Below are 133,548 nucleotides of genomic sequence, written 5' to 3'. Positions count from 1 at the left end.
CCAAGGCAGCCGAGGTCTCTCGCCTCGTCACCTGCCTCGGCACCCTGGGCCGCACCATGTCGACCTCAAAGGCGCCCGTCGAGGTCAAGGATGAGCCGATGGCGGATGCCGCCAACTTGGCTGGCGGTGTTGCCCGAGCCCAAGCTGCCAGAGAGGATACGCCCGTCGGCGGTGTTTCTAGCGCGCCGACGCCGGCTAGCGCCGGCGGCGGAGGTGTGAAGAAGAAGAAGAAAGGCAAGAAATGAGTGGGTGTGAAGGGATTGAGAGTCCTGGACAGGTACGGAGGTATAGTCACTTACTTTTGGGAGAGCGAGCGTCGAAATGTGCGACTCGAGGATTCTGACCAATTTTAGACTTATTCAAGTTTGAGTATGGCATCAAAAGATCAGGTGGTCTGCTAGAAGGCAACTGTAGGACTCAGGTGCATGCACACTTCATTCATTCAAGGCGTAAAAAAATGGACAGATCGTGACTGGACTGGTCAAGAGTTGCAGTGTAACTCATGCTACCAGTCAAAATGACATATCCTCATACAATCATAGGGACAGTTGGTTTGGTTCATTTGCCGTATGCGATTGCTCTAAATAAAGTTCACTGCAGTACATTATCCATCAAAGACATTTATGCCCCCCATGTTCCACGGTCATCCAATCGACCAGCCCTTGGGAGCCTTTAACTCCCTGTAGAATCCCCGCCAACGCCATGTATGTACGACAAGGAAAGAAACAAAAAACTCTATGCCCTAACTCATTGAGAGGTGATTGAGGTGTGGAGTGTGAAAAGCTGCGCTGGCAAACACCATGCGTGCCTATGCAAACGTACAAAGGGGTATATGTGGGGGGAAAGAACAGGACAGAAACTTTGGACGCTCCTGATCTAGAAGTCCTCATCAAAGGCGAAGTCACCGCCGTTCTCTCCCTTACCCTCGGTGGTCTCTTCTTGTGCCTTCTTGGTGCTGTTCATGACACCAGCCTTTTGGTAGTCGGCAACACGCTTCTCAAAGAAGTTGGTCTTTCCGCCCAGGGAGATGTTCTCCATGAAGTCAAAGGGGTTGGAAGACTTGTAGACCTTGTCGTTGCCAAGGGCAACCAAGAGGCGGTCGGCGACGAACTCAATGTACTGCTTCATCAGGTTGGAGTTCATGCCGAGCAGGGCACAAGGAAGGGCCTCTGTCAGGAACTCCTGCTCAATCTGGACAGCGTCGACAATAATGTCCTGGATAACCTGCTTGCTGGGGCGGTTCTTGAGGTGAGAGTACAAGAGGCAGGCGAAGTCGGTGTGCAGACCCTCGTCACGAGAGATAAGCTCATTGGAGAAGGTCAGACCGGGCATGAGACCACGCTTCTTGAGCCAGAAGATAGAGGCAAAGGCGCCACTGAAGAAAATACCCTCGACGGCAGCGAATGCAACCAGGCGCTGGGCGAAGGAGGACTTCTCATCGCTAATCCACTTGAGAGCCCAGTCGGCCTTCTTACGAATGCAAGGAACTGTGATGGCAAGTCAGACGCGTGCTCAATTGGAGGCGTGGGGGATGGGGTTCACATACTTGTGTCAATGGCGTTGAAGAGGTACGTGCGCTGGGCCGGCTCCTTGATGTAGGTGTCAATGAGCAACGAGTAGGTCTCGGAGTGGATGTTCTCCATCATGATCTGGAAGCCATAGAAGCAACGGGCCTCGGGCACCTGAACCTCGCCGCTGAAGCGCTCGACCAAGTTCTCATTGACGATGCCGTCGGAAGCGGCGAAGAAGGCGAGAATGTGCGAGATGAAGTACTTCTCATCCTCGTTGATCTTGTTGTTCCAGTCGTGCAGGTCCTTAGACAAATCAATCTCCTCTGCAGTCCAGAAGGAGGCCTCGGCCTTCTTGTACATCTGCCAGATCTATGCGTCACGAAAAGTCAATTAAGGTTCGCACGTGCAAAAAAACCACTTTACGCGTCCGAGACGCGTCCGAGTTGAAACATACCTCATGGTACTTAATGGGGAAAAGAACAAAGCGCTGGCCGTTCTCCTGGAGCAAAGGCTCGTCCATCTCCTGCTCCTTGATGCCGGGGACGACAACAGGCTTTGCCTCTTGCTTCGCAATCTCCTGGGTAGGCTTAGTCTGGAGGTCGGTGTTCTCGGTTGCGGGGGCAACGTCAGAAGCGAGGGGCTGGTTCTCCTTGTCGGCCGCGTTAAAGTTGAGCTTCTTGACGGGGGACTCCATCTTGAAAGAATCGAGGGCAGCAGCGGCCTGGAAGAAAGGGATGTTAGTGATTGCATTTCAAGGACGCGCGTGGGGAGAGGTGCGGCCGGGATGCGGCGCGGATTGGCGTGACTTGACATACCTGCTTGGACGGAGTGACTTCAACAGACATAATGAGGAGAGTGTGTGGTAAAGGAGCGAGGGACGAAGACAAGAATGGTGATTGAAGTAAGGAAGACTCTTGTGAGGAATCAATTCAGAGTGTAAAGTTCGTCTCGGTGGTATTCTTGCGGCTGTTGTCTTCTGGTTGAGAGTGAAGAATGAGTGTGAGAACAGCTCTGGAAAGGCAGGAGCTTTTGTACCAAGTAAGAGCGCTTTCACGCCGGACGCGTAGCAGGGGGGTCCCGCGTTTACTTTTGCGCTGAACCACGCGCCAACTTCCAGGCTCGACCACCCCAGCCCCATTAAAAAGCGCGTCTTCGGACCATCCCTCCCCACCGCGATCACCGGCGCGTTTCGCTCCATTGCTAAAGTGCCAGCGTGCCTCCAATGCGCCGCCAATGTGGAAGTGGCCCCGTCTCGCTTTTCCACTTCCAGATCTTGCAAACATACGGTCCAAAATGAGATAAGTCAGGCCCAGCCCTCATTTTTTACTCCTCCCTCTCTAAAACTTTTCACCATTTGTAATGGTGACATGAGCTGATGTAGCCGCCTGCGTTCCACCCCGGCACATCAACCAGGCAACACGATGTCATGACTAGGAAACCAAGAGTAAAAAAAGTCGCTCCATTGTCCCAGCGACCCGAGACCTCAAGAGCTTCCGCTGGCTCGACGCGTCTCCACTCGCTCCAGTTTCCGGCAATTTCCTCCATCTGTCGACCGCCCACCTTTCTGCTGGTTTCGTCCTCGGTGTTACGACTCGACGCGTTTCCCCACCGTCCCCTGATTATCAGATCAGATCAGATAAAACCGAATACGTCCAAGCTCCGCTCTGCGGAACCTAGGCGGTCCTCCGAGACTTCACAGCCATGCCATCTCATCTAAGCGTTGACAAATCCTGACTGGGCGTGACTCTGGGCTGCTGGTGGATATGTTGAAGCGGGTTTACAGATTCATCATCATCGTGCTGATCGTCCTTTACCTGTTGGGCACGGACGTCGAATTCGAACAGTCGGTCACGCATACGTCGAGACTATTTGTGCATGTGTTTCATTAATCATCTATGAGCGCAACTAACGCGAAGTGGGTATGCCAATGAAAATTTATCGCATCGTGTTCGTGCTCAATCGTCCAGTCATTCATAAATAAGACGCGCCTGAAGATGGGCGTCGTGAGAAGGCTTTAAATTGCCGTCCCCCCGGCAAAGCAAGAAGAAAAAGCCAATACTATAAAGCACTGTCGAAGCGCCTCACATACAGAGCTGTCTGCACCGGCCCTTCGGCTCGTACAAGTCAATATAATCATCTCATCGACTTTCGGGGTGCTGGCCTATCGGTAGGGTCGCGGGCTGACTCGATATCATCGGCTCTCGACCGACTAAACCCAAACCAGCCTCGACCCCGTTCGTCTCTAACCGCGGCGTTGGCGGGCGCAGCTGGGGCGCGTCCATTGTATGAGTGCTGACGACTCGACGACATGCGTCCATTGCGAGACGGCTCCCGGCTGACATACTCGGGCGGCGTGCGGTCTCCTTGCAAGCGATCCCACTCTTCAGCGTCGCTCGGGTCAACCGCTGGAATGGGTGCTCCGCTGCGGCGTAAGTTCTTCTTTCCCTTCTCGCGAAGATACTCCTCGAGGACAATGGCGTTCTTGGTGTTGGCGCGGAAAGCCGCGTCAGCGACATCCCCTACAAAGGGCACAAGGCCGATAACAAAATCAATCATGATGTTAAACATCATCTTGGATTTGACCGAATTTGGGAGTCCACCTTCGACCTTTGAGCATGTTCTGAACACCATCATGGCCATGAAGGCATCAAGAACATCCCCAATGCTAGACAGAATGCGACGTTAGCAGATGTCGACAGGCTGCCAAGAGCATTGTGGGGTGAATGGTGCGACAGGGGATCGGTTGTACTCACGCAGGAATCAGGCCGATGACGCTGCCCCATCCAAATTTGACACCACAACAAGTGAACAGCGACTGATCGAGACGATAGGCTCGACGCTTGACCTTTGTCAAAACTTCTCCGTCTTGCTTTGAAATCCCTGGCGGCAGAGCCTTTCTGCGCTTCTTGACCTTGCCGGTGGGGGTGCCATCAAGCCTGGTGGCGGGAACGGTCTCGAAGTAGGGATCCTGGTAATGAGGTCAGTTACAGTCATTAACAAAAGCGCATCGTTCAGGTGAGCCATACCTCGCGGCCAAAGTTGTTCTCCACCTTCTCTGCCAGAATCTTTTTGCTGATCCATTTCGCAATAAGACCTGCCATGTTTGCAGCGGTGTCGTTGATGGATCGCAGGTGAGTGCCGAAGTCTCGAACTAAATAGTTGCGCGACAATGCGCTTCCCAGTCACTCGCTGTAATGAGTGACGTACTGAGACAGTCAGAGACGGCCGTTTGTCTTAGGGGGGCGCCGTGTAAGTGAGTAGCGTTTCGGTGCCGTTAAAACAAAGTAACTATCGGCAATAGTTGTGAAAGGTGACTGTGGTGGGAGGAACAAGAACTCCCAAGCCGGCTGCGGCAACTGGGCGAGGAATTATAAGAAAAGTGAGAACCATGGCTATGCAGGGTCCGAGTCACTCCAGTAAAGCTGCCTCTTTTCCCCTACGTAACATACAGCAGGAACGTCTTCAAAGCCGCTGTGCCAAATTCCTGTTTTGACATGTCAGGGGACCATTCGGCGGCCATGATGTAATTCCGTCGGTCACTGCACGCCAATGCACTCTACACACTTCCGAGAGGCCTCTTCAGTGGGGCACTGACAGGCTAGACCGCTGTGTTTCACATCATGCTGTAGCGAACAGGCGGCTGGGCTCCAATAAGGCGCCGCTCGAACAATCTGCTCTCTTCAGCCGGACAGCGTCGGCATTGACAGTGAAGCCGCTGCAGCCACGCAAGTGTGGCAGGTGACCTACACAGCCGCATCGTGGCTGAGTACTTCTCCAGATTTCTTTTGACCTTGCTTCGACGCCTCGACCTCTCGGGTGTTTTCCAGCTCGGGATGAATGGGGAATCGGTTGGAGGAGATTGGGGGGACTTGCTTGCTGAGCCAGATGCTTAGTGCCTCTCCAAGCAGAGGCGGCGTGATATACACTATGGCTGGCAATGACCGGTCGAGGCCAGACGGAAGTGACGTGCTTATCTCATGTGCTTACATAGTAACAAGCTGGAGAAATGGGCTACTATACCACAACAGTTTCGACTCGAGCTCGATACGCACTGTAGAATCCTGCATGATGCAGACAACATAGACAGTGCGATTTTGAACAGGAGTTAGCTGAGGAGAGTGTGGTCCAATCATGAGCCACACAGCATGTGCCACGTCCCTCCCACTTCCCTGCGGAGGCTTCCGACGCCAACCTGACCGTAGCCTCTACTGCCCAAACCAGCTAGCTGCCTTGTCTGCCATCGTCAACACAGAAGGCACTGCGTCGTTTCTATCCTCCGACCACCAAAACCCACCAAACCCACCACCATCCCGAGAGAGGCCGCTCGTGAACGTGTTCGCATCCCAACGTCCCCGAGATACACAATAAACTTTAGCCACGCTTCAACTGTCATTCCAATCCAGCCCACTGGACCACCCGCCATTCTCGATTTCCTTGTAGCAGGCGCGTTCCGGTCGCAAGAGGGGAATCTTTGAGCCTGACCGAACCCAAGCCTCTTACTCCGTACCATGCAATCGCCGTTCCTCGCCTTGAAACCAACTCATACTTCTCGCCAGGACCTTCTTCCCGCCGTTACTGCAGTGCCAGGAACAGGCGACTAAATCACATATCAAATACCTTTTGTGGGGGACATGTTGCTAGCCATCGCGCAAAATGGCCGAAGAAAAGATGCAGCTGGAAGACTGTTGGTTACCCCACACTCCAGGCAGCTGGCAGAGGCGACAGCTACCTTCAGCCTCACACCCTCACACCTTGTCGTAGACTTGCAACACGGCTGACGCAATTGATAGGGTTGGACGACCTGTGTGTTCGCTTCATCATCAACTTGCCTGAAGAAGACCTGTCGTCCGTTGCACGCATTTGCTTCCAAATCGAAGAGGCACAATGGTTCTACGAAGACTTCGTCCGCCCGCTCGATCCCACGCTCCCCTCCATGACCCTTAGAAGCTTCAGTCTCCGCATCTTCCAGCATTGTCCGCTGTTGGCGCCGTTTTCGGTCGAGAACCACACGAAAGCCTTTGAAGAGTTCTTGCAGTACAAGACGAGAGTACCCGTAAGGGGAGCCATTCTGCTCAATGAGGCAATGGATTCGACTATATTGGTTAAGGGCTGGAAGAAGGGAGCAAACTGGAGTTTCCCTCGTGGAAAGATCAACAAGGACGAAGATGATCTTGAATGCGCTGTTCGCGAGGTCTATGAGGAAACCGGCTACGACTTGCACGCCGCTGGCCTGGTTCCTGAGAACAGGGGTGACGTCAAATATATCGAGGTCACCATGAGAGAGCAGCAACTGAGGCTCTACGTTTTCCGCAACGTACCAATGGACACTCATTTCCAGCCGCGGACGAGGAAAGAGATCAGCAAGATTCAGTGGTACAAGCTCTCCGAGCTTCCTGCGTTCCGTAAGAAGGGGAACCAGCCCCAGAACGATGCCGCTGCTGCTGCCAACGCCAACAAATTCTACATGGTCGCACCTTTCCTGGTCCCTCTCAAAAAATGGGTTGTGCAACAGAAAAGGAAGGACGCCGTCAAGGCTGCCAACGAGGCGCATTTCAACCCTTACTCGCTTCATGAGGAGCCCGTCACCGAGGACGATGTCTGGCAGACGGAGCCTACCACCGATGTTTCGAACCGAACACCGGGTATCGACACCCTCGAGGGTGCAACTCAGGAACTGCAACGACTTTTAAAAGTCCAGCCAACAGCCGCGCAGGCAGCTTCGAAGCCTGCATCCCCAGATGTGGGCTCGGACAAGGGCGCGTCGTTGCTTGCTATTCTCCAGGCCAAGAACCAGGCTACTGCTCAGCTTCCTCAGACGCCCCTCGATCATACCACCAGAGAGGCACCGCAACCGCACAGTCCTCACGGCCAGCACCACCCCAAGCAACGGGCGCCTCTGGAAAGCTACCAACCCCCGCCAGGCTTCCCTGTCGTGCCAGACGGAACACCGCAGTCGTGGGCATTTGGTCAGCCTGGCAAGGCTGAGCCGGTTCTCCCTCAAGCCAGACATCACGATCCGCCGGTGATGGGTGCCCCTGCGTACATGCCGCAGCCGCCATTGAGGCACCCGCAACCCCTGCCTCCTCAAGTCCAACAGACTTTCTTGGGCAGAGGCGGGTTCGTTGACACTACCCCACCACCACCCCCTCAGCACGCGCAGGGAACTGTTAACCAGTCCATGGCCAATGCGCAGTTCCAGCACGCGCACATTCAACACCACAACCAGAACTTGTTGTATCAAACTAAGCCTCCTAGCGGTCCACTCTCCAACCACTCGATGGCGCTGTTGGGAGTTCTCAAGTCAGAGACAAGATCAAACGTTCCAGAAAGCACTCACCACACTGGCCCGCAGCCATTTGGAGCTACAACCTCGGAGCATGGTCAGCAATTTGGCGGTATTCATGGGCATGGAGGTGCTAAGGTGTATAACCAACTGCCTCATTTGCCAGTTTCCAACGGCGGGCCCACACAGCAACAACACAGCCCAGGCATAAACTCTCGCGTTCAACAGCCCGGTGACCCGGCACATAGATCTACTCTCTTACAAATGTTCAAGAAACCCGAAATCAGCTCGCCGCCCGCAAACCAGCTCGCTGAGCTGCCTGCAAATACCGCAAGCGCCGCTCTCATGAAGGGTATATCAATGGCCAAAAACGCCAATCAGGGTACCCTTAGCCCCATTATTCAAAACCGTGGAACTCTGCCCATTTCGAGTAGTCCTCTTAGCAGACCCCCTCAGGGCGCCTCAGACCTTGCCTCGCAACTTCCTCTCCAATCCCTCTCACTTCAAGCACAAACTGGCAGACACGAACATCGAAGCCCTCAGCCTATTGGGGAATATACCCCAGGAAACCTCGATGGCAGGGTTCCGTATCACCAAGGCATGAACAACCACGCCGTTACTTATAGTCACCAGTCGCCACAGATGCACCCTAGCCAGATTCTTCAACGAGCGGAAAACTTGAACAAGCTAGGTGGACCTCGGGCGCCTGCTATGGCCTCGGTATTCGGTACAGCTGACGTGGACAAGCCTGCTAGCCTGGCCAGCCCTCCTGCTGCATCAGCTCTTCCGGCGCCTGACTCTCTGCAGCAGAAGCCACAAATGTCTACAGAGCAGAAACAGAAGCTTCTCTCGCTTTTTGGCAAACCTCAGTCGCCAAACCCTGGTCCTGTATTGGCCCTGGAAGACAAGGGAAAGGCCAAGGAGATGGCGCCATCTGACGGCGCCATGCGTTCGCGGGTGGCGTCTCTTGCCTCTGCAAGCGGACAAGGTGCCCTGGATGGCTTGTCCGAGGCCCGTCGCGGCAGCCAAACCCCAATATCTCCAGCGGACCGGAGTTTCTTGCTCGGCTACCTGGCATCAGTGGCAAATAATGCCAAGTAGGGCTGATTGGGTTGTCTGAACGACAACCAAGCAGCCAGACTTGGTTCTTGAGGAGTTCATCGCGGGGTATCCCCGGAGTACATGCTTTTAGTGGATTGTATCTTTGTGTTTTCGGTATTGCATTGCGATGGGTTCGTGGGTTTGACAACGCGCTCGCGTTGGTAAATCATTGCTTGGGGGACAGGGTCAGGGTGCAAGGTGGGATATTCAAGCTGGAGACGTTATACCCTGGAATATATCCAGCTTGCCAATCTTGCTACGGTAATTGGGACCAAATACTCCGAGTAATTATATGCGCCTTTGACATAAAGGACCCTGGCATCTGGGGAATGCTGCTGACGCCCAAGTACAATACATGTTCTGACTCGAGCTTCGCCCCTGCATAATCTTCTGTTTCCTGTCCTGCTCGGTGGTGTGATGTATCTTCGGCCGCCCGCACCGGTCTGGATGCTGACCTAGGGACATCTGTCGAATCGTTCTCGGTAAGGCATTCTCACGGCTGGTCTGACAGTACATGGGAATAGTCCTCCCTACCTCTATGCTGTTTTCCGAGCACTCTTTGTCCACTGACACCTAATCTTGACGCAGAACACAGGGAGGAAGGCTGAGAAGCGAGGCAACAGCTTGGTTTGGGGACATGGGAGTAGATACATCGAGTCGGAGTTACCTTGCCTGTGTCGCCTCCTTTCCCATCGAAGGACTGAGCGCTGACTAGCCTCGTGTGCAAGACACGCTACTGACATCATTTGATCAAGAGGCGAGGTTGTGTAGGTGACGCCTTGGGCTCTTTTATTCAAATTGAAAAGAGAGAGAAGAAAGATATAACCTTTCCAGTGTCAACAACTCACTTTCGGCGGCGAGACCAGTAAGTACTTATTCATCAATAGAAACGACTTTCGAACTCCTAGTTGGAGGTCAAGATGAAAGCATATCACAAACTGTCGCACGGCGGCCTTGGTAGGGTCTTCCAACGGCAAGCGAGCTTTCGAAGGGAATATGTTCTTCACCGCCTCCCCAGATGCCCTCTCCATCCCGCCAGTGACCATCGACGCTATGGGATTCCGCAAGGTCTCTCTCATGACCGGGTGCGGCTTGGGCGTCAGTCTAGCGTGTGCACAGCTTCTCCTGGCGCACCAATGCCAAGTTTGCGGGCTTTTAGCTAGAGGCTGATCCAAAAGGCGGACCACGGCCGGCTCTACTTCCGCCGCGCGGACTTCACGATCCCTGGTGCGAGTGATGAGATGACGGCGTGTATTCGGCAATCGCCTCATTCGCCTTGCTGGACAGTCCTTGGGCCGGGGGAAAGCTCTAAAGGGGGCGGCAGTAAGAAATGCTCTCCAGGCTGACAGAGGTTGAAGAAGCCGGATCGACTTGCCCGTCAACGGTGCGGGCGTCATGGACAACCGGAGGGTGGCCTGGCGCTCCACAAGAAAGGCCTACGGGGGTGTAATGCCATGCTATCTGGCTGCTTGGACTCGTAGATCGGAAAGGCCATCGCATCGGGCGATGTGGACGAGTACGGCGCCAAGGCCTAAGCACAAGTAGAACCCGTTCACGCACTGCATATACAGGCAACAGAGTCAGCGCCCAACGTCACGCCCCTCCCGGAGACGGATCAGGCAAGGATACCTAATGGGTCAGAATGCCCATCTATTAAGCTTGGAATATCCTCTAAGCGTTCCTTTGGTCTGTTGTGATGGTCTGGGGCGAAAGTGCTCCAGGGCCTTGGTCTTGGGCGTGGGTGCCGCCCCGGTGTTGCTGTGTCTGGCTTGACGGTGGGAATAGATGTTCAACCTTTTTGCTTGAGCCGCCGGAACTTGGAAGCCCATACTCATGCGTGATTGCGACGAGTACCAATTACGCTTTCCAGACCACAAATGTTACATGGCTTGAGATGATTGCGAGGTACAAAATAGCAATATAGATGATTGCTAGCCCCCGCTGCCCCGCTGGGCAGGCCTGGCCCGTAACGGGTGTTGACCTCAGTCTTGGACGGTAGCATTGCCTACATGGTTTTTAAGCGATATCTGAGGGCAGTACGTTGCGAGGAAGCAACGGCCAAGAGAGCATTCTCAGTCAACATTCCACTACAATCTATGATTCGTTGAGAGCCTTTACACGTCACGGGCCCGTTCGGGGAGCGGGATGAATACGTGTAATTGCCAAAAAGAGGGAAGGAATGATGGCTGCAGGCAGATACAGACCCTCTAAAACAGGCCTCATAACCTCCAGCAGAGCAAGCCTTAGATGAGATGGGCATACGAGCTGGAAGTCACTGGGCCTAATCATTGACGAGGGCAACGCAACGCAACCCCAAACCACCTGAGCTTCCCTAGAGATTACGTATAAGCCATGTAATGAAAGCCAATAGACAGAACACAAAGGATACTCATAAGCATATTTTCAGCATCCTTCCTTCCCAGGAATCTATCAAATGAATAACCTCGCAGACGCCCCCTAACTGGCGAAGGAAAAAAACTGCCAAGATGCACTCAAGGAGCAAAGAATCCACATGTTCAGTCCGAGGGGTATTACCAACTCCATTCCGTTATCCGGCAAGCATGACAGAGGCCCTCCTCCCAACTCAGCGTAATCCCGCGGGCTAAAAAAGAGCACCGATAGACTGGACAGCCTTCGTCTTTTGTTACAATTTCGAATATACAGACTGTCCTCGATGAAGTCTGTTGTCGTTCGTCACACCATGATATCCATAGAAACTTGCGGATGGTAACCCGGGGGAATATTCTCCTCATCGTCATCGTTGGCGTCCAGTTTCAGGACCTCGAAGCGGTTCGCCATGGGATTCATGGGTTGCTTTGACGAAAGTACATAGGGCTGAACCCGGTGAGTCTGGGTAACCTCCAGAGGCTGGGCACACTCGTCGACGTCCCATTCAATTCTAGATCTCTTGTACTTCCTGTGGCGATGTCAGCTTACGGCTACTTCAGTGCAAGCGAGGTCGTCAACCTACTGTCGACTCATCATGCAGGTCCGTGCAAACATAGCATTGTGAACTGAATTGGTGCTAATGTGGCAGCTATCGCCCCTAAAGGCCACTTGAACGACCACCAGGTTGTGGATATGCTCGAGGTCGTCACGAATGCCCTCTTCGGTGAGGCTCGGGTCGCATCGTCGGACTACAAGATTGCGCGTGGCACCAATTCCGATCTTGCTTGCAACGTGACCTGGGAGAATGAACTGTCGATCACTCCATCGGACGTCGACCTGCTATACTGGTTAGATTGGTATCTTTATAAATGGTGAGTGGAGGGCTTCACCCGCTTGTGTCTGATGTATAGGTCATGACGCCGGGTGTGTTCAAGGAAGGCTCTGGCGTCCGAGGCGTGCAAGAAAGATACCTGAGCAGAGCGGTCGTGGGTCCTCAGGAATATATCCAGCAACTGGCCACCTCGAACGACATCCGTCACATCGGCGTGAGCTGTTCCTTCGGCAAGGTTAGACATTAGAATGGTTCTTGTAGCCATTCTCTCAAATTGTGGCTGGACAGACAACCGTGTGTCCTCCTTGTGAACGAGCCCGTGCTCGGCCTCCATAGGGGAAGCTGTTGCTTCAGATATGCCACGAGCGGTAGGCTCGTCATCGGCCCATCCCTGCTTGACAGATTGAGGAACGGAAAGCTTTCCGTTGTACGGTCCGCCTTGGGGACCCCGCACAGCAGTGATCGTCGTCACCCGAGGCTTGTGGGTTGGTCGTTGAATGACATCCTGAGAATCCGCAGAAGCGGAAGCATCGGTTTGTTGCCCAGCACTGTCTTCGTCCCAGTTGGACTCGTCGCTAGTCAAGACCTAGATGTCCATTGCTTAGCTAGATATCGTTAATCGGGGCAAGATGTGGGGTCCCGACTTACAGCAAGGGTCTCTACGGTCACACCACCACGCATGAGGTTGCGGCGTAAGTTTGCTTATCAAAAGTCAGTTCGAGTAGATCTTCGACATCGCTTGCGGTTCTCAGATGTGTAAAATGCAGGATGGGTTTCATACAGAATTCCCGAGCAGCTCTGACAAGGGTATCATACTCGACACGGGCAATGGTAATAGTGGGATGAGCCGAAGGAGTGTCATCTCCAGCATGCTAACACAGGCTATGTCAGCTTCCGAATGTTGGAAAGACAAGGAATATTCCATCAAAGATAAGAAGCCACGGGACGCACAGACTGGGCCCTGCGGAAGTGGTCAGCTTCTCTCAAGCTCTCTCATCAGCCTCACTCACAGCGGCCCGTACGCCAACTCGGGCCAACTTCAAGTGGGTTGTGGGTAGGTCTTACCTTCCGATAAGGGTGTCAAGATAGGTGCGGTCAATAGACACCGGAGTACCTATGGAGGACGCCATGGCTTTCCGCATAAAAAAACGACAAAATCAAGTTGGCCGAGAGGTTGAAGTGAAGAGGTTGTTTGTTGCGCCACTGTGAAGTCGACGACGGCAGGTCCAACATACCCAGGTGAAGCAAGCACCTGGACGGGCGTTTCTTAGGTACCTAGGTACCTAAGTATCTTAGCAAGCTGGACTGTGTTATCGATAAGCTTATCACCAGTACCTATGGTCCTGCTCGTCGACGAATTCGGAATACCCCACTTCTCTTACCTGTGGCTCAACTCCAGGCCAGTTCCCAGTGGCGGAAGCGATGCGGGTGGTCCCTGAGCCGGCACGATCATCCGACGGGAAGGCTCAAGTCGTCCAAACTCTTCTCTTGTTCATCACACCCAGTAGAGAGGCACCACAGACGATATGGTGCAAGACCACAAACGACGCCCCTGAATGATCACAATGGTCTTTACGGGCAGCAACTTGCTTTTTCTTGTTGGGGCATTGCTCGGGGACTCCCACAACTGCATCTGGCATTGAAGACTTGTCGCAAAATGACCAACCAACGCTAGGCCAATCCACGGCTTTGGACTGTGCTGTGCATACACGTACTTCCATTCCGGCCTGTAGTGTAACGAATGGTACATTGACCGGGGACTCGTTTTTTGAGACATGAACGGCTGGCGAATTCGCCGAATAGGGTAAACCCCAACCCCTATTCTAATATTGATGCGAATCGGATTGCATTTCGAGGTCGGAGGCGAGCAGCCATTCCGGTGATACCGACTCAGCATTGCTTACCTCTCCGCCCCAATGTCCGTATTTCTTCAACTTGCTGCAACGGCCCTAGGTAGACAAGCACAGCACTACTAGTCACGAGAATGCGCAATGAAGAAGAAGGTGCTGCGTGTATGTCTCGGATGGCAGCGACGCGTATCGAAAAGTATCCACTCGTCACTCTGGTCGTGATTCGGTATTAGCCTGTACACCAATACTTTCCTACACATCACCCAACCTCATCACTCTATGTATAAACATATTTCTCACTAACTTTACCCCTAATCCTAACCTCAAATTCTATGCGTCTTTCTGTCTTCTTCTTTTTCTAAAGCTTAATTGCGGTTCTCCTTACTAAAGCTAATCTAGTTTCTAGAGAGTGTATCTAGTGACGTAAAGGAGTCAAGATAGGGGAAACGTTAGTGCACTTTATGTGGTCAAAGCTTTGACTTCTTGTGTATGGTGCTCTTGCTAAAAGCAGTTAGATACGGGCTATATGTACGATGTATTCCTCGTTGGGGCGCTGGATGATCTTAGGTTGTTCAGCTTATTGGTGTAGTAACCGTTGGTGAGGTTCCGCAAACGGGAAACCGTTTGCCGTACAAAGCTGGGAAGTCCCGGTGTTCCGGTGACGGGTAGCCAGGGGTCACGATGTGTGAAATCCCGGCTTCGAACGTCGATCCCAGCAGGACGGGCCAATTCATCAATTTTCTCGTGAATAAGTTGCACCAAACTCCTTGCACCAAACTTCACGTGCTCTGACGCTCGCTCGCGCAGTTGCTTTGCAACAGCCCGTACCGTCTACGAAGATGAGTAAGGTAAGCTCGGCCCTGTACGGGCATGATATGCATCTTAAAACCTGCTGAAGGTTGATGGAAGTGGGCCAAGACCACCATATGTTACTCTATGCTGTGCCCGGCACAATGGGTGCATGCCGGTCCGAAGTCCAGGCACACAGGCAGGTTATGGAGCATCTGAGTCAAACCGATACGATGAGTTGGGCAAAGAGCATATGACTCTTGGCTGGGGTGTTACGGGCCACTAGCCGCTTGAAGTCCGAAGCCGAGGACATCTTGTGTGGGACTTTGTCATGGGAAGCCTTACATAAGGTACCTAGGTAAGGCAACCTGCAGTGGGCCGTTCGCGCCGAGGAGTCGGGGTATCCGTGAGGGGTCTCGGTGTTAACATATCTTAGTTCATCGAAAGCAGGCCAAAAGGAGGCCTGACAGAAGGCAACGGCGGCAGATGATTGATCGTCGGCATACCGGCTGGGGGCTTGTGAGGCTTTTCAGGAAAAGGAAATCATCGTCGGCATTCGCAAAGCCATGGCAGAGCGCGAGTCTCGCCACAGTTCCGAATCTGTGGAGGCGCGCATGTGTCCCAGTGCTTATTTTTAGAGGAGCGAAAGGCCAACACGAACGAGGGCGGGGGAACTGGACCAGTGAGCAGCGTCACTAGTGGAGGAACGGGGGAGGAATACGATGCACCGGGTGGAGCCCACCTCCTCAACCCGATGCACCAGGTCACCAAATCAGATCACTCCGCCCCCCTAGGTAGCCAGCCCTTGTGTTCCACCAGGTACCTGAAGTGTACTGAGAAGGCTCAGCGCTGTTGCAATGTGTAGCCATCCGAGTTTCCTCAAGGAAGGACTACGCTGCTGATTAGTCCACTGGTAAACGGCTTCAGACCATTGTTGAGGATGAGGCGCGTTGTCTTTAGCCACTAAGAAGGATGTGGAGGGTGTGGGTGGCGGGTAGGGAGGCCGGAGAAGGGCCACATAAGTTGCAGTGCATCAAAGCCGTAGTGCAGAGGGTTGGCTTCAGTCGGGTTTGGGGGAGGTTGGTGGGATGATGGCTTGTTTTTGTGCCTGAAGGTGCAGACTCTTCGTCCCGTGTTTTTCTTCAATTCCCGGCTGATGTTGACATAATTACAGCATTAAGTTGCTGCTGACTGGTCTGATGTTCTTTCCCCCCCCCAGCTTGGGCTGTGTGTGTGCAGTGCCACCCATCCTTCCATGCACTGGTGCATTGGCTCCAGCAGGCTCAGCCCCTGTTCCTTACCGCAAGGTATGCTTCCAGTTTTTTATTTATTTTTTCATTGTTTTTTGGTCATGATCCCGTCCGTCACTCGCTGGCTCTCTCGGCTTGCCCTGTCCCCCTTAGAAGTCCGGGGAGTGCCTGAGAGTATACCTAAGTGCAAGTGACAAAGTGACCTGTTCCGTCGAGGGGTGCCTTGGTTGCTGTGGACCCACAGAACCTAATCAATCGGGGCCCCATCCACGTTCCCTCCTGAGCGTGTAGAGCCCCAAATTTCTCTCTCCTCCCATTCCAGCGCCTTCTCGCCCTTCCTTCGCTCTCTCTCCCCGATCCTGACCACTCCCCCCAACTCATGTGATTTGCTTCCCAGCAGCAGTCCGACGCCCTTTCCTCACGTCCGTTTTTTGTTGTTTGTATCCGGAACGTCGACACTCGCTTTTATCCAAACACCGCTCGTTTTCTTGTTGCTATCAGAAGAGGAGGATATTTGAAGAGAAAAGAACGATTACCCCCAGTTTTGAAGATCGACAAGTAAAAAAAACACCACATCCCGGTACTACTATCACGAATTTGCACTTCCTGAAAAGGGGTGCCCGCGACTCTACTTCAAACCCCCTTCGATCCACGACAACACAACCATTCGAACTCCCCTCAGAGACAGAATATCTTGTCCTCGATCGACTGCACTCGCTTGGTACCGTTTGTTTCCTCCCCAGTAAACAATCGACGACATCATTCCTCCAGGAACCTGGTTCACTCCTCAGTATTCCTCGAACCTCTAGGAATCCACTTCCTTTTTCGGAACCATGAAGGCCGTCCAGTCTCTCGCTCTTGGCCTCGCTGCCTTAACCCCTCTGGCTTCCGCCTGGCCCAGATGGCTTCCGGATGTTGATGCCCTGGTTGTGCGCCAGAACGACGAATCTTCCGGTATGTTGTGATACGTTGCCTCCATACCACTAGCCGCTCTGTGTATGTGAACCCATACAGCTAACCTTGCTCCCCAGCTCCTGCCGCAACTCAAACTCCGGCCCCCCAATCAGGGGCTACAGCAACACCAACGGCTACGGGAACTGCAGAGGGGACGGAGACAGGCGGCGCCAAAACCACCAACCTCAACACCGCAAACCTCAACACCGCAAAGGGCTCCACAGAGACGGGTTCTGGCACCAAGACTGGCACCGGCAAGCCAGGGCCGACCACCTTTGACGATACAGACCCTCCCGGTTCTGTTGTCATGATTACACCGGCACCCATGCAACAGGCTATAAACCTATACAAGATTGGAGACTACGTCACCTGGGGATGGAACTATACGAATCTTCAGGCCACGCCTACCGCCATCGACGTCCTTGTTTCCTGCTCTGCCATGGCCCAGACGTGGACGCTCACTCAGAACATGAGCTTCGCTCAACCCGCCTCTTTCACCTGGGACTCGAGCGTGCAAGCGTCTGACCCTTCGGCCCCGTTGCGCAATGATGAGTACACCCTCGTCATTTACGATGCCGAATCGAGCGTCAGCGCGACTGCAGCCGCCGGCTACTTGGGCGTCTCGAACAGCTTCAAGTTTGGCATGTACTTGCCCCAACAGTACACGCCTCTGAGCGAGTGGCATTGCGCAGTTTGCAAGTCGTCCGCGCCCTCCCTGAATAACAAGGCTGTCGGTATGGCTGTAGGTATGAGCATGATCACCGTAGCCAGCTTCACATGGTTCGTGACGGGACTCGGCATGTTCTGATGACGTGTGTTTTAATGACGAAATTTCCCATATCTAATCTTTTGATTGAACATGTTCATTTTCTCCGAGGGGGAGGGGGCCTATCACAAGAGCGAGGACAAGAGTCAAGCGGTAATCATTCACGGCGGTCATTCACACACGGGCGGCGTTACATGTCGAAGCATGGTTGGGCAAAACATACTCATATAGTTGAACTCGGATGTTTATGAGAGTTGGCAATATAGAGCTTAATTGATGAGACTGGCCAGTTTCATGGTTGTACGAGTACGGCCGTATCACTTACACCATCCGTAGAGAGAAGCCGCCGCCTCTCTCTTCCTTATCTCTGCCCTGAAAGATGCCACTAAAATCCACGTCGCCTAGCTCAACAGCATTCTGTCCTCGAACAGGAGCGTTCGGCTCATGCCGTCTTCTCCTCTCCTGGCCCGCCTTGCTGGGGAAGGTCGGGAACATGCCCTCCTTTTTAGGTTTCGGATCCTCCCTAAAGTACTTGTGCTCCAGCATCTCCTTGGCCGACGGCCTCGAATCAGGATTCAGAGACAATAGATCGTTCAGCAACGCGCATCCAGCATTTGTCAATGTCGTGAACTTGGCCCGGATTGCAGAGGCCGTGGCCTGTGACGTCTTCGGGAAGCGCAGCGACCGCGCGTTGGGAAGGCTGCGGAACGATGGCCATGACTCCTGCGTCGGCACGCCACAAAGCTCAAAGATCTTCGTCACCTGGTCGACTTCGTTGGTGCCCTGCAGGAGGGGTTCACGCGTAAGGAGCTCGCCGAAGATGCAGCCGACGCTCCACATGTCGACGGCGCGGCCGTAGGCCCGGGCGCCCAGGAGCAACTCCGGTGACCGGTACCACAACGTCACAACAAGCTGCGTCAGTTTCGGCGGCGGGTCGCCGACATAGCGCGCCATGCCAAAGTCAGCGATCTTGAGCTGGCCGCGATTGTTAAGTAGTAGATTTGACGTCTTGAGATCGCGGTGGAGGATCCAGTTATCATGGAGGTACGCGACACCCGCCGTCAGCTGTTGGAGCAGTGTCTTGACTTCGGACAAGAGGAAGGGCTCAGGCATATCTTCCAATATGCTTTTGAGGTCGTGTTCGACGAACTCTAGTACGAGAAAGATACTGCAGCGCCGAAATTAGCCTCGATCCAGCACAGTACAGGCCAAGCAGCCACCAACTGTTCAATCTTTGACGTATCGTCTCCTATCACGACCTCTTCCAGATTAACAATGTTGCGGTGGCTACAGTCGCGTAGTATCTGTATCTCCCGTAAACCCGTCACTGGCAAGCCATTACGGTCGCTCGGTTCGATCTTTAAACGCTTCAAGGCAACAACCTTGCCGCTTGCCGTCTCTTTCGCCCGAGACACCCATCCGTACGTGCCCTCCTCGATGTCGTTTAGCTTGTCGTAGTTCTCTACACTCCGGCACTTACCCCAGCGGCCGGAAGGAAACCGCATGAGCTTCGCAGCGCCCTCCTTATTATCCAATGCATCGTGTTCCGAGGCTTGTTTCCTCCCGCCTTCTGTATCCGGTGTGAACTTGCGCCGTTTCACCGGCCGTGTGTCGTCACCGTCTTCGTCGTTCGCGGCGCCGCTGTCGGTATTCGCTCTAGCTTGCTGTGCCAATCGTTCCACTTCAGCTTTGCGTGCCTTTTCAGCCTTCAGACGCCTCTTCTCCTCCTTGTCGGCCTTCAATTTGGCCACAAGAGCGGCGTCCTCCTCGCTGTCTGCCCATCTTGACTTCGTTTTGCTTGCCATTGCGACGGCGGTGTATGATGTCGCCTCGCTAGTTATCGTGCTGTGCCCGCTTCTAGACAGAGCAATTTGTGGTTTCGCAGCTAGTCGAACAAGTTTGCGTAGTCGTGGATACGTGTTATGGTATTGTCGTGAGTTATCCTACGGGAAGGAATTGTGTGGTCTCCGGACGTTCTGGAGCTGCAATTGTAGTAATTGGAGGTTCCACGCACGGCGAGTCGGCGACTAGCTTGCTCCGACCTTTCCCCTGTTTTACATGCATTTTTTATAGGCACGCAGCTCACACTTATGCAAGTCACTGCATGAGGCTAGAGAATTGTTATCTTATCGCACTCAGGAAAGCTGCAAGCTTTCCCGAAGCTTTTCTTCCCTATCTCGTAGAAAACGCATCCAAGCTAAGAGAAACCAAACCGAACCGAACGATCGAAACCTGGGCAAGCACATGCCGCGGCGTCAACACATGTGCACGCGCTACTGAAAACGATCCCGTCTCTTTTTCGAGGAAATCCGCCATGGTTCCGACGACACGTGCATAAAAGCCTGGGAGTTTGCGCGCGAAGCAAGCAAGAATCGAAAGGAAGGAAGGAGGATTACCAAGAAGCTCACAAAAGCGGAAGAAGCACGAGATGCAACGCCTGTTTACTCGAGGAGCTCTGGCGGCTGGCCTACAGGGGGTTGCCGTAACCCGTGCCGCCGTGCTTCCTGCGGTGCAACAGCCTCTGGCGGTGCAGGCTTCAAGGGGTTTTTCCTGGACTGTGTCGAGACACGAGGGAAAGAAGGAGGACAAGGAGGAAAGGAAATGGTCCACGCCGCTGGCGAAACAGCTGGCAGAAGCTATCTCGGTATGCGCGATACCTCTTGGTCCTTAAAGCCTCACCTGACAATTTGCATACTAGATGACGGGCCCCGTTCCCCTTGCGAGCTATATGCGCATGTGTCTAACGGGCGATATCGACGGATACTACACGGGTCTAGCCGAGGAGAACAGAGACCAGTTTGGTTTGAAGGGCGACTTTGTCACCTCGCCCGAGATCTCCCAGATTTTCGGCGAGTTGATCGGCGTATGGTTCGTAGCAGAGTGGCTAAGCCAGGGCAAGCCTAAGCAGGGGGTTGAGCTTATTGAGGTTGGCCCTGGACGCGGTACTCTGATGGACGATATGCTTCGTGTGAGTGTATAACTTGTAATGATGCTATGTGCTGGGGGGGCATGTGGACTGATACCATACAGACGATCCAGAACTTCAAGGGTCTGGCGCAGAGCATTGATGCCATCTATATGGTCGAGGCAAGCCCGCAGCTCCGCGAGGCGCAGAAGAATCTCCTTTGTGGCCCTGATGCGCCCATGACAGAGTCCAAGGTTGGCTATCATAGCGTTTGCAAGTACACGAACTTGCCCATCGTTTGGACTGAGACCATTAAGTCCATCCCGCAAAGTGAGCATGGCCATAGCACCCCCGACCAAGGGCATATATACTGACAACCACCTTCCAGGCCCTAATAAGATGCCCTTCATCGTAGCACACGAGTTCTTTGACGCACTCCCCATCCACGTTTTTCAGGCCGTGAATGTTCCCCACCCATCGCTACCCAAGAATCCAACGCCGGGTCCTCCCATTCCGCCCAAGGTTGAGTGGCGCGAGATGCTCGTCTCCCCGACTCCACCAGACGCAACCCACGCGACCATGAAGATCCCCAAGTCTGAACAGGGCGACCCGATTCCCGACTTCCAGATGACGCTCTCACCGGGCACTACCCGTCACTCGCGGTTTCTCCCCGAGAGCTCGTCCCGCTACCGCCGCCTCAAGGCCTCGGTCCCGGATGCCGTTGTCGAAATCTGCCCGGACGCTTCGCTCTACGCCTCCGACTTCGCCAGCCGCATCGGCGGCTCCAAGCAGCACCCCAAGTCCCGACCCACAGGCGCCGCCCTGATCCTCGACTACGGCACCTCCGACACCGTCCCCATAAACTCGCTGCGGGGTATCCGCCGCCACCGCCGCGTCAGCCCCTTTTCCGAACCCGGCCTTGTGGATCTGAGCGCAGACGTCGACTTCACCGCCATTGCCGAGGCTGCCACACGCGCGAGCCAGGGTGTTGAGGTACATGGTCCCATCGAACAAGGTGCGTTCCTGGAACTGATGGGCATCAGGCAGCGCGCCCAGGTGCTCATCAACCAGGTCAGGGGGAAGGAAGAGTTCGTGAAGGCAGAGGACATTGCGAAGGCTTGTGGACGCCTTATCGACCGCGGCCCTGGAGGAATGGGCAAGGTCTACAAGGTGATGGCGATCCTGCCGGAGAATGACGGACGTAGACGTCCTGTTGGTTTTGGTGGCGACGTGTAACAATGCCGTGTTGCACAAAGTGCCCTCAGCCCAGGTGCTGAATGATACCACTCGGGACTGATTGACGAAAGACGTCTCTCACATTATATTGTAGCAACAAAGGACTCATTACTAGCGATCGTATTATTTGACATTCATTCTAGAAGGACAAAATAGCCTTCTCTGCTCGAGAACGTGCAGATGACGCCAACGCCGTCCCCTGGGTGACTTGATGTTGTACATTGCAATTACAGGATTGCAGCTTTTTGCCTGATGCCCGAAAATCCAAAACGTCCCTCTCTATTTCTTGCTTACCAACTTGGCGTCTTCCTCGTCAGAGTCGTCAGAGAATCTGTCGCCATCCTCTCCAACGGCGAAGATTGTCTCGCCGTCCAAAGACTCGCGCGGGACGTGCCTTTCTGGCTGTTGCTGCGGCATACTGCTCGCCGGCATACCCGAGGAAGCAGCATGGCCTGCAGGCTGAGACCCCTCGTTGTTGCCCTTGCCCAATTGAGCTTCCTCGTCATCGTCCGAATCGTCCGGCGCTCCAATGTCCGCCATTGTGAACGTACCGTCATCATCTTGGGCGATCTCGTCACTCATGGCGAAGCGTTTGTTGTTGGCGGTGGGCCTCCAGACGTAGGCGATAAAAGCCACGTCGGCGAAGTAGACAAGGTTCAGCCAACCGTCAAGAATGAACCATCTGGACTTCCAGTGGAAGGGGACGTAGTCGGGGTCGTTGACGGATGCGAAGCTGAAGCTGTTGAAGAAGAAGAAGCCAAAGATGACGAAAATGCTGATCAAGATACACCACCAGAGCTTCCTGTACATGGCTTCCTTGGCATGCTGCTTGCGCTCGCGCAGGTCCTTTAGAGTGAAGTTCAAGGAGTTGAGAGTCCACACATAGAAACCGGTCAAGGTGCTAGCGAGAGGGAGGACTATGAGTAGCACGAATGGGCCTGAATAAGTCAGTTTGGAGTATGTCCAAGTCAAGTTCAGGGCAACTTACCTGCAGCGTCTGGAGTAATCAGCAAGCTTGTTATTGCGTAGACAAGTCCAAAAAGAAAGTGAGCGATTGCGAGCCACCGCACCCAGATCATGGTGCGCCCAAGCGTATGCTTCACGACCCCGTATCCCATGCACACAATGAGCAGTAGAAAGAAAGAGAAGGAGTTACGAGCAGCATTCAGGATCGCTACTATAACCAGCAACACCTTGGAGCCGATGTTTGCGCCGTTCCGGTTGAGGTAGTCTGGGTATGTCAGCTCGTTACATTCTCTAGGACCAAGCCAGCTTAAATCGCCTTACCATAGAATCCCCAAGTCATTAACATTTCTACAACCAGAAAGATGAGAATAGCCGTGATGTAGTTTTGGACCGGCACTACGACCAGTTAGTCAACTGCTTTTCAATCCCGATATTGTTACTTACAAATATCATGTCGGTGCTGATAGTATAAAAACCCCCAGAACCTAAACAGGGTCAGCAAATTTGAATGAGGCACAACAGACACATGGGGGCCCATACACTGCAACCAGCGCATAGAGGATGGTGATTCCTCCATAGAAAGGCAGCTTCGGGATTTGCGTAGCAGGCAGCTCGCCGTAGGCATTACGGAACTCAACAATTGCAGTGAACTCGCCCGCGGAGAACTTATCGGTCAGGACACAGTAGTAGCCAGTCTTTCCAATCATGTACTTGATCGTCTGCGGCTCCTTGAGGTGGATAGCCTTCGTCTCGATCATGTTCTTCGACTTTGTGGTGGCATCCGGATCAATGATGAACTTGCCAATATCCGTCTCGTTACAGTAGTTCTTCTGGACATATGCCTCCTGACAAATGCCAATTTTCTGCGCAGAGTCAACGTCAGTCGTCTGGTGTGGGCAAAGCAACAGCCGCTTGCAGGAGGGCGTCTCACGTTTTCGGCATCTGGGCTTTCGCGGACACCAATTAAGTCCTCGTCCTTCCATTCAAAGATGACCAAACTCACGACAGGATCTTGGTCGGCCGGAGCCTCTTTCGGAAGGAACATGACGTTGATGTAAGGGTCGACAGGTCCGCCCCAGGCGCTGCGACTGTACATGCCTGGATTCAACCATGATCAGTACAACCTCGCGATGGACGTAGCGCTTCAGTTCACAGAGGGCTACACACCTGAGCATCTCTGTCTATTCTCGTCGGTTTGGTCCTACAACACCAGCCAGGCTCAGATTAGCTCTCAGACTCCAAGCAGTCGCCCTTATCAACGATCGCAGGATCGAAAGCCTACCATCTTCACTTCCAGGGCACCAGCTGTCCAAAGGGACATGCCCAAGACAGCAGCCCAAATCCCTGCCTTCATCTTGATGATAGACTTGGTGGACGGGGCGAGGCTAAGGTCGACAGCGAGATTTTTAGGTTGGTCTGGTTGGCGAGGTATGTATTTGTAGTAGCCGCGCGAAGTGTCAGAACCGGAGAAGCTGCTGTATCTACAGCAATGTTACGGAGACGATGGTTGCGAGAAGCATGCCGAATAGAATGAGTGTATACGACTTTGGCCGTTGGCAGATTTGTGTTGGCGGATCGTGAGAATCCAGTCCAGCCAAGTCGGATACGTTGCACGGAGACTGTGTCGGCGGGAGCTTGTCGTAGCGAATCGAAGCCTGTCAGTGCCAGGCTGGCAGATCTTTGGCGAAACTGGCAGCGTGAGGGAGGGCCGTGCCAAGCTCCCGAGGCAGGCACGTACGCCTACTAGAACTTGAATCATTGGGAGGTTTTATTGGTCGATAGCTACATGATGAGCCTGCGAGTCGCTAGCGAACGCAGGGTGCTGAGGGTTCCCCTTGCTAAGGGATTTGGTGCTGATGGCGCAGGGAAGGACTTACCTTAGTTCACTGCCGAAACTTTCCCTGTTGCCGCACCACAGGGAGTACTACTGTTAAGGAATCCACCTAAACCTATTCCCAGGGTGCTGCTTCATTGGTAGCCGAGGAATTGAACGCCTTTCTTCGTTACGCAAGTCCTTCACTGGTGAAGAAGTTTCGGGTCGCGTTTCCTGTTTTCCTAGCAAGACTTGACCTCATTTGCTGCACGGCAAGACTGCGGCGGTACAAGCTCAATCTCTACCGCTACAAGTCGACTCCAGAAAACGTTGTCCTGTTGCAAGCCAGCCTCGTCGCTATTTTGCATATTGCAAGCACAACCGCAACGGCAACAACAATGGGCAAGAACACGGACAAACTCTACATCACCCACTCTGAGTGGTCTTCGTCGGACGCCTACTCTGCCAGCGCCGGTGCGAATGTCAACGGGCGCTCGCGTCCAGGCGCGTTCCGCCGCCTTCCCTTCAACTTTTGCGCCGCCAGTCTCCAGCCTTTCAAGAACCCCGTTTGCACCAAGGATGGAACCATCTTTGATGTCGAGGTCATTAGTTCCTGGTTGGACAAACATGACACAAATCCCGTCAACGGCGAGCCACTCAGTGCCAAAGATTTGATCAAACTCAACTTCTCCAGGAATGCCGGAACCGACTCGAGAAGTGCAGGCCTGAGCGACAGCCAGGGCGACTTAATCGATCCAGTCACCTTCAAGGTCTTCACGGACAACACCCACATCGTGGCGGTTCGACACGGAAGCTACGCAAACGTATTTGCCTGGGAAACGGTCGAGCGAATGAATGTCAAGGCGAAAAACTGGCGAGACTTGGTTGACGACGAGGAGTTTACGAGAGCCGATATCATCACTTTGCAGGATCCCCAAAACGCTGCCAGCAGAGACTTGAGTCAGTTCAAGTTCCTCAAGGATGGCGAGGAAGCTATCCTGACGAAGCAGCAGGAGGAGGAGCGGAAGAACGGCAATGTCAACATTGGCGCGCTTGGTCGCATAGGCGACAAGGTTCTGAGGGCAAAGGAGGCCGTTGAAAAGGCCCGCAAGGAGCGCGGAGAAGGCGGCGACGTGAATCGCACATCTGGCGCGATTGTCAAGTCCGGATCGGGGGTACAGCGCAAGTCAATGATCATGGAGAAGAAAGTTCCATCCAATGCCGCCGCCTACACGACCGGCAGAGCAGCCGCCAGTTTCACCAGCACTGGACTCACACCTGAGACGAGTGGCGAACGAGCGCTTTTGACAGACGAGGAATACATGCTCAAGCCTAAACGAGTCAAGATCAAGGGCTATGCTCGCGTCGAAACCAATCTTGGCGATCTGAATATCGAGCTCTATCCAGAGTATGCGCCTCGTGCGGTATGGAACTTCACGAGATTAGCACAGAAGGGCTATTACAGGGGCGTCACATTCCACAGAAACATTAGAAACTTTATGCTCCAGGGAGGCGACCCTTCAGGCACGGGCAAAGGCGGTACCAGTATCTGGGGGAAAAACTTCCAGGACGAGTTCGATGGACCTTTAACACACGATGCTCGAGGCATCATCAGTATGGCCAACAAAGGCAAGAATACCAACTCTAGCCAATTCTTTATCATTTACCGGCCAACGAAGCACCTGGACAACAAACACACGGTGTTTGGCAAGGTTGTTGGCGGCCTGGACGTGCTGTCAAAGATGGAAGACGTTCCCACTGACGGGTCCGACCGACCGCTCAACAAGATTGTGATGAAGGAAGTGGTGGTATATCTGGATCCTTTCGAAGAGTTCCTGAAGGAAAAGATCGAGATCGACAAAGCGGAAAAGACCAAGCAGGCGATAGCACTGAGCGGCGGTACAGAAGATGACAAGACCACCTGGACCGGCAAGAGGATTCGAGCTGACGGCACTGTGGACAATGAGAGCGCAGGCGCCGGGGTGGGCAAGTATCTCAAGTCGCAGAAGAGCCCAGAGACAGCTGCAGATGCAGACCTTGATACATGGGAAGAACCGGCCAAGAAGAAAGTCAAGGGCGGCGGCTTCGGCAACTTTGACAACTGGTGATGCCTTGCAGCCCGGCCAGAAGCCGCGATGATACCGGGATCACAGACGGCAAAAATAAATATGATACCCCTCACGGATTAACTAGAAATCACCATGGTTATGATGAGTGTAATTCATGTGTTTACTGACACATAGAATCGACATCCGGTCATCCGAGTTATTCATGGTACCTTTACACAAGTAAGTCCGATGGAATCTGTGTCCGTGGCATTTGATCCCAGGCCACATCGGCCCATGGTATGCACACCTCCTTATCTCTCACCATGAGTGCTACCCCACGAGCTTGCAGCAGTCCCGACTCCTCGAGGATCGCTTGCAACCGTTCGACAACATAAGTCTTGACTTGCTCTGTACCGCATGATGAGACGCCCACCAAGTACAACGGCCATACAACAGTGTTGGTCGCAGATGCAAGGGTCATGAAACGCTCGGCATTGTCGCTGCGACCTTTCATATGTGCCGGGTCGTGCAAAGTTGGACCGTTGAACACGGCCGGGCGTCGCGTTGGGCCGTCCACGGAAGCGGGTGGCGTAGATAATGTGGAAGTTAGGGGAGACAGCACGATATGGGTCGGTGATTTGTTAGCTGTAATAACGGCTGTCGCCGAGCCACCGCCTTCTGACATTGCATCTTTGAAGCTGACGACGCCGAAATGTTGAGGAGCACTCGCCATCACTGCATCGCGAAGTTTCTCCAAGAACGCGGCAGAATTTGCAAGCTGTAATTTTGCTTCGTATGGCCAAGCCGTTATGTGCTGACCGGGAAAGCACTTGAAGAGCTCGCCAACAATGGTCTCATGTACCATCAATCTGATAGATCGAACACCGTTCCACGTCGCGGCTAACCCCAGATTTGGGTATGCATCACAATGATAACCACCGAACACGGCTGGGTGAGGTTTCGAGAGCTTCACAGGTCGATACTTCCAATGTTCTGGTAGGTCAGAAATGATGTCGGCAAATTCCCGATCAACTTTTAAGAGCTGGTCGATAATTTCAGCTGTCTGGCTGAGTTTCCCGCTGTTGATGTCGTATCTCAACTGCATGACCTTATAAATAGGACCTGATATCCGCCAGTTGACATCTGTACCCCCTGACAGCAAACCCAGCTGGTTTCGGAGCTCGATTAGAGGCTGCGGCATAGGCATGTCTTTCTGCATGCAGTTGATGAGAACGATCTGCGTCAACATGACAAACATACGGGCCCCCGCCCTTGTCGTGAACTGCTTGAGGCCGCGCATTTTGGCCAGCGCAGAGGCGCCGTTGATGTGGTTTTGCCATGCCCTTACTGTCTGGCTGCTGCGGCCACTGAGCGTCTCGTACGTGCCCAATATGAGGATGGACAACATTGTCGTGTCCTTGAGCGCCTCGACAGGGTTCCGGAGAGCATCATTGGTCAGCTGTAGAGCGGTGCCATAGCTCCTGCGCGACCAGTCCATCAATTCGGGGCGCATGGTGAGATGGGAGAGACCAGCCAGCCCGACAGCTGTCATGCTAGCCATCACACCGTCTACCTGCCGGTCAGGCAACATGCTAGCTGGACGCCAGATGTCAAATATGAAGTCATAGTTTAGGTGGCAGGCGTTCTCGTCGACAGAGACATAACGGGAGAAGAAGAAGGCTGTGCCACGCTCTTGATACGATGGCGATAAGGAGTATAGAGGCGTTGCTCGCTGCGTCGCTGGCCGGATTTCTTCCACGGGAGACGGCAACAGGTCATCGTCATCGTCATCACTTTCGGAGGAAGAAGCCCATCGAGCCTGACGAGGTCGGTGCCTGATGGCGACTTTCTGAGTCCCCACGACTAGAGGAAGAAATTGGTATTGGCGACGAGCACCAGGTTTGGCAGTCGGTCTGGAATTCGGGCCGGAGCTCTCAGGGTCGGTGCCGGTGCTGGTGCTGGTGGTGGCTGGTGCATTCTCAGACGACTCGGCGTCGCAAATGGTACCGGAAGTCTTCAAGCGGCCCCGAGCTTTCGTTTTGGCGGCTTTCTTGATGACATGGGAGCTCTCGTCCCGGAACATAAGGTCAACAAGGTTTCGATAGCCAGGGCATTGCTGCTGGCGCTTCTCACACTGGCCACAACCGGGCTCTTTCTGGTCACACTGTCGATGACGCTGTTAGCCCACGATCAAGGTATACACAGCCCAAGAAGCCGAGAATCGCATGCCTGCCTATCTACAAATGTCGCAGAAAAGACGCGAGCAAAAGCACCCCGAGACTTGAACGGGTCAAGGAGCTCGTGCAGCCAAATACGGACATACCCTGACTTTTCGTTCGCGGCAAACGGAACAGCCCTTGGAAGGCTTGCCGCAGTACACCATGTTGAAAAACCAGATAATCGGCTCGAGAGTAGCCAGCAGGTCGATGAAAGGTGATCAGGAGGTTCAAACCGCACGGCCGTGTTAGAGACCAGCCGACTAGTGATATGAATGGCTTGCCGTGGGTGCCCATGATCATATCATATCAGGGCACTGGATCTCTCCCGTCTAAGCAACGGCGATCGGAGCGGGGGGGACGTGAGGCCAAGACGAGAGTGAGAAGTGAAGTGTTGATTTGGGTGGCAATCAACGGGCAGTCCGGTCCGAAAAGTTCACATTCTCCCAAGCGGGAGCAAATCCCGGCGCTTATTTTTATGGCCCTCTTCCGTTGAGTCGGGAATGCGAGATGACGGATTGGTAGATACGAGGAACCTAGATTTCCTTGATTCATCATCGATTGGGAGGGAGGCAATCTGGGATTTCCAATTGGACGCCCCTGAGACGTCGTATGGGCATTAAGCAACAGCGGGCCCCGATGCAAAGGACGAGTGGGAAGGATGAGGATTTGAATGGCGAGAAACGGGGGGGGGGGTATGCGTTATCGCCTCTGCAGGACCGCAGCGCAGCAGCAGCAGCATCTGCCATCATCATACCTTGTGCATATCTTGAGCTCATCTAAACCCATTTGGAACAAACGGCCGACTGGGGTACCTCGTAGGGCTCCTCGCACTAGTGTAGGTACTACAACTACGGACGGTTTGTGAGCTACTGTTTTTTTTTTTTTACGCAAAACCACGACGCTGGCTTCCGCGAAGTCGAGGACTGGCTGCAGTAGTCGTGCCTTGGCTGGGCTCCTCCCACCACATCTGGGCCGAGGTTGCATTATGGCTCATTTCTTCACATTTACACTGCCTGCCGGCGAGCCAGCCTATCAGGGACATGGACCATCATAAAGGAAAAAGCAAGCAACGGACCTTGGCTCTATGACAAATGCCAACTAACAGACCTGCCTCCCTGTACGATGGCGCTACCGCATCTGTCTTCTGCGAATCGGCATCCTGGTTGGGGGCCAAGGGAGGAGACGCAGATGGCCTCGGCTTGGCACGTCAATCAACTCCCGAGAATCTCAGCACAAAAAGTTGGTAAGATGGGCATATTTCGCTATCAGATTCGGTATGTGTGCCTCCTGGTATCTATCTACGCCAATCCAACTTGTTCGGCTTCGGCCGGCGACTACGCCCGGGATTACCTCCTCATCACCCGACCTCTTCACCCGATGCACACCGCAAGGTGTCACTCATCAACCATGAACAAGTACATTTCCTCACAAGAAGAAAATAGGAGCTAAAACAAGAAACACAGAAAAAAACGGCCTTACATTGTTGGCAAGTATAGTTCCCCCTACAGCTCCTCCTGCGCCGTGGCCGCCTTCTCCCCGCCAATGCCGACAGTCAGAAGCTTCGGGTTGGGGTCGAAGAGTGATCCGGACTGATCGGGACCGTCCGCTGGGCCAACGTCGTCGTAGGGAAACGCGTATCCGCGGCCGTCCGAGCTGATCTCGTGGCAGATACGCGAGTAGTGGTTCGTCCTTGCATCCTTGTAGTAGTTGCCTACGCTCTCCCCCTCGGGCTGTTGGTCGTTGATGAGCAGCGTCGACCGGTTGAAGGCCGCCGCGATGCGCGCTCCGATAGCGCCCATCTGCGCCTGGTTCTTGGGGTACCCGCCGAATGGCCCCGTGCTGCAGCTGAAGATGTCTCGCGCGCTCGGCTGGGCGAAGGACCCAACGTCGCCGAACGACAGGAGGTTGTCAGCGCCCACACGGCCTTTGACATTGCCCCACTCGGCCTGCGTGTTGACCGTGAGGTCGGCGCCGCGGTACTTGCCCCAGGCGGCGTCGACGTAGGGCTGGTAATATCCCTGGAACAGGTCCGGTTGCATGACGATGCCCGAGTTGGGGCTGAGGGCACGCAAGTTCGCCGAGCCGTCAGGGGTGCGCACAATGAGCCTTGACCAGCCTGCGCCGTCGGCGGCGTCCTGGGCGCTGAGGCCGTCGCAGATGGCGTCGAGGGCATTGGATGGGAAGCCGGGCACGGTGGTGACCTTGCCGGCGTCGTTCTCGAGGGTTAGGGAGACGGGGATGCTGACAAAGTCGACGTACGAGATGTTGACGTAGACCTGGTAGCTGTTGAAGGTGAACTCGCAGAAGCCCCAATTGAGGTTATAGTTGGGGTCGGCGATGTTGGTGGCCGAGGGCTCCACTACGGCCGGGCCCGGGTTCAGGAGGAACTTGAGCGGTCCATCCTGGGAGAACCAAATGCGGCCGCCGGCGATCTGGGGAATTGTCAGCCTCCGCGTCGACCCCGGTGCACCGAGCGGGATGGCACAGTCGGACTGCAGCGGCTGGAGTATGTCCGAGGGCGAGGTCGGGTAGTAGCCCGTGACGCCGTCGGCCTGAAGGAAGAAGACGGCATTGTTCCGGTTGAGGTCCAGACCAGTTATGTGGGCGAAGGCGTTGGAAGAGCCCGTGTTGTTCCTGAGGGCGATATCGAGGGTAGGTCTCGTCATGGCGTCTCTTGTGGTAGGAGGAAGCCTGTAAGCGGGTATGAGTGTATGTGTATGCGTAGCCGTGGTGGTTCGGGCACGTCTATGATGTTCTCTAGCGTGTGCTTCTAGAGTCACTGCTGGTTCCCGGGGAGGCGGTTCTCGCCTTTTATTGAGCCGGCGTTCATCTCATGTCTTCCTGGTATGAAGGCCAGGAGAGGCAGAGATGGACAAACTGAACAAGCAAGTGACCGCGACGACCATGTGCAGGGTTTCTTTGCGACCCTCCCACCACCACCACCGCTGCCGCCGCCAAGTTCCCAGCTGATGACACTCATATTCGGTCCCAACCAATACGGCAGGGTACATGAGCCGCGCAAGTGTGTGTGATATGCTTGCTGGATTCTCCCGTCCTCCCGGGATGACGAAATGAATGGCAAGGATAAGGCGGGAATGGGTAGCGGTGGCCCACACTTTGCCAACAAGCCCCGTCTTTGGTTTTGCCCGGTTTTAAGGTCAATAATAGGATCCATATGACGACGAACCACTGACGATTGATGACCACGGCAGGTGGCCAGTTGAGAAAAGTACAACGAAATAAAGATGATGATGAAGATTCAAATGGAGAAAGAGAGGCCAAGGCTCGCCCGGCGCCATGGGGTTCGCACGTGTGTGGGCAAGGAAGGTGGCATTGATCGACTGATGGATTGATTGATCGTTGGCTACCGGAGAGCTGAAGAGCAGCGGGTCATTTGTTTCGAGACACAGTTTGCTCCACAATCCAATCCTGTCGGTGTAAGTCAGCTACCCTGCATGATCCTGTAGTCATGACCGTGAATCCGGGGTAGAATGCCATTGTTTGGGCCGTCACTTGCTTCTGTTGTGCATAAAAGCCCCGGGAGCTAGGGCATGGTATGATCACACGCCTAGGATGGGATGGACAGAACCGTAGAGGTGCAATGCGACGCTACTGATACTCCGCGGTAGCAACACCTCCAAGACGCTCCGGTGAGTAAGGTTGGTCTTTTCCCATAGGTGTATGAGGGGCGGGGCGGCCATGCAGATGTGGCATATATGGGCTGCTGATCGCCCGTAACCAACGAGAACCCGGGGGAGGTTTGAGTTGGAGGTGTCGGCCTTTTGTCAGGAAGGAGCCGGACAAGGCTAGTTGGTTGTCAAAGGCTAGTCTCGTGACGGACTTTGGAGTTGAGCTGGGCTCTGGCTGACATGCTGCAGCTTGTCAGTGCGGAGTAATCCCGGTACCCACCTCGGAGCCGGCCGGTTTGAGACAATCACAACAACCTCTTCTGACTCCTGAAGCGGCCGGTGAACGGCGGTGTTCGCTCGCTAGTCAGCAACTCCTGTTGGTCTGCACGCGGCGGACAGTCCATCGCAGTTGCTCCCGCTCCGTCCTGGGAACGACCGTCAACTCGAAGAGAAAGCAGTTGAAGTTCGCACCATCTGATGCCGGCTTGAAACGGTGAAGGCAAGTGAGATAATACAATTGGATATCGTTCGTAAAGCAGCGTGAATAAGAAAGAGAAGGCACTATCACGTAAAACATATGATGCAAAGCCTTATAACGGCGGTTTGCCAACTTCCTTACTCCGTTCGCCATACTGTCCCCACCTACAACGGTTTTATGTCATAATTGTCTCTCAGAGACACCTTCCACTGTGATGGCATGATTGGAAAAGAGAAGAAAGAAGAAGCAATTAAGAGAGCATCCAAACTCCAAGGACCATGATGCCAGGGTATCAGCAGACACTCAGACGAATCGAACGCCCAGAAACAACAAGGCGGAAACTAGCATCCACGATGGCGGGTTCATCATCCTAGAACCGCTATGCTTGGTACTCGGCGTCCCGGATGCGGTCTGCTTGTTCGTCATGCTGGCCTGCGTGCCGAAGAAGAAGGCAGGGTTGTCCGGGATAGCACATACGGCGCCCGGCGCCGCGGGATCGATACACCGGCTGCCGTGGTCGGCTTTGCGCGCGTCAAGTGAAGAGTTGAAGTAGGCCTTCACGGAGGCCACCGTCATGATGGCGTCCGTCTTGGGCGGTCCACCCGACCATAATGGGTTGCCGTTGCTCCAATGCTGAAGGATCAGGTGCCCGCCCTCGGTGGGCACGGCGCTGCCGTTCATGGCGCCCAGGACCTTGCCGTCGGCGTAAAAGGTCACCTTGTCTCGGAGGTAGTCGATGCGGTACTCGTGGAAGTCCGTCGCCGGGTTGAAGCCCAGGTTGACCTTGAGGAAGTTACCTGTGCTGGAGGCGTCGTAGCCCTTTTCCAGCGAGGCGCGCGACTGCAGGACAATGTTGACAGGGAAGCTGTTGTTGGAGGGGTTGAACTCTCTTGTGAGAAACTCCATGTCGATTTCTTGCGTGTCGTTATGGTACTGGCTCGGTGTTAGCAGCCTGGTCCACGAATGTCTGCGCGTATGGGGCAGTCGAGCGGTATCGTACCCAGAAGAAGGCGGCACATGTCCCAGCAATACCCGGCAGTTTCATCATAGCTCGGAACGAACCGTACTGCACATCATACCGCGCCGAGTCGATCTCAGCGCCCGGCACCAGGCCGTTTACAGTGGAGCTCCCGACCAGCAGCTGCAGTCCCGCGTCGGCCTTTGTCGGGCTCAGTCCGTACGAGGTCGATCCCTCGTGGACGGCGGCGATATTGGCCGGCTGGAAGTCCTCCCCCAGGGGCCCCCTCGCGTTGGTGTTGGTCTTGTTGAACTCTTGGCGGACCCAGTCCGTATTGTTCTTGATTTGCATGACCTTGGTGAAGTCGGTCTCGATCAGGTCGGTGAAAACCTCGACGGTGCCGGTGATGTTGGCGGAAAACCCACACTCACAGGCTGCGCGGGTGACATCAGGGAGGAGAGGGAGCGCCAGAAGGCATGCTTTCGCAAAACTCCTCATGATAGTCGCCTGTGTGCGAGTATGTATAGGTGGTGATTACGAATGGAGGTGCGAGGTGGAGGTAGTCTTGTGTGCAAGTGATACGAGGTCGCGGGTGGTTATATTATTGCCAGCGCAACACAAGCGTCCAACGTTTTGAAAGGAAAGGGGCGACTCCGAACCCGCGTGCCATCAGTACAGGCCTGCAGGTAAACAAATAGAATGACGGGATACAAATAGAGTCAAGTTCGGCACTGAGATGCCGAGGAGCACATTGGGAAGAAGAAATGAGCAAACACGCAAGATACAAGCGGCATACCGGGTCAATGAATAGCGACGACATCGGGAGACGAAGAGGCGAGATTCCAAGTAAACTACGCCGTGTCACACACCGTGTCTACGGCTAGAGTGCTCATCCACGAACCGAAATACAGACCTCTTCCATCTGCCTGTAAGTCACAAACACCCCAGACGGCGCTATCCTGCAGCTTGGTCCACAGACGGACTCGAACGATGTCCCAAAGAAGACAAGTCCACAGCGATCAGACAAAGACTTGCCTTGAACGCTAGACGTTGGATAAAACGACATCTCTATCAACCGTCGTCCCGATGGGGAAGAGTCGATGATGGCATTTAGACATCAGACAAGTCCACTATACCCCTGTGTGGCTGGCTTCTGTCATGACAGAGCTACCAGACAGCGACCTCATCCGCAATTTTCTCACCATGCCAAAAGCGACCATTCCTTGAAGAAACAAAGTAGGAGACAGAAAGATTACCAAGGAAAGAAACGGGCGGGTATGTCTCCAGTGGTGCCTGCAATCTACTTGAGTTGTCCCGAGCTAATTAGATGGTGGCGAACAAGTCTTGTTTTGCCCGCTGGACCCCGTGGGACTGGAGCACGAGCTTGGACAAAGAAGACGATGATGGGCTCGAGCGCAAACCGCTTCCAATATCGACACTTTGCATGTCTCTCTCATCCGCTATTCCTCTTCTGACGGGGCGAAGAGGGAGAAGGAGGCCAATAGCTGCCACGTTCGGGCAAACCACGCGATAGGGGGGTTGTGGCTACCTCAGAGATGAGAACAATGGAAAACGCCTTCTCCCCATCATTGGTCTCAACCAGCAACACAACGGCCCCGTCTCGCCGACGTAACGCATCTCTCCCCTGGCTTCCTTGATGATTGAAGCGTCTTCATGGGGTTATAGTGTGACTTTGGTCGTTGAGGCGATTATTTTCTTTTCTTTCTTCTCTCTCCCTTCTGCTGTGGCTTGGTGCACAGATCAACATCACTTGGACGCATCGCTTTCACCTCCTCGCCTTAGCTGATTTGCCCTTCCTTGCCTTGCCTGACCCGACATGAACACCGTCGACGGTTCAGCCCACGCATTGCATCTTCATCCTGGCTCACTGCAGGGCGTATGCTGGAGATCGCACACGCCGCAATGACCCCAAGGAGACTGGAACATCTCTGCAATATCAAACTGCTAGCCAGACAGGCAGCCATAATCGAGGCCTCCCAGACCTTACTCCTCGAATCGCTGGGTATCATCCATCAACAGTTGGCCACCTAACACACCACAAGACTCCATCTGACACGGCGCCCATTCCTCTGACATTATACGCACGGCTGCGCTGGCTTCTCATGATACGCTCGGTAGTCTCCCTAACCCCTACCGCCTTCTAACGCCTCCTTAGCGCCAGCACCATTCCGTCCAAGTTCATCTCATCGCCCCTTTGTCATCATTAAGACCTCTGGTTCTTTGTCATCTGGCTTGATCGATACTCAGCCCAACGGCTAGACCCCAACTGACGGTATATGGCTGATCCGTCCCGTGTTCATGTCAGCTTTTGAAGTCTCAGCGTGAGTTGACAGACAGCTCGCAGGCTAGCTTGGCGATGTCACGCACATTGAACGAGGTAGAGAATGAGCAGGTGGAATGAATGCTGATGAAGAGAAGTGATATTTCAATGCTGATGAACTCCTAGGAAACTATCTATACACATGTGCTCAAGAAGCCATCTCTCTTCCACGCCCATTTTCTTCCACTTAGGCCTTACCTCAGGTGTACCCCTTAGGAGATTGCTCCCTAGGCCAGCTACTGAGAGCTTCCGTGTCGTACCTCCCACTCATGCCGAAACTGCGTTCCAGAGCAGGGACAAAGTTGAATCAAAGCCCAAAACGTAAAATTCCAAGTTGCGCAGGTACGGCAGTCTGTATATCGAACAAGGTATCTGAGCGAAGCGAAACGAAACGAAGCAAAACGCGGGAACGCAAACCAGACGCACGACAACACAACGAACCAAGACGAGAGAAGTCAAACGAGCAAGAGCCAAATTGAGTAGAGGAAAAAGAAAATAAAAAGGAGAAGAGAAAGAGGAAATGGATATCAGCAGCACAAAACATTAGTATGAAGCTAATAGAACAAAACGCAACAAGCAATCACCAACCCCACCCTGGACCAGCCATCAGTGCCCCGAGGCAGTCTCTGGGATGCGTGAGCAGGGCCCGAATTATCCCAATCCCCCAGGTTTTGCTTTACCCAGGAATCCGTGCCGAACCCCCCACCTCCCCCCAACCATCCTTCGTGTTGCCGGCCCCATTATCGCCCGTGACTAAGTCCAATGCTGGGACGCTCAAAAAGGAAAACCAAGCCAAGGAAAAATATAACAAAGTCCCAGCCGAGCAAACTGGGATATGATGCGCAATGGCCGTCCCAAAATCAAAAACCTCTCATCTGTGACGCCTGTTCCCCTGCCACGTAAGGGGAAAAAGCCTCAGACCGAGAGGGAGTGTTCGATGAACCACTCCAAATCCGTTACGCCAGAAATTCATCCGCCAGACGAAGAGGTATATGCCAAAGAGACGAAGCCCAAGGAAATAAAGTGAAAAAAAAAACATAGGAAATCGTTCAGTCATCTCGAAACTAGTACACGCTGTCCTCATCGGCCCCTTGAGAAATCATCGAAGGGGTCGAAACACTCGAGGATGCTTCCATGTCGTCGACGTAGCCAACAAGGGCTTGCGCATGGAGACGGAAGGATTCGCCAATGAGCCTGGTGATTCTGCAATTCTGTCAGTTCCCCCTTCAAAAAGATGAATAAACACATATGACTTACCCCCAGACCACGACCTCGTCCAGCATGCTGCCCCACAGCCGAGCAACAACAGAGCTGAGCTGGGTTGCGTACGCTTCATCGAGATCCTTGTCGAAGAGCAGCCGAACCTTGTTGTACATGGCCAGTTCTTCCTCAGTAGCCTGCTCCTCGTCATGTTCCAGACGGTAGAGCCAGAGCGAGAGGACGATCATCAGGTCAAGACCACACAAGGCATGCTCAACGCTCCAGTTCGTTGGTGAGGTACGCGCAACCCAGCGCACACCCTGCACTACAGCAATCTCAATGCAGTTGTAGCACTCCTGGATCACCTTGATCATCTCGCTCGAGCGCTTGACGCGATCCCGCGCATTTGACATGGCGGCTGCGACCTCATAGGAATCATGGTAGCGCAATGCCTCTTGCACGGATTTCAGATCGACCTCGAGGCGGGCTCGCGCGTTCCGGTACATGGCCTTGGCATTGAAGATGAGGGGGTGTCCTTTGTGGGGAGCACTCAATGGGACCGCGACGTTCTCAGGCTCGCAAAGCTCGCAGGATTTCTCCCACGTCTCGAGCGCGAGTCTGAGCTTGTACTCGGTCACAACGTCTTGTAATGCCTCTGGACTGCGCTTGTGGTACCAGACTTCAAGGAACAGGGCGTTGATCATAACACGCGACGCAAACGCGCTGTACCTGAGTGTCTCTCCCTGGAACAGATTGTCGTGCGCCTCCATGAAAGTAACCACAGGAGATGCCTTCAGATGCTCGTGCCAAGCGGCCTCGTCTGCAACCTTGAGGTTCCAGAGCGCCTCCGTAGAAGGAAGTTGCAGGTCCTCGAACTCGTTAAAGCTGATGGCCGGCGTGTGGTTGTACGTCAGGGTGAGCAAACCAAAGAAGATATAGACGGCATAGTAGGTGCGTCGGCAGCCCTCGTCTTCGATCCACTCGTTGCGAGTGGGTTGGGCACCTGAGCGAGCCTCCTGGCGAAGCTTGAGTTCATACCGGTTTCCAGCCACCATGTTGGCGAGCAAACTCTTGATGGAACAAGCCCACTCGAGTCCCTTCGCATCACCGCTCCAGCTGGCGAAGATCATGTTGAGAAGCGAACCTTGCATCGTCCACAGAGGGCACTTGCGTGAGCTGAAGTTCTCCTTGTTCTGGAGGAACTGATTGACAAGCACCTTGGACCCAATATGGAGAATGTAGGCCTGGTCCTGGTCGAACGCATAGAGCGCCCCGATGCTCAAAACCGCGAGAAGTAAAGCGGGGGAAACCTTGGTCGAGTCAAAGGAGGCGGGATGCAGGAATGGGAGATGATGATGGAAGAGCCCGAAGTACGTGGACAAGAATCGGTTCAGCGAGGCCAGGTTGGGAAGGCGGAAACCCTCGGGAATGGCGTGCTCGGTATCTTGAGCACGTATATTGTCGAGGATCAGGTTTCGCTCGTCGTCGTTCGCAACCTGAGGAGCCCGGAAACCAGCGGCGGACAAAGTCGCTTCAGTAATGAAGGGACTCTGCGGGACGGGTGTGCCAGCTCCAGAGTTCGGCAGGGAGTTGATCATGGACTGGAGTGCCGGGACGAGGCCATTGCACGTTTGGCCATTGATAGGCGGGAGCTGAACGTTGTTAGGCTGCATGGTGCTTGTGCTGTGGAAGGACTGTTGGGACTCGAAAGAGCCAGATGCCGATGATGCGATGGAATGTGCCTTGGCTTCGGACGACTGCGATATGAAGCTCTCCCATTGAGGCACAGGGATGGCACCTGAAGGATACGTGACGGTGGTCTCCATGGCATGCGGCGAGTAGGGCATCGAAGGGCTGCCTCCAGAGCGCGCGCCGGCCGCGGCCTTGTGCTGGAAATCGGCGACGAGCATGGCAGCTGTCTCAATATCGAAGGTGCCGTCATGAGAAGCAGCCTCGATCTGATCTAAAGCGGACTGATCAAGCATGGGTGTCTTGGCCGGACCGCCAATGGCTCGAGTCTTGGGACCCGAACGTCTCTTGCCATCACTGTGAAGAGGGACGCCCCCATCCTTGGCATGTACGGTACGATCGTGTCGGAGAAGAAGGTCGCGTCTGACAAAGGTGCTACGGCACTTCATGCACTTGAAAGGGCGCTCCTTGGTATCTATGAAGAGTCAGTATACTTAATGACTGGAGTTGACGACGAATGCCCCCCCCGCTATTGCATTGCGTGTTGTTGCGTGGGGAATGCATCGGTGAAGAGTTGCAGGGAGGGGCTGCTCATCGATGCGAGGGGTACCCAGTCGAGGGGAAGCTTTGGGATGTAGGAGGGGGAGGGGAGGAGAGGGGTTCGGGAAAGAGAATGGACTTACGGGACCGCTCATGTCTACTACGGTGCTCACTTCTGCTGAAGGCTCGATTGCAGAACTGGCACTTGTATTTGCGTTCCGGGGCGAGTGAGGTCTTGCGCGAGGTCGGCGTTGATGAAGCGGACGTGGGAAGGACCGCAACGCTTGCGCCGGGCATCTTGAAGGATCGCGGTCGTGGTCGTGGAGGCTTTTTTCTTTTCTTTTCTTCTTCTTCTGCGTCTGGATATTGTCAGGTGGCTGGGCCAGCTATTGCGACGGCGACGGCGAGGATTGGCGACAAGGACGATGGGCAGGAGGCTTGACGTGCACTGCGGCTCTCTTCGAATTGAAAACGATGGTTGAAATCGCCTGGCTCCTAGGGTTCCTCCTCGCTCGGCGCGCTCCCGTGGGGTTTAAAGTGTGTCTTGATTAGACTGGTGGATGTTGCTGGTCATTTGGTTCGATATTCTGGTCATAGGAAGGACGTCTAAGTGGTTGAGGGGGAAAGCTGTCGCGAAGACAGCGTTGAAAAGCGGCGTGTCTGGAAGCGACAGGCGCGCTGAAGGGTTGACGATGGGCGGTGGTGGGCGAAGAGTGCGCGCGTTGAGTGTTGGGGATGGATGATGATCACAAGAGGAGGAAGAACGGAAGAGGGGAAGTCGAGGAAAAAGTAGGAGGGGGAGGAGGAGGAAAAGAGGCGTCTTTGGCGAGAACGGTGGGGACACGAACTGCGACAGAGGGAGGGATGCTTGGGTGTATTGGAGGGGTGGACACGCTGGGACAGGAGGGGGAAGGGGAGAAAGACAGCAAGAGAGCACGAGAGAGAGGGCGGAAGGAGGGGGAGGATGCAGCACCTGCTAGAGAGGGGAGAAGGAAGACCACGCTGGCCCGGAGCTGGGAAACGCGGTACTTGGGATGAGGTACCTCCCCCCCCCCCGCCTTCTCCCCCTCCCGTCTCCCTCCTCTTCTGCTATCCAGCTACATACCTGTACTTACTGTAAGCAAAAGGGAAATAGGCGGACAGCAGTGAGTACTTGGGAGGGTACGTGCTTGACGGGAGATCCGATGCCCCAACCTGAGGTACCGACCTGTCTAAGGTGAGGTAAGGTCTAGTAAGGTCGGGTCAGGTAACTAGATCGATGTACCTCGGGCAAGCCATGCAATAGAACAGGTGAGCAAGCATACTACTATTAGGGACATTTGCGAGGTACATCAGTCTTAGTGGCACAGAGTGGGTCCCATACGGGGGCCAGTCGCTGTGATGGATTTGGGGGGGACTGCGCAATGCACATATCGAGAGAGGGATTAGAGAGCTGGAACGGACTCCAGTGTTTGTTCACCGGGCCCCAAAACGAAAGGGGGGGAGAGAAAAAAAAAGGACCCGTCCCGACGTGATCCATATCAGAATGAGCAAGGGAGGGATGTGTGAGTTGCTGGTGGGGTGGGTAGGAGGGGAAGGGGAGGTGAGGTGGGAGTGGAGGGGGAGACGACAGGCCAAGGAGGGCCGGCACACCCCAAGCAGCCGGGCCAACAACGCAGCGCAGCACAGCACAGCAACCGGCAACCAGCTAACCTTGAACCCGAAGCAGGGCGAGCCAGGCGGACCACGACGCCCATGTCCACGTCTACGACATGGTCACGAGCTGTAGGGTGGAGAGAGGGGAAGGGGGGGGGGGGGCGGCGCGACATGAGCTGGCCCACGGCGCCGGTGCGGTAAGGTGTTGGTGGTGCGAATCATGTTGCTGTGCTGTGTCGTGCTACATCTGTCCGCTGTGCTGCTGCAGCGTGTCTCTGGCTGCCGCTTCCATTAGGAAGAACACGAGCTATTAATATAATAAGTTACTATTCAAGGAATAAGTAGGACGCAGCGCATGTTCGACGGTTTGTTAGAGAAAGCAAGTGGGACCGAGTGATCTCATGGTAGTAACCCTATGGTTTCTCCGGATCCAATGTACTACACGTCCCTCCTGAATGGTGACGAAAAACTCTTGCGATATACGGCTGACCGCGAGTAGTGCACATGGTCGGCTCACAGCCTTTGTCCTTACACGAACGTGCCAAGACGGGACCTTAAAATCCTGATGCCCTGGTTCTATCTTTAGGCGTCCAGAGGTATCCTTTGGAGTATGTGGGCTAAAAAAAAAAAAAAAAAAGGGGGGGGGGGGGCAAACTTGGTTGAGATGCGGTGAGTGCTGCTGCTGCTGCTGCTGCTGCTGCTGTCCTGCCATTGCTTCATCTTCTTCTGTCTGTCTCTGCCTCTGCCTCTGTCTTTCTTTCCTTTTGCCTGACCTTGTCGTGTTGCTGTTGCTACGCTACCGTTGCTGACTGTGCCGATGCTGCGTTTACCTTTGGTGCACGCATAGCAGCCCACAAAAGGAAAACCAGCCAACCCCCCCAACCGAGAGGACTCCTTGGTACATGCGCCCCTCGGCTGTATAGGTGGGTAGGTAAGTAACTGTTCCCGTCTCCATGTTTACGTATTCTTACATGTTAGGCTAATTGATGGAACGCAGGTGTCCTAGATGTCCTATCTCGGATAGACAGGTAGGGAACGGGAAGGGAGACGCGGAGCTATGTAAGCAGCTTTCAAAGTATCCCGGTTCCTTGTCACTCACCACCGCAAGTTTGCAGAGAGGTACAGTACTGTACACTCTTGTTAGCCACCTTGCTTTCGATCGGGACGTCCTTCCCAACCCCCATCGACGACACGAGTCTACGGACACGCTACGAAGGCTATCGCTCATCGACTGATCAAGCTCACGAAAGCCTCAGGAGTAACCAACCCTGCAATACACCTCTGGCTAATTTCAGGGAATTTCTTATAGCCGTGAGAAATGTATCGTAGTATAGTACCATCATCTCGTTTGACACAAAAAGAGACGAGGAATCGAACTGGGGGTCGTGTCGCCACCTCAATCCAAGACACGTTTTTAAGGGCCCCTGGACGCGAGAGAAAGAGACAAGATGGGAAAAAAGTCAGGGGCCGAATACCAACCATTCGAAGGCAGGCCACTGGCACTCCCGTGATTAACTTCAAGGATCATGGAATTTCGCCAACGACAAGACGCTTCTCTCTCGCCGCTACGGCCCGTCTACTGTTAGCAGGATACTGGCTGGGCTTGGAGCTCACGGCGTACGCCACACTGCTCCTCGAGGGCCATCCACACCCACCATCAACTATTCTCATCAGGTTCACAACGCTCGGTTTCGTGCCGCGGGATGGTGGATTGAGGCGGACAGGAATCCAGGCCTGGCACGCGCCCGACCCGGCCGGAGCATAACTAGCCGCATCTGGACACCAAAACGCCCCCTTCGTCGCCGACAGAAGTATGGCAGGGGCACCTAAAGGGCGGGCGGCCGGGTTATGGGGCACCACAGGGATCTTTGCTGGGATGCGCCCACTGTCCAGGGCTACGTACGAGGCCGAGGGCCAAAGACCTCAGGGGGCGTGTGTCCATGACGATCGAGCCAGCCGGTGAGCCAGCTCAGCCCTCGGCACAGCATAGGTAGGAAGCATAACCCAACGCAGGCCAGGCAGGCTCGATATCCCAGATTTACTAGGTCAGGACCAAGGTTGTGGGACGCAATGAGAAGCACTGCTGTGCTGGTCTCGAATGCACTGGATATTGGAGTTGGCTGGACTAGCACCCGCTGCGCTGTGCATACACGTAGAAGTGATTTCTGCCAGAGAGGAAAGATGAGGTAAGGAGGAGAAAGGGGAGAGGGAAGTGAAGGCGCGGTGACGAGCGGTATGCATGCTATGAGACACGCAGCTGAAAGGGAGGTACGGTAAGTCTATCCGTAGATACGCAAGGTATCCGCTTCACCAGTTCCTCCCGCTCCATGCGTTTACCTACACCAACATGTATGTACCGTGGCAGGCATGCAGCGACACCAGCTTTGATCAAGGCAAGATAGGTAGGTAGGTACAGATGGCTAACCGGTACGCGCCGTCCGCCACCAGTTTCGCATTACATGCATCATTTCCATTTTTCACCGTGTTCCTCGTCACTTGCTTCTGTGTCAAGCGAGACAAATTGATTAGCTTGCCCAAAGAGGTGAGAGCGAACGGAAACTGACGTCGTGTCTCCCGAGTATTAGCATATAGGAGGGAGGGGGGGGGGGGTGGCCAGACAACCTGAGAGCTGAGGCAAAAGAAAAGTGACGAGGAAAAAGGAGATTGCAATCGCCAGCGACCTGGGGCAACGGAGCTCTCTCAAGGTCACTCGCTGCCCCTCCCGGCCTAGTCTCGCCATATCCCGGACCGCCGATTTGGTTGGCAATTTCGCACCAGCCCCGGAGACTGGATGGGTTTAGAAAGGGCCCGGGGGGCCTGCTGAGGAACACTCCCACAGCTTCCAATGATTCCATGATCCCCTCCGCCTTCCATTGCTCTCGTGAAGTCACACCTCATCAGTGTGACGCTGTCCCGTGTAGCTAGTCACGGCCTGCCCCTCCCCGTCTTGTATCCCGCCTTCCAAGGTTGCCGCTCTGGGACGGATACCATACCCTATCAAGAAGACCATAGGCAGCCAGCTGCTAATTGTGTACTGCCTAGGGTCTACCCGAGCCATGTGTGTGGCTGGAAGCTACCTACGTGTGTACCGGTAGTAGTGTAGGTAGGCCAGCTAAGAAGGGGGGACATGTATCCGTAGAATAGGTATTCAACGGGGAAGAAGACGGATAAGCCCAGCCTACCTTAGTACCTACCTAAGTGGGTAAGTAGCACATGTAGGTACCATGGCCAGATTCCCACCGGGACGCCCTCGCCTTGGCCAATGGGCAAATACCCCGTCACCCGGTCCCCAGGATAGGTATCTAAGATAGCTCCGGTACTCGGTCGATACGTGTCTTGCGAAGCTGCACTAACGCGCGTCGGTAAGTTGCATGCTAGTGGCCGTGGAAGCCTGTCACTTACGGCGGTGAGCAGAGGTATCCCTGTGTACCTCGTCTTCGCAAGTCCAGTTCGAGTACGCGACTGGTGGAAACGCACAGGGAGTCTGCTGGGAATCCCTTTCCCGGTCGGTTCCACACCCTCGACCCGCCGTTCCTCTCGCACCTGCCCGGCCTGGCACACGCGCTGGTGCTCACCCGCAGCAGCAGCAGCAGCAGCTCCTCCTCCTCCGCGTCTTTCTGTTGCACCTTCTGCTGGCGTTCGCAGCGCGGACATGGGCAAGTGGGTCTCCGGAGTGATGCAAGTGGCCGCCGGCGCGGTCATGTGGAGCCTCCTCATTTCCTACCATTGTCGCCTCGGGATTGGGGTCACATCGACGTGGGCCAAACGCGAAACTGGCATTTTCTCTCTTGCGCGCCGCGCCTGTTCGGCTGACCTGCGCCAATCACCGCTTAACAGGCGACACGCCACCAGACGCGACGAGCACGAACCCGCGACCGACAGCACGGCTGGCTGAGGAGATCCGCACCTGCCTCCCGTACGGGTACCTACTAAACTACCACTCTACTCTACCGCACCTGCATGACTGCTACCCGTCCGAGAGAGCGGGACGCTTTGCCAACAGGTCGGTGTCGCGGCGATGGATAGTGGACACTGACAATCTATACAAAAAAAAACATTTTAGGGAGTCGGCTACCTACTATTGCCTAGGATGCAACAGTTAATTATGCTTGCGCACGTTCTCAGACTCACAAGCGGTCTGAACCCAATTCCATTCGAGATGCGAAGTCGACCGCCAAAGCAACAGGCCACCCATCCAGGTGAGGCGGGTTTGCGGGTCGTCTCCCTAGTGTCGAGAGATCCCGTCTTTCATTACCTGTGCCTTCAGATTCCGTTCGCCAGTACGGATAGCACATCGAACATGAGACAACCGCTCGATCTGGAAGGAAAATAAAATAAAAATACAAAGCATGGTCTATGCGAACACGGGTCCAGGTGCTGGAAGGACGCCCAAGGTCGTTATCGCAAAATTGAACATGGGCAATGGACATGTGGAATGATCGAGGCGGCAAGCTCCAACACGCCCACTACGGATACGCTCCCGCGATCTTCGTCAAACGAGATGATGTCGACGTCGTCCTTGTCCTGATTCATGTGTGTCTTCGCAGTGGCGCGCCCCTCGTTCCCCTCCCCCTCCTTCGCCCATTCACACACACACACACACAAACACACACAAAAGGGGGAAGAGGGTGGGGGTTGCGCTGGTTCGGTCCTGAGTTCAGACTCCTACCTAACGTACTTGCTTTCTTTTTCCAAGCTCTGTACTTGCGAGATCTTGACGTTGTCTCTCGCATTCTAGCGTATCTCGTTCGGACGTGAAATTTTTTCAACCCTGCTTCTCCTATTACCCCTTGCGCTTGGCGGCAATTATGATGCGCTTGGGCAGTTTGCTTGCTATTTGTTATTTGCTTTTTTTTTTTCTTCTTTTTTTTTTTTTTGGCTCGCCATCGCAGCTTGCAGCGTACTGATGGACTCATTGATTGTCAGCCACCGACGTTGCCGCCTGAGCGTCTCATTGGGCATTGAGTGTTGGTGGCATACGTGGGATATTTGCATGGCATCCAGTCTGACTTGACTTGCATATCGAGATGCAGTTGGTGTCCAACGGATGTGTCACCAGCCAAAGAAAGAAAGAAAGAAAGGGGGAAAGGAAAACATGTGAGGCTGGTACCAGCGCAAAAATGCCACCATCCTTCTTTACCCACCCAGCCTCTGCTTGTCGTGTCGTCGGCTCCCTCTATGTTAGTGCGGCGCAGGATCTTTTACTTTTCATTTTATTTTATTTGACGGAATTCGACGGATACGGCTTCATCAATCCATCCAGGTTCCAGGCCCCCCACGACGAGACACCGGTACTTGGTCCGATGTACCTCTCATCCCCGTCGTCCCAAGTCCTCTTTGATTCATTCTCTTCTTTCTTTCTAACCGGAGAACAATGTAAACTATAAGCGGGCGGTACGTACCCGATGCCGTTTTGGCAGGCTCTAAGCGAGTTACACAATCTCTCCGTGGCTTCCATGACTGGATCCATTGCTTCCATTGCAATACCCCCATCACCTAAGTCGGTATGCTGGTAAACCACTGTAATTACCCACGCTTGAAGTCTCGAATTCTGAGGGATGTTGATTAACATTCCGATGGGGATGTCTCCAATCTCAAGAATCCAAACGCCCTCACCCATCCACTCTGATAATCTGGTAATATCCGTTTGGCCCTGCCATGCTCAATGCTTCGTCGGCTTCCCCTTTCGGCCTCGTCTTCTTTCACCCCCCCTGGCGCTGCTGCTAGGGAGCCTGTCCTTTCGTCACTTCAGAATCCGCCCCCCTCCGAGTTTTCCCCTCCCCCTCTTTGACGTCTAATTCGAACTCTCAACCACCGCGCCTTGCCCCTCCTCTTCCTCTCCCCCCTCTCTCACGTATTCGCTTTGACCCAGGTTTTGCTGTCAGGTATTGTTCGTTTGCGTGCTGCCGATGCTTGTTCCTAGACATTGCCCACTCACCCGTTCACTTGCTGGCACTTACACGGTCACCGCCCCCCAACCCCCTGTCGATGCCGTGACCTGGCGATTCCGGAGTCCCTGGACCATAGGAAAAGACCAGTGCAAACCCGCCAGGACCCTTACCACATGCATGACGGTAGAGGGGCATGGCATCACCGGTCGAGCACCGACGATGCGGTGAGTCCTTGCAAATGCGTCTTCACCTTGTCAGCCTTGAAGGACGAAATGTCGGAGTGGGGGCTCGAAATGGCGGGCAAACGGGCTAACTGTTGACATGCGCTTCGCTTGCTAGGATCTGGAGAGCGCACTGCGATACCGCCCACGCGCGAAGAGCCAACTTTACGCCGACTTGCTCCGATGCCACGTCTCTCTCCGCGCTGCCGACATCCTCCACCTGGTCCGCAGACATGTTGTCAGCCGCCGACTCGATGAAGCGGGAATGCAACCGAGCTCACCGATATGAATTCTGATCGTCAACCTAGCCGCCCATCGATACGCGTTCAACCCGATGCCCTACATCCTCCACCTTGATCGCTCACCTCTTTTCCAGTCCTGCAGCACCCGCCCATCAAGCATGATCACGATTGGGGGTACCCGCGTAGGGAAGCCAAACAATGTACCCCGGTCCGGCACTCCCTTTCTGTCGACCGCAACATGGGCCTTCTAGTGAGTTGGATTTCATACAGGGCCTAGAGACCGACTTGACCCAAGTCGGGATCCCGCTAATGACTTGCCAATTCATACGGGCGAATTCTGCGTCACTGTCGCAGTTGCTCTGGTTGGTTCGCTGTTGGGTCTTGTTCTCGATAAAGTCACGATGCAGGTCGTGGTCTGGACCCCTCTGTCTCACGCCTCTCCAAGGCGGTTCTGTTGCACAGGGAAGCAATCCATCAACTGCCGCTCCACGGCGATGCGCGCGCTCAGTCCTCAACCCTGACAAGGACTATGTGACCAAGGGGGAGAATGTGCTATTAGACAGAAGATAATAAAATAACAACCACCCTTCGGAAACCCTTCAGTATAGGTAGTGGGGCAGGCCAGCCACCGCTTAAGAGGCACCTCTACGTCTGGGCATGGAGCAGGGCCACCACGCCGCGGCACGGTTCCGGTTAACCGGTTCCCCGTTGGTAGCGTCTGTTTGGTCTCCGCTCACTGGGATAACTGCTGGAACCGATTTGGTGGATACGAGTGGGCTGGTCTAATTAATGGCATGTTCCAGGGTGCTTCAGATTTTCCAGACACCGGCAGGACTGGCCCCCCCCCCCCGGTCGTCCGCTGGTCCCGGACGCCCGCCCTGTCCCCGTCTCGCGCCTCGTGGAAACGACGGTATTGCGCAACGGAGTGGCAGTTGCCATGGGCAATCGTCAATGACAATCTGTGAGGCGAGCCGGCGGGAGTGGACACTCGAGACATGCAAGCTCTGACCGCCAACCCCGCGCCATATATGCTTTCAACAGAGCTGGCGGGCAAATCCTCACTTGAACGATCTCACTCCTCAAATAGTCTTCGTTCAGATCGGGCATCCTCGCGCAGCACTTCGTGGAATACTCGTTCAGTAACTATAACCGGCGAGGTGGTCGCCAACTTGAGCGTGAGGCTGAAGGCGATTAGCGGCTCACCCCTGACGATCATCGAACCGGCTCATGGACTAGTTATTGGAGAATCTCTGATAAGGCGCGTCCATCGCATCATGCCTTGCATCGTACGCATCCTGTCCTGCGCGATGAGGTAAGTTCGGCGTCTTTTTCCTTTCAATCCCAATCATTCCAATCCTTTTTCGCATCCTGCTCACTCAAGTTTACCGCTTACCTCGCTACATCCACCTGAGCGGCGACTTTCACACAGAAGAACAACACGTACCCTGCCTGATTTCAGACAGCTGGAGGGAGGCTCCAGGCCTGTGCTCGAACCCGCAGAGCGGTGCGCATTTCGTTTCTTGGTTTCGCAGCGTCCCCTCGGGACCGTTCTGAGATCCGTTCCGGACGGAGCAGCAGTGCATGGCAGGGTTGACCTCACTGTAGTTGCTGCGCAATACAGAGTACCTATCGCCCCAATCGCTACAAAAAGGCCTCCCTGGTCACGGCACGGAGCCTGTTCACTACGATGTGAACCAGGAGCGCCAACAAGATATGAGAACATTCGAGCCACGCCAAGCAAAGCAAAGGAAAATGAAACAAATCGCATCTTGTGCCAAGGCTGTCTCGGATGACCATCAGGCTTGATTGAACCGGCAACACCCACCGTGGCTCGACTATCAAGACGGACGCTGTATGGCTGAGGGTGCCACGCCCATTTGTACCCATACGCAACGGGGCTTTGGTTCGTTCCTCAGTCTCATGGCCCTTCAGGGAACTGATAGAATGCGAACACCACAGTGCAGGACTCTATCCAAGGTAGAGTCGTACATGATCCTGACGGACCGAAGCTGCAACGACGTGGCCTACTCCGGATTGGCAGCTGATGGTCAAGCCGTTGGAGAAGCGTACAGAGGTCAAACGATGGCCATCTCACCTCAGATAGGAGAAGTAAAACAGGGGCATCGATCAGCCAACGGAGTCGGGACACGCAGTTACAACCGAGGCTATCGATATTTCATGTCGGATCGGCTTCTCCGAGTTGGGCTCAACGTCTCAGGCACGCCAAAGGAGAGATTGTGCCTGAGCTTGAGGCAAAAGTCGGTCGAGTAAGCTACCTGTTTGTCTGGCTCTTTCGGTCAATTGGAAGACCTACCCAGAGAGCAGCAGAACTTGCTCGGATATTCTGAGAACGCGCAATCAGTACTTTCCAAGAAGCAAGCCGTGATGTTGTTCCTTGGATCCGGCACAGTGCGTAGAGAAGTCAAAAGTCGAAAAGGGTATTGGGGGCCTCATACGTTTGTGTCAACACAGTGTGATTCATCGGGTCCTACAAAGGTAGGTGTGGATTAGGTAGGTAGGTAGGTGTACTCTGTACATCATGTCTCTTAGTTTGGGTCGGATCCACATCGGTGTAAGATGGCCCTTGTACCTGCACCAGGCTGCTTCACAGTGTCAAGATTGACTCTTCTCTTGGGTTGTCGCATCTGCCCCCCTTTTAAGTACGTGGAAACGGCTTCTTGTCTTGGATGCATGCTGGAAATGGTGAGAGAGATGCTATCGGACAGACTGTAGAACTAACCGTAAGATTGCCGGATTGGTCTGCTTGCTCCTGCCGTTGAGGGTGTGGTAGAGTTCTTGATTGAATGTGACAAAGGAGGGGGAGGACAGCGACTCGACCCTCAAATATAGTGAGCGAGTATCCGTATACGGAGTAAGCTGCTCTATTACTAGGACGATAATGACACCCGACCGACCTGGCAAGCTGCCACACCACCAAGTAAAGTGAGCCATGAACCATACTCGCACACAGTGAGGATTTCCTACCTACCTATCTAGGTACGTAGGTCAGTAGATGGATGCCCAGGTACTTTACGCAGTAAACAGGTTCCTCGCCTTCATCGTCTGCACTTCTCACTTTCCAGTCGCGTTTCCTCAAGGAAAGGGGTGGATGGGGGGGGGGGGGGGGCTCGCCTGGCCAATGAGAGCTTAGTCAGAGTGCCAAAAGAGATTCGCTACAACGACACGGGCAGGCAGGGAGAGAGGCACAAGGAGAACAAATCCGCTGGGAGTGGTCCACTGTGCAGCACCCATCTTTTAGTGTAGTGCACCCACGAGTCCGAGCCCACCATCTCGTTTGTTAATAATCCCAGGTAGAGCTACCGCCTACTCCCGAGGTTCCCAAGGGAAGGCCCATACCAGCACTGGTCCCCCGAGGTATCTATGCCTCCATCACTATCAATCCACGATAGCTGCCTCAGCAGACTCGGCACCTGCAGTCCGAGGCCACAGGCCACCACTCTCAGCACAGCACAGCACCGCACCACAAGAGCCACCACGACCGCCAAGACAGCAACAGACGCCGACGATAGAAGACGCACCAGATAGCCAAGAGTAATCTTGTTCTTGTTCAACAGCTGAACGGCGCACACAGGGCTACGTCGACACAGATTCACCTACGGGAAGCCGGGGGAAAGAGGAAAGAAAAAGAACAAGGAGGAAAAGAGAGGAAGAGGCATTTACAGAGACCATCTGATACGCTCGCCCAGAGATCGCCTAGGCGACATTGGTCCTTCGGGGGGCGTTCCCTCATCAGGCGATCCTTCTCATCAATCCCCCCCTCCTGTCCGGTCACCGTCCCCGCTGCCCAGCGCACACGACGCGAGCAAAATACCTAGCGAATCGCCGCCCTTCACCCTCAACACGACTCTCTCTCTACCCGCCGACCACCCTCTCTCTCACCCCACCAGTCAGCGTCTTTCGTCGTGAGCCACTCGCTCGAATTCTTCAACGCGACAGCGACAGCGACGGCGACAATCACCAGCGTCAGCATCAGCGTCAGCCTGGGCGCCAAAAGAGCCACCTCCGCCGACCGTACGGCCGCGCCTGTTGCCAGACGGGACGAACGTCGCCCCCCGCAACTCGGAAGCCCATCGCCCCCTGCTCCAAATCTGCGACTCCTTGATTGTGGATTTCCGCAACCTCAGTAACTCGTCGCCCCGACCCCGACAACGCAGCTCTCTGGACCCTTCTCCCGAACCTCCCACGATTGACGGTCCTTTCCCTTGGCACCGGGCGAACTTGAAGAAACCAGAAGAGCAGAACCCTCACCCGGATCATGACTTGACCCTTTTCCCCTCCTTGGGTTATCAGCGCGACCGCCTCATCATGCTGATGACACAGACCGCAGTGCCGGCACTAGTTCAGGGTCAGAAAAACAACTACAATCTACGCAACCAGCCCTCGCGCGAAAACCTCAATCTCGAACACAACAACCAGTACTACCAGTCCCAACCGGCGTTGGATGAATCCAGCGTCGGCCACGCCTACTCACCCTACTCCCAGGCCATCACCTCCTCCTCGTCCGTGATGAACGGCATTGCGGGGACCGCCCCGCCAGGCACCATGTACGTCCGAGCTCTGTACGACTACGAGGCCGACGACCGCACGAGTCTTAGTTTTCACGAAGGCGATGTCATCCAAGTTATCACACAGCTCGAATCCGGCTGGTGGGACGGCGTTATCAACGGTGTGCGCGGCTGGTTTCCAAGCAACTACTGCCAAATTGTGACGAGTACCGACGAGATCCCCGACCAGGATCAGAACGGCGAACTCGACCACGTTGACGATGAGGAGGACAACCAAGAGGTTTACGATGAGCAGCTGGAGGATGATGACGAGTCGGAACTGGACGACCCCAACGGCCTGCCGCTCGAGGGCACAGATCTAGGCGACAAATCGAGGGCTGATTTTTGGATCCCGCAAGCAACCCCCGATGGTCGTCTCTTCTACTACAACATGATGACGGGCGACCGGAGCATGGAGCTACCCTTGGAGTCTCCTAGTTCGACCAACGAGACAGGGCCACGCAACAGGATGAACGTGAGCGTCCCGGAGAAGACGCGACCCCCTCCAGAGATGATGGCGAGGGGTTTGACACAAGACGAGGACGAAGATTCCGAAGCAAACTCCGCCTCCGAACTGGAGGGCGAGTCGCTGATGCTTGCCTCCCGCGGATCTCTGGTAAGACTGACATGCCTTGAACCTGGTGTTTCCCCAGAAACGTATTTGTGCTGACCGGTGCATGGCTATGGCAGCCTCGCAATCGTCGTTCTCGCGGCGAAATGCTCTCCCCTTCTACTTCGATGGACTCCATAAGCGGTACTGCGCAAGTTTCCAGGGGCAAGAATGAGGCGTATCTGAACCCGAACCTAGCACCCAGTGCCACACCCATGATTGCATCGGCTACTTCGTTCACCAGCACGTCATACAATACGCCGCCAACCAGCACCGTGCCCCGTTCTTTCTTCGACGACGGCTCCGCGCCGCCTTTGACATGGACGCGCCTGGTTTCCAACATGCGCCGGGCTGTGGATCGCTATCGCGATGCCATTACCAGCAACAACCGCTCTGAATATGTCGCACGCGCTGAGGACATTTCTGACCACCTTAGGCTACTTTTGGCTGCTGGGTCTGGCACAACTGACAACCATTCTGGCCAGCCCTCCATCATTTCGACGAACAAAGCTCTCTACCCTCACTTCAGGGACATGATGTCCAAATTTTCCAAGCTCGTGATTTCATCTCACATCGCTGCCGCAGACTGGCCCAATGCCGAGTCCGTACAGAAGTGTCTCCAGGAAGCTGACGGTGTCCTGCTCGGAGTTTTCAGCTACGTTGAGATTGCTCGGCAGCAACGAGGAGAGGAGATCCCCCGACTTTTCCCTGGGTTCGTCATAGGTAGTTCCACAGGAGGTAGTTGGCAGAACAACGGCCTCGGATCCCGCGATCCTATCACTGCGAACTTTTTAGAGGACGAGGAGGGCGTCGTCGAGCCCACGGCCATGCTGGACGGGAAGTTGCTCGAGAGGCTGGATGAGCTCAAGCGAATGCTTGTATTCAGCATAAGAGAACTGGACAAGAACTTGGTTGTGGCTGACAAGATCATCACACCTTTCAGGCACGAAATCATTGGCAACAACGTCTGCTCGGCCGGGGGCAAGGTTCTCGAGACCTTCAAGCCATGGTATGCTCTGATCGAGTCCATCGATCTCTCGTCTCTCGGAAACAGCTTTCAAACGCCTCAACTCGCGGATTTTGCCGCCAACAAGCAGAGTCTTTACGACAACATCTCAGACCTCGTGGTAGGCTGCCAAGCTGTAGCTGGGCCTTTGGCTGACGAGTGGGCCGAGGTGCGAGGCGAAGCTCTGGAAAACCGTCTCGAGTACGTCCGGCAATGCGCGAAGGCGCTCGAGATGAACTCGTCACACATTGGATTCTCGTTGCAACTATTGTCCGAACAAGTGCAGATTAATATGCAGCAACATGTCGAGTCTAGGCACAGGGACGACGTCATGCAGCGCGAACAGGTCCGCAGGGGAGACGCCATGTCGTATGACCGACCTCACCAACGTACTGAGTCACGGACAACTCCCACAGCGGTCCGTCCTCCTATGATCACTTCACAGTCATATACCGAAGGAGACAACACTGGAAACTTCCGAGGGGGCGATTACTCAAAAGTTAAGAAGATTTTGGGTGACGATCCGAACCCTCAGAGCAATGTTCCTCCGGTTGATGAGACGCCGGAGTTCCTCAAGTTGGATCACGAGCCAGATCTGGCGTGGGATAACAAGCTTACGCCGCCCATTGTCAAGGGTGGCACTTTGGAAGCTCTTGTGGAGCAGCTGACGCGCCACGACAAGTTGGATTCCAACTTTAACAACACGTTCCTTCTTACATACAGGTCTTTTACGACAGCCCAGGACCTGTTCAAGCTTCTCGTCAATCGCTTCGGCATTCAGCCCCCCGAAGGTCTATCTCAACAAGATTTCGAGGCATGGCGGGACAGGAAACAGAAGCTCATTCGCTTCCGCGTCGTCAACATTCTCAAGAGTTGGTTCGATAACTTCTGGATGGAAGAGCACAACGAGGAGTCGAAACAACTTATTCGGGACGTCTACACCTTTGCACGGGACACCGTCAAGTCTACAGAAACGCCCGGTTCCGCGCCCCTCATGTCAGTCCTGGATCAAAGGCTTAGTGGCCAGCAGGCCGGAGCCCGCCGCATGGTCCAGACTTTCAACCAAAACACGCCGTCGCCCATTATGCCCAAGAACATGAAAAAGCTCAAGTTCTTGGATATCGATGTCACGGAGTTCGCTCGTCAGCTTACGATCATCGAGTCGCGGTTATACGGGAAGATCAAACCCACCGAATGTCTTAACAAGACATGGCAGAAGAAGGTCGCCGATGGAGAGCCTGAACCAGCACCAAACGTCAAAGCGCTCATTTTGCACTCCAACCAGATGACGAACTGGGTGGCGGAGATGATTTTGGCGCAAATGGATGTGAAGAAGCGTGTTATCGTCATCAAGCACTTTGTCGCTGTCGCAGACGTAAGCAGTGCCCCGGAGCTTTCACGATGGTCCGAACCTTGTACTGACATTACACAGAAATGCCGGAGTCTCAACAACTTTTCTACACTTACGTCGATCATCTCAGCTCTAGGCACCGCGCCAATTGCCCGTTTGAAGAGAACCTGGGACCAAGTACCGCAACGGACGCAGGCTGTTTTAGAAACCATGCGGAAGCTCATGGCTAGTACAAAGAACTTTGGCGAGTACAGAGAAGCTTTGCATGTGGCGAACCCGCCATGCATTCCTTTCTTCGGTGCGCACCCTTTTCTCCCCTTTGGCTTCCATGCGAGGCAGGGCCAGAACAGTGTTAGCTGACATAGCCCTCTAGGTGTTTACCTCACCGACTTAACCTTCATCGAAGACGGAATTCCATCCATCATCAAAAAAACCAATCTTATCAACTTTGCTAAGCGGGCAAAGACGGCTGAAGTAATCCGTGATATCCAACAGTATCAGGCCGTCGGGTACTCGTTGCAACCAGTCCCAGAGCTGCAGGACTACATAATAAGCAATATGCAAGCCGCAGGAGACGTGCATGAGATGTACGACAAGAGCTTGCAAGTCGAGCCACGCGAGCGAGAAGATGAAAAGATCGTAAGGTACGTAACATTAAGAGATCGACCCGGAGCATTCGGCGGGGTTTCGTTTCGGGGTTAGAGACCGTCGCCTGGTTTACCCGCACATACATGAGCCCACCATCAGTTTTACTTTGTCGGAGGCAGCGCCATACTCTGCGCCCCCGAAACACACTTTATTGTTTACTTATGGCAACTCTTCTGCTTGAAACTGAGGACGTTGGCTTACTCTATTTGGTTTTGATACAGGGTTCTTGCCGAATCTGGTTTCCTTTGATCGGTCACTGCCGGAACGGAGAGGGACACACCTGCGACACACCTGCGCCTCGTCCATGCAGGGAACACAGTGTGGATGATCTGGCTGTTGCTGTCGGCGGGCGTCCCGCGCGTCGACGGGACTATCATGGCACGCGCAAGATGCACAAAATCACCAGGCCCACACCCTTCGAGCCGGCCCACCAGGATGGCTACGGCCTAGCTGATATATCAACTACCTGCTCAGTGCTTGCTGCCGCAGGGGTTGTGACCTACTTAGGCCCCGTGGTCACGGAGGAGCAATGTCGATGCGTGATACGAGCCAGTGAACGGGTCAACATACTCAGCATCGAAGATTATCTACTCCGTAACATGGAGGGAGGAGAACTGGCGGACGGGCACTATATCAGGAGATGGCGGACATTGATGGGTGATGAATCATGCAAGTATGACTCACAGGCTGTTGGGCTCGAACCCCAACAGCGTGCCCTTGCAATGGAGGAGGGGCGCTGGTGTATTCAAGGCCCAGCTCGGTAACGCATATTTGACCAAGCGCGGAAGGCCGATGACGGGAAACGGAAGGGGGCTGACGAGGTGGAAGGATAAACAACAAAACGAAAAAAAGAGAGCCCAAAGTGAAATGAAATCTTGGTGTAAAACGGGATTTTATTTTGTTTACTTTATTCATTCATCTGGGTTCCAAGCCATGCTGGGAGCGGTCATGTTGGAAAAGGGGTAGGAACCAACTCTTGTCTTGGCCAGTCAGCCCGTCAACGGCCGCCAAAGTCTTTTACTTTTACCCCTAGTCGTGCCGATATTTTTCAGACATCAGAGAAGCTCGAGTAAAATAGTTAATATGCCATTATTGGTGTAAGAAAATGGGCCCATGGATAATGTACTGCGATGTGCCTGCGTGTCTGTCTTCTTGTTTCTCCCCAGTGGGTTTTGCCGTTTTAGTATTATTATGTTTTATAATTTTATTATTATTGTTATTATTATTATTATTGTTGTTGTTATCATCATTATTTTGCTTGACTGCGCCGTAGATGCGCTGGCTAATATGGGCAGGCACAATCTCCTCCTATGCGAGACCGTATTAGAGCCGTGTGGGTAGGCGGGTGGGTTGGTGGTCGTATAGTAAGAGGGAATGGGGTGTCGGCCTTCGAGTGTGTCGTCTAGGTAGTCTGCTTTGGACACAGATGCAGTGGAGGGGTAAATACCCGGGTCCATCCTGTTCCACTACAAAAGCCTGGAGTGACGTATAGGCAAGTAAGAGGCTGGCCAGGATCATGATACTGACAAGACTGGGAGCGCCAGTCAGCGAGCGGCCCATTGTACACTAGCAACATTCACATCCCACCAGGGGCCATGACGTTATATGTTGAAAGGGTCACCGTTCGTGTGTGCGACTGTTGCCTTGCATTTAGGGAGGAGGGGCGGCACAGCCACCCACCCCTTATTGGCGCCAGCGTGCAGAGAGAGGTGTGGTATAGTGCTGGGGGAGCTGGAGGTGAAATTGGGATCGGGGTACGGCTAAGTCGAGAGTGGTTTCCAAACAAGTTTCCCACGCGAGCACAAGTGTGATGCGGGAAGGGTGGCAAATCGCCGCTTGTCCCGCAATGTGTATGTATTTGGAGGCACGAGAGAATGTCTGCGAAATGTTGCAGAGGGCAATCACGGCTGGCATGAGTATCTATAGCTCTCTCCGAAACATGCACGTCGTAATGGCTCACACGAAAACTCCAGGTACGCGTGACCTGACTACTGTTAAGTCTACAACCGTGGTTACCAAACATAATGAAGCAGCCATCATCAAAGCCACGTCGCGGCACTCGCACTACAATTACTGTTGGTATAATATGGAAATGTCCAAATGATCTTTGGCTGGATCAGGCTCCTAGTGGCGGTGAAGCTTGGCCTTAATCTTGTCCTTGAGGCTCTCCTTCTCCGTCTCGGTACCCGACTTGGGGCTGTGAGTGCGGACTTCGCTGGTCTTGTCGCTTGTCTTGTCACTGCTAGACTTACCGTCAGCCTTGGCAGCGGCGTGAGCAGGGTCCTTCTCGTCTAGGAGGCCTGTAGAGGAATGTGTTAGCTGGGGTTGAAAAGTATCGTCATGGGAAACACTTGCGATCTGCCTCGCGGCCGGCGCCAGGCTTGGTTGCATCAAAGTCACCGCCATCAACAGCCAGGCCAGAGCTCTTGACATATTTTTCACCCGTGCCCTCGCCGTGGCTAGGCTCCCTAGGGTCATTTTCGTTCTTGTCCTCGATACCTGATGTCGAGTCACCCTTCACCAGACCGCCCTTGGCCGAGTCCTTGGCATTGCCGGCGTCACCTCCGCGCTCCTTGGCAACGATCTCCAAAGGCTTCGGACCCGGGCCGTCGAGCTTGTCACCTCCGGCAATGGGTCCGGAGGATTTGTTGCTGACGTCTTGGCCCTTGGGTGCAGGGTCGGTGGCCGGATCGGCAGGTTCGCGTGTGTCGGTCTTGCCAGAGGCGCTATCGGCCGGAGGCACCTCGCTGGGAGAAGTTTTGCTCAACTCGGGTTTGCCGATGTCTTGGTGCTTGGAAGAGTCCCCAGTCGTAGATGACTTGTTGGGTGTGATGACTTCCGTAGCGCGAGACCTGTCTGGCAGCGTGTTTTCCGTAGGAGGGTTCGACTTGTGTGTTGACGAATCGTCCGTTGTAGAGGTTCCAGTTGGCTCAGTTGAGGCAGTGCTTGTGTTGGGAGTAGAGGTCGTGGTAACGCCCGTAGTTGCAGAGGGCTCAGAGGTCACCGCTGGCCCAGTCGTGCCAGAGGCGTTATTGGCGTCTGCTATGTTGGCCTTCTTCTCCTTAATCAGAGGGTCTTCTTCACTCAATGTCAGAAACTTGGCTTTGGGAGCTAGGCGGTTTGCAAGCCGCAACACTTCCACTTTCACATACCAATGTTGCCAGCATCATATGGTTCGCCCTGGTTGGTGTTTCCCTTGACACCAGAAACAGGCTCCTGATTGGCTTCGTTCGTACCCCAAATGGCCTTGTTTGCCGCGTTGGCGATAGTAGTTATGGTCTCCATATCGGTCGCGATTTGGCTGAGAGAGTGTCCTATATGGCTTCTTGTTCTACCGTGTCAACTATTTGGGATGTTGTGTGCAGTAAAGTACTTGGGTCTGGGACGGGTGGCCGTGCTATCGGGTTATTGTATGTTGGGTCTACGTGGGAAACGGAAGTTCTTCAAGGGAGGGGTGAGGATGCCAAAGAGGATTCTTATAGCAAGTGTAGCCAGTCTTGAGTAGGTCTGACGTCTGTAGGGTCTCGCGAGACTTTCCACCTCCGCCTTCCTGGAGAACGCACCCGAACGGCACAGCATGGTGGGTATAGCGGCAGCAGGCTTCCCCTCCTAGAACAAGCGAGGACGTGGACCAGCATTCGCTCTCGGCCGGGACGGGTACGACGGCTCAAGGGAGAACAAAAGATATCTTGGCCACCATTGTCCAACTTGCCTCGCCTTCCCGAACTCGCTGGGGCACACGTATGTCTGCTAGCCAATGGATCGTGAGAGTGACGAGAGAGGGAAGGGCCATCCAGGCGGCAGCTAGGTATCTTGGTTCCTAGCAGCAACTCTTGCGCTATCCATGTCCTCTGTGCTCGCCCGTACGTAAGAGTTGAGGGAAGGGTAGCTTGTGCAAGGCAAAAGCAAGGCAAAATGACCAATCGCAAGCAGGCAGTTGGTAGGTGGGCAGAAGCAAAGCTTGCCCATCTCCCCTGTCGCATTGGTGGATGGACGTCCGGCGCAGAGAACTAGTGTAGATGAGATCACGTCAAAGCTGGTGCAAACGGGACGGGCTGCGATGGCTCTCGATGTGGCACATTACACGGAAGGCCAGCCAACGACCAGGCTAGTGCTCTCGTCTCGTGTCGCACAGTTCGTCATATTGTCCACCAAGCCGCCAAGAAACCTTGCAGCAGTGCAGAAGTGCATGGGCGGGATCGGTCGATCGGCAGTTGCGAAAGTGGGCGAGTCTAGGTCTGGGGAGGGGATGCACATGACTATGACGTTGAGCGTAGCTAAGAAGGGTGCTTCGACGGAACAGGCCGGCCGAAAGAGGATGGTGCAGGCAGGTTGGACAGAACGAGCTGCTACCAAGTACTGATTACGTCACCAGTCATTTCTTTGAGGTTGCCTTCGTGGTCTCGACCTTTGGAGGGGAACCGTTTACTAGGACTGGCACAATTTGTCGCCAGAGCAGAGAGGATCTAAAGCCAGCCCGCCGCTGCCCTGCAGTCATTTTGTCAGCGAACTGACACAAGTACGGATATGAGGAAATGATTTGACTGACCCTAGAACATGTACCTGTAGATACGATACCAGCCTTGTAAACAACTAACCCACTGTTTGTAGGCTAGTTTATGAACCCGCAGGCTGCCCTGAGCTTTCTTTGAGCTTGGCTTTCATACTTGTTCTTCAAAAGATTCACTATTTCATCCATGCAACCATGGTCGTAGTGCCGTGCAGGGACGCTACTGGCGTCTGGCTCCTCTCCTCGGCTGCAAGCCAAGTCGGAATACTGGTAGCGAAAAGCCAAGATGAACATTGTCCAAAAGACCCACGACCCCCTCCCTTCCTTGGCCATCATTCGTTTGACTGGGTAATTGAGGACAGGGAGACTTGACTCCACGTCAGGCGTGTGGAGGAATATTCCACCCATGAGATTCACAGCACTCTCGGCCGCCAGTCCCGAAAGCCTGGGTTACAGCGCCATCGAGTTTCTCATCACGTGTGTGGCTTGCCTACCTACCTGTATGTATCTACACGTACTTGGATGGTGGGGCCGCTTTGCGGTCTTTGGGCGGGTGTGGACCTGCCATCGCTTCGGAATGTCCCTCGTGCAGCCATTAGTGAAAACAGTTGGTCTGGCAGTTTGGACTCTGACTTGTTGAGATGGGTGAGGTAAGCCCGAAGGCAGTCACGCTGACACTGCGCCGCCCAGTGGGCCGGGGCATACGCGTCTTTAACCTGCGCTCTCAGACGCGATCGTACTCGTGAAGTTCTTATCTTGCCGTATCGGCACCTTTGCCAACAACTGTGTTGCAATTTCGAGCATCTCAGTTCATGGACCGAAACGCGTTGCTTCGCCCTTGCTGTCGTGTGCGGTGATTCTTCGCGTATTCTGGTTTGCGGCATCCTATTATCAACCACCGAAACGACGATGATGCTGCTTTCTGCTCTCCCCGTTTTCTTCCTGCTGGCCGAGGCCGCCGTTTTCTTCGAGAGGTTCTCAAAGTCCAACGGATGGCCTACAGGCCAGCAGGTTCTTGCCTCTCCAAGGAAAGGCATGTTCCCGAACAACGAGAAAAGAAAACTCCTGTAGTCTAATGAGGCTTCTCGCAGTTCTCACACCGGGCTCGTCCCAATATGTGTATACCGATGGTCAGCGACGCCCGCAACGTTCGGTAGGGTTTGTTGCTTTTGGCGATTCTTATAGTGCTGGCATCGGCACCGGTGTTGATGGGGTCGAAGACGACTGTCGACTCGGCTCCCACGCACATCCAGTCCTGATCTTCACTGACCTCGCCGAGAGCCAGGGGGCGAGCGCGACAACATTTCAGTTCCTGTCTTGTACCGGTTCAACCACTGGTAATGTCCTGTCTGGCGGCGAGCGCAGTCAGATTGATAGCTTCAACACATCTATCAATGCCGATTTCGCCATTCTTTCTATTGGGGGCAACGACCTTGGTTTCTTCCGCGTTATGAATGCCTGTATATTTCGTTTCTATAGTTTCTACTCGGGAACATGTGAGACGGCTTTGCAGTATGTGGCCGATCAGATCGAGAGTCCTGAGTTTGAGCACCGGTTAGCGATGGTCATCATGGAGATACTGGACAAGATTCAGTGGGAAAAACGACCATGGTTTGTCGTTACTGTTACCGGCTATGCTCGGTTTTTCAGTGTTGAGACTGACGAATGCGACAACTGCACCCTGGGTGTCTGGTGGCAAGGGCCGAAGCTCAAGAGGGATCTTCGCCAGCGGATGAACGATATGGTGGTGGCAGTCAATGACAAGCTAAAGCGATCCATTGACGCCGTCAACTCGAGGTACTCGACCCCAAAGGTATTATTCGTTGATTATGACGCTCGGTTTGAAGGGCATCGTTTCTGCGAGCCCAACGTAACAGAACCCGCGTACGATAGGACCGAAACCTGGTTTTTCCTCGTCGGAGGCAAAGACAACAACCCGAACGTAACGGACCCGACGCCAGCCCCCAACAGCACGAGCATCAAGGTTGATGCTGGGCGCGCTCGCACCCTGTCGCCGCTGTCGCCGCTCGTCGACCCGGACACATGCTTGGACTCAGCTGAGAGATCGGGAGACTGGGGCTTGCTGGCCCTGTGTTACATGGCCAGGGCCAAACGAGATGATCCTTCGCTGCGGTTTGCTCATGAGGATGTCATGATCCAGGATTCCATGTGGTATGTTCCGACATACTACGGGAAGACTTTTCACCCAGTAAGATTCTCCCTCTTCTTGGTAACTGACGTCTAGTCTCCGAAGCCTTTCGTTGACCACTTTGCAGAGGAGTCTCGGCCACGAGGCCGTCAAAGACGAAGTCTATAGGACCTGGTCCAGCCTAGATATAGCTGCGTGGCTCATGCCTGCAAGCAGCCGCTAACGAACAGTCGCCTGTGGGATATAGGTAACTGGCAGATATATTCTGGCACTCGATATGCCCAATATTCGTGAATACGTCACGGTCTTCCCACAGTGCACTAAGCAAAATCTGTCTCCAGACCAAAAATGTATACATTGCGGTGCGCAGTCAATCAATAACCATTACGCTGTCGTAATTCTACCCTCGGTAGATTTCGCGCCGGGTCCTTCGTTGGATAGGGGCACTAGAGATACAGCGCCATGCCTGCCTTACCTATCGCGAGTCGGAGATATTTGGGGTTCCGGATCGCGAGTTGCACCGAAGATCCGTTCGCATGCTCCAGACGACCGGGGCTCTCTGTATTTGCAGGCCAGAGTGGTTCCGGTGCCTCTTCGGGCAGGCGGTGCATGTGTTTGGCGGGATCGCCCCATTCCCATTGGCTCGGAGAATCTCTCGGAAAGACCGTCTTCGGACTTCTGTGTACGCCAGCTCTTTACAGACGAAATGACCGATCAACTGCAATAAGTTGGAATGAGCTCTGATCACTAATGGGATAATATGGATCTACGGATACGCTCCGCCAGCTAAAATGACAGTTGCAGACGAAAATAGTCCTAGGATCGTGAGGTGTTATTTCGCTTCAGGCATTGTCTTCTTTGTCCCCTGCCCCTGCCTCAACGAGATACCCCGACGCTGCCACGCTGATCCCTGCCCCTTCCTCACGTTCCTTGCGGGCTGTCAGCATCGGTCAATTGCCATTTCTAGGCACCCATCGGGGTTGGTTCAGAGCTGAGGGGCTCTTTTTAGCATTATTAATCCGATGAACACCATGGCGTGATGAGGAGCAAGACCAACCGAAGGATCTGCGCGAATGTGATGCTGTTGAGTACAGATATATGTAAGTCGTGGCCAAGGAAAAGTTGTTGCTTTGGACTACCTTGGAATCAATGACAGCCATCGTGTCCAAACTCGGACTTTTCAGTGTGCAGTGTGGGGGTATTGAAGAGGCCACAGAAAGCAGCATGGATTTCGATGCCAGTGCGGTCCGGTGCATGTGATGATTGTGAAGACTGTTGACTATGCAGTATACAGATATTCCAGGGGGGCAAAGTGCTGGACCGATTTAGACCACAGCGTGCAGAGGAAATGAGAATATACGATTACATGCCCACTAGTTGAAAAAGAAAGGGGTCATGTGTCGCCCATACCTCCACGGCGGGCTGTGGACTTGACACTCTCCAAGCTTGAGTTGAGTGTGTTTGTTTCGTGAGTTTGACAAGGCTCTCACGAGTAGGGCACAATATTGCTGCACAAGGAGAGTCGGGGTACATGTACCAAAACCACTAGGAGCTGGGATCGGGACGGGGGCATTTCCGTCGATTGGGGCACGGGGGAGTCTGATGGCCCTGGCGGCTGGAACAATTACCCCCTGTCAGGATAAGCCCTGCTGCTGGGCCCCTACATATCCGTAATACCTAGGGCCAGATACTCAGAGCTACGAGTGCGATACCGTCGTATATGTATACCGTACCTGGTTTGTATCATTGCCGTTGATGTCGTTGATATGGTTATTGTGATATTGGAACGTACTGTACGCTTCTTCCTCTACTCTACTCGGCAGCTCTACATCTAAATTGATCATTCTGATGAACACTGTGCCCCCATCTAACCATGTTGCACGCTGCAGCATATGCATACTATACGATATGACACTAGTGCCTGCTGGCAAACCCCACGCCAAAAGCTGTGGCATTGGTCGGGTCGGAAAGCTGCTTCGCTACTGCAGCCATTCCGATGCGCACGCGGATTGTATGGCACATGAGTACTGGCAGCTTCCGAGAGAGGGGGGGGGGGGGGGGGGGGTCCGAAAACCTGGTCTGTCAACTATTGAAAAGCTGTCAGGCGCAACTATCAGCCAGCAGTTGTTGGGTTAGCCTCGTTCGGTAGTAAAGACCATAAAAAGAATGGATGGACGTGAAGTGCAATCATGTGGTATTTACCCTCATCTTTCTTTTGTCTAACGCCCATCCCTGGTTTTTCCTTTTCCATCCTGTCCTTCCCATGTACGGTACCACTTAAGCCCAGCTATCCAGGTTAAGCACCCTGCAATGCGGCTCACCGCCAGCACGTGGCACAAGCTGTCCTAGCAGGAAAACCTTCTCTCCGGCTGCCTCCAGGGCGGCAACGGCATCCTTGGCATGGGCCACATCAACTGCAGCCACCATTCCAATGCCTGTGTTGAAAGTGCGAACCATCTGGTAGGGCTCGACATTGCCGCTCATTTTCAGCCATCTGAAGACAGCAGGCATCTCCCACGCCGTCAAGTCAATCTCAGCAGCAAGGTGCTCTGGCAACATGCGGGGAACATTGTCAATAAGACCCCCTCCCGTAATGTGTGCCAACCCCTTGACAAGACGAGCTTCAATGACACCGCGCAAACTCTTGACATAGATTCTGGTAGGAGTCAATAGGCTCTCGCCCACAGTCTTGTCAGCATCCCATGGAGCTGCGTCGGTATATGCTAGACCTTCCCGTTCCAGAATGCGGCGGACCAAAGAGAAGCCATTTGAGTGAACGCCACTGGAGGCCAAACCGAGTAGTATGTCACCAGCAACCATGTCGCTCTGGCGTGGCAGTCTCTGGCTATTCACCATGACACCAAACGCGCAGCCAGCCGCATCGTAGTCGTCCTTCTGGTACATGCCAGGCATCTCAGCTGTCTCACCACCAACAAGGGTGCATCCAGCGTCAATGCAGCCTGCAGCAACACCTTCAACAAAGGACGCAGCAGTGCTCAGATCCAGCTTGCTGCATCCATAGTAGTCTAGAAACATCAAGGGCCGGGCGCCTTGGACAACAAGATCGTTAACGTTCATGGCAACCAAGTCAATGCCCACAGTATCATGCTTCTGCATTTTCTGTGCGATCATTAGCTTGGTACCCACGCCATCGATGGCGCCAACCACAACAGGGAGCTCGCCGTTGTCCAGCTGAAGACCACACTTGGCCAAGTCCATCTCGCCACCAAAGCCTCCAATTTCAGCATCAGCACCCGGCTGTTTGGTAGCACGCACTGCTTTCTTAATGCGCTCAACAAATTCGTTGCCTGCGTCAACACTGACACCTGCCCCAGCATATGTCAGAGCCTCCTTGTCCTGGCGTGAACGGAATGCACGGTGGGCAATGTCCTTGCGATAGTACATCTTATCGAAGTCGATGAGCGTAACGCCTTGCTCGTAGGCCTTCTTTACAGCAGCCTCAAGGGTATCAGCAGTGGCATTGACAGCAATGACACGACCGCCTGATGTCTGTAGCCGACCCTCGGGCGACAGATTGGTGCCTGCATGGAAAATGGTGATGTCTGGAGATGTCGGCTGGCCAACCACCATAGGCGTACCCTTGGCATACGAACCAGGGTAGCCACCAGCAGCCACCACAACAGTGGCACTGTACTTGTTTTCGACCTTAATATTGACGCAGTCAAGACGGGCCTCATGAGCCGTACAAGCCAGCATAATCTCAGCAAGATCCGTCTCAGCAGAGAGGAGGGGTAGGACTGTCTGCGTCTCAGGGTCGCCAAATCTGACATTGTACTCGAGAACCTTAGGGCCCTGGCTGGTAATCATGAGTCCAGTGAACAGGACGCCGCGGAAGGGGTAGCCCGACTTTCGCATGCCGGCAATAGTAGGCTGAACAACCTCATCCTCGATCTTGCGAATCAGTTCCTTGGTGGCAATGGTTGTCGGAGCGTAGCAACCCATGCCTCCTGTGTTGGGACCTTGGTCGCCGTCCCCAATGCGCTTATGATCCTGGGCGGGAGGAAGAGACAAAGTGTGGGTGCCATCGCTGAAAGTCAGGATGCTCAGCTCGTCACCTGCAAGAAACTCTTCAATGACAACCTCGTCGCCGGCAGAACCAAAAGCCTTGTCCACCATTATCTGTTTGAGCGCGTCTTTGGCCTCTTCCTTGGTAGTAGGGATGATAACACCCTTGCCGGCTGCGAGGCCAGTAGCTTTGATGACGACGTCATGGGATACACTGTCAACGTAGGCCACAGCCTGCTTGTAGTCGGAGAAATTTTCGTATGCGGCGGTTGGGATGTTGTACTTCTTCATGAAATCTTTGGAGAAAGTCTTGCTCCCCTCCATCTGGGCGGCTTCCTTGGAGGGCCCAAAGCACGGGATAGCGGCAGCGCGGAAATAGGCCTCGACGCCGTCGACGAGCGGGGCCTCAGGGCCGGGAACGACGAGAGTCACGGACTTGGACTTAGCGAACTGTACGAGGGCGGGGTAGTCATTGGCGGCGACATCGGTTATATTGGTGGTCTTGGGGCAGGTCGCGGTGCCTCCATTACCAGGAACAGCAAAAATAGATTCGACTAGAGGTGACTGGCTGAGCTTCCAGGCGAGGGCATGCTCTCGGCCGCCGTTGCCAATGAGCAGAATGCGCACACTGCCGGCCAAAGTCATAGTGACGGATGGAGGGCGACGGTGGTTAACTACAATTGAGTGATCAGCCAAAGTCTGTATACACGACACGATGAAGAAGAAAAAGCAGGCTGAGTTGGAGTCTACAAACATGTGCTGCTTGGCTGACTGATTGACTCACTTAGGGACAACGAGCCTAATCGGCAGGTAACGACGCCAGGAAACGGATGCGATGAATCGGGAGGAGGAGGAAGCGGAAGGAGGGGGAAGGAGAAGGATTGAGAGAAGTCGTCGATTTGGCCTTGACCCCACTCAGCAGTAAGGAAAAGTTTGTTTGCTGAACCTCGATGACTAGGTATTTTTTTGTTTTTGGTCAAGATGATCGCCCAGCCCCACCTTTCTATGGAGTACCGACTGGGTAGCATTGTGCAATCGCATTCATGACCAAGCGCGGCACGTCAAGACGCGGAGCAAACATGTCTCGACAACCAAGCAAAGAAACGTAGGCAGACTGACTACCTACCTGGTTCAACAGTGAAAAGGATGCAAGGAGACGGCAATTTTGGTCTCGGGCATAGTTACTTGGCTATCAATTGGCCTCTAATTAGCTGCTTGAATGTTTTGGGGTAAAGCATATCTAGGTACATATGTTACCAACCAGCGGGAGCGTCTCTCTGAGGAAACAACGCACTATCGATACCACGAAAAACCTGTCAGTGATTGCAGCGGCGGTTGCCGTTTTTCATGATTGAGTCTATTCCTTAGAGACGTGCTAGGAAGTTGCCGCTGGGTATGCGCGAACACTAGGCTGCACAGCGAGCTATCCATCAGAGAGCAGGTACTTGACATGATTAGTGTACTAAAACTACACAAGACCGACCTACCTACGTGCAAGAGTCTACCAGGTACACTATAGGTACAGCCAACATGGTTGATGGATAGGTAGGTAGCACGACAAGCAAGAGAGATAGGGTCAGACATGTCTCGGGCATCTCAAAAGTTGGCGCGTCAAGAACCACTCTGCCATCTTATCCATCAAGAATTATAGACTGCAGCAACATTGGCCCCCATACACAGGCGAGGCTCGTGCCCCAACGCTGTCTTTGAATCTTGGGTTTGCATGTGTCCGAAAGTCTGGCGTGGTGTCCAATTGTCAGACGAAACGCCGCCGGCGGCTCGCGCTCACCACTGCAACCTCCAATCACTACATACCTCCTTCGAGAGCAACGTGAGATGAGGCACTCACCATAATGCGCACACACACACACACACACACACACACAAGTACTCTTGGGGAGGTATTTGCCTGCCCCGAGGATACTCATGGCTTGCCGGAACGGATGCCCCCATTCATCCCCTTGTACGGCACAATGGGGCGTTTAATAAGGCCAGCACTCCTTGGCTTGCCCCGAAGCATGGGATACCACAGGCACACGTGTAGGGAATCGGGAGTGGGAAGGCCACCACGGGGCCTGGAACATGTAGGGTACACTCTGTACCTACCTACCTACCTACCTAGCTAGGTATAGGTACTACGTAGGCGCGTAGGCACCCAGGGTGCCCAGGGCACCCAAGGGTATGTGACATGGGTGAAGACGTTAGTGGGATTCCATGACAGATCCCGTTGCACTGTCCCGGCACCCAAGTCCGAGCTGGTAGGGTACCTAGATAGGGAAAGTTCGGTCCCCAATACGATACACTTTTCCTGGGTATCTCCGTCCGAATCAATAGGTGTTCCTCCACATTTCCAAGGTGCCCACATCCACCGTGCGTCTTGCGTCAAGCATGCTAATGCAAGCCTCACCAATTCCTCCTCTCCAGATGCCCAAGTGCTGTCTCTCGGTGGACGATACTGTGTAACTGTACCCGTCTCTTCCGGCACTCCTCCTCGCTCATATTCGTCACAACGCTATCTTATACGGTACTCTTACTTTGCCTTACATCCATCTTCCTTGGATCGTCGTCAACCGCCCCCCTCTCTCCGATTAGTAACCGGAAGACAAGTTGAGCAAACTGGCAAGTTGACAGTTCGACATTCCAAAACAGAAGAAGAAGAAGAAGAAGAAGAAGAAGAAGAGAACACTCTAACTTTGAGCCGGCTTGCTTGTTGCCCTTCTATTCATCAATCCTCCAGCCTGTCTCACAGTCCGATCGAACGACTCGGTTGCCTTGTCCCACCCTGACCCTAGTGTAGTGTCATTTGGATCCGCGACGGGAGCTCCCACGCCCACGCCCACGCCCGCGTCCCCCTCTCACTCAGTCGCTGAACTCAACTTTGTTACCAACCTCGTCCTGTCATTTTTCTTTTTGTCAAAGCCCCCCGCGCAAGTAGTGCGCGAGTCTGGGACAGCTCCCAAACCTCCGCACTCCGCCCTCCCCTCTGACGACTACGGATACCTTGTGCAGTAAACTGCTGTCACACATCATATTTCGTGGCCCCCCTCCCCAGGAGTAGCTGTTGCGGGTCCTCCTCGATCCATTCTTTTCCCTCCCGTCGATTTGGTCTCGTCCGCCTTTTCTCACATCTCAACCGCAGACACATCGGGAAACATAGAGTCGCCTGTCCTTTCTCAATACGACTCTCCACCTGCGTCTGCCCCATTTCTCTGTCGCGGAGTTGAGCACTCGGGGCTTGCATGGCAATCCACGACCTCTCTTGCCTCTCGTGATGGGCTGTACGTATCAACAGCATCGTCCACCCTTGGTTCACCCAAAGATATCCATCACTTCCAATCATCATTCTGCGTCTTGGTTTCTCGAAGAGGGCAAGGCCGTGTCTTCTAGGCCCCCATTGCGAGAATGGTCTATTGTGGGAAGGCCTCTCAGGGCTGTCAGAACTGCCGAATTCGTCGTATCAAGGTGTGTACCATTACGCCCACAATGCACTAAACGTTATGTTGGAGCAAGTTGCCGCGCCGCTGCTCTACCTAGCACTGTCTCTTCTTCCAGTTTTTTTTATTTTTTATTTTTACCTCGCCAACGAGTTAAAGCTGAATTTTAGTTGACAATGTTCTTATTTGTAGTGCGACAAGGTGAATCCTGAGTGCTCACAATGCATCCGCGTTGGCAAGAAATGCCCTGGCTATCGAGACCAACTCTCACTGATGTTCCGCGATGAGAGCACCAAAGTCATCAAGAAAGCTCACGCCCAATGGGGTGTGTCTGACGGACCTGATAACGAGCAGATACAGGCTTCTGCGTCGAATGCCCCTTCGCCGCCTGCTTCTTCTCCAGTTTACAGCCAAAGGAGTACGCCAAACAGCACGAGGACCGCATCACGATCGAATGTTGCAGCCGCGCTTTTGCCATTGCCAATACCAAATACCGCACCCTTCGCCCCGCCACCTTTATCAAGCAGCCGTTCTTCAGGTTCTACGTCTCCGCCAGTGCTACCAGTCATCAAACAAGAAATCCGCGAGTCGACCCCGCCAACTCTGCACATCGGCCCCACCCTCGAGGAGCAAGGCATACAGTTTTACGTCAACCGCTATTTGATCGGACACCCGGATGAACCAAAGTCGGGACAGGACCTGGCTACACAAGGTTGGGTATGGCACCCAGCAGTGCAGGACGTTATGTGCGCTGTAGGGCTTGCCGGGCTGTACAACTTGACTGGCAATGTGGAAATGATGGCTACTGCGCGAGAGAAATACGGCTCGGCTCTTCGACAAACCGGAAAGCTCATCCGACCTCCGCATACTCCCAGCATAGATGTAACAATGAGATCCGTTGTCGCACTTGCCATGTTCGAGGTCGGTTACTGCCTTCCCGTGACCTCTCAACTACTCATGGTCACCGTTGCTGTTACGCCTGACAACTAACCTGAGCCACTGGCTGTCTAGGTTGTCAAAGGGACTCATCACTCCACTAACACCGTTCACGCCCACGTTATGGGCGGAGCGGCTCTGATGAGAAGCTGGTGCCCGATGCCCAGTGTGCCTTTTGCGGGTTTCAGGGCATTGCTCCAGTTGTGCTACTCAATGGTAAGATACGCCTTGCACTCTTTAATCTCCCGGGTCTAGCTCATTCTGTAGTTTATACCTCTTCACGTTGCGGGCATGCCGATGCCCCCGGATTTTTACGACTGGGTATCGTACGGCTCACAGCTACAAATCCCTATTGATCGACCATCCACAGACTTGGCAGTTCTCATCGCTCGCTTTGTCGAAATCTCGTCGATGATTCACAGCCATGTCATTAGTGACGGAAAACCAAAAACAGTCAACGTACTTCAGCAGCTACTGGATCTCGACTCCGACCTGGCATCATGGGAGAATGCCCTGGAAGGAGCCTGGCTATACGAAACTATCCACGCCACTCACCTGCCCCCCAAAGCGGTTTTTAAGGGTGAATACCATAAGTATCACGACGTCTGGACCGCCCGCATCTGGAACTACTACCGCTGGGCGCGAGTTCTGGTGAACCAGAACGTGCTGGACTTGGCGAACAAGAACCCAATCTCCAGTCTTTCACTTGTATCGGCTGCCGCACGTGACAACTTCCTCGCGAATATTCGAAGACTGGCAAGAGACACGCTTGTAAGTGCGCCGACCCATTGGCGACACCCGTCCCTCGACGGGCAGGCGCAGATAAAAGTTGAAAGTCCCGGCGGAGGTGGATCCGGATCAGCAGGACTGCCGGCATTGCTGTTTCATTTAAAGGTGGCTGGCTGCGCTCCTGGAGTTCCCAGGGAATATTGGGAGTGGGCTTTGGGCGTCATACAGACAATCTGGGGTGACATGGGTATGCTACATGCGCGATCCATGATGGAGGCCATGCGGGCGCACGAAGACACGGTGCTCAGATCTAGCGCGGCAGGAATACTGGCGGATGACTGGTAAGAATTGGAAGAAAGGATCAATGGAAAAGCAGGCGCATTCGGCATGCGCATTTGGACTGGAAAGGTTCCGTGATGGACCAAGGTCCCGGTGTACCGGAGTAGCAGCAGCAACAGCAACTAGGTTATGGCTGTGTGATACCATCGTTTCCAGCGGCTTTAGAAATGCATTGAAATCAGGTTGGACGGAGAAAATTGGGATAAGGCAATATGGCGATAAAATTCAATGTAGGCACAGCCAACCTTGTATAACGATGAAGGACTCCTGTACAACTCACAAAAATGTTTAATTCAAACTCGACCACGGGAGTCAATGGCGTTTAAAGCAAACCATGTGACTTGACTGAGCGGTATATCCTAGTCCTTCGGATGTCATTCTGTTCTTTTCTGCTGTTTTCTCAAGGTTACGACCTATTTTTCATATGTTGGCGAATTCAATGCTGGTATTACATAGCAACGGAAGGTGGGATGTCAAAACAGTGCGTAGTATAGATACATCGGTACCTCATACGGTACGTATGTTCCGTGAATGGGCCTATAGGCTTTCTTTCAGCTGTGGAGACCGGCGACTTCTACGCGTGACTCTAGCCACGGTCCTCCACCCACCAGATGAAGGCAACAGGACGATACTCGACTACCACGCTCGACCAGGGCTCGGCGTATCGCAAACTATTATCATACATCTCCGATGACATATCTCAATCGCGGCTCAAACCTTCTGTCATGAAGTGACACCCTGTCAGACCGAGATCAACCGCCGGACTTCGACGGCCTGCGCGTCTCCTGTCACTGCAGTGGCCCTTCGCCACATACCCCTTCTCTTGCCATCGACATTACTTACCACCGCTGCGTAAACAAGGGTAGTCACTAAACTGCTGAGTTCGTTGGGTGTAACATACCATAGGCACTATGGCAACCGTCTCGGATTCCAAAAAGAGTAACGCGCTTTATCTCTTGCTTCACGCTGGCATAGGTCTGCATTCACTAATTCGCGGATGCGCATACAGATGATGAGCAGACGATCAAGGTCGCATCGAAGAAGGATCCCAAGAATAAACCTGATGGTCCCATAAAGCTAAAGAAACCCGCCCCGAAATACAACAAGCCTGGAAACTGGAGAGAAGGGAGTATTGTTGAAGGTAAGGTCTCAACAATTGCATATGGTATACTATGTGCCCTCCTGTGGACTAACGGTTGCGCCGCCACACCAGAAGACAAGAAGTCGAAAAAAGACGGTTCCCCAACGATTTCTGTCGCCTCCCCTGGGCCGGTGGTAAACCCACTCGATGACAGCGCCCGCGAAGCCTTCGCGACAGGTAGACCGCTCGAGGACACACCCGATCTGCAGCAATGCAAGCACTGCAAGAAGAGCATTCTTAAGACGGCTGCCAAAGCCCACATCGCGCAGTGTCTCAAGTTAAAAAAGGAGAAGGCTCAGCGCAAGAAAGAGGCGAGAGAAGCACGTGAAAGGGCCAAAGAGGCTGCACGAGAAGAAGAGGCCAGGAAAGCAGACGAAGATGCCGACGGCAAGGGCGAAGACGATAGTGAAGTTGATGAAGATGGGGCCGAAAAAAAAGCTGTTGGCAGCAAGACCACGAAAAAGGCCGCTGGCAAGAAGACCGATGGTGACACTGGAAAGGGCAAGAAGCGCAAGGCAGATGGAGATGCCGAGAAAGGACCCAAGCAGAAGAAGAAGAAGGAAGAGCCCAAGCCAAAAGCTCCTAAACCAAAAGGTAGGAGATACAGGCACGCCGATGTGACAAGTTATTGTATGCTGACCAAGTTGCAGGCCCCGTCGATGTCGAACGGCAATGCGGTGTCCTGTTACCCAATGGACAGCCATGCGCGAGATCACTCACGTGTAAGAGTCATAGCATGGGGGCAAAACGTGCCGTCGCGGGACGGTCTCTACCGTACGATATGCTTTTGGCGGCGTATCAGAAGAAGAATCAGGCTAAACAGCAAAGTACGTTGTGCACCACAGCGCCTCAAAAACCAGCCCAATTACTAACATCGCTTCTACAGAGGCTGCTCTCGATGCCAACGCTCCACTGGAAGACGAAGACGAGGCCAACGCCGGACCGGTCGACTCGGATGAGGAGACGGCCGCTGTCATGAGTGCATTGGCGCATTGGAAACCGCAGCCCGTGGTACCACAACCACTCCTTAACCCGATCAAAAGGCAGTACCAGCTTGCACGTCTACATGAGCAGCTGCAGATGGCGACTAACGGCGGCCGAACAAACATTTTCAAAGTGAACGGTTTCGGTGCGCAGAGGCTGCCTCTCGGCCACCCAGGCTTCATGGACACAGAAGACGCACCGGGAGAGCCTGACACGGCGGATGTGAACTTTGGAGGTGTTCGCAGATCCTCAAGCTTCAGCATGCAAAGCCAGCCGCCACAACGAAGGCCATCCGTGACAAGCAGAGCCTGATACAGCGCGCCTCAGGTTATAAGAGGGACCACGAGCGTGAATTGACGAAACAACAGTTTGAAGGGTATGAGGAGGCCCACGGTCTCGTGCATTTAGAAGGAAAGGGAGAGCGGGAGGCAGGCGTCATAGGGGGCTATTCTTTTTCGCCCCTTCCTCGCCGGCGGTATACCAACTGATTGCGATAGGAATTATGGAGGCAGCGGCGTTTGGTGATTGCATTTTTAGCTCTCAGTTGCTGGGAATAAGGTATGGTTGAGGAAAGCGAAAGTTTTTAACCGATATGGGCTTCAGATGTAGCCGTCAGGATCGCTAGGTGCCTTACAGCAGACGGGCACCTAGGGGTCGTGTAGACCTTGTCAACATTGAAAAGGCAGCTAGTGAAGACATATAATCCTGGCCGTGTGGAATTGACATGTGGACGCAGACCGCCAGCATCTTGTTCATATGCTTGAGACTACCGACCCGAGTAGGTAGTAAAGCCACAAAGCTATCAGGTGAGCAGGTGGATCGCCCCCTCCCAAAGCTCAGCCCCGGCTGCGGGCCAGCGCAGTCTGAAGCACGCTACGATGACGACATTGCATTTTTACCCCGGATTTTGTGCAATGATGACCATCAGCCAGCCCGGCTGCCGACCACCGCCCGAACTAGCTGACCTCGGCACGATATACTCATTCCCTCCTCTCGCAATCGCCGCCTTCGCGGCTCTTGTCGACTGCCGTTGCTCTTGTCACATGTCACCTGGTCCATCCTGCACAGCGAGCGCGCTACTTTGCATTGCAATACAATAATCGTCGAGTGGGTTTAATTCAATCGCTGTGTTTGTTTGTCTCGTTGGATCCCCTCGTCTCTGTGTGGACTGCACTTTCGGCTCCTTGCACCACAGCCCTTGTTGCTAATTGCCAGTCGGACCCAATACATTCTGTCCCAAGACCCCTCGAAGGGTTATTCTCCCCACACAATCTTCACGATGGCACCTGTCGGTGTTCTTGAGGCCCTGGGCCACGCCCTCGCTGGTGCGACCGGCACAGCCTTGTCGACGGCTGCAGTCTATCCCCTCGACCTCGTTACCACACGCCTCAAGGTCCAGCGCCATTTACGGAGGGAAAATGCCATTTCTGAGAAGGACCAGTATCGCGGCGTCTTCCATGCGCTCAAGGTCATTTCCTCGCAGGAAGGCGGCATATCGAGCCTTTACACGGGCATCGCTCAGGACGTGTTCAAGTCCATCGCGGATTCGTTTCTCTTCTTCCTCTTTTACCAGTACTTTCGGGATGCTCGTCGTCGTTCACGCGGCAGGAGGTTACCTGTCATGGACGAGCTGGCTATCGGCGCATTGGCCGGCGCCTGCGCGCGAGGTTGCACGACGCCTATCGCCAACGTCGTGGCGAGGAAGCAAACATCAGCCATGTTCGAAGCCAATACGGATGACGAGAACGCGTCTGTTTGGAAGATTCTTTCTTCTATTGGCGCCGAAAACGGCATAGCTGGGCTATGGGCCGGGTATTCCGCCTCCTTGCTGCTAACCATCAATCCGAGCATTACATTTTTTCTGAACGAACAGCTAGGGAAGACCCTTCTCCCGGATTCAGACGAGACCTCGCACAGCACACAAACCACTTTTCTTCTGGCTGCCGCCAGCAAATCTATCGCAACCATCATCAGCTATCCCCTGCAAACTGCCAAGGCTAGGCTTCAGATGCGCGGGTCCGGCAACGCTTCGCCGCATAGGAGCACCAGTAATTCGGACACACCCTCCATTTCGGAATCCAGGAAGGGACCACAAAGTCCAATTTCCGTTAACGAGATGAGCGGCGCTCTGAGTGGACTCAAGAAGCTGGTCGACGATAGCGTCATCGCCATCGTACTATCCATTGCGAGGACTGAGGGAATATTGGCGTTATATGCTGGTATCCAGGGTGAAGTGCTCAAGAGCTTCTTTAGCCACGGGCTGACCATGGTGTCAAAAGGCATTATCCACAAATTTGTCATTCGTCTGGGCATATTGCTGTTGTCCTTGTCACAGGGGCAGTCGCGCAGGGTTAAGTTGCAACGTCTCCGTCAGGCATTTCTTAGACTTCGATGAAGAAGATACTGCCCAGCACTTGTTACGCTGGATGCCCGCTGCCTCACCTCACCACTATGCAACTCTGTGGACAAATACGTATTGGCTAGGTGGGGCAGCAAGACTCAGCACTGAAAGGCAACACCGCTTTTCTCAACCTTACTTGCGCCCCTTGCGGAAAACCCTGTACCCTCTGATCTGAGCTCGATCAGTCCGGCGAACTCCTGTTTGCGCTGCTTATGCTTGCCATCCGAGGGGCTCGCCGTCAGGCGGGCATCGCAAACGTAGCAAGTGTTTTCTTGAGGCAGAACGTCGCTGCCTTTGACAGGAGCCATGAACTTGGCAGCACAGTTTCGGCAGATGACATGGCCGCATTTCTCGGCCAGCAGAGGCCGTGATGCGTTACCAAGCGTCTTTACGCACGAGGGACATATACGCCTGTTGCTGTTCGTCTTGGAATCGGGCTCTTCTTTGAAGTTGAGAGTGATCAGGGATTTCAGGGAGTAGGGATGCTGCAAACTGTTGGGCGAAGCCGGACAAATGGGCGCAAGCTTGATGTTCTTAGGAAGAGCTTCCACGCCTGCCACTTTGCGAGCCGCTTCGGCACCAGGCGTTTGCGACGGTGTCCAGAAAGAAGGCAATTTTTCCTTGGGTGCCTGGAAGAGAGTTAGCGTCGTTGTTATCTCGCACAGCAGCCCTTTGGCAAATCCGACCGAACCTTTTCCTCATTAATAAACTTCTGTGCCTTGGCGCGATCTTCCTTTGCGATTCTTTCTAGCTCGTCTTGGTCCAAAATGAACTTTCTCTTGGTGACCTGCATCGCCGTAGATTTGGCGTCAGTTCTTGGTCCGCCATCATCTTTTGACGCTAGACCAGACGAAGACGATACCGGTGCAGATGATGACGGGCTAATCCCCGCCTGAGTCTTTTCGAATTCCTTTATGGCGCGCTCTTGAGCTTCAACGTCTTGACGGGCCTGGGCTTCCAGCATCTCTTGCTCCGCCTTCTCCCGCGCTCGCACCAAGCGCTTGATCTCCTTCTTTTGCGCCAGGAGGTTAGCCACCGCACACTCACGACAAAATATGTCACCATGACTGCACGAAACAGGGTCTCTTGCGATCTCTAGGCAGAGGTAGCAAGAACCAAACGGGAGGAAGGAGTCACGAGACAAGCGTGCCGAGGTTGATGCCCATGCAGCCTTGGCCATATCACGCTCGTAGGAGGTGAAGACGCTGCGTGACGTATTTCGTTTGCCTGAGACTCGTTAGATTGATGTACACGAGTTTCCTGGAATTTTGAGCCTACTGTGTGCCATGGCTGTCGTGGTTCAGGTTGTGGACAACCAACTCTTCTTTGAAATTTGATTTATGGTGCAAACCAATTGATGATAGTAGTTCTGAAAATCGGATTCTCAAAGATCAATCTCGGTCTCCTGATTGATAGCTGTACATTTCGACAAGCAGGTGTGAGATGAACGAAGTCCCTTAGGTATGGGAAGATTGCGAGCAAGGAGAGTTAGGGAGGTACCTCCGCGCTTGAAGTAAACCGGAAAGCGGCCCCAGAGCGACAAGGGTGAGACATCCTGTCCCATGCACTCCAGCGAATATGCATTTAATGTATACTGATTACACCCTTAGGGAAATAGCCATTATAGAGTGATCCACCGGTTTGTTGAGACGCCATGGAAGCATTTTTCTATCTTCGGGTTATGTTTCCATCGACAAACCCTTCAGAAAGCCAGTGGCTTCTGCCATAATCCGCTTGTTGTTACTGCACGGCGCTTGAAATATTTAGATGCTTTTTCTGTCACAAGAAATTTGCATTTTGTCATTGGTCTGAAGTGGTGGGCTTCATGACGCGGTCCGGCGGTCCAATCGCCTAGTCTATCACTGTCACTCGGTTTTCCTCTCTCCCTTTCACTCATTTCAGCAGCCCGCATAGAACAACGAGCCTGCCTTTCACTCAAAACAAAAATGACCGCCTCGGAAGCACGGCCAGATCAACCGAGTTTGCCATGGCGGATAGCATCAGCGGCCATCATGGGCCTTACAGGCGCTATTTCACGGGCTTTTCTGCATGGCCTCAACGACGTTCAAACAGAAGGCCTTCCTCAGTTTCTCGATCTGTTGGACAAGCGTCGGCCTGGGGCTCCTGAGCGTGGTCTTATCACCGGTACGGCTGCGAACTCTCGTTTCTCTTGAAGTATACCAGTACCAAAAGAAGCCATCGCTGACCACCTCTCTTGCCAATCGCAGTCTCGAACCATATCAGTGTGTGAGTTTCCTTCATCATGCTATATTTCTCCTTCGCGTATGTGTCTAGCTAATGCATCTCGGGCACACAGGCTAGACGATCCCCTCATATGGGGTGCTTTACCGCTTAAGTATAACTTTGCGCCGTTGAGCGCTCGATGGGGCCTCGGTGCTCATGACATTTGCTTCAAGAATGGGTATTTGACATTCCCTCATACCTCCAGACGTTGGACCAACTACACCTCCCTAACACTAGTCCAGCCTTTTCAAGTCATTCTTCAGCCTAGGTCAGGTCTTGCCGACATATCGTATGCTCCATTCACCCTACGGCGGTCTATTTCAACCGACAATGACCGAGGCGATCCGCCTCGTCTCCGGCCCTGGAGCCCTGTTCCCCTTGAAAAAGGCCTTCAGTGCCGGCAATAACGAGACTTTCGTGTCGCCGGTACATTACAGGAACAACCATAACGCATGGGTGCATGTGTTTCCTGAGGGATGTGTACATCAGCATCCGCAGCGGTCTCTCCGGTACTTCAAGTGGGGTATCTCCCGTTTAATCCTCGAATCCGACCCGGCTCCGCAGCTCGTTCCTATCTTCATCGACGGGCTCTCAGACATCATGCCAGAGAACAGGCAATGGCCGCGGTGGGCCCCACGCATCGGCGCCAAGATCCGCATTATTTACGGCGAGGCCCTGGAAGTGGGCGAGGCCTTTAGGGAGCAGCGGTCGAGGTGGAAGCGCTTGGTAGAGAAAGAGGAAGAAGCTTTGGGCAAGCGGCTGAACGTTGGCGAAGTGCCCGAATCACTCAAAAACCACCCTGAAGCCATCCAGCTACGGATAGAGGTCGCAAAGACTGTGAGGGACATGGTCCAGAGATTGAGATTGCGGGCGGGCTATCCTCACGATGATCCTGCGTATGCTCTCGCTGAGACATGGGAGCGCGACCCCAAGGGCAAGCAGTTTAAGAGCCCCGTGGACGACAGTCTGGTTCACAGAGAGTAACAAGGCGACTTTTCTCTCTCTATTTTATTCGTTGAGAAATTCATGTTAGATGGCTCCTCGCATAGACTGAGTGTCACATGTACATCTACTTCTACATTTTGTAAATCACCACATAGATCCATAGCATGGACTTTAAAATGCATTCATTACTACTTCTTTACGCTGATGGCGGAAAGTATAGTCATCTGATAGTCAATTCCGGTTCCACACCCAGCCCTAACCAATCGCAGTTTACAGGAACTCCCGAAATGCGCCCTGCCAAGTTTGCTGATGATGTCGTATACTTCATCGTCATGTTCTTATTCCTTGCTGTTGGTACGGATCATGCATCCTCATAACCATTTATACCGCCGGAAACCCCAAGACTGGATGACCGCCAAATCGTAAGTCGAAACAGCTTCTCTTGGAAGGTCAGTATGTCTCGTAAGACCCCTGTCCCGGGTAGGCTCTAGCTTGTGCTTGCAAAGCTTGCTGCTGATGCTGCTGCATGACGATATCGTTGAACCAAGGATGCTTGAGGGCTTCATGGGCGCTGATACGTAGTTCAGGGCGTAGCTGGAGCATCCGCTGAAGAAGGTCGATACCCGTCGGATCGATTTGGGGAAGAATCTGACGAAGATCCTGGGTGGCGTACATCTGGAACGTCGGCTTGTACTCGGGAAATTGGGTAACACCGGTCCAAGTGCGCTCGGTGGGTGTTCCCATGATACGAAAAATTCTGATAATTTGATCTTCATTCGTTGTGCCGGGGAACAACGGCCTGCCGGTGTACATCTCCGCCATGATACATCCTGCAGACCAGATATCGATGCTTGTGTTGTACGTCCTGCTTCCCAAGAGGACGTCGGGCGCACGATACCATAGCGTGACGACCTCATTGGAGAAGGTATTCACGGGAATGCCGAAGGCACGGGCCAGCCCGAAATCGCCAAGCTTGAGCTGTCCCTTGCCGTTAATGAGGAGATTCTGAGGCTTCAGATCTCGATGCAAAACCCTGTTCTGGTGGCAAAAGTCGATGCCTCTCAGGAGTTGGTACATGAATGACTTGATCTGGTGTGGCTTTAAGGCACCTCTGTCGCCATGGGTGTCCATATACTTCTTCAGATCACCATCCATATATTCGAAGACCAACATCAACTTGTTCTCGGTATGGATGACATCGTGGAGTGCGACAATGTTCTCGTGCTTGAGCTCCTTCATAAGTGAGATTTCTCGAATCGCAGTCGAGGGTGTGCCTTCTTCTGAGTCTAGGTGGATTTCTTTGAGTGCAACGAGCTCTCCCGTTTGCCGGTTTCGACCTTTGAAGACCTGCAAGTTGACGGTTAGCTACCAGGAAGGAGAATGTTGGGCAAGAGAGGAAAATGTACAGTTGCATATGTGCCTTCGCCGAGTTTCTCAAGCTGCTGAAACGAGCTCGGATGCCTTTTACCGTCCATGTCTGTTGTTGGATATGGGGGACGCTGTCGGCAGGTTGGAGTTAGTACTCGTCGTCTATGTCTCTATAAAGCAAGCTGATTCCTCTTCGACCAAGAGGAAGAAAGGGTATGTCGACGAGACGTATCGTGGGACGAAGCGCTGTGGCGATAGGGCGGTGACGAAAAGTCAAGACTGTGAATATTTTCCTAGGTAGTTCAATGGTTCGCGTCGGCGGATTGAATGATCAAGCGACAAGGCAGAGTGGCGGGAGATGCGGGTGAGGCGAGCGATTCAGCGTTCAACGTGGGATGGACGCAAATGGTGCGAATGCGGCGTGGGCTGGTTGGGTTGTACCTATGTCGGTTCGTAGGTAGGCACAACCATGCGGTTTACGTATGGGTACGTACCTTGGGGATTGATGTATCTATGCCTAAGTCAGACTGGCAAGTACATATTAGAAAGTGGGCGGAACGGGAGATTGTAGGTACATTTTCTTCACTAGATTGAGAGCAGTACTTTGTTGGTAAGGGAAGGCGCTGCTGCTAATTGAATAAATAAATAAAACGAAGGAAGGAGAACCGGTGTCAGGGAGGAGGGGCACCTTGGGTTGGAGGATTCTAGCCAGGTTCTCCAATCGCTGGGTGTGAAGGGACAACAGTCCAATGGGGGCATCTCAATGGGCCACCACCCAAGCCTACTAGTCTGGACTAGGGCACTGAGCGTCTAAAGTCCCCTACCTATGTAGGTAGTTAGCTTACTACAGTCTACAGGTAGGCAGGTATCTACCTAGGCAGTAGGTATATCCCCTCACGGCCCCCAAGTCCCCACTCACACCCCGCACTAGTACGGAAATGGTCACACGCTGCTGCCACTGGACCTCTTATCACCTTACCTTCCTGACCTCCCAGGAACCTTATCGCTAGCCCCCGCCATCTCTAGCGCCAACAGCATCACCGACTCGCCCACCGCGGCCTCACATCCACGCCAATCCCAACTGCATGCAAGGTGTCCGCTCGAATATCTGTCCGTCCTACCTCTACCTACCTATGTCAAACACTTCTCACAGCACGATCTTCTTCGCCGCTTTAACTTTCCACGAACTGATGATATCCTCCTTACGATATGCGACCTCTACCTGGTAGCAATGCGTTCGCAGGGAACGCTTCCTCGAGTGATGGAGCCTCGGACTGCTTCGCTTCTGCTTCACAGTCTACCGCCACGCAGATGTCTTTCATCCTCACCAACGAATCCACCATAGATTCCTCACTGACAACGCCGTGTTCTCTCGCTCCCCGAGTGCGCGACCAGCGGAAACATATCGCTCACACCATGCTTGGCGACATCTCCACCCCAAACCGTGAACTCAGTACTGCTCCACCTCCTACTGTCCCTCGTTCCACCTCCACATTGCCATCCCGTGATGCCTCGGCTCATCGATCAGTCCCTACAGCAAACGTGTCGCCGGGTATTTCTCAGACACCTCCGCCGCTACTTACATCTCAACCCATGACACCGATATTATACGGCGTATCTGGATCTTGTTCGGCTATCAGCAGCTCTTCATCTCGGCGCAATTCCTTGACTGGGTCATTGTCCGAATACCAGGAAAGCTTCGTCATGAGCGCATTTGGAGCCTCAGACCATGGCAAACCTCAGAGTGCCTACAGCGGCGAAGCTGCCCAGCAGTTTATTATGCCTACTATCAACGTTCCCAGCCGGAGACCCTTCACAGAAACCGGGAAAAGCCTTGGAAGGCTCAAAATCCTCTTGGCTGGCAGGTCAGGTACGAGCGACTGGTTGATTATTGCACCCGGATGTATCACTAATCAGATGTGATCTTTCAGGCCTAGGGAAAACCGCCTTGATCCGAGCGATAACCCAATCATGCTCTCACATTGTTCACGTCGATCCTACCATGCCGGTTGCGATGGCGTCCGCAGGCTTGCTACCGGCAAATACGCTACCCAATGATCCTCCTATTGTCCAGGGCACTTTCCAGATAACTGAGACCTTTGCCAGCACCAAGCCGTACCCACCTTGGTGGAAGGAATCGGTGCAAACAAGTTGTGTATCTGGCACTGGCAGTGTCGATGACACAATACTAGAAAGAAACATATGCCTGGTGGATACACCGGGCTACCAGGAAACATGCCGAGTACGCTATACAGATCGCCCCTAACATGTTGACGCTGACAAGAGTAGCCCGTGGATACCGTCGGTCAGGTTTCACAATACGTTGAATCTCATCTTCAGAAGAACCGCCTTGACGGTCTGGAGGATCCAGATGTCTTGAAAACAATTGGTGGAAGTGGCGGCTTACTTGTCGATGCCGTGCTCTACACAATACCAAGCTCAGGTCAGACTTGCCCCCCTTTCTTTCTAGGAACAGCTGCTGAAGCAGACTAAAGGCCTAACGCCAACGGACTTTCAATATATTCGTCAGTTGGATTCCCTTACGAATGTGATACCACTTCTCGCTCATGCTGATACCTTAACGCCGGAGCAAATCAAATCAAGCAAAGGGCACATCACTCAACAACTAGCTGAGGCAGGTCTCAGATTGTTCACTTTTGCTCCCACGACACCCAACGCGCAAGCACCAGATATATACGCCATATCGAGCGAGTTGGGGTCAGACCACGACGTTATGGACGCGAGTCTGCTCATGAGCTCTGAGTACGTGCAACCTCTTGTGATGACCGACCTTCCACGTTTGTTGGAACGTATATTCAGCGTAGACGGTGCAACATGGCTCCGTCATGCCGCTGCAACAAAGCTCTTGGGCTGGCGCCTTCGCCGTCCCAAGACCAGCAACAGTTCTGCAGGCCTTTCTCTGCAGACGGATGGATGTACGGAGAGGCGATTACTTCGCACCCGGACAGGGCCTTTGACACCGCTCACCATGAGCTGCGTGCCAAACTATGCTCGTTACGAGGAGAGGTTCTGCCGAGTACAGCTCAGTGACTGGGCAGCCGATCTGCAACGCAGCTTAGCCAATGAGAGGGCGATTCGGGAGAGGAGGGCGCGGGAACAGGCGGATATTTGGGTGAGGGAATCATGTCGGGATAGGCGTTCCGCCCCGGGCGTCAATGGCGGTACGGCTATGGCGTTGACGCTGACCCGGGGAGGGAGAGACCTTAGACGCTCTATTGGTAGTAGGAGGCACAGCACAGGCTCGGATCAAAACTGGGCGTTAGTGCGACGTCAGGACCCCTTAGGCTTGCTGCAGCTCAAGGCCGATTTCAAGTGGCAGAGCTGGAATACCTTGGAGATGGTTGGCGGTCTTGGGCTTATTGGGGGCCTAGCGTGGCTTTTCGTCTAAAGGGCCCGCGTTAATTACAGCTTGTTTGACTTGAGTGAGAGATTGGGTTACAAAGTGGTAAGGCAGCACCGACTCGGTACGGCACACTTGGAAACATTCAATGGTGTGTCGAATGGCCGATGCAGCAACCGTCTTTGATAGGATAACCAATACTCTGGATTTGGGTGTTTCTGCCCACTGCTAGTACTGTTGGTTGAGTCCGGGGTGTAGTAAATGGAGTTGAGGGGCAAAATAGCATAAACTTACGTCCAGCGACTAGCGACTCCATCATCATTATGCATGCTGCCCTGAGTGTTTGGCCTGCTCGCCACCCAACTCATTTTGCTTGTCTTCGTCTAATTTATACGGATACCGTGGAGCTAAATATGACCAAAAGCCAAGTAAAGTGCAGCGAAGGAACTGTCTGGGTTGTCAGGCCAAAAACACAAAATTAACGCAGCAAACTCGACGAGTGGTAGATTTGTAAATCCTCAGGCTGCATCTGTTCCTCCCACACGCTTGCATCGCTTTCTCAAGGTGATATTCTATCACAGGTCTGCACGGATCCGACCTGTGGGATGGTTGCAACCCATGGCCCCGCTAGTCGCAAAGCAATGCTCTCTGATTGGCTGAAATGTTAAATGAGATTGCCTTAGTGCCCTGTCTTGCCTGCGTCTCCTACTGCAACTACCTACTTACCTAGTATCGCGCCTCACCCCTACCTCTGAGCCTCGCGTCCTAGCCGGAGGTAAAGTGCCAGGCTCTATCTAGTACTTCTTCGGCTTGAGCTCAGACACGGTACCGCAGCGGCGCCTGCATTCGACTTGTTTGCTTGTTGAGAGCAGCCTTCCTCCATTTCGACAGCTTTCACCTCCCACTTCCCGATCCTTTCGCTTCGGACCTACCTTCATCACCTGGTCAGGTGAACGCGCCGCCCAAACGCCCTTTTCCCGCCAGCTGGATCATTCCTCGCAGATTCCCTCTTGGGTCAGCCCCCATCCCGAAGCAATCGCCTATCATGACCGGCGAGGAAAGACCGCTGGGCGTGACACCGCCTATCTCATTGGCTCTCCCCACTGAAGCAGAAAACCATGCGATGCAAACCCTCATCGACGAGCTTCGAAGGCAGAACACGTTCGAGAGCCCCACAGACACTGAAAAGAGGCAAGCACTATCGTTCAACCCACGTACATCATCAGTACGGTGCTCTTCATGCTGACCATTTTGTCGATGGACTACAGGGAAACGGTTCTCGAGCATCTTGCACGGATTTGCGACGAATTCGTCAAACGCGTGGCCCGAAAGCGGGAGGAAGGCAACGATGCCCTCATCAGAGATGCCAGGGGCAAGATCTTCACCTATGGTAGCTACCGCTTGGGCGTGTATGGTCCTGGCTCCGATATCGATACCCTCGTTGTCGCCCCAAAGTATGTCACCCGCGCCGACTACTTCGAAATCTTTCCGGACCTACTCAAAGAAATGGCCCCTCCTGGCGCCATTACAGACATGGCCGTTGTTGCCGACGCTTTTGTGCCCATCATCAAATTCGAGTTTTCCGGTATTAGCATTGATTTAATCTTCTCTCGCATTGCCATGCTTAAGCAACTGCCCAAGGACTTTAACGTCCAGGATTCCGGCCTGTTACGGGGCCTTGACGAAGCAGAGTTGCGATCCCTCAATGGTACTCGGGTGACGGACGAGATCCTGAGCTTGGTTCCCGAGCAAGCCACCTTCAAGCTGGCTTTGCGCGCTATCAAACTTTGGGCACAACGACGTGCTATTTATGCCAACATCATGGGATTCCCCGGAGGCGTGGCATGGGCCATGTTAGTTGCCCGTGTCTGCCAATTGTATCCGAAAGCTGCAAGCTCCGTCATTGTCAATAAATTTTTCCACATCATGCGCCGCTGGCCGTGGCCGCAACCGGTGCTTCTTAAGCATGTCGAGGGTGGTCCTCTCCAGGTCCGCGTTTGGAATCCCAAGGTTGGTTCTTACCACGTCCTCGGCCATGATCCCAGCCCTGGCCCTCTTGGTCTTTCTGCTAACCTAGCTACAGCTGTACAAAGGAGATCAATTTCATCTCATGCCCGTCATTACCCCCGCATATCCCTCTATGTGTGCCACGTACAATATCACGCGATCAGCTATGACGGTCATCCAACAAGAGCTCCAAAGAGGATGCGACATTACAGACGCCATCATGTTGGGCAGGAGCCCATGGAGTGACCTGTTCGTTAAACACACTTTTTTCACACAGGGCTACAAGTATTACATCTCTGTCATCACTTCTAGCACTGATAAGGAAGCCCACAAGGTCTGGTCGGGCTATGTGGAATCCAAGGTGCGTGTCTTGGTTCAAGGTCTGGAGCAGCATCAATCAATAGCGCTGGCCCATGCGTTCAACAAGGGCTACGAACGCCGACACAGGTGTAAGAACGAGGAAGAAGTTCACCAAGTCCAGGCTGGGAACATGTCCTTCCTGGTCAGAGATGACGAGGATCATGACACAAGTCCGGCGAAGGATAAGATCGAGACGAAAGCAGAACTAAGCAGCATCCCCGGGTTGAAGCCGGACCCGGACCCTGTTCCTACACTCAAAACTGAGCCCTCAGACACGATAACAGAGGTTAAGGAGGAGGGCGGTTCGTCTGCCACCATGCAAGAGACTCCATTCGCCCCTGTTGTAAAGACGGAACTGGGGAACAAAACGGCCCCACCAATCGAGGTGTTTACCACCACGCACTACATAGGGCTGACGCTCAGCGAAGGTAGGTTTTCGCTGACAATACTGTGTTCTATGGTCGGCCGTTCTGGCTATCTCTGGCGCGGCCTATGTTGGGAACAAAGCTGACTCAACAGGCGCGAAATCGCTCGACTTGTCATATCAAGTTGAAAACTTTAAGACGCTGTGTACAACATGGGAAAAGTACGAGTCCACGTTGAACTGCTTAGCTGTTCAACATGTGCGAAGGTAGGTCAAACCTAGTTAACAATACCTTGGTGATGTGAGCTAAAAGCAGTCCAGCTTCAACCTTCCCGACGATGTCTTCGAGCCGGGTGAGAAAAAGCCCCAGAGGCCTCAAAAGAGACAGGCGAATGCAAACGGCGCAGCACAGATCAAGAAACGAAGTGCTTCAGAGGTACTGCATGGGTCGAGCTTACGGTCACGCCCAAGGGCTCTTCACGAGGCGGCCGAGTCCCCGACTAAGTATTTGACTGACAGATCACATAGGACAACTCACAGCCGCCCGCAAAACGTCAACAAGCTTCCGTTACGGCTGCGGGTTGATATTTTCGGGCACACTACCCCATACACCCCCGCCTCAAGATCGCATGAAATGCCAGCATATGGCATATGGTCACCATGTTGCCATTGTGTTGCTATGGTGTTGACAGCCCTGGCAACGTCCTTGTTTGCCTTTGATCTGCTGACCAACATATAAACATTACCAGATTGATGTTTTCATCCAGCTTGGCTTGACTAGCCACCAAAACCATCGATGACTCGTCTAGGGGCAAGTACTGTCAGCTTGACAGTGCGAGACCTTTCGAGCCCTTGCACGGTCAGGTTTTCAATGGAAAACAAATCAAAAAGAAGAAAGAAAAAAACTCGTACGTATCGTGGACTTGGTAGGTTGCTCTTGGAGGTTAGCTCGCTCTGAGTGACCTGGGGAGAGCAGAGACTACTAAAGAGCAATTCAGGGACATCTCTGGCACCCAAGCCGATTGCGACAGGAGCATGCACTTTGTGTGCACGGCAAATCTATTCTTAACCTGCCTAACCGGCCTGACCGGATACGGGCAGATTCCTCGGTATGCCCGGAATCCAATGTATATCAGATACCATTAGGCTCAGAGAATAGAGTTAAACATATCTCACATTCCTGCCTGTTTCCCCTTTGGTCACTTCAGAGCAGTTGGAGGCTCGCTGCCTGGCAGGCATATTACAGTGCTGTAAAAAGGGGGTGCTGATTCAACATGAACCGATGGCTGGAGGAGATGTGATGCCAGATAATGCCTGATGATACTCAAGCACGGCAGAAGTAGTCGCCTTCCGCTGCCTTTTTTACTTAATCTGGCTATTCAACTGACTTAATCAATAAGTGTGTAGGCAGACAAGCACTCAGTCGTCATCGTCATCGCTACCACTCGACCAACCTTCCCGGTATGCTTCGGCAAGGTCAGCCAACTCATTGCTGACATCCTCTCGATCCTCGACGCCAATGGAAGATGAAATGGCGGTACGCAAAGCTTTCAAGGCTGCCGATACAGACGTATCCGTGGAAAGGCTAGTTTTGACACCGAAAGGCTCGGTAGAGGGCTCGCCACTGCTATCAAGGTAAATTTCAGGGAAGCTGTCGAGCATGGGGAATCCCCTATCTGTGTGGTATCTGTCATGGGGTCAGTAATGAATATCATTTGCCATGGGTGGCAATATGTGTCAATATGATTGAGTACCTTTGAGCACTGGTCTCCACGAGCTCGGCTCTTGCCCGTTGTCCGCCTTGGTCCCCGTCATACAACACTTGCGGCGTACCACGGCTAGTTATCATTTGACCAAAGAGGTGAGGACTGTCGCCGCCACTGTTTATGTTCCGCCTCTCTGTCGATGGCATCGCTCGCATGATATCAAAAAAGTCAATGTCCAGCTTGGAATCTTCTTTCTCCTTGTCGTTCGGAGATTTCTTTAGTGCATGGGCTTCTGTGGCTAATTCCGAAGAGGGGCCCACAATGCTCATCTGCAGACGACTCAAGGTCTGCCGTCCGCGCAGGTTCAAGCCACTAACTAGGTCGCTCAGCGTTGCTTGCAAGCCATTACCAGTGCTGCTAGAGTTAAGCCGAGAAGGAAGGCCTGCGGTTTCCATGGCGGTGCCTAGCAAAGCAGTGGCATGCCAAGGGGACTGCTGGTCCATGTGGATGTTGGAGCGTAGCCGGGTCTGCGGGAGGGCCATGGGAACTAACATGGAGGCATATTCGCTTAAGTCCTTGATCGTTCTTGCTGTGTTGGTCATCTGGAGGCGTTTCTGATCCTGGTTTCAGTCAGCTAGGCTTATGGGCATTCTGAGGCGCGGCAGACGGCTTTGGTGTACTTACAATCCTTGCCGCAGGCATAGGAGTCTGCAGGCCCCAGACCCAAATAGTGACCTTGCCGTACTCGTCGCGTAGACGCTCGACGTATTCGGTTGCGAAGCCTCCCCAGGCATCGTCGATGGTCGTCACGATTTGAAGACCCTGCATCTGGTCGGCCTCCTCGACAAAGGGGCGGAAGTCACGGTCAACAATGTCATGCTCTTTGTCCAAGTTATCAAAAAGCTCTCTTCCCAACGCCCACTTGTCAAACGGCCTAATGGATGAGTTGAGCTCATAGTCGTAGAGCTGGTTGAGAGATTTTGGGTGGTAAAAAACCCGGCAGAAATCGGACCAGTACCGGACGTCAGACGGCTTGAGCTTGGGTGCCGTGGTGCCAGAGTCGAGGCTCTGCTGATAGGCAGTCGGTTCAACCTGTGGCTGCCTGTGGACCTGAGGGGATCCTTCCCTGTGCTTGGAGAACCTATGTTAGCAATGTGGTTGTCGTAGTTGGAGTCTCATCGACGGCAAGGAAGATGACACGGGCAAGAGACGGACCACAGATGAGCAGGCGCCCCTTCCTGGCTTGCGTCATACAAGGCGTTGATCTTGCGAAGCGACCCGAAACCACCCTTGAGGTCGTACACAACGGTACGCGGGAGGAATGTCTCGGAGCCATCCAGGGCCACGCCAGGGCGCCAGTGAACATTATGGTTCACTGGGGACTCGTCCTGGTCCGAGTAGGTGAAGTAGGATTCCTACCAGGGGTGTAAGAGCAGGCTATGCCATGTGTGTCGAGCCTTGTTGGTACCTGAGTGTTCCAGAAATGGGTTGCTGCATAGTTGCTCAGCTGACCCAGCTGGAGGGTGATGATTTCATGCATTTTTCTCCGGCGTTGATACTCTACGCAGATCGTGTTGCTGAGCGTAGGTTGGAAACTTGGTCTAGTCAAGGTTAGTCAAACAACGCCCAACGAGCAGGCTGAGGTGCAGCGGATGGTTCCGAAGAGCGAAGTGCATTGAACGGCAGTTTAGATACTGGTCGGCCGGGCCTTCACAAAATAAGCCGAGAATTTGATTTCATGGTGGGGGTGGGGGCGGGGTCGGATCTATTAACGTGGGCCGGTCCTGCATCACAGTGTGACGGCATCGGGCCCGTCCTGCCTATTTGGCAAGAATGATGGACGCCGGATGGCCGAGTCGCCGCCCAGCGTAAGTGCTCAACGCGTCTTCCCAGCCATAATCCAGGGGTCTTTATTCGCCTGGGGGTGGGGTAAGGACATCAGGACCAACATCACGTGCACTTCTTCATCCTGACCATTGCTATTGCGTCTTCGCGTGAAACGGATGTCCGGTTCGACAAGGGCGAATGGAGTTATGTTCGTGCCTACAATAGATTGAAATCAAGGGAGTGAAGGAAGCCAAGCAAGCCAGGATAGGGTAACAGCAGCATCCTTCCAACACTGGAAGGGGGCTGTCTCACAACGAAGAGCTCCGGACTCGAGGGAGGAGAGAGGGAGAGGGGAATGTGAGGAGTGAGAGCAGATTACCCCCCTTGACTTGAGTCCAATCGCAAGTTCCAATTCGAGATCCAAAAGCTATTAGGTCAAGATACAATACCGTATGAGCCAAAGCTTTGAGTCAAGCATCGGTGCGTCGGCTAAAGTCACCAGCTACGAGGAATGATGTGTCCTGTTCTGTTGTGCGTCTCTCTCTTTTTCGACACAAGAGTACAAGCGAGGGCTCCAATTTGACAAGTGCTGTAGGCGTTGCCCAACAAATATTGAAGTGTGTCCATCGCCCCAGGCCTAGAATGACAAGTTCATTTTGGGTTGGCGGATGTGTATACTGACTAGGTGGGTTTACTACTGCCCCACATGGAGTGAGAGGGCTGAGGTTGCAACAAAGGTCAGTGGAGCGTTAGAAGAGAATACCCTTTTTTTTCTACTGATGTGGAGCGTACTGTAAACCATGATACTGTGCTGAAGTAAACACTGTACGCGTGAAGTGGTGGAGCCAGTTAATCAAGGAAGGTTGGGGAAGACAAAGAAAACATTAAAAACAGACCGGCAGCAGAAAACACGAACAGCACGGGTCAATGCCAGGGGGACGCGACTTTTCAAAATGCACGTAATTGAACACAGGTACTTAGGTACCCTTCCTTGTCCAATCCCCCCCTCCCCAAATATTCAGTTGGTGCCGTCGTCACTGTTTCCTTCCCTTCCCTCCACACAGTGTCTTACTTAATTAAAACGCCCTCCCCCGAAAAAGACGCGCGACATTCGCGATCATCACATCTCAAACCCTTGTTCAAGCCGACCTGCCGACATCTTCAGCTCCCACCACTTTCCCAACTACTGCTACGCTACCACCATATCTGCTTACTCTCAAAGCCACAGATATTGGGAACTGGACCCGGAAACCCAATCTCATTTCGCCACGGACCTCGAGTCATCCTACTCAAGACGTCGAAGAGATCCTCTAGCCATCCTCCAAGGGACGTACCTCCCGACCAGTACCAGTGCGCTTGACTCTGCACTCGCACCACCCACACCACCAGCTACCTACAGTGTCTACCCGATTTGCTCTTCCAAAAAGGATTACGGCCACGAAGATCAACCTTAGACAACCTCAATCTCCTTATCGCTCTTCGCTAAGGAAATATTACCTCTCTGTGGCATTTGTCTGCCCCCAAACATCCACTTGACCCAGCCCTCACGAGTTGACGAGACACGACCTTGCCCCCTCATTCCTCACACGTCTGAGACCGAATACTTGAACCTACGCTCCCGCCATTGTTTATTCCCTCACGCGCGAACTGCTCTTCCCCTCAGCTCTGGCCATTCTTATCCAGAGGTGCCGCATGCTTAATCCTCTTACACCATGCCCGCCTCAGCGAAGCGCTCCCAGCGCACCCGTCGCGACGCCCGCCGCGATACCTCTCCTGCAAGGATAGAGGATAGCTCACCCACTCGACCAGCCAAACGGCGCAGGAAGGTAGTCTATCGACTTTCTTGACTCATTTGTGTTTGATTCCCTGCTGACTCTGATTTCCCAAGGTCGATGAGCCCCTGCCTGTTGAGCCCGCCGACGAAGACGAGTCTAGCCTCACTGCCGACCAATCTGGCCAGCCCGTAAGCGATGACGATCAGCTACTTGCCCAGGTCGTTCAACACTTCCAGGTGCCCAAAGAAGGTCCTGCCCAAGCTAGCAAAGATCATGCGAACTCGATACACGAAGCAAATGGAAGTGGCGTTCAGGCCTACGCCAAGATCGCGGCGCAGGACTGGACGTTCTACATCACCAAACTGATTGTCAATATTGGTCGCCCGTCCGAGGGAGTTACTGAGGACGACGATGAATTTATTCACATTGACCTCGGTCCGAGTAAGATGATCTCGCGCCAGCATGCCCGCATCTACTTCAGTTCTAAAGAGGAAGTGTGGTATCTTGAGGTCAAGGGTAGAAATGGAGTCAAAGTGAATAACGTCGGCCTCAAGCAAGGAAGTCTGCGTCGCCTAGAGGGTGGTGAGGTTCTAGAAGTTGGTGGCACTGAAATGATCTTTGTTCTGCCCACCGAGATCAGCCCCCTTCACATCGATTCCCTTTACCTCAAGAGGGCCGGCCTGTTGCGGCAGCGTATCGCAAGCCCACCCCAGCCGAGGACGGACTTGCCGGAAGAGCCATCATCGGCGTTGGGCTCAACTATCAGAAGTTCCCGAGGTCAGCAATTCCGCCAGCCGATTGCGCCAGCCCCAGCAGACTACAAAAGGCCAGGTACTCCTCCCTCTGCTATCCGCGGAAAACCAACGCCTTCGCAGCACAAATCACCACAGTACTCGAGCTCTGGAACCTTACTACTGAACTCGAATGATCTGGACCTTAGCCTTGACGAAAATAAGCATATCAAACCCCAGTATAGCTATGCGCAAATGATCACCCAGGCGATCATAAACACGCCAGAGGGAAAACTCAACCTCAACGGTATCTACAACTTCATCATGAACAACTACGCGTACTACAGGCACCAGCAGGCTGCTGGCTGGCAGGTGTGTTTGTTTACCTCTAATTTCCCTTCAATGTTTATTAACTTTACCACAGAATTCCATCCGTCACAACTTATCCCTGAACAAGGCTTTTGACAAGGTTGCCAGATCCACGGATGAGCCTGGCAAGGGCATGAAGTGGCAAATTGTCCCAGAGGCTCGGGAGGAGATGAGTCGAAGCGCATACAAGGGTGGCCGAGGCGGTCACAGAGGCTCATCCGCCCCATCATCACCTAGTCAGTTGAATTACATCACTCACGGGCCAAGGGACGTGAACGCCAGGGAGCCTGCGTCAGGTCGAAAGCGGAAAGTTTCGGCGACAGGATCACCGCCACCAAGTTCATCTTTGGCTGCTGTCCAGTCTACTCCGGACCGCAGCACACGCCGTCTTGCGCCTCCAAGCACTGCGTTGACTATCGACGGCAGCCCTCTGCCGCGACCACGCAAAGGCGGCGGTGCCTCTGCAGCAAACAGCTTCACCTCGGCCAGCTACAATGATCAATCACCCACATTAACTTCCTCCTACCTCCCAGACGAAAACACGTCCTTCGTGACGCCAGCGCCTCACCGCGTCCATCCTCGGTTGGCTCCTCCGAGCACTGCTCAACGGCCTAGCCAGCATATGCCTACCAGCTCGCCAGCTCCTTTCTGGAAGTACGCAGACATTGGGAGTACGCCCCTGAAACCTGCCGCCCATTTCGACATGAGTCCGTCCAAGCCTTCCTTGGGTGGCATTCCGCAAAGTAGCAGTCCACCTCCTGTAAAGTCGCCAAATAGCCCCACACGATCTCACCATAAGGAGTCATCAAGAGAGGCGCCAAGTGAGCCGTCCAATCCTCCAGAGATCGAAGAGGATCAAGGCTTTGATCTAGCAAAGTAAGTTGTTCCACGCATTATCCAGCGTCCCCGAATTTGGTACTGACCACGACGGCAGGGGTTTCCAGAGCATCGGGTCGTACCATGCACCCGTGAGTCGGGGATTGTCCGTAGCTAGTGCCATGAATGGCCATCCTTAAAGAAATAGGATTGCAATTCGTATCAAGACAAATGAATTTGATGCCTCTCACATTTGCTTCTGTTAAGGTTTTACCATACCAAGTGAAGAGTGAAGATAGTGTCATTCTAAAGCGCTCTGCCCCCTTGCTACTTTTCCGCATGCCTATATATGTCGAAGTATCCACAGATGCACCCGCCCCTTGTTTACATGCCCATCCAATTATATATAAAATACACATGCTCCGGCGTCATCGTAGTAGAGTCTCTCGACACTAGGTGTGCTGGGTAGCTGCAGCGTCAAGACGATCCCAGGCGACTGTTGGCCGGAAGCTCTGACACGTCAACAGTCAAGTGCAAGTACTTCTTATTCTTGGTATTCTTCAGGTTTACTTGGAAGACTTGCCCCTCCGTTTGGGGTTACCCCTACTCGGCCTTCCCTTGGTCTTGCTTTGTTGGTCGGTGCCCTCAATAAACTTGATCAGTTCATCGATGCTACGTGAGTCCATCTGCGACGACCCGCCCAGCTGCGGGCTGACATTAGCTGGTCCGCTCGACACGCTCGGGGCCGTAGAGGAGGCCTGGTAGGGCACGCCCTTGGGCGTGAAGCGAATGCCGGCGCGGAGACGCCTTGCCTGCGCGTCCTTTGCGTGCTTGGCAATGGACACGGCGTTCTGCGTCAGCTGCTCCAGCCAACTCTCCGCCTCCTTGGTGTTCTTGTCCTCAGGACCGAGCTCACCAAGGAAGATGTTGTACGATTCACGCATGCGGTTGACAGCGCCCTTGGAGTCCTGGTCCAAGGCCAGGGCCTGTGCGAGCTGGAAGAGGAGGGTAGCGGCGTTGATGGAGTTCTTGCCGAAGACGGTCTCGCAGATGCGAAGAGACTCCTCGAACCACAGGCGGGACTCGTGGTAGGCCTTTAGGTGTTGGAGCATCACGGCACCGTTGTTGATGGTGGTGATGGAGTCGGGGTGGTCCGCGCCGTAGATGATCTTCCACAGTTTCAACGCGTGCTTGGCAAAAGTCAGGGCACCGGTGCTGTCACCGGCCTGATGAAGAAACAAACTCAGGTTGAGATAGTTGAGCAGAGTCTCGGCAGAGTCAACACCGACGGTCCTCTCTGACACAACAATGGCCTTTCTGGCAAGTTCCACGGCGGCTTCCTTCTCATCTAGCTGGTAATACAGCATAGATAGTGTATTATACACACGCGCAACCTCGGGGTGAAGGATTCCGTAAATCTGCTCGTGTAGAGACAACGACTCAAGGAGAAGCTCCTGACCAAGCTTGCGCTGGTTCTGCATAATAGAGATGCGGCCGGCTTCCAAGGCCTCTTCAGCGAGAGCACTACGGGGGCAGGAGTGCTTCACAATGGGCACGACGTTGACGATATCGTCCGGAGTGAAGGTGGTTGCCGGAGGCGGTGGTGTTGAGGATACCAGAGATGCGTCCTTTGCTGAAACTTTCTTGTTCTTTTTCTTTTTGCTTCCTTCTCCGTTGGTCTGTCCATTGGTCGCGGGCGTGCCATTGGTGACAGGAGCAGCAGCAGGGGTTGCCTGCACAACAGGCTTGTCGGTGAAGTTGTACTCCTTAGCCTGCAACTGGAAACCGAGCTTCAACGAAATCTCGCGAAGTAGTTGTAAAGGCTTGACATTGGTATGCCATTCCGAGTCCAGTTTGTATCTGAATCGCCTGAGGGCCTCGTCCGCGATGCTGGCTCGAAGAGATTCGGGAGTCACCTGCTGGAATGATAGCTCTGCATCAGAATACAGCGACTTCAAGTCGGAGTCGATCTCCGCAGCGGGCTTAGGGTTCAGCTGGTAGCCCAACAGGCAGTTGAGAAGATGGGAGATGCACGACGAACTGAAAGGTACCGGCAGGTGACGGAGGTAGTTGGCAGCAACGTGCTTGAAAGACCGGGCAACCATGTCTTGGACACAAATGTCCTTCAGGCACTTCAGGCGAGGATCTTCAGCCAGCGTTGCCACCTTACCAGTGTATCTAATGTTGATGCCTCTCTTGTGCAGGAGGCGGCCGAGGGACTGCCCATCCATGGGGAAGCTAATGTCGCAGTCGGTGAGCTCGCGAACCAGGTCAGGAATGACCTGCTCACGAAGGTACTTAGACGCAAGGCGGACATCTTCTTCATCTTGCTTCATCTCGGCCTTCTCAGCGTCAGTCTGGGGATTCTGCCCGCTGAAGACGTCGGGGTTGAGGGAGAACGAAAACTTGGAGAGGTCGATGTGGTCCTTGGACTCCTTGGGTTCTTTCGACGCCTCCGTGTCCTTCAGTTCCCCAGATGTATCTGCCTGGACAGACTTCCTGTCGGGTTCAGCCTCGTCCTCACTCTCACTTTCGCTCTCGCTCTCGCTGTCGTCGCTGTCATCACTATCGTCACTGTCGTCGCTCTCGTCGTCCTTCGCCGAAACTTGCTTAGACTTCTTGGGCTCAGCCGGTGTTTCCTCTTTGGTTGCATCCTTTGCGGTCTGACCACGCCGAGCCAACTCCTCGTCAACCCAAGCCTTCATCTTCTTTCTTCCGTACGAATCGATCAGCTCAGGGCGGAGGACAGCCATTCGGTGGGGATATTCGGCCTCGCCTTCCTCCTCCAGCCAGTCAATATCCAAGGGCGTTACGCGGTACAAGTCGAGGACATATTTCCTAGCATCGGTTCCCATCAGACCTTTTGTCTCGACACTGGCCTCCAGGTCAATGCGCTTGCCATCCTTATCCCAGACAGCATGCTTCTTGACCTTCAAAGCCTGCGACAGCTTTGCGAAAACAGAAGCAAACCGCTCATCTGAAGCCACCACCTCCTTGCCGTCGACAGCACCGTAGTCGATCTGATTTTCGCCAGGCTCCCTCTGCTTGAAAATGCCTGGAACAATACTCTGACCAACAATGCGCTTGCCGAGGTAGTCGACCACGACTGTGGCAGGGGTGAAGAGGCCATCGATATCAAGCTGGTTGACCAACCTGACGCCAGCGACATCCTTACCGGTGGCAACTCGAGCAGCCTCGTCTCCTCCCTCGGAAGTGAAGGTACCAACACCGTCGGCGCCAAAAGAGAAGAAGACGTTGTTGTACACAAAGATCTGGGCGTCCTTACACTCCGTAGGGTTCAATGGAGGTATCTCACCGCGAGCAACAAGCACGGCACCGCGAGTGGCCGCATCGTTGTAGTCAGCAAAGAGCTTAGACATGAGACGCTCCCGGAAAACACGGTCCTGAACCGTGTCCTTAGGAAGCTCCCTCGCCGATTGAAACTCCTCGTTCCAGTCTCGCAGAGTGTCTGTGTTATCGGCACCAGCAATAAGGTACGTCTCCTGGGACCGTGTCGCATCGGGGCTATGGGTGCATAGAGGGGAAGATGAAGACGGCACAATCCATGGTGCGGCAGGTATCGCGTTTGTAATTTGGAATGTCGCAAGAGGATCCTTGCGGTTGTTGTACTCTTGCAGTTCGAGGAAAGATGACGAGAAGGAGGGCGAGAGCAGCTCGAGGAGGCCGAGCAGGGAGTGAGCCGAAGCACCTTTAGGGGTTGGGCGAGGGAAGGGGTCAAACTTCGAGTTGGACGACTTGTTGACGAAGAAACCTCCAACATGAGCGGTGATCTGGTGCTGCTCGCCCTCATTGGTCGTAACCACGAGATACAGAAGGTGCCCCCTTTGCTTAAGGTGGACAGGTGGCGGGTTCCAGGCAGAGAGGGAAATGGACTTAATCGTCTTAGGGGCCTCGTCCTCCTCAACGGGAGGCAGCAGGGTCGAGACGGGAACAGGAGCGTCGAAGGTGTAGTCCTCCTTTACTTCACTGGCAACCTGAGGCTGCGCTCCGTTGGCCTGCTCTTCCAGCGGTGGCGCGACAGTGTCAAGGAGGGACAAACCAGGGAGGATGCCCTGAACTGCATCGGTACGGTCTCCCGCAGCGCCAATGAGCTCCCTAATCCTGACAAGGTGTATGCGCGCCTCCTTCTCGGTGTAAGGGTCTTCAACCAGCTTAACCTCGGGGTCCTCCGTCAGACCTTGGATTTCGGAAATGGGAAGGAAGTCGTTGATGCGCTGGCCATGGTGCTCCAAGTGGAAGCAAGTGTACTGGAACGCCACGGGCAGGTCGATGATGGATTGTCGAACTTCGTGGACCTGTTCTTGAGGCGAGACCTGTGTCAAGCCAGTTAGCAGACGCACTCGGGAGTAGAATCGGCGCAGCTCACCGTGATCTGCATTTGACCGGGCTCGTGAGGAAGCTTGATAGTAAGAGTAATCAAGGCTATTTGTACTGCGTCAGTGTCCCGAACCCAAGGTAGAGGATGGTCTTGGTTACCTTCCAGGCCCTGATCAACATCATTGCCCTCAGCTTGAGGCTCGACCTGGGCCTCGACAGGGGGCGCAGGCTCCTTTGCGGCATTGTCTGCGATTTTCCATGTTTAGCATCATGGAATTGCTACCAGGGGTATTAAGTGCGGGCCATCTGTGCCGGCAGGTGGTGGTACCTTTGCCTGTAGGTTGGTCGGATTGGGACATTGGGACACAAATGTTGCACAATAACCCAGTGGGACGAATATTTTATGTACCGGTGTATGAACTGAATCAGGAACAAAAAATTGGGAGAGGGGAAGAGTATATATCGAGGTTTCGAAGCGGAGAGGGCTGGGTGGAATTCAACAATCGCACAAACCAATGAAGGTACGCGATTAATACGGAGTGGAAGGTTAAGGAGCGGTCTAACAGAAGATAGATGCACAACTCCCCAAGTGACGTATAGAGGCAACTGATGCTAAGCCTGAGAAAAAGAAGCGGCTTTCAGCTTGACAGCCAGTCAGTCGCGAATCGGAGAAGAGACGGGTGAGATAGGTAGAAAAGAGTACGTTGAAGAGAGTGTAGGGTAGACTGCCTTTTGGGAGCAACGGGGGGAAAAAAATTCACGGCAGAAAAAAAAATCGCGTTGTCATTCCGCAATTGACGGGCAATGCACCGGCCCGGCAAAGCTGGAGCTCTCGGGAAGGGGGGGTTTCTTAACCCACTCCGCTTCAGTGTTGGGGAGAGCTTTCACACTGCTAGTCGTCGTTAGTTCTTCCCCATGCCCAGGGTTCCCACTCCACTCACGAGGGTCAAGTAAAGGGGCACCGCAGCCCCGTAGTTCCAGAATGAGGCTTCAACTAACCTTACCTAATACATCCAGAAGCCCGATTATGGTTCTCTGGAGCTTTGCGAAGAGCACGTGACTCTTTCTTGATTGATAGCATTGGTCCAATTTGGGACCAAGGATCAACCTGACGTGTAGTAGCGATACGCCATACCCGATTAGGAAACAAGTAAACATTCAATGTGATGAGCTAAATACGTTGTTCAGCGATCCGTACATTAATCACACTTTACCAAGTACACTCTCACTTACAAACAGTACACTGCAACTTTATGTTGCTGCTAATTCCCTTTGGCTCTTATATCTATCAATACTTGCTGAAAACAACGCACCACAACCCGACGCGGTACGCAAACACGCACCCTCCTCCTTACTTCAGCCTCGGTCAACAGCCCTGGCTCGTTCGGGGCCTACGCCCCGTGTACTGGCTTTGACGCATACGGGCTTTTGACCTTATTCACCGCTGCTGCGGCTCTGTTGAGCTAGGCTCAGGTACATTCTCACCTGAGATGGTGAGAGACAATCATCCTGTCGGCCAGGGGTTTTCAGCCCAGCGAGAAACAGACGAGTTCCGCCATATGGAGCAGTCTAGTGGTTTGTCTTGGACTTCTTCGCGATGCCGTCGACTTCTACGCCCTCTCCAGTCTCGGATCACTGCCCTGCGAAAACTTGCGTTAGCAGAGAAGGCTGCTCCGGCACAGGACGTGCGTGAGAATGGTAATAGTGGCGGAGCGCCTCATCACCAGCCGGCGAAGAAAGCAAGGGTTTGGGACGACAATAGCATTTTTGAAGGGCAGCGAAAACGCCCTCGCCGAACATATTCCAGGAGATCGCCTACTGGTGTGTCTTCTGATGAGTATCGCCCAGCGTCAAGAGGTTCCCTTCGCATCAAGAGCAGCCGTCATTCAGGGTCTAGTCCCTCGGCTTCGGGTATACCCCATGTGTCAACCCCAATCTTACGCAAGGTCATATGTGACATGATGACGACGACAGTCTCGTTCGACCCGTCATCATGCGAAAAGAAAGGAGGCCTCTGCATGCTTCCGAAAGTTGGCAAACGCGGTCCTCTAGAATCGTCGTTGAATGCACTGGAATGTGCAAGACGTTCTTTCCGGCCAACTCATTACCAACTATACGAAGGCATCCTCCACGACCTGGATGTGCTGCTGCGCTCAACTATGCTCGAGAACAGGCCGGTTGGCGAGAAGTCGCTCTTGTCAATGTGCTTGCTGAAGGTACCTCAGTGCGCGGCAGAAGTTGAGGCTTGGGAAAGGTCCAGAGCAGCAAACCACGGACCGGTGTCTTCCATCAAGCAGATGAGCTATTCACTTCGGGTCTATGACGAATTGGAGACACTGGGCGGTGCTGGTAACGGTTGGGTCCACCTTCGAATTGTCCTCAGGGCACACGCCGTTTACTTATTGAAGGAAATTATTATGGAAGGCCTCCTGGACGCCAAATTCATACGCATCATCATCGAGCACTGCAGGGCTACACACTGCCCTAGAGAAACAGCTGAGCTCACCATGGCTCTGCTCTATTTTTCCTCTCACGGTCCGTCCGCAGATACAAAGCCGCTCGGCAGCAAGACGGAAGGTCGGCTATTGGCCTCTTTGCCGGGCCTTGCGGACAATCCCATTGTGGAGTCGTACTTGCTTGATACCTTCGCCTCTCTCTTATTGAGCGGACATCTCACCCCCGACACAGTTTCAACGAAAACCTTTGGGTTCTGGTGGACCACGACAGCATCTGCAATAGTCGGGCAGAAAGCATATTCATCTGCGACTCGATTCGCATCCGCAGGGCTTGCAGTCTTGTGCACAGCTACTTTTCCGAGGCGAAGGAGTTGCACATCAGAGCCCAGCACAAGATACAATGCTACCAAGTTGACCTTGATGAGTGTCCTTGGTGCCCTATCAGCCATGGCCATGATTTCGCAAGATTTCGGGGACGTCGCGAGCAGCAGAGTCACAGGGCGGTGGAGCAGAACACAGAGAATAGTGCTGCAGATACTCTACCAAGCGCTGGGGCTGGTGAGAAGCCAACACGCAAGTAGGGAGGCCGCATCTCCCCTATTGCTGGCAATATTCTTCACATCGTTCCCCGGTCCAGCTCATGACAGCGCGATACAACTCAAAGCCATCATCAACGCCCTCGAAGGTGGTCTTGGCCAGCGACAAAACTTGGGTGGGGGTAGAAGAAGTAGCCAGATCCTCGATGTCGCCGTTGCTCTTGCCTGCTCAGTTGCTCACTGTTGCGGCAGAGCTACGTCTCGGCCGTCTAGCCAATACTTTGCCGAACTCTGCAGACTGGTGGACCGGCTGGGAGTTCCATGTTTTGCAAGGTTGCGAGCTGACGGTGCTTTTTTCTTGGCCCAGAAGACCGACGATCTGCGAGACCTCGTATTTGCAGAAACCTTGACGGGAGCCTTGACTAGCAAGGATCGTTCTGTCCACGCAAACAGCGGCTCAGAAGAGACCTTTGCGGGCTTCCGATGGGAAGAAGGCATCAGCGAGTGGATTGCGGTGAGTCCGGTAGCAAGACGGCGAAACGGCATTGCACCAGCAGAGTTTGTAGTGCCTCGCCGGAGCAGCAGGCACAGATGTGGCTCACTCGAAGATCAACGGGACCACTCCGAACTGGATATGATATCGGGAGCTGCCGAAGAAATCAGGCCTTTGATGGTAATGGCTAGGGCGGCGAGCGAGCCGGACGGCATCCAGGTGGACCGGCAACAAGCAGGGAAAAGGCCGAGAGGAGAGGAACATGATCATGGCAGCCAGTCCGGAGAAGCGCGGGCAAGAACGGAAGGCATCGACGAGCTGAGCATGTGTCAAGAAAACCGGCCACGGACTCTGGGCAAGTCCCAGTTGAGGAATCATACCATGGCTAGACTACGGAGCGAGTGCCGGCGGGCTACCCGAAGCGGCGAGACGGGACCTCGCATGGTTTTGGCCGAGCTGTGTGGTAGAGTTAACCCTACTGGCCACGGGGACGAAGACGAACTAGGATTCTGATGAGGAGCGTAACATGTAGATGAATGGTTCATTTCCGTCCGACGAACATCCGACGAGTTAGACAGGGCATAATCCGCGTTTCAGCTCCTTGTCGCCCGGTGGAGTCGGTTGCGGCCGGGGAACATGGGATAGGACATGTGGAACTCACGCTGTGTTACTACACGAGTTTCTTCCTTTTTTCTTGTGCCCAATCATCTGGTGATAATCTCTCTTATCTGCCACTTCTTTTTATCCACGTGCTGTGAGCCTGCGGCCGCATGTGAGCAAGATGACAATGGTGGATTTGTAAGGCGGAAAGGTGTTTGTGGAGGAATTGCAGAGGTGGATGTAACATGTTTTCGACCACCACGGTAGCGGGCCGGGAAAACCTCTGGAACCTCATTCCCAAACCCGCCGGGCTGATCAACTGGGCGAGTAAACAGGCAGCGCAGCCCCCCAAAACGACCGAGAGGAAGGTTGTACTGTTGTAAAGAGGTTTTAGTGATGTTTAGACGAGACAGCAACTTGCTACGTTTACTATTACGACGATTGCGTCAGCCCGGCTAATTATGCTGGCATGTCAGTGAGTGGGTGGGTTGCATTTGTAGATAGCCGACGACAAGAAACGCCTACGACTGAAATCAGGTCATCGGCGCAGTTGCTCGGTATACACAAGACAGAACTCTGACGCGACTAGATGTGTTCGGTGTTAGCTCCGACGGTAGACTGCGAACCCAACTTCAAGCCATGACTGACCTGGAGCTTAGTTCATACAATGCTTATTCAATACACTTGCTGATGGGTTCTGTGCCATCAGGGCCACAATATCAAGCTACCGAAATAAACCAAACCTCTTCGAGCAGCGCAGAAAGATCGGGGAGCAAGAGGGGAATGCCCGTGCATTCGATGGTTCTGAACAAGGAACGGATGCATAGCAACGGTACGAATATAGATAGACATTATAACCAACAGCTCTCTAGTAGGGTAAAGCCAAGAAATAGGAAGGCGTCCAGGCAGAAGGTCTATCTATGCCGTCAACCTTCTTGACTACATATACCATAACGAAGGAAACCTACCACCAAGAAAGGAGAGCGCCGTCCAGGATTAACTCAGTTGTCTGGCTCTGCTCTCCATACACGTTCACAGTAGAGGCTTTTCTTAGAGCCTTTCTTTCTCCTCTCACCCAACAAAGCCAACCGTACCAAGAAGCGTTTATAGGTCTAGTTGGGGTCGTCACACCATGCGGAGCCATCCAAGGCTCAAAGACACTACAGACGAGGTGAGGACATGAAATATCTTTTCAGCCGGGTTGACGTAAGCCAAATAGGGTCAATACTTTCAAGAGTTAGCGAGAGTAGCGGAAGAGGGGAACCAGCAGGCATAGTTGATGAGTAGGCAGGTACCAAAGATGGCAGAATCCCTTCTTATCGAGATCACATCCCAACTCTGGGAGGAGATGGTTCAGGGACGCGGCAGTACATTGAAAGTCAGCTCACCGAGTTTCCATGGTCAAGTACCGGCAGACGGCAACATGTGAACTGCTCATGTCAACTAAGCGCCCCGTGGTATGACATGTTACCAGGAACAGGGTCGCAAGAGCTGTACGTAGCAGCAGGAAACTGAGAGTTAGGGTGGCTTTGGCTAAGCTATGGATTGGTACGAGGCAAACAAAGCCCGAGGGTCGACGTTGCGCCATGTTTGCAGTGCATCACCCACACTGTGGGTCACACGCAACGCACCCCCAACAGATCCTCGACGGCGCGCGTATATTCAGGGCTCTGAGGTGGATGAGTGGATTGCCACGATAGGACTTTCAAATGGACGGATGGCCGGCCGAGCCCCTTGGATGTGGATGTATATAATGGATGGAAATGGAACGGAAAAGGAGTATTTGGGGAGAGGAAGTCATGGATACCTCACCCCCAACGCCGCATATTATCGTCTCAGAATGCGGTCAACGCAAGGACCGTGAGAAGCGCGCGATCTGCAGGTTACGTCGTCGTTGTCGTCGCTGGCCTGCTAGAGCACCTCTACCTAGGGTCCTCGGGAGATGTTTCCATTAGCGGAAGAACGTTTGAGCTCGATACGTTGATGTCGTTCGAGTCAATGCTAGCGCGAGTGGGGCCATGTGGACGTGAGAGTTATCCCAACTTGACTTGCCCCGTGCCCCCTCGACCACGCACCCGTCTGTTGAGTTGAAACGCTGTCATCCGAAAGAGTGGAGTGAATACCTGGCGTCTCGGGTCTGCGTAACTTGTTTTGGGATATTCCGAATCGACCTACGGATCGATAGAGGAGGACAAACACCAGCTGTCTCCGGACAGATTCCGAGTGAGTTGCCAGATTTGAGGTTGGAGTTAGTGAGACGAAAAAAGCAACTGACTGTAATCCAATGGCCATTAGAGAGAAATGAGACAGTGGAGCGGGCAATGCTGCATAGGTTTCAACCGCAATCTACTACTCCGAGCCATGATTAGGGGAGCCCGTCTGCACGGATGACCAAGAGGGATTTTGTCATTATTCGGCTCAATCGAGGCACAGGCCCTGCTCTGTATCCCCTGAGCCGCCTCATTATTAAGGACTAAATTGACTGTAGGTAGATTTGCATTTGCAGACAGCATCGGCAATCAAGTAGCAACGATATCATATGTGTGATAGTCCCACCGTGACACCAGCTTCTAGCACGGACTCGCCCGAAGAACCTTTAGCGGATTATATACAGCCAGTTATATTGTAAACTTCAGCGAGGCACGCAAGCACGGGACCTACCTAGCTTAGTCATTAGTTAGGCATTGCAGCGGGGCCGCAGAATCTGTGTCACTCGACGTGAATATACCCTGCGTCGTTCTGTTCAGTGATTGATGGATCACAGCTTGCTCGATACTGTTTGCTCGCATCTCGCATCGGCCCCAACAAGGCACCCGCCACTCCGGAAGGCGGCACGGCGCTTCGACAGAACCTGGGGGTTTGCTGATTTTCGTCATGCATCAACCCCCACCTCCCGTGAACCCGATCCCCGACAGGGCAAGTCGCAGATTGTCAAGTGCAGCCGAGATAAGTCGGGTCTGATTACTTGAGGAGGGCGTGATGTGGGCCGGAGGGGCTTGGCGTGTCGTTTTGTTTGGTTTAGCCGAGAATATGACGACGCTGTGCAGATCTGGCGCCTGGGTCGGTATCAGAAGAGCGGACGAAAAGAGCATGGACGGTGAAGGCCGAGACACAGGACCAGATCCGCGGGTATCGAGCGAGCGATGGATGATGGGGATGGAGTTGTGTCTGCTTTGCGCCTTATCTACTTACTACGTAGTATGTACCATACACATACAAAGTAGTGTGTCGTGATTGGCTGGAGAGGGCTGGGTAGCACCTGACTATCTGCTGTACATAGTATGATGTTAGATCGGTACGATCCTGCTTCGTATCCCTGTTCCCGTTGTTGGGTTGGAGCCATGCGGCCTTCGGCTGGTGCTTTCTCGTTGTGACAAGGACAAGACCGACACAGGGCTAGCTTTGACCACGAGCACCAGCCGACCTTATTGAACGATGAGCACCCAAGGCCCCTCCTGTAGAGAGCCCAAAAGCAAGTGTGCACATTCCACTTAAAGGCGGTTGTTTTGTCCCACGCAGCGCAGCGTGGCAAGCAGTGGTGGTTTGACAGCGGCAGTAGTTGCCGGCGGCAGACCGGCCATCCCTTCTACTATTGTAAGGTGGGTGTGGTCGTCATTAGTACAAGTATAGCCGCAGGCATGGACGTAGCCTTGTTTCAGAGTTTCGAAGAAGTGGTCCTCCCCCCCACCTCCCCGCCACCTAGCAAAACCCAGGCTGGAAGATCCCGACATTCCTACCAAATCATCCGTACCTGGCTGGCAATGAGTGCTGCGGCTGTTCAGACCGGAAATCGTCGCATTAACGACGACAAAACACACGGTAGACAGTGTCGGCAGACATTACGATCGTGTCCCTTATCGTCCGTGTGTTTTAACGTGGATCTAGTAAGCAACGGACACGATGTCGCGGTTGATGGCGGTTGCTGTGTACCTTCCTTATGGCCTCTCCCAGCTTCCTTGCTGACGAGTGTACGGAGTAGTGTGGTGTAGTATGGTCTAGGTAGTGTAGTGCAGTGCCGTAGCATAACCGTGCCTAGTACAGCCACTCTCGGCCATATGTGCGACCTCGGTCAAGGGCAAAGCAACACATCTCAGGATAAGCGTCGTTGCTGTGCGATGGTGGTTGGCTGAATGCAAAAGGCCTCCGACACAAGCCTGGCGTTTGCCCCTGGATAGCGCGCCGGCTGCGAGGTACGGCTAGATCTACTGTCCAATCAGCTTTGCAAGCGCCAGCCTTGGCCAGGGCTAGTTGCCAATGGACAGACCCTGTAAAGCACCTCGATGTTCCCTGCGCTTCGTGGCAAAGGCAAGAGGAAAGGCGATCACCGCCCCCCTAACCCAAAAGACAAAAAAAATTGTGAAAAGAAAATAGAAAATAGATAAGGAGATGAAAGGAAACGCCAGCGCAGGCCAGCCAACGCAGACCGAGACCAAAATGGGTTTGCGAGAGCGGCGAACAGGACTCGAAAAGAAATGAGGAAAATACCTGTATAAATAAGCAAATGCCTGATCGAGGTATATTGTTGAGCCTTGCTCGATGTAACCTTTCTGTCCCTTGTCGGAGTATTGGCAGGCTGAGAAGTACGTATCGCAACTATGCCCCTCGGTCAGCTTCTGAGCGTGTGCTGTGCCCCTGCGTCGCTCCTTGATTTTGCGTAAAGACATTGGAGATGCCCTGATCCCTGCCATCTGTCTTCAAGCCCCAAGCCAACCCCCTGCTTCGAAAACTGTCGTCTCTCAAACCCCTGATGCCGTCCCGTCTTGGTCAGTCCTGATCAAACCACTCAGGTCAGGCCATTTCAGTCCGATCCCCTTCCAGTCTGCTGTCTTCGTAGTGGAAGTCTAAGCATTTGGGCCGGCAAAGAACAGCGCAGAGGAAGAGGTCAGGAGCCATGCTGGTTAATGGTATCATGATCTTGGTTGATGATCAGGGCTTTGAGACGTCTGTTCTGTTCTGTTTGGCAGCTCATCGCTCTGTGCGGTGCTCGGTATCCCCGCTCTCAACTGCCGTGGGGCGGACGCCGCGTGTGGATTTCGGACGTGTTTACCAGCGTCAACCTGTTTGCTTGTCAATATGCGCCGTGTGCCATGTCCACCTACGAAGTACGCAGCCATGCCTCACATCGGGTAGCCTCTGCCCTGTACAGCCCGGGACGCCGCAGCTTGCCTTATCCGGATTTGCACTTGCGCGATGATTCCTCGGTTGAACATTTGGAAAGACTGGTTGAGTGTTTTTGCTCATCGTCTTCAGCCAAGCACAACGTCCAACCCCTCATCTATTCGGGTTCCTACCCTGTGAATCGTGATGCTCTTCGACCAACAGGGGGGCGGTGGGGGCACACAGTCTCCGTCTATTTAGGGCCGTCCACAACAGCGGAGCCAGGTATCCTCTTAGATAGGTAGTGGGAAATGGACGATGATGCTTTAGTCCTTGTTAAACTGGGTCGTGCCGGTTCATACATCTCCACCCACACGCCCCTCCCTCCCTAAAACTCTGTCACTGTTTATTTGTAGTCACCCTGCATAGGTACCTAGTGGAAAGGAGGATCCTGGAACACACCAACTCGGCCTGGTTCGCATGCCGCAATTTGCTGTACCCGTTCTAAGAGAAACACTACCAGGTCTTACATCACCGGCTTCTCTCGCTCATTTACTAGTCTCACATTCCTCTTTCCGTTATTCTCTCTCCCTTCCCCTCTCTCTCCTCTCAACGGTCACTTATTCAGTTCTTGTCCTTCCCTTCCTGAAGCTTTCTCCTCGAGTGACGTCTCAACTCACGACGACGTCCGTTTCCCACTTTCCGCTGACCATCTTCATTTCTTGCATTGACTGCAATCTTCGACCTTTCTTTTCATCAGGGCTTACCTTTTGTTTTGGAAGGTGCCCATCGTGCCGGCCTCGAAATATTTTCAAAGAGCCTCATAGAGACGACGTTTTGCTTAACAGACAACCCCTCCTACTATTGGATGACCGACGACTCCCTCGACTACACATAACGACTACTCACAACTTGCTATACTCTCATTCCGCTCTCGGTGTTTGGATTCGAATTGCTGGGCAACGTGTCGATTCTATTGAAACCAGTGTCCCCTTTTGGAGCGCTCAGCCGACGCAACTTTTCTCTCTCTGCGATCGTAGTCTGAAACTCTTCAATACGTTCACCATGGCTGGTGGAGGCGCAACAACTTCACCCGAGCAGCAAAAGGCGGCCCTTGAGGCTGCTCTTGAAAACCAGGCTCTCTCCAACTACCTGTTCTATATTTGCGCCAGTATCTCCGCTGCTGTCATTATCTGGAGGGTCTGGACGGTCATTGTCAAATATGTTCGCACCGTCGCCTCTTTGAACAACGACAACCAGCGATACTTTGCGCAGTCCGACTCCAAGGTTTCTTGGATCAAAAGGAATGTTCTTTATGCCCCGGTCTTCAGCAAGCGCCACAACCGCGAAATCCAGTTCAGCTCCGCCATCAACGTCGGCACCCTCCCCAGTCGTTTTCAGCTGCTGTTCCTGACCGGCTACCTGGCAACCAATGTCGCATTTTGCGTCATCGATATCCCGTTTGCTGGCTCCTTTGCCGCCGCGGCGAAGCTGCTCCGAAACCGAACCGGTACATTGGCCGTCGTTAATATGGTGCGTCGTTCCTCGACTGATATGTTCAAAGCAGTAGATCGCACAACGCTGTGACTACAGAGATCAAGTCACATATGCCAATGGCCGGAAACTAACGAGATCCCAGATCCCACTTTTCCTCATGGCTGGACGCAACAACCCTTTGATCCAGATGCTGGGCATCTCGTTTGACACGTTCAACTTGCTGCACCGTTGGTTCGGTCGTATCGTCATCCTCGAGTCCATCGCTCATACCCTGGCATGGATGTCCAGCACTGCTAAGGCATCAAGCTGGGAAGCTGCTATTACGTCCGCTACCACAGTTCCCTTTTTGCTCTTTGGCTTTGTCGTAAGTTTCTGGCGTTGCTTGGCATGATTCTGATGGGAGCTGACATGACACTAGGCCACTTGCGCCTTTACCGCCATTGGCATCCAGGCCTCGAGTCCTATCAGGCACGCATTTTACGAGACATTCAAGCTTCTCCACATCCTGCTGGCCATCACGGCCGTTGTCGGTGTTTGGTACCACTTACAGATGGAGGCTTTGCCTCAGCTCAAGTACCTTTGGCCTGTCATCATTTTCTGGGCCTGCGATCGCGCCTGGCGCGCCGCTCGTGTTTTCTACGGCAATGTAGGACATGGAGGCAGCAAAGCCCTCGTCGAGGCCCTTCCCGGCAATGCCTGCCGTGTCACAGTGACCATGGCTCGTCCCTGGACCTTCGGGCCTGGCCAGCACGCCTATGTGTACCTGCCTTCCATCAGCCTTTTGCAGTCTCACCCATTTTCCGTTGCGTGGAGCGAGGAGGCCGAGGACCCCCTGGCCGAGAAGGCTTCTCTCAACCGTCAGGATATCCTCGCTATGCGAAAGACGACCATTTCCTTCGTGATGCGCGCCCGAACTGGCATGACCGATACGCTGTACCGCAAGGCGGCTGCTTGCCCTGAGGGTAAGATGACAACCACTTGCATGGTGGAGGGCCCTTATGGCGGCATGCACAGCATGCGCTCTTACGGCACTGTCATGCTATTTGCCGGCGGCGTCGGAATCACGCACCAGGTCCCCCATGTGCGTGATCTCGTTGCTGGATACGCCAATGGAACGGTTGCCGCTCGGAGGGTGATTCTTGTGTGGACCATTCAGAGCCCTGAGCATCTCGAATGGATCCGCCCCTGGATGACGGAGATTCTGGCCATGGAGAAGCGTAGAGATGTTCTCCGCATCATGCTCTTTGTCAGTCGACCGCGCTCCACCAAGGAGATTCACAGCCCTTCGTCAACTGTTCAGATGTTTCCGGGTCGACCCAACATCGAAACGCTTATCAAGGCCGAGCAGGAGTCGCAGGTCGGTACCATGGGCATCAGTGTGTGTGGTCCTGGTGCTCTTAGTGACGAGGTCCGCCGCGCCGTCCGCGACCGCCAGTACGACTCAGCGATCGACTTCCACGAGGAGGCCTTCTCGTGGTAATGGATGGATGATGATGATTATGAAGGGGAAGATTGTATCCCGGCTGCAAATCTTGTGCAAGGCTGCCACAGCGACATTTGCATGCCGAAGGAGCACCAAATGATATCGAGCCACGCAGAAAGGGTGATCTAAGCCAATGTGTGTCAAGAATGCTCAAGGCTTCTCGATATTGGAGGGAGGTGTTGCCGACTTGAATTCTATCGAATGTAAATATAGGGATTTTATATACAGTGTAGTCAGTTACACACAATTTATGTAGTTGGAAGAAATAGCGGGGTAAGCAGCTTTGATGCGTCACTCTCGCAGCACTGAAGGTCACCAGGCACAATCACTGGCCCAAAACCCCTGTCCGTTCCGTTGTGGCCTGTGCCTTATCCTTGTCAGCCAGACATTCCAGGCCACGGCACCCCATCCGTACTTTGATGCCTCTTGGACTATGGCCTTCTGTGTTTACCTTGCGGTCCGAGAAGCAACTCGCTCACACTCAAACTTTTGGCAGCCATTCCCAGTGGAGGCTTTGTTCTGAATCCCGAGTTTCTATTCCGTTGGATCAAATCCTTCCCTCGAGGTCACAGTGCAGGAACATCTCACGCAGACAGAACTGGCGAATGCCGGCAGGGCAGGGGCGCCTCGCCATTTCATTACTTTGCCTTGCACTACATAACCTACCTACCTACCTACCTAGGTACCTTGCCACTATTCCTTTGCACACCGGCGACACTACTCTACCCTCCTCCAACCTGCAACCGAATCCCCGCACCTCCCACCTTCTCTCTCGCACGACGTCCGAAGCACAGCAGAGCCGACCGGAAGGCTTCATCCTTTCGACAAACTCCTTTGTAATACTATCGCCTTTCAGCCTTCTGCGAGTCGAGTCTCGCAGACATTTGGTGCCGTAAGACATACGGAGAAGCGGGCTCATTCAGTGCCGGCGCCTAGCGAGTTCAACAGAGGGCTTGAAAACGGCTCTCATCCGCACCATCAATATCTCTCGACCACCCGAACCGTCCAACTTTACTCTCCCGTCGACATCTCCCTGCCTCCTTAAGGGGGAGGTCTGCAATACCATGGGCTTGGCATACAACACATACTTGAATAGTAGCAAGGTCTACGGCTGCAAGACATGCAAGGCGCATCTGTCAAATCATGAGGATATCATAAGCCGCGTAGGTCTTTCTCTCCCTTTATCCCTCTGCCTATCACATTCTTCTTTTACAGCGGTGTATATCTTTTATGCGTAATTTCCTGCGTCTTGAATTTGAAGTTGGGAGCGTGGTGCTTTACTACTAGTCGTTGTTCTTATTATTCTCTTGGCTAACGGACTTGCCCCCCGTTAGAACTTCCGAGGACAGCACGGCAAAGCGTACTTGTTCAATACTGTCGTGAATATCGAGACAGGCGAGCCCAGCGAGCGTAACATGACGACAGGACGTCACATAGTCCGGGATATCACCTGCAAGCAGTGCAAGGAGACTGTTGGGTGGAAGTATGATAAGGCATATGAGGCTACAGAGAAGTACAAGGAAGGCAAGTTCATTCTCGAAGCTGAACTGCTTTGCAATGTTACTTAGGGAGGTCTCAACAACCAAAGGGTAGGGTGCAGGAGGTGACGCTATGCATATGCTTCTCGTCTTGAAGTATGCGTGCTTTATTACGGCCTTTTCTTTTTCTTTCCTTTCCTTTCCTTTCCTTTTTCCTCTGGAAGAGCAGTGCGACGCCTTGCATACAAGCCGGCGCTTGATGGTGTTTTGATAAAATGGCTTTTGTTTCGGCCTTCTCTGCTCTTCTTGTCAGCCGATATCTTACTGCTCTCCGGCCACCTGCCGATGCAGAGCCAAGAGCTGTATTTTAGGTCAAAACGGAGCCAAAGAACACATGGCATCAAGCAGGATTAGAAATGATGTTTGGTTAAGGGTATGGATTTCTTCAACTTCGTACAAGAACCAATACAAGATTCGTTTAAGGATATTCAAGAGCAGGTCCCAAACCGAACTGCATTACACTAGGCACAACCATTCTTCTCTATGATCTAGTGCATTGAGAACCGGAAAACAACCCATTCCTAACTTTGTAATGTGATACATGGCTCCTCTTCGGACCACTAGCTTTCATGAAAATCTACTGGTGCTCAATCGGCTCTTCCGGTAACAATTCTTCCACCTCTTCATTGGGAATAAGGAACTTGAAGGGCGGTTGCACGATTCCATTGAAGAGGAAGGTAAAGTAGACGAGCAGAGCGAAGCCGACAACCTGCAGCCATTTGAAGGTTTCCCAGTGTAAACCAAGGGAAACGATCCATATAAAAAGGGTCCGGCATGTGTCGATTGTGGACCGCGAGGTGGCGCTGACACTCCTGGTAACGGAGAGACCAAAGAAGTTGAACCCGCTAAAGTGACAGCAGTATCAGTATAGCTCGAAGAACACGAAGACAACAGCTTGAAGGAGACCTACCCGATGCTGATCATAATTAGGATACTGGATAGGCCGATAGCTCTATTCTCAGTGAGCTGTCTCCAGCCTTCGACCATGTCAAAGTAGCCGTTCTTTCCGGCAGCAGTGCGTCCAACGGTAAAGTGCAGGACGACCATGCCAAACACGGTAACAACAAAACCGAAGAGGCCCTCCCATCCAACAACTCTGATAGGCTCAATGGCCGACCTTTCCAAGATCCATTCCTCGAGGACGAACTGAGTAGCAGTAAATATCTGCGCCCCGGCAATGAGTAGAACTCCAACGACGGTTAAGAAGGCGTTGGACTTTGGAGACCCCTCATCGGCGGCAATCTCGGTCTTGTCCTTGTTCTCGTGATAAATGGCGCCAGCCAAGCCAACAAGCGCAACACCCACTACGACGCCGACAAGCGAAAGCCATTGGAACAAGAAAAGTCGTCGCTTGAGGAATACAACACTGAAGACACCGACAAACAGGACCAAGGCTCCACGAGTCATTTGGTAGATGGAAGCAACAACCAGCAGAAGGCCAATGTTCATCAATGTCGTGCCGAGGATATCGCAAATGGCTGGGAGGGCCAGCAAGAGGATGCGGGGGCCGCGCAGTATGGACCCTTGCTCCTGCTCTCGCGGCTTTGGAATGCCGTTGGGATTGCTAACGAGAGCGGCGCTGGCTTCATCATTATCATTCGTATTGACGGCCTGGTAGCCATCCGAGGTAGGAGACGCCCGTGAGAGGTAGCGGCGGTACAGGGTCATCAGGCCAACGACCAACCAGCAGCCCATTTCACCAACAAACATCTGAGCCGTCTGTAAAACAGGTTGATTGAAGTAAGCTCGTTTGGCGGGGTCCTTCGCATCGCAGTTGCGGACGCATTGCATGTCCTGGATGTGGATGGCATTGTTAGCGTGTGGATGACGACTGCATCAGTTGTTTGGATGAGAAGCACACGGAATAGACAGTGTAGAGAGATTCAGATACTTCGTACCTGATACTTGGTAAGCAGGGTGTTGCAAACACCCGTCAGTAGCATCATGGCCACGAGAAAGGGAATGAGGGCCCGCGACGCCATGTTGCATGCCTTTGGTCAAGTTCAATCAGCGGCGAGACTGTCAACAGGCGGATGTACGAGGCTAAGAGAACGTTGAAAGGGAAGAAGGAACCCGACGTTCCTTTCAAGAACTCTCAGCGGAGGTCAAGATTGAGCTCATACAAGGCACAGCCCGGTGCGATAGTGTATAGTAGAGGAATGCGAAGTGAAGAAGGGACAGGAATGGATTATGAGGTTGGGGGTTGGATGGAGGAGGATAGCTGCCCAGAGACGGGGAACAGCGCGCAGTAATTGGAGTTGCAGCTGTAACAGCCGCAGCCCGGGAAGTATGGAGCCCCGGGGCATATCAGGGGGTATGTGCTTCAGTTTCCCCACAGCAAGTGAGTGTCTTATCGTTTGGGCCTACCTAAGTAGGCATCTACCAGCGCCTTGCACAGCAGGTCATGCCCCTCTCTGTCTGCAGCCATAAGCAGTATTGATTACATAAAGTACACGTATGATGAGTTTGACTCCTTAGACGCATATGTGCCGGCTCATCCCATCCTAGCCATTAATGGATGGTCTTGCTTCCTACGATGAAATCAATCAATATCGATATCGTGCATATATTTGTTCGCATCGCCTACAAGACTTGTCGGCCCAAGTGCATCGTGGAGGCTCTCAGATGTGACTTGACACCCGTGTGCACCGAACATCAAGTGAGCTTTCCATCTTCACCAACAGTCCTGGCCCCCGAAATCTAATGATACTTGTCGTTTGTACTTGCTGAAGCAACGTGGCATATTCCATGTCTGTATTATATTCGCGTGTGCGTAAACGAAAGTGACGGTTAGGTGGAGGATGACAACACAACCTATTCCCTCTCCTTAGGCTCTTTCGGTTTCTTGTCCTTGATATTGTTGTAATGCCGAACTCCCATTTCCTTGTCCTTTGCCAGACGCTCCTCATCCTCCTTGCTGAGCGGTACTCCTTCTATGCTCTTAACCTTCTTGCCCTCGAAAAACATCATCAAGCCTCCTATGGCGGCCGCCAAACAAGCAAGTGCAACGAATAGACCAGTTGACCAGCTAGGTCGGTCGAATCGGTTCATTCCCCACATGAAACCAGAAAGAACGCACTGCAGAAGCGTGTTCCACACGTTGAACCAAATAACGAAGTCCATCTTCCAGATGGCCGTCGGAGGTGCCCGGATGCCAGTGAGAGGCGGATCCGGGATGGCTTTTGTCGGATGAGGAATTTGCAAGACGGGTTGTTCAGCTGCCAGCTCAGCTACATTCTGAGGGCCGATATGGACAGGGAGCCGATCCGAGCCAGGTAACCGGAACCATCCACGGTGAATGCCGGCTAACCGGCCAAGAGCCTCAGGTTTCTTCAAGATGCGATACTGCATCAAGAAGTACAGGTCGCGAAATCTCCAGGGCGCCAGGCCAAAGCCTGTGACGCAGAAAAGAGCGTTCAAGATTTGCGAGTCCCACTCGATCCACTTGCGACGGGGAGAATTGATATCGTTGCATGTTGGGTAGCACATGGCTGGTGCAGCGTTGCAGAGTAACAAGAATAACATGCCACCCCAAGCCACGACATTGAGACCATACAGAACAACAAAGAAGCCGAGGGGCGTGCATGTATATCTCCAAAAGGCCTTTAGGCCGATCAAGGTAGATTGTTTCTTCGTATGCGCCGGTGGAAAGTGATAGCCATTCTCGAAGGGATCGTATAAGTCGCGTTCAGCTGTAGCAACTGCCGCCGAAGCTGCGCTCGTTGGTATCCTGCCTTCCACATCCTGTTTCTTCTGCTCGACGTGGTTATTTGTGTTTGTGTCGGTAAACTTCGTATCGGTAGTTGACTGGTCGAGTGGCAAATTCCTTTCCTTCTCACTGCTATCCAGTGACGAGTCTGGGCGTGACATTGTGGACGGCGAGTGGTTTCTTCTAGCCTCTGGGGCCAAGGTCCCTGGGCACAAGAGAGTTCTAGCGACACTTAAGACAGTAAATCGTCGTTGTGCGGTATGATATGTTGAAGTGAGAGATGATGACTTAGGTGCAACCGGTTCAGTCGTAGAAGGGGAGGTCGCAGAAACAGGCAGTTGTTGGGATATAGATGATTTGTTTATGCTTGGTTTGGGGTGGTGCGTTGAATCGAGGACCGTGATGAATGACGATGACGTGTATACTTGGGGGCCGTGGGCAGACGTGAGACAGTTGTTGATTATGGCAGTGCGCAAATGAAGAGGAGCCAGCAGTGGAAGAAGATGTCTTTCCGTACAAGCAGACGGTGTGGGAGGTAAGAGATAGGGGATGGGATGTGTGTAGGGTATCTTAAACTAGCAAACCAAAAAAGCGAGACGAAAAGTGGCCAAGTACCGGTACCAAGATCGGGGACTTTGACGAAATGTTCAACAGGGTTGCGATTTTGATGGAAAGATCGGATTAAGTTAATGAGGGGGTGGACATGGACAGGAAAGAACGAGAGAACATCAAAGCCACAGGGACGAGACAGGATACTATGTAGTCAGACAAAGATTTTTATTTTATTTTCTTTCCAAAAGCGACTGTTTTGACTCTTGGAGCCCGGCGACACAGCTAGGTAGTGTAAAGTAGCAGAAAAGGGGCGGGAGGGAAATGGGCTATCCAATCCGGTCCAAAGGCAGTCAGGATTTCCATGATGGCCCAGGCCCAGGGTCGGAAAGAGCATCATGGCAGGGCAAGACTGCTTTGGTCCTACTGAAGAGGGGCACACAAAGGAAGCTCAAGCCACTGGGCTGTCCACGGACAACGGGGTGCAGGTCGGGTATCCAAACCCGTTACAACCAATGAGCGGCGACGTGTGCATAATCGTAAACTAGGTAACTATCTGTAAGTGGGGAAATGAGCGCCAGATGGTCCTGGGACAGTTACGTCAGTACGCGCACCACCAATGTTGCAGCTGCAGCAGGTCCAAATTCTGTACGTGTTCTGGACGCACAGTGAGGTCAGCGTGCCAGAAACGAGGTGTGGAACCAAGCAGTTTTTCTTGTGTACCTCATCCCTCAATAATTGTCTGGGCCACATCACTCATCAGCTCTCCTTCACGCAGCTGGGTCAGATACGTAGGTACTGTAGATATAGTCACGTACCTATTGAGTACCTACCTACGTAGGTAGTGTACAAGTACGCAAATGTGATGGGATCCGTGGGATGTGCACGCTCTTGCTGCGTTTGACGACCTCTGGTTGGCCTATTCTTGTCTGATTACGTAGGTGGGCAGGGATGTAGAGGATTGAATGAGCCGTGCTTCCTGCTTTCCTTTGCAGCGGGTGACTTGCTCCAAACAAGCTCCTATTCCTGGGTTTCATTTGGGTTGCCAGTGCCCGCTGCGTTCTTGTCGTCTGCAAAATCACGTAGCTGTCACCATTTCTCGAATGCCCGTCAGCAGTGGGTAGCTGGGCGCGTTATTGGGTACACTGAAGCAGAACAATATGACACGGCACATTGTTTCGTTGCCCCGGACTTCGACCTTTGGTTCCAGCTAATTAAGCAAGTCCATCACAAAACTGAAATATAAGAGTTAAGTACCTTCTCTCGCTTAGGGTGTTGCTGTCATACACTATGGGCACAATTCCGTTCTGGCCTAGACAGCAAGTGGCGTGTCTGCAGTTGGTGCATGAAAAAGGTAGAGATAAAAGTGCTGTGCGCTTCCCTTGGACTTTGGAAGAGATACCAGGCTCAAAGGCAAAATGGGCATCTGAGAGAAGACAATGCGGCGTGGATGAAGTCCACTCCAGGCAACAACGAAAAAAAAAAACGAAAAAAAGCGCCTCCCTCTACTCAGTAGAATCAAATCCCCATTCGCTCGTATGCAGGCATCTGAAATCATGGTTGCATAATCTACACGGCAGCCTCGGGAGTTCCAGCACATTTATATGCAGACGGTTGATTTTGATTTCCTTTCACCAGTACATGATTGGAGAACCACTACAGACGGTACTTGGGTTTCAATGCCCTTAATCGTCTCGACATCGAAGCTCATTCACCCAAAGGTCCCGAAAGCGCATAGTTAGACCTTTTTTCTCTCTCTCTCTCTCTCCCTACCTTCGCCCGCACCCGGCTGGAGTGCCGCATTAACATATCACTGTGTGCTGGCACACTATCTTCTGTTTATCGTTGATCATATTCTGATCCACAATGAGCGTAGGGTACGTGAAGAAACTCCCTGCCCAGTATGAACGGGACTCTTTTACAATACTAAACGGGTATAATAAACGCATAACCAGGTATTAAGAGCACATTACTACATAAAGCGCTTACAGATGGCCCGGGTCTTCACGAATCTAATTGGTTTTTAAATTCCACCTACTTTACTTTACGCCCGGTGCTACCCGCTTTGGGAACCTTGAGAACTCTGCACAACGATAGCAATTGGCTCTGATTATTTGCCAAGTCCAACATCATCCCGTTTTCATTTCACTTCAGTCACCAAGTAACTCACATTCACACAGAGCCACCCACATTCTGTTTCGCAATGGCTTCCACAGAGCATCTCGCCAATCTTACTGCTCTGGTGGTTGACAACCTTCGAGACCAGCACGACTGGACCGACGTTGAAATTCGCCACGACGGCAGAGACCGACCACGTCCTATCATCACCGGTCTACCGCCATCTCGTCTTTACATGCACCCGGACGAGCAAATAGAGACTCTTGAGATCGAACAGATGACCGGTAAACGTCCAAGCCAGGCCCCCGAGTTTGAATGGATTCTGCCGGTTCATCTCAGCGAGCGATGGACCTTGAGCTCTTTTGCTACCATTTTTGACTCGATTGAAGCTCTGCCACACCCAGTTAACTCGGAAGCAAGTCATGGTACGTCTTCACGACGGGACTGGCGCGGCGTGGACCGCCAAAAGAGGCTACTACTCGCCGTGGTCCACGATGACTCAACGGTCGCCTACTATCTCATTCACGATGGCATTGTTAAGCCAAGGCAGAATTAGAGCCTCAGTTGCCAGGCTGTTTTTCATTCAACCAATATCCCCTGCCGCTAGTTCTGAGAGCCTCTTTCAGTTACCTGGCCCAGCTTGAACCTTGATATCGCGACGAGGTCTCAGCAAGATCGACCCCCCTGAAAAGAAAAAATCATGGTTTGAAGATGATCTTCTGGACCTTCATCTGGTCAAACAGCGCATATCCTTCAACGGCCTCGTTCAATGGCATTATATGGTCAAACATGAATCTGGACTATGTTAGCTGGCTGAAAGGGGAGAGAAAACGGCCAGGGTCCTCGACTGCGGGAGTCGTTGCGCTGTCGATCAAGGAAGTACGCACCCGAGTTTGTCATGCCTTTTTTCCAACAGAGCTAGAGCTTCAGGGAAGATGGCCCGAACAGGACATCGGCCCATTTGCAATCTCAGATTTTTGCTATCGACGCTGTTAGCGCAAAGGACAAAGCTTTCGAAGCTCGGGTTGGCCACGCTTACTCATATGCTTCCGTGCCCGTCCATGGAATCTACATTGTTCGTCAGCCCGATCTCTCACATCACAACTTTTCTTGTTACAAACCTCGCCGTTGTGGACCCCGATGCTGGCAATAACGCCCCATGGCCTGACAATGTCGAACGCTGTTCTGAGGGCGGGACTCAAGCCAACGACCTCAATCACAACGTCGGCCCCACGACCCTCAGTTACCTCTTTGATTCGCCTCTCCATGCCAGCACGGTCCGTCTTGAAGTTCAAGGGCTCCGCGCCAAGGTTTCTGGCGATTTCCAGACGACTGTCTACACTGTCAATGGCAAAGAGGTGCTTGGGACGGTGCTCAAGTGCGGATATTACGGCACAAAGACCGACGGGCCCGCATCCAATGACAACCGCGGTTGCATTGGATCTCTCTTCCTCTTTAAGTAAGCTGAATCCAGACTTGGCGCCGAAGAAGCCGGTTGGCCAAATATCTGCCATGAGCACCAGAGCATTGTCGGAGATGGTACTTGGGGCCTTCATAGCCGTTCCGTCGGCATCAGGTATACGCACGTATTCGGCCTGTCCACCGTCTAGAGCACCGCAGCCAAATAGCTTGCTGCGAACACAGCGGGATGTGTAGTCGTTTTTGCAGTAGAAGCATTGCATGCTGAGCGGGAGGATGTGAGAATCGGCAAAATCGCCAGGGAGGTGAACTTCTGGGAAAGCTTACCACGACGTGGTGAAGGGAGATACAACCCTGTCGCCGATGTTCAACGAGGTGACAGACGCGCCCTTCTCAACGACTATGCCGGTGAATTCGTGGCCCATAATGAAGCCCGTTTCGGATGGCTGGTGGCCACGAAAGACATGTAGCTCCCTTGGAATCTATGAGTTTGGGGAACTGCCGTAGAACGAAACAAGACCGTCTTACGAGCCGCACAGAGCTGTAGCCTGGACCTTGACAATGACATCGCCATCATCTTGAACTGTTGTACTGGTTAGTGAAAATAAATAGTCAAGATAATGGCTATAGAGGGTAGGAACAGGGGTGACGCACGGGTAGGGATGGGACGTCGCTCAACGGACACATTCTGCGGTCCGTTGAAGATGACGGCACACATAGAACTCGTGGCGGGCATGGCGGGGTAGGATGAAAGAGGCTCTGTCTGGATCGCGAAACAACAGCAAGTTGGCGATGGAGTGGCCAAGACCCTGCTTTGATACAGGCTGCAAGTACTGACTGTTAAAAACAATCAAGACTCTGGCGAGGATGATGAAGAAGTCAAGGCACCTGGGGGCAAACTGCCACGATATTGGTGATCAACAAAGCAGTGATGGTGGGGTGTGTTGAGGCATTTGGGGCGGACTGCCCACAGCCTCCCACCATGCGCATGCACGCCGGTTCCGCTGATGCCACCGTTCATCGGAGCATCACTGTGCGAGTGTGCGCGCACACAGTCGGCGTGGGCGTGGAGCCGGCTATCTGAGCAGAACACCTCACAGTGGGGTTGAGGAGCAATCATACATGAACTCGACAAGCGATTACCTTGGATTACAAATGTTGAAGCAAGTAATTTACACGAGTATATGGACGTCGGCAGATATCTGTCGAGATCAGGAGTAGCGAAAAAACGAGTGTGAAATGCTTCTTGGACAGCGAGGAGATGCATAAGAGACAAGGTCACCGGCGACAACTTGGTCAGGAGCCGAGGAAACTGAGTAGTCCAGCGGAGGGTATAATAACCACTATAATATGACTGCCATAATCCGTATTTATGCGGTTGGTCCTGGAAGTCCGGATTTTCCGCTCGTCTCGCGCGACGGGAAGATGGGATGGGATGGGATGGACGGCATTACGAGCGGTCCTTGCAGATGTCGCGTCAGAGGATGAGGCTCATATTGATTAAGATGATCTTCTGGGGGAGGGGCTTTAATCCAAGCGACTGGCTACAGCGTTCCCGGTTTAGTATAGGGCGGGCAATGAGAATGAAACATGGGGTTATCAGTGTCAAACCCTCCCCCAAGCGAGCAATTCAATCAAAACATGGATGGCGCGCCGTCGCAACTTGGTCTGCGCGGGAAACAGGGCCTTCTTTCATATGTCGCGAGAAAGAGAGAAAAAAAACATGGTTTGAATCATCGGCTGGGTGAGGTAGGTATCTATCCAGCTACCGACCAAACCACCGACCTGCCTACTAGATAGATATGTAATTCAGACACTCTTACTCTATACGTACTTTAATTAAGGCTCAATCCAAACCATCATCATCTAACGGGCGCCAGCAACCGGGGATCGCCTGTTCGCTGAAGAACACGCGGTCCAGGGTACCTAAGGCAAGGTAAGGGACAAAAGTCCCTCAAGGGGCTCTAAAAGCACAAGCTTGGCGGTAAAACGGCATGCGACCGCTTTCGAGGACAGGAAGATAAGAGGTGCTGGGGAGGAAACTCCGTACGACATCATCTCGGGCTATTCGAATTCCTTGCCAGGATTGTTCACCCAACGCAGAGACAGGGGCGCCTGTGCGGAAGGAAGTCTAGGACCTAGTTTGAAATATGCTTTGTCCTTGACCAGCCAACGTCGGCAGGCAACGTGGTCTTCCGCGATTCATTTCTGGCTTCAAGGCACCGGAAAAGCGGCTGAGAGACCACGTTAGGGACATCAGCTGGGGAAAGCAGCTTTCGTGCCTTCGACTCGGCCAGAGGCGGGCACCGAAGTCGAAGAGAGTAAGCGCAACAGTGGCCCAGCCCCAGCCCCAAGCCGCCGTGGTGCGATGGATCATCGTGTAATCCGATGGCTGGGCGGTTCCACGAAATCTACAGATGCATTTGCGTTCCCTTCCATCGCCCAAGGAGGGGGGGACGAAGAACAAAAAAGGTTCGGCTGGGGTCCCGATTTTGCCTCGTCACGTCGTCCAATCATAACCATCAGATGGAGCCGCCCTTGGCTGAGCCGTCTTGTGGATTGAGGCTTAGAGGCTTACTATGTAGCGTCTCGGACGCATGGGTCAATCTCGGGGGTTATAGTGGATCACCCGAGATGCCATCATGGCCATTGGACGGACGCGGCACGGCAAAGCCAATCGCAGGGCAGGCGTCTCGAGAGGGTGGGACTTCAGAGGTCGTTGGAGACCAGCCAAGAAGTGTGGGGAAACGAGAGTTGGCATCTGCACCTCTCAGTACACACCTGCCTCTACCTGCACCACGCGCCTGCAGTCCGCACCCAGGAGAGAAGGATATGGGCCGAGAAAGGGTTCTACGACGACATGGAATCGCGGGGACACACACGAGACAGAGCAGAACGGAAAGCGAAACAGATATCGGGTGACTGTCGGCGCACGGCGGAGAAATTGCGCCTTCCAAAGAAACAGAGTTTACACCGGCAGCCACGACGTAATGGTTCTGGCGAAGTCTCGTCAATTAAGGCATGGCCGGCTCTGGCTTGGGTCGCAGAATATGGCTGGTGTATATTGGCTTATTTTGTTCCGTGTTTCTACTTGGTACTCTTCCCACGGGAGTCTGGGGATCATCGCAGTTGTCGTGGACACCGCCATCAGTCTATGGATTGCGAATATCAGCTTATCACTGCGCGAGTCGGTGTCTTGAAAGTATATGATAGGCAGCGTGTGATTGAATACGGACGGACCGAGTCCCTCACGCGATGTGCGGTCCGAAGATGGTGATAGGTACCGCCAATACTGGTGGTTATGAAAACAAGGTGGCCTCTTCCAATACGCAACGGAAACTCTCAGGGAGGGGGGAGAAGTGCAGAGCGATGAAGTGCGGTGCCATGGACACCAGCAACCAGGGGGTATGCCCCCCCCCCCCCCCCCCCCCATACATCAGGTTCAGCCTCCACTTCCATCCCGTCCGCCCATCCACTGCATTGGGTGCGGCTATTTGGGAGGCTGCGTGGTAATTGAGGTCATTCTGCACAAGGTAGTGCCTCAAGAGGGACTTGTCTTGTGTCAATACCTTGATACATGGTAGTGCCGCTGCCGTTTCGTCGGCCCCAGAAGTCGAGACCAGGAGTCTACCTAAACACATAGGATGCGGAAGAGACAAAGTTGCCGCCTGTTCCTTCCATCCATGCATCAAACCCAACCGGGAGGCGGGAGGGGACTTTGCGTGATTGTGAGTGTGATTAAGGTGGAGTTGCGATGCCGTCTTGCCGGGGTTGATTCCCGACTTTTGGAAAGCCTTATTGGGAGCGAAGGAAGGACGGATGGGAGACCGGTGGGGGCTGGGTGGATGGAGGGGAAGGAAGGGTACCAAGGTGGAAGAGTCACGCACGCCCTGCCTTCATTTTTGGCGGGAATGGGACAGGTAGGTACTTTACGGTATTAATGCATGTACGGAGTACCGACCTGCAAGTTCCGTTCTTCAGTCTTCACTGGTGAGGAGGCTCCCCCCTCCCTTTCCCCTCACCGTCCCTCCAGGCGGCCTTCCCCTCCTGCCATCATCTCATCCAATAACCCCAATCCCCGTCCAATAAGTGTTCCATCCAATCTGGCGACTTCTCATCTGGCCTCCGTCTTTTCCGCTCACATTATATCGCACCCTTCTTTTGTTCTCTAATCTCCGTTTTGGGTTTCTACGTCCACGTCCGCGGCCTCATCCCCGTCCCATCCATCGCCCCGTGTCAGTTACTCACCGTGCAGCCTAGGAAAGTATCCTCTGTCGACGGGCTGTACTGTACCGAACTAAACTAGTCATCCCCGCCTGCAAACCTACTAACTCGGTCGGGCTCTAGACGCCGTACGTTCGCACAGTTAGTTGTTGCCCTACAATGTACAATCGCTGCCCCTGCCGCCGCCGCCCTCAGCTTTCTGCCATGTCGTTTGAAAGGGCCAACCAACTTTCAGTCAGCACCCAACGAGTGCGAGTCAACGCCGCCTGCTACCCGCATGATGTTATAGCAGAGTTGGTCACTGCGCGATGAAGCCCTTTCACTTGCCAAAATAACACGACCACTTGATCCCAGTACCTCTCTGGCCACGACCCTGCGAGACGTGCACGCGCCTTGGCTTGGGCTGGTTAGATATCCCACTCTGGCAAAGTCAGGGTACCTTGCGTCGTCTCAACCCTCTAAGCGCGTTGGGGCCAGGCCCGTTCTTGGCATCAGATCCCCTCGAGGAACCGAATCGAACTGGGGATACGACCCTCCCGGACACCACACTGTCGTCTCCTCGCAGCGGCCGGTAATGTTGTTCCCCCGCGGTCCCCGGCGAACGAATGCCACCAACTTGCGCAACTGTCAATACGACTCTGCTGCTAGCAGACCCGGCATCCCGGCATATCAATCAATTCAGCCATGCCTCGACCGTCGACAATGATAAGTGAGGTACATCCCTTCAGGCTCAACTGTGTCGGAATCGGACGTGTACCAATGTACATGCGCCCCCAGTGCTGTGTCTCCTGTCTTGCCTCACAGGGGGACCTTAGCTGACCCGACACCCTGACTTAGCCTCATCTTCCAAGGCGCCCACCCTTTCCCTACCTACCCCGTCTTTCCTCCCCAATCCCCATGCACGACCCTGGCCATCCGATATCTACTTCCTCAGCGACTCGGCATCTTGTCGTCTCTGTCGCTTCCACGTCCACAGGTCCTTCCTACCCATCGCTAGGGGTCACGCGGTCCCTCGAATCTATCTGTGGCATTGGGCGTATCTCTCATCCGCTCACAGAGATTATGCGCTAAAAGCAAACCATCTCACAGACGCGGGCTGGACGCTCACAACAAGAACAACCCTCTCCAGTTCCATCCCTTTCTGTCCTGGCTCTCTCTACTTTCTTTTCTTTCTGCTCTCCCAACCTCGGGCTGGCTAATACGATCCTACACGACTCTTCCATAGTCAACCTAGCGACAGACCAAGACGACGACAGCTACAGCGACAGTAACAGCAACAAGACTGACCTGTTAACCAGACAGTTACTTCGCCGCTCATTTGGCCACCCAACCAATCCCATCATCGCCTCTGTCTACCTCTTACCGTCTACGGAGTATACCGCCTACGTACCGCCAACTGTTTGCGCTCTCTCTCTCTCTCTCTCTCTCTCTCTCTCTCTCTCTCCATCCCTCCCTCACTTACTAACCCTCACTCGGGCTGCATCTGCATGGTTACCGTCCCTGGGCGCTCTCTTTTATCCGCCAAAGAATCAAGTACCCAACTGACTCTCACACTTGCTCCTCATTCACATTTCCACCCACACCCACTTACCCCACCCACCCCTGTCCAAGGCCACACCGACCTCCGTCTTCCGTCCTTGACATTCAAGCGCCGACGCATCCCATTCTCCAACTCCCGGCCGTCCTTCATCTTCTCAGTCTGGTCTCCGTATCTTTCTACTCGCGCCTCTCACTTGTATACTCGATTTCCTCAACGGCTGCCTAGCCCTCGGAGCCCACGACGGCGGCGATAGCTGTCCCGGGGCCGAAAACGCGACGCACACTTGCTACCACCGCCACTACCGGGACGGCCTGATCTCGCTTGCATCGACGCTTCCTCGTCGCTCTCTTCGGCCCCATCAGCCGCCGCCTTGCGAGCAGGAACCAGAGGAGTACGTACGACCCGCGGCACGTTGCGACAAACCCATACGGCTTTGCATGCCTGCTGTACAACTTGGCCTCATTGCTCCTATTGTCAACATTGTCGCTACTGCAACCACTGTCACAGTCCTAGTTGCCGTCTCCTGCCGCCGATACAATCACATACTGCCATTTCACTCCATGGCGGCTTAATACCGCCTGCGCTGCGAGCCACTACCACCTCCAGTCGCAAGAACTATGACTGCGTCAGCTGTTCAAAGCCACTTGCAACAGCCAGCTGGGAGCGATTGCTACGACCCCGATGACGTTCTTTCGCACGACAGCCCACGAATGCAAGCTCACCGTCCCAGGTTACAACCCTCGCCTAGCCCTCCGCCCGAACTCGGCCCCGTCTCGAAGTCATTGCACGGTCGCCGCAGGGTTGGGCCTATCCAAGGCGATGCCGTTCTAGTAGCTCACCTTGGAAACGGCAGGCTACCAGACGTCGCCCACAAAGCTGCTCTGGAGCCTCTCGCCTCTGACAACGGGTCCGAAGACGATTCATCCTCCCCAACGTCTCCCGATCGCGACATGGCCAGGACAGCTGAGCCTTTCGATCTCAAGATCCTTGCGGCTGGCGCCTTAGCATTCAGCGCGACCGACGCTCCTGCTACAGATGCGATCGCTGCTGCTGCGACATCCAAACTCAACCATTCACGCCCAGAAGATAGTTCAAGAGCTCAACACGATTCGATACCTTCAGGGATTGGAAGTCGCCAACTACCCATCCGCGATGAGCGCCCAGCTTTGGCTGCCCCCGCCGTAGTTTATTCTGCGGGGGACCACCATGCGCCACGCCGTTCCGTGCCCAGTCTAAGCAACGCCGAGATCACGTCCCCAATAAGCCCCTCACAATCTGCGCCTAGCGGCCTGCCTCCCCTTCTGGATTCACCTACTTCAGATGGAAGTGGGCACGGCCCATTGCCGTCTATAAGGGCGCAACTTGGGGACTTCAAGGATTTCAAGCGTTTAGCAGAGACTGCCATGAGCCCGGAGAACGAGCTAGGACCCGTACGACACGCGGCTACATTTCCAAGGTCGCCTCCGGCCAATGTTCCTCGATTGCCATCGTTAGCCGGGCTTCCAATCAGTCAGGCTTCGCCACCAATCTCCCCCAATGAAGGCTTTCGAAGAGAGCTCCCATCACCCGCACATAGCATACCTTCTCTCAGCCCATATTACTATTCGTCTTCCTCAGGCGGTGGTCGTCACCGGCCGAGTGCCGACTACAGTAGCGGGACAGCAGAAACCCCGAGCACGGACCAAACCGTTTCAACACCCGCCCACTCCGTAGCAGAACGCATGAGCATCGATGGTCTTACAAATCCTCAAGCTGGCTACGTCTGCACGTTCTCAGGGTGCAATGCTGCGCCTTTTCAGACTCAGTATCTACTCAATTCGCACGCCAACGTGCACTCGTCGGCGCGGCCTCACTACTGCTCAGTCAAGGGTTGTCCTCGAAGCGAAGGCGGCAAGGGCTTCAAGAGAAAGAACGAAATGATAAGACACGGTCTTGTTCATGATTCCCCCGGATACGTTTGTCCTTTTTGCCCGGACCGAGAACACAAATATCCTCGGCCAGACAACCTTCAGAGGTAAGATTACTCCCAGCCACTTGGCCTCATCGCACCGAAGCAAACATTTCTATCATCTTCCGCAAGAAACGGTCGCTGCTGCTCTATTGCCATTTCAGTCCCATTTTTTTAGTCAATCACATTTAGGGCTTGGCTAATCAAGTACACAGACATGTTCGTGTACACCATGTGGACAAGGATAAGGACGACCCGCTTTTGCGGGATGTCCTGTCACAGAGACCGGATGGACCGAATCGAGGTAGGCGGCGTAGAGGAGGCCCTGCCTGACATGAAACTCGGCGTGTTTTCATGATCTTCACGTATATACCCTTTTTCTTTTCTTTTTTTCCTTCTCCGTACTGCGCTTCTTTGATTTCTTTTTGGGCTGTGCACTCCACCATCAACACTCTATCATCAGCATCAATAACTTTGGGTTGGTATGGCTGAAACAGGCTCCAGGACAAGGTCTAGTGTAAATAAGGGAAGGGGTTTGGAGGCTTTGGAACGATACCTGCGGTTTACATGCTGCTGCTTTTTCTTGGTTATGGTTTACTTTTCCCTTGCGGGAGGTGGTGGCAATCATTTGTTTTGACATATGCCCCCAGGGCCCTTGGAATTGGCACGGCACGATTTCATGACGGAGCTCTTTCTGTCTCGATTGCGAGATTATGGCGTTACGGTGGATTATATACCACATTGACGAGTCGTTCGCGTGACGTCACGTTCTGCCTTTTATTCTATCTTTTTCGCCTCCCCCCTCCTATTGTTTCTTCGTCCTCCAGGACTTGCCGTTCCTCTGATGCAAGAGGCTGTTGTCTTATAAAGTTTCCCTTGCGCGCCCGTATACGTGATCAATTGCGATAGCGGTTGGAGTCTATTATAGGCTACATTCATCTCAGCTGGATGAGGGTGGCTCTCTTTCTCAGGTCGTAGGGTTTTTTTTTGGGGGGGGGGGGGGGGGGGGGGTGGTTGTGTGTGCATCTGTACGAAGTGTGGCCGATCTTTGACAATTTACATCATCGAGCTGAGCCAGATGCTTGAACATCCTTTCTGTCTCGTGCCAGCCTGAGTCTTTCATTTCCTTCGCTGTGCTACGAGAGGCCTAACCATCGACGATTTGCCAGTCACCGACGTGAACCGCATTGTCGCTGAGAAACTCCACTTCGATGCCTTGGCGGCCTTGTTGGCTTCCGAGCTGTTCCACGACGAGCCATAGTTGGTCTTGTCGTAGACGGTCAGGCTCGAGGTCGAACTCAGGTGTTCGGACTGCCATTGTAAGCTCCCGGAACTCGCCACCGCCCGAAATGGCAAGCACCGATTCCTCGGGTCCCCTTCCGTACACGAGGGAGATGCGGACGGCTGTCGTTGGGATATGTTGACCGTTCCGTGCAGTTAAGAGAGGGCAACGGGCAACAACTTGGGCCCGAGAGAGTCTTGTCACCGTGACGGGCGCTCGTCTTTTTTCTTCTCCCTCACTGAAGGCGATGGCCGGTGTGCGGGTCCGCAATAGGCCAGCGCCGTCGCTCAGAACGGGCTTTATCTCGCATTCCACCTGAGAGCCTACGCGCATACCAAAGTCGGCAAGTTGTCCTGGCTCCCACGTCGAGCAGACAATGGTATAAGTGCCAGGCTCCACCAAGGGAACCTGCACGAGAGCGTTACCTCTCCGATAGTCGCCAGAACTGGACACAACATCCTTGACGCCAATTGATGTGACTCTCTTGCCGTGAGCCCAAACCAGATCGACGTGGATGGCCACCTCCCGATCCCCTGACGAAAGAAGAATGGAAAGCGGCGTGGCTCTCGGAATTAGTATGCTGAACTGGGGGTTTTGTGAGTACGTGATGAACGAGGCGTTGCCTCCCGCAGTCCTCCTCGTCCAGGCACTCGAAAACTCTTTGTAGTGCAGCATCTCTTCCTCGGCAGGCCTAACCTCGAGGGCCGCCCGCGAGAAGAGAGTAAACGTGCACGAGTAGGCGTCTAGCGGCAGGTCCTGGTGGGCCATGACAATAGTATAGGGCTTGCCGGGGCGAAGCTTAAACTTGGCCAGTGTCTGCGGCGAGTCCACATAGGGACCCTGGTACACGAAGCCCTCTCTCACTTGCACCTTTTTACCTCCGCTCTCAAAGATGAAGATGCTCGTGAAGCCTAGCTGCCTTGATACCGCCGCTAAAGAAGCCGACTTGCTGCGTGCAATGTCGAGCTCTTCATCTGCAAAGTGTCGGCTCAGCAGGATCCATACTGTCTCTCCGCTACGTGAGAGTACTGAGTATTGCGGGTTGTGTGCGAGGGAGGATGTCATATTCTTGGTCGGCACGCGCCACGTAAAGTGATGATCCTGCCGGTGTGTGAACATGTCCGGATTCCAGTTGAGGTACATGGACTCGAAGTTTTGGGCAACATCCTCGACCGAAATCCAGAAAGAGCCAACTGGCCTTGAATGCACCGACGACGCTGGCTCGACTGACACAGACGTGTTCACCAGCGACATGGCCGCCGATTTTTCGACAAGTCCGGATGACCCGACGCCCTTCCAGACAAGACCATCACACCACGGGTTCTTCACAAGAAGCCGGCGGGCTCCAGGTGCGCAATCAATCTCCAGTACTGCATAATCGTGCTCACCAACAAGGCCTAGGGCATCTTCTTCCGATTGGGTCAGCCGCCCAGTGCCCAATGTGATGATAAGGTTGCCAGCATGATACGCCTCCCTGATGCTGTCCCATGTGCCTTCAAGGTCAACGTCCTCGCTGTGGCTTACCATTAGTTACAATCAGTCGATCGCCGCTGAGCGGGATTGTACGCACCTCTGGAGAAACAACTGTTCAGGTATCCACCCGGTGATAACCCATAGATCTGTGCCTGAGTTGCTGCCAGGAAAATCATAGCCTCCACGGACCTTGAGATAAGCTTTTTCTAAGAGGGCGGGCCAGAGCAAATTGGGATTCTTGCGATCAACGACAAACAAGGCACGGTTATTCCGGGAGACAGGTAGCCGGTCATCCACAACGACCTGGCGAAAACAACCGTTAAAGTGCATGCGGAACATGTACTTGCCATTTTGAGATATTTTGGGTCGCCTTTTACCGTGGTCATATGGAAACATGATAGAACTGAGGATCTGGCCGAAATAGTTAGCGATATCCCGATGCCAGGATCCCATCACAGTTGCCGACTGACCGACCGTCTATCACCTTGGAGAATCTTCATGGCAGCACACAGACTGGCTACAACTGAGCAATCCGTTGTGACATCTTGGACAAGGTCACAATCGCTTTCCGAGGCCATGAAATCCCTGTCTACGGTTTCTTCTCTGGCATGCTCCACGGGTCGTTTCCAGCCTTCAAGGATAGACTCTTGCCGAGGAGACATGGTGTATTTTGCCGGGTCACTGGTTCACGAGAGTGAGTTTCCCCGTCGATGCGGCTTTGCGCGAGCAGGAAAAGTGAGTGGTCTGACGTACGAGAAGACATGTTCCTCTTCAGGCAGGGAGAAAGTGCTGTCAACAGGGTCAGACTGCCAGGGCGGGAAGATGTTGCCGTGCAAGCGAGAGGAGCGCAGTAGAATGGCCCGCTCGCTGGAAGGTATCTGGCGCACCTGACAATCAGGGTTCGATGTCGAGGTGATGACAGCCATAGCTTTGGTTGTGGTCGCAGGAGCGTTCCTGGACGAGAACTTGAGTTGCTCAGCATGAGTAATGAGCCCCTCGCACTTTTTTCTAAAACGAACGCGGTCGGCGGATGAAGTGGCTTCTTTGGCAGCCTTCATGTACAAGTCGGCAGCGGCAATCGCATGATTCAAGGCCTCGCGACCCGACGATCTGGCCATCAGGGCCTCTTCTCTCTGCATATTAGGACAATTGTCAATAAAAAACAGCTTGCAACATAGGTTCCATCTTCGTCAGATTCTCACTTACGATAGCTTTAGCTTCCATCGTTCACACCAAGCAGCATTGCCGAAATAGGATCCAACGAGTGAAGTAGAACAGGTGTGGCGATGCAGGTTGCGCCAGTGTCAAAATGTGTCAAACAGGCTAGGCAATCGAGCATCAGTGGGCCAACATCGACAGTATCAACAGGTCACCGAAGTCCCTTGTCATGAGAGCCAAGACCTGGTGTTATGAGTGCTTGAGATTATCCGATGGGCGTTGAGAGGTGGGGCTGAGTGGAAGAGGAAATAAAGGACTCCGTCGCTGCTTTCTGAGCCTCCTGGGGACGATTCTCTGTGTCTTCTGACTCTCCACCTCTACAACACAGGAATTGGCTTACGCCGATGGTCTGATCTTGGGCTCAGTTTCGTGGGGGCAGCGGCGGATCTGCTCGCGGGGGAGGGGTCGATGGATTAGTGAGAGGAGTGAGGAGTTGGACTGTGGTGGGACTAGACGGAACGGAGCGGACGCTCGATTGGGGCTGTGCAAAACCAAATCGGCTTATAGCAGCAGAGTTGGAATTGTCGAGGCTTAACGACCGACGACAACGGGTCAGATCAGACCAAAAGACAAACGATGGATAGAGGCAGTCCCAAGCCGGACCGGGTCGGACTGTATGCCGTGGCCAAGCAAAGCCGCCAATGTGAGATGATGGAGATGAAAGAGGGCGAGCCAAATGCGACGACAAATCAGAAGGCGGGTTGGCGACTTCGGCCAAGAGGCGCCTGTCGGGGAGCTGGGCTTCCGGGGAGAGGGGTTAAGTTGGCTTAGTTGCTGTTGTGTTGGCGGAGAAAAGACATGTGTGCAGCTGTTGGATGACCGTGAATTCAGGGAAAATGGCAATGAAACTGGCCGTTTGGCTTGGTGCCTATTTTCAATAATAAAGAGTTGATTCCCAAAGCACCTTGTGCGAGTGCCCCCTCCACGCATTCTAACGTATCCAGTTATCCAGCTAGGAGCCACTACCACCTAGGTACTAGTGTAATTGTTGCTTTTCAGGCGACATAGCGTAGCCCAAGGCTTAACCGTTTGACTTTCTAGGCTTACATGTAATTATCCGTAGTACTGTGTTCTGTGTACTGCAACAGGCATCGTTACTTCAGGACGCACTGGGCGGGTGAAAACAGATGATGCCTCAAGGACCAGAGTCTGAAGGTGGAACAAAGTGCAAGTATCCAGGGAGGAGAAGAGGGCGAGATGAGCAATGACATTTCGCAGTAAAAGCCTAGACATGGATGAGTTGGGAATATTGAAACAGGCGGGGCCACAGTATCAGTGTCATCTAGGCGCAGGTCTGACAACAACTCCTTTCATGACTTGCCCGGCGTATCGTAGTCAGTTAACCATGCTTACCAGCATCCTCTGCCGTTTCGCTTTTGCCTTGAGAATGTAGATTGGACCAACCCTGCCAGCCCCATGTTAGCCAGGCGGCCCTCACTAGCACATCCAGCTTGTCAAGACAACCTAATAGACGCTGGACGGCCTATCTTGTCGAAATGATTATGCAATTCGTGCCGAGCAAAACCAAAATACCTGGAAGGGGAGCAATTTGGTTGTCTGTCCCTCCTCCTGATGAATTCGACTCGGAGGATG

The 133,548-nt window shown here is 53.5% G+C and overlaps 39 protein-coding genes across 39 annotated transcripts in view; 20 read left to right on the top strand and 19 right to left on the bottom strand.

Moving 5' to 3' along the window:
• Positions 1–245, top strand: part of GLRG_08432 (uncharacterized protein) — a gene marked incomplete at both ends in the record, with an annotated part of 605 nt that extends 360 nt beyond the window's left edge. Inside the window, one exon of the mRNA XM_008099117.1 lies at positions 1–245. This exon is cut by the window's left edge and continues 178 nt beyond it. Within this exon, the coding sequence (XP_008097308.1) occupies positions 1–245 (245 nt within the window).
• Positions 246–876: 631 nt separating this feature from the next.
• On the bottom strand, positions 877–2,356 carry GLRG_08431 (ribonucleotide reductase; the record flags this gene model as incomplete). The annotated part of the gene is made up of 4 exons (XM_008099116.1): positions 877–1,487; positions 1,547–1,880; positions 1,966–2,232; positions 2,327–2,356. The coding sequence occupies 4 exons, from the start codon at positions 2,354–2,356 to the stop codon at positions 877–879; spliced, it is 1,242 nt and encodes a 413-aa protein (XP_008097307.1).
• Positions 2,357–3,644: 1,288 nt separating this feature from the next.
• GLRG_08430 (PH domain-containing protein) lies at positions 3,645–4,612 on the bottom strand (the record flags this gene model as incomplete). The annotated part of the gene is made up of 3 exons (XM_008099115.1): positions 3,645–4,176; positions 4,265–4,479; positions 4,538–4,612. 3 exons carry the CDS (start codon positions 4,610–4,612, stop codon positions 3,645–3,647), a joined length of 822 nt encoding a protein of 273 aa, XP_008097306.1.
• A 1,552-nt stretch (positions 4,613–6,164) lies between these two features.
• GLRG_08429 (uncharacterized protein) lies at positions 6,165–8,895 on the top strand (the record flags this gene model as incomplete). Its single annotated transcript, XM_008099114.1, has 2 exons — positions 6,165–6,195; positions 6,302–8,895. The coding sequence occupies 2 exons, from the start codon at positions 6,165–6,167 to the stop codon at positions 8,893–8,895; spliced, it is 2,625 nt and encodes an 874-aa protein (XP_008097305.1).
• Positions 8,896–11,589: 2,694 nt separating this feature from the next.
• Positions 11,590–13,245, bottom strand: GLRG_08428 (uncharacterized protein; the record flags this gene model as incomplete). The annotated part of the gene is made up of 7 exons (XM_008099113.1): positions 11,590–11,812; positions 11,867–12,120; positions 12,174–12,701; positions 12,764–12,816; positions 12,897–12,987; positions 13,067–13,076; positions 13,181–13,245. The coding sequence occupies 7 exons, from the start codon at positions 13,243–13,245 to the stop codon at positions 11,590–11,592; spliced, it is 1,224 nt and encodes a 407-aa protein (XP_008097304.1).
• Positions 13,246–16,837: 3,592 nt separating this feature from the next.
• Positions 16,838–17,766, top strand: GLRG_08427 (uncharacterized protein; the record flags this gene model as incomplete). Its single annotated transcript, XM_008099112.1, has 2 exons — positions 16,838–16,958; positions 17,036–17,766. The coding sequence occupies 2 exons, from the start codon at positions 16,838–16,840 to the stop codon at positions 17,764–17,766; spliced, it is 852 nt and encodes a 283-aa protein (XP_008097303.1).
• Positions 17,767–18,045: 279 nt separating this feature from the next.
• Positions 18,046–19,529, bottom strand: GLRG_08426 (uncharacterized protein; the record flags this gene model as incomplete). Its single annotated transcript, XM_008099111.1, has 2 exons — positions 18,046–18,892; positions 18,949–19,529. The coding sequence occupies 2 exons, from the start codon at positions 19,527–19,529 to the stop codon at positions 18,046–18,048; spliced, it is 1,428 nt and encodes a 475-aa protein (XP_008097302.1).
• Positions 19,530–20,152: 623 nt separating this feature from the next.
• GLRG_08425 (uncharacterized protein) lies at positions 20,153–21,865 on the top strand (the record flags this gene model as incomplete). Its single annotated transcript, XM_008099110.1, has 4 exons — positions 20,153–20,368; positions 20,423–20,692; positions 20,755–20,959; positions 21,018–21,865. 4 exons carry the CDS (start codon positions 20,153–20,155, stop codon positions 21,863–21,865), a joined length of 1,539 nt encoding a protein of 512 aa, XP_008097301.1.
• Positions 21,866–22,144: 279 nt separating this feature from the next.
• Positions 22,145–24,185, bottom strand: GLRG_08424 (uncharacterized protein; the record flags this gene model as incomplete). Its single annotated transcript, XM_008099109.1, has 8 exons — positions 22,145–22,803; positions 22,854–23,096; positions 23,153–23,227; positions 23,276–23,316; positions 23,372–23,694; positions 23,763–23,929; positions 23,999–24,032; positions 24,114–24,185. 8 exons carry the CDS (start codon positions 24,183–24,185, stop codon positions 22,145–22,147), a joined length of 1,614 nt encoding a protein of 537 aa, XP_008097300.1.
• Positions 24,186–25,042: 857 nt separating this feature from the next.
• On the top strand, positions 25,043–26,752 carry GLRG_08423 (cyclophilin type peptidyl-prolyl cis-trans isomerase/CLD; the record flags this gene model as incomplete). The annotated part of the gene is made up of 1 exon (XM_008099108.1): positions 25,043–26,752. The coding sequence occupies one exon, from the start codon at positions 25,043–25,045 to the stop codon at positions 26,750–26,752; it is 1,710 nt and encodes a 569-aa protein (XP_008097299.1).
• A 172-nt stretch (positions 26,753–26,924) lies between these two features.
• Positions 26,925–29,075, bottom strand: GLRG_08422 (uncharacterized protein; the record flags this gene model as incomplete). The annotated part of the gene is made up of 2 exons (XM_008099107.1): positions 26,925–28,856; positions 29,016–29,075. The coding sequence occupies 2 exons, from the start codon at positions 29,073–29,075 to the stop codon at positions 26,925–26,927; spliced, it is 1,992 nt and encodes a 663-aa protein (XP_008097298.1).
• Positions 29,076–30,413: 1,338 nt separating this feature from the next.
• On the bottom strand, positions 30,414–31,577 carry GLRG_08421 (glucanase B; the record flags this gene model as incomplete). Its single annotated transcript, XM_008099106.1, has 1 exon — positions 30,414–31,577. One exon carries the CDS (start codon positions 31,575–31,577, stop codon positions 30,414–30,416), a length of 1,164 nt encoding a protein of 387 aa, XP_008097297.1.
• Positions 31,578–33,321: 1,744 nt separating this feature from the next.
• Positions 33,322–34,474, bottom strand: GLRG_08420 (uncharacterized protein; the record flags this gene model as incomplete). Its single annotated transcript, XM_008099105.1, has 2 exons — positions 33,322–33,951; positions 34,019–34,474. The coding sequence occupies 2 exons, from the start codon at positions 34,472–34,474 to the stop codon at positions 33,322–33,324; spliced, it is 1,086 nt and encodes a 361-aa protein (XP_008097296.1).
• A 2,907-nt stretch (positions 34,475–37,381) lies between these two features.
• On the bottom strand, positions 37,382–40,043 carry GLRG_08419 (uncharacterized protein; the record flags this gene model as incomplete). The annotated part of the gene is made up of 3 exons (XM_008099104.1): positions 37,382–37,520; positions 37,575–39,681; positions 39,890–40,043. The coding sequence occupies 3 exons, from the start codon at positions 40,041–40,043 to the stop codon at positions 37,382–37,384; spliced, it is 2,400 nt and encodes a 799-aa protein (XP_008097295.1).
• Positions 40,044–52,061: 12,018 nt separating this feature from the next.
• On the top strand, positions 52,062–55,969 carry GLRG_08418 (RasGEF domain-containing protein; the record flags this gene model as incomplete). The annotated part of the gene is made up of 4 exons (XM_008099103.1): positions 52,062–52,916; positions 52,991–55,291; positions 55,349–55,565; positions 55,641–55,969. 4 exons carry the CDS (start codon positions 52,062–52,064, stop codon positions 55,967–55,969), a joined length of 3,702 nt encoding a protein of 1,233 aa, XP_008097294.1.
• A 2,070-nt stretch (positions 55,970–58,039) lies between these two features.
• GLRG_08417 (uncharacterized protein) lies at positions 58,040–59,200 on the bottom strand (the record flags this gene model as incomplete). The annotated part of the gene is made up of 3 exons (XM_008099102.1): positions 58,040–58,215; positions 58,265–58,993; positions 59,068–59,200. The coding sequence occupies 3 exons, from the start codon at positions 59,198–59,200 to the stop codon at positions 58,040–58,042; spliced, it is 1,038 nt and encodes a 345-aa protein (XP_008097293.1).
• Positions 59,201–61,500: 2,300 nt separating this feature from the next.
• Positions 61,501–62,797, top strand: GLRG_08416 (uncharacterized protein; the record flags this gene model as incomplete). Its single annotated transcript, XM_008099101.1, has 2 exons — positions 61,501–62,634; positions 62,702–62,797. 2 exons carry the CDS (start codon positions 61,501–61,503, stop codon positions 62,795–62,797), a joined length of 1,230 nt encoding a protein of 409 aa, XP_008097292.1.
• Positions 62,798–64,851: 2,054 nt separating this feature from the next.
• On the bottom strand, positions 64,852–67,245 carry GLRG_08415 (phosphoribosylamine-glycine ligase; the record flags this gene model as incomplete). Its single annotated transcript, XM_008099100.1, has 1 exon — positions 64,852–67,245. One exon carries the CDS (start codon positions 67,243–67,245, stop codon positions 64,852–64,854), a length of 2,394 nt encoding a protein of 797 aa, XP_008097291.1.
• Positions 67,246–70,307: 3,062 nt separating this feature from the next.
• GLRG_08414 (uncharacterized protein) lies at positions 70,308–71,024 on the top strand (the record flags this gene model as incomplete). The annotated part of the gene is made up of 1 exon (XM_008099099.1): positions 70,308–71,024. One exon carries the CDS (start codon positions 70,308–70,310, stop codon positions 71,022–71,024), a length of 717 nt encoding a protein of 238 aa, XP_008097290.1.
• A 237-nt stretch (positions 71,025–71,261) lies between these two features.
• On the top strand, positions 71,262–72,044 carry GLRG_08413 (uncharacterized protein; the record flags this gene model as incomplete). Its single annotated transcript, XM_008099098.1, has 1 exon — positions 71,262–72,044. The coding sequence occupies one exon, from the start codon at positions 71,262–71,264 to the stop codon at positions 72,042–72,044; it is 783 nt and encodes a 260-aa protein (XP_008097289.1).
• A 905-nt stretch (positions 72,045–72,949) lies between these two features.
• Positions 72,950–74,475, top strand: GLRG_08412 (uncharacterized protein; the record flags this gene model as incomplete). Its single annotated transcript, XM_008099097.1, has 5 exons — positions 72,950–72,977; positions 73,048–73,179; positions 73,252–73,773; positions 73,830–74,006; positions 74,066–74,475. The coding sequence occupies 5 exons, from the start codon at positions 72,950–72,952 to the stop codon at positions 74,473–74,475; spliced, it is 1,269 nt and encodes a 422-aa protein (XP_008097288.1).
• Positions 74,476–75,442: 967 nt separating this feature from the next.
• GLRG_08411 (uncharacterized protein) lies at positions 75,443–76,558 on the top strand (the record flags this gene model as incomplete). The annotated part of the gene is made up of 1 exon (XM_008099096.1): positions 75,443–76,558. The coding sequence occupies one exon, from the start codon at positions 75,443–75,445 to the stop codon at positions 76,556–76,558; it is 1,116 nt and encodes a 371-aa protein (XP_008097287.1).
• A 104-nt stretch (positions 76,559–76,662) lies between these two features.
• On the bottom strand, positions 76,663–77,852 carry GLRG_08410 (RING finger domain-containing protein; the record flags this gene model as incomplete). Its single annotated transcript, XM_008099095.1, has 3 exons — positions 76,663–77,193; positions 77,256–77,791; positions 77,843–77,852. 3 exons carry the CDS (start codon positions 77,850–77,852, stop codon positions 76,663–76,665), a joined length of 1,077 nt encoding a protein of 358 aa, XP_008097286.1.
• Positions 77,853–78,510: 658 nt separating this feature from the next.
• On the top strand, positions 78,511–79,792 carry GLRG_08409 (acyltransferase; the record flags this gene model as incomplete). Its single annotated transcript, XM_008099094.1, has 4 exons — positions 78,511–78,709; positions 78,793–78,811; positions 78,882–78,986; positions 79,051–79,792. 4 exons carry the CDS (start codon positions 78,511–78,513, stop codon positions 79,790–79,792), a joined length of 1,065 nt encoding a protein of 354 aa, XP_008097285.1.
• Positions 79,793–80,203: 411 nt separating this feature from the next.
• GLRG_08408 (uncharacterized protein) lies at positions 80,204–81,228 on the bottom strand (the record flags this gene model as incomplete). Its single annotated transcript, XM_008099093.1, has 2 exons — positions 80,204–81,100; positions 81,160–81,228. The coding sequence occupies 2 exons, from the start codon at positions 81,226–81,228 to the stop codon at positions 80,204–80,206; spliced, it is 966 nt and encodes a 321-aa protein (XP_008097284.1).
• A 1,597-nt stretch (positions 81,229–82,825) lies between these two features.
• Positions 82,826–84,530, top strand: GLRG_08407 (heat shock protein; the record flags this gene model as incomplete). The annotated part of the gene is made up of 5 exons (XM_008099092.1): positions 82,826–82,991; positions 83,053–83,363; positions 83,411–83,564; positions 83,752–83,884; positions 83,942–84,530. 5 exons carry the CDS (start codon positions 82,826–82,828, stop codon positions 84,528–84,530), a joined length of 1,353 nt encoding a protein of 450 aa, XP_008097283.1.
• Positions 84,531–85,527: 997 nt separating this feature from the next.
• On the top strand, positions 85,528–87,798 carry GLRG_08406 (uncharacterized protein; the record flags this gene model as incomplete). The annotated part of the gene is made up of 6 exons (XM_008099091.1): positions 85,528–85,685; positions 85,751–86,492; positions 86,566–87,277; positions 87,369–87,480; positions 87,535–87,649; positions 87,742–87,798. The coding sequence occupies 6 exons, from the start codon at positions 85,528–85,530 to the stop codon at positions 87,796–87,798; spliced, it is 1,896 nt and encodes a 631-aa protein (XP_008097282.1).
• Positions 87,799–88,632: 834 nt separating this feature from the next.
• On the bottom strand, positions 88,633–90,459 carry GLRG_08405 (misato Segment II myosin-like domain-containing protein; the record flags this gene model as incomplete). The annotated part of the gene is made up of 5 exons (XM_008099090.1): positions 88,633–88,900; positions 88,968–89,539; positions 89,604–90,050; positions 90,131–90,334; positions 90,388–90,459. The coding sequence occupies 5 exons, from the start codon at positions 90,457–90,459 to the stop codon at positions 88,633–88,635; spliced, it is 1,563 nt and encodes a 520-aa protein (XP_008097281.1).
• A 1,999-nt stretch (positions 90,460–92,458) lies between these two features.
• GLRG_08404 (fork head domain-containing protein) lies at positions 92,459–94,637 on the top strand (the record flags this gene model as incomplete). The annotated part of the gene is made up of 4 exons (XM_008099089.1): positions 92,459–92,572; positions 92,635–93,624; positions 93,677–94,497; positions 94,556–94,637. The coding sequence occupies 4 exons, from the start codon at positions 92,459–92,461 to the stop codon at positions 94,635–94,637; spliced, it is 2,007 nt and encodes a 668-aa protein (XP_008097280.1).
• A 366-nt stretch (positions 94,638–95,003) lies between these two features.
• On the bottom strand, positions 95,004–99,134 carry GLRG_08403 (uncharacterized protein; the record flags this gene model as incomplete). Its single annotated transcript, XM_008099088.1, has 3 exons — positions 95,004–98,771; positions 98,825–99,021; positions 99,104–99,134. 3 exons carry the CDS (start codon positions 99,132–99,134, stop codon positions 95,004–95,006), a joined length of 3,996 nt encoding a protein of 1,331 aa, XP_008097279.1.
• A 2,517-nt stretch (positions 99,135–101,651) lies between these two features.
• Positions 101,652–102,773, top strand: GLRG_08402 (uncharacterized protein; the record flags this gene model as incomplete). The annotated part of the gene is made up of 1 exon (XM_008099087.1): positions 101,652–102,773. The coding sequence occupies one exon, from the start codon at positions 101,652–101,654 to the stop codon at positions 102,771–102,773; it is 1,122 nt and encodes a 373-aa protein (XP_008097278.1).
• A 6,249-nt stretch (positions 102,774–109,022) lies between these two features.
• On the top strand, positions 109,023–110,934 carry GLRG_08401 (ferric reductase like transmembrane component; the record flags this gene model as incomplete). Its single annotated transcript, XM_008099086.1, has 3 exons — positions 109,023–109,490; positions 109,597–109,818; positions 109,873–110,934. 3 exons carry the CDS (start codon positions 109,023–109,025, stop codon positions 110,932–110,934), a joined length of 1,752 nt encoding a protein of 583 aa, XP_008097277.1.
• A 1,067-nt stretch (positions 110,935–112,001) lies between these two features.
• GLRG_08400 (uncharacterized protein) lies at positions 112,002–112,505 on the top strand (the record flags this gene model as incomplete). The annotated part of the gene is made up of 2 exons (XM_008099085.1): positions 112,002–112,100; positions 112,272–112,505. The coding sequence occupies 2 exons, from the start codon at positions 112,002–112,004 to the stop codon at positions 112,503–112,505; spliced, it is 333 nt and encodes a 110-aa protein (XP_008097276.1).
• Positions 112,506–113,052: 547 nt separating this feature from the next.
• GLRG_08399 (uncharacterized protein) lies at positions 113,053–114,457 on the bottom strand (the record flags this gene model as incomplete). Its single annotated transcript, XM_008099084.1, has 3 exons — positions 113,053–113,320; positions 113,386–114,269; positions 114,374–114,457. The coding sequence occupies 3 exons, from the start codon at positions 114,455–114,457 to the stop codon at positions 113,053–113,055; spliced, it is 1,236 nt and encodes a 411-aa protein (XP_008097275.1).
• Positions 114,458–115,289: 832 nt separating this feature from the next.
• GLRG_08398 (uncharacterized protein) lies at positions 115,290–116,345 on the bottom strand (the record flags this gene model as incomplete). Its single annotated transcript, XM_008099083.1, has 1 exon — positions 115,290–116,345. One exon carries the CDS (start codon positions 116,343–116,345, stop codon positions 115,290–115,292), a length of 1,056 nt encoding a protein of 351 aa, XP_008097274.1.
• A 2,591-nt stretch (positions 116,346–118,936) lies between these two features.
• On the top strand, positions 118,937–119,407 carry GLRG_08397 (uncharacterized protein; the record flags this gene model as incomplete). The annotated part of the gene is made up of 1 exon (XM_008099082.1): positions 118,937–119,407. One exon carries the CDS (start codon positions 118,937–118,939, stop codon positions 119,405–119,407), a length of 471 nt encoding a protein of 156 aa, XP_008097273.1.
• Positions 119,408–119,549: 142 nt separating this feature from the next.
• Positions 119,550–121,006, bottom strand: GLRG_08396 (alcohol dehydrogenase GroES-like domain-containing protein; the record flags this gene model as incomplete). Its single annotated transcript, XM_008099081.1, has 7 exons — positions 119,550–119,646; positions 119,739–119,831; positions 119,891–119,919; positions 119,973–120,534; positions 120,598–120,744; positions 120,799–120,853; positions 120,925–121,006. 7 exons carry the CDS (start codon positions 121,004–121,006, stop codon positions 119,550–119,552), a joined length of 1,065 nt encoding a protein of 354 aa, XP_008097272.1.
• A 5,738-nt stretch (positions 121,007–126,744) lies between these two features.
• On the top strand, positions 126,745–128,052 carry GLRG_08395 (C2H2 type zinc finger domain-containing protein; the record flags this gene model as incomplete). The annotated part of the gene is made up of 1 exon (XM_008099080.1): positions 126,745–128,052. One exon carries the CDS (start codon positions 126,745–126,747, stop codon positions 128,050–128,052), a length of 1,308 nt encoding a protein of 435 aa, XP_008097271.1.
• Positions 128,053–129,129: 1,077 nt separating this feature from the next.
• GLRG_08394 (PALB protein) lies at positions 129,130–131,876 on the bottom strand (the record flags this gene model as incomplete). The annotated part of the gene is made up of 4 exons (XM_008099079.1): positions 129,130–130,777; positions 130,835–131,148; positions 131,208–131,418; positions 131,491–131,876. 4 exons carry the CDS (start codon positions 131,874–131,876, stop codon positions 129,130–129,132), a joined length of 2,559 nt encoding a protein of 852 aa, XP_008097270.1.
• Positions 131,877–133,548: the final 1,672 nt, after the last annotated feature.

Source organism: Colletotrichum graminicola (assembly GCF_000149035.1).
Source record: "Colletotrichum graminicola M1.001 genomic scaffold supercont1.39, whole genome shotgun sequence".
In the NCBI taxonomy this organism is placed as follows: Eukaryota; Fungi; Ascomycota; class Sordariomycetes; order Glomerellales; family Glomerellaceae; genus Colletotrichum; species Colletotrichum graminicola.
Note: the sequence above shows the minus strand (reverse complement) of the source record. Positions and strands in the feature narration are given on the sequence as shown.